We start from the raw sequence: 131,469 nt of genomic DNA, 5'->3' as shown, positions 1-131,469 counted from the left end.
CATGGAGTACTGTGTACAGTTCTGGGCTCCTGTAAACAAGGCAGACATAGCAGAGCTGGAGAAGGTCCAGAGGAGGGCAACTAAAGTAATAACTGGAATGGGGCAACTACAGTACCCTGAAAGATTATCAAAATTAGGGTTATTCACTTTAGAAAAAAGACGACTGAGGGGAGATCTTATTAATATGTATAAATATATCAGGGGTCAGTACAGAGATCTATCCCATCATCTATTTATCCCCAGGACTGTGACTGTGACGAGGGGACATCCTCTGCGTCTGGAGGAAAGAAGGTTTGTACAAAAACATAGAAAAGGATTCTTTACGGCAAGAGCAGTGAGACTATGGAACTCTCTGCCTGAGGAGGTGGTGATGGTTAGTACAATAAAGGAATTCAAGAGGGGCCTGGATGTATTTCTGGAGCGTAATAATATTACAGGCTATAGCTACTAGAGAGTCGGGAAGGAATTTTTTATTCCCCTAAAGTGGGGAAAATTGGCTTCTACCTCACAAGTTTTTTTTTTGTTGCCTTCCTCTGGATCAACTTGCAGGATAACAGGCCGAACTGGATGGACAAATGTCTTTTTTCGGCCTTATGTACTATGTTACTATGTATTACACCTTGCTGCACTGACTGGGGACCCAAATTGCCATTATACAGCTCTGTAATTCCAGCAAACCGTTCTTGTTATTGGGGTGCAAGGGCTGTTTGATACAGCCATTAACAGGGTTTATTACAAAGAAATATTTCTATGTCTTATTTACCCGTGTGCGGTGCAGTTATATCTTCTAAAGCATTTTTTGGCTTGTATTAGTGAGGAAAAAAAGGGCTTATTAGCCGTTGTGTGGTGAAGTGTGAAAATTACAGCCCTTTTTGTCGTGTATTAGTGGCAAAAGAAGATATATTTGCCGTTCAGCGGTGCAGTTATATGTTCTAAAGCCCTTTTTGTCGTGTATTAGTGGCAAAATAAAAATATATTTGCCGTTCAGCAGTGCAGTTATATGTTCTAAAGCCCTTTTTGTCGTGTATTAGTGGCAAAAGTAAAACATATTTGCTGTTCAGCGGTGCAGTTATATGTTCTAAAGCCCTTTTTGTCGTGTATTAGTGGCAAAATAAAAATATATTTGCCGTTCAGCGTTGCACTTATATCTTCTAAAGCCCTTTTTGGTGTGTATTAGTGGGGAAAAAAGGGCTTATTAGCCGTTGTGTGGTGAAGTGAGAAAATTACAGACTTTTTGGGGGTGTTTTAAATTCCTTTTTATTTATTTAAACTAATATTTGCAACGGGCAAGTTGCAACACTGAGAGGCATTGACAATTTGCAAAAGAGTTTGCTTCTCACCGAGCAAGCACTCTTTGGGGTAGATGAGGGGGAGGGTGACAGAGAGGAGGCTGAGGAAAGTGAGGTAGCTAGCTGGGTAAAAGTTAGAAAGCGGGGTAGAGGGAAGAGTGCCAGGGAGGCTAGCCCTGATCTGACACACCCCAACAAGTTTGCACGTTTGGCTGATGAGGGGGATGTCAGTCCGGGGACGGCACTGCTGCAGCCAGACACTTCCTCTGCCAGTCAGGGGAATGTCAGCTCCAGTAAGCAGGGAACCAGGAGAGCAGGGCAGGCCAGACAGGTGCTGGTAGTGGGAGACTCCATTATTAGGGGAACAGATAGGGAAATCTGTCACAAAGACCGTGATCGCCGAACAGTGTGCTGTCTTCCTGGCGCTAGAGTTCGACACATCGCGGATCGGGTTGACAGATTACTGGGAGGGGCTGGAGACGATCCAGCGGTCATGGTCCATATCGGAACCAATGACAAAGTTAGAGGTAGGTGGAGAGTCCTTAAAAATGATTTCAGGGATTTAGGTCAAAAGCTGAGGGCAAGGACCTCAAAGGTAGTATTTTCCGAAATACTGCCTGTACCACGAGCCACACAAGAAAGGCAATGGGAGATTAGGGAGATTAACAAGTGGCTCAAGAACTGGTGTAGGAAGGAGGGGTTTGGGTTCCTGGAGAACTGGGCCGATTTTTCTATCGGCAACAGGCTCTATCGTAGGGACGGGCTGCACCTCAATGGGGAAGGGGCAGCGGTGCTGGGGAGAAAGATGGCTAGAAGGTTGGAGGAGTGTTTAAACTAGGGACTGGGGGGGAGGGTAATTACGTTATAGGAGGGGAAGATAGTGCAGATAGAGACCGGGGGCAAGGTAATAAGAATGGGGGAGGAATGGAAGGAGGGACTAGAACAATTCAGAAGGAAAGGTGTAGTGTAAAAAATATACATAAACCTCTCAAATGTATGTATACTAATGCCAGAAGCCTGACTAATAAAACTGGTGAACTGGAATTAGTGATGTGTGAGGAGGACTATGACATAGTGGGAATAACTGAGACATGGCTGGATGATAGCTATGACTGGGCAGTTAATGTACAAGGTTACAGTCTGTTTAGAAAGGATCGTCAAAACCGGAGAGGGGGAGGGGTCTGCCTTTATATAAAGTCCTGTCTAAAGCCCACAGTCCGAGAAGATATAAGTGAGGGACATGAACATGTGGAGTCACTATGGGTAGAGATACATGGAGCTAAAAACAACAATAAATTACTAATAGGAGTTTACTATAAACCACCTAATATACCAGAGTCCACAGAAAATCTACTACTAAACGAGATAGACGAGGTGGCAAATCATAATGAGGTGGTTATTATGGGGGACTTCAACTACCCAGATATAGACTGGGAAACTGAAACTTGTATATCTCATAAGGGAAACAGGTTCGTGGCTATAACCAAAGACAATTACCTCTCCCAACTGGTTCAGGACCCGACTAGAGGGACGGCCATACTGGACTTAGTATTAACCAATAGACCTGACAGAACAACAGACGTGCAGGTCGGGGGACACCTGGGAAATAGTGACCATAAGGTAATAACCTTCCAATTATCATTCAAAAGAGCGTTTCTACAGGGAGGAACAAAAATACCAAACTTCAAAAAAGCTAAATTTAGCCAACTAAGAGAGGCCATAGGCCAAACTAACTGGGACAAAGTCCTCACAAATACAGACACAAAATGGGATATCTTTAAAAACATCCTAAAAACTCATTGTGAGAGGTACATACCGTATGGTAATAAAAGGTTAAGGAACAAAAAGAAACCAATGTGGATAAACAGAACTGTAAAGAAAGCAATAAATGACAAAAAGAAAGCATATAAAACACTAAAACAGGAGGGTTGCACGGAAGCACTGAAAAACTATAAGGAAAAAAATAGAACATGTAAAAAACAAATAAAAGCGGCCAAACTAGAGACCGAGAGATTAATTGCCAAAGAGAGTAAAACTAACCCTAAAATGTTCTTCAATTATATAAATGTTAAAAAGTATAAAGCTGAAGGTGTTGGCCCTTTAAAGAGTAATGAGGGGGGAGTCGCAGAGAGCGACGAGGAGAAAGCAAAGCTGTTAAATATTTTTTTCTCCAATGTATTCACTGAGGAAAATAAATTGTCAGATGACATGCAGAATGCAAAAATAAATTCCCCATTAAAGGTGTCCTGTCTGACCCAGGAAGAAGTACATCAGCGGCTTAAAAAGATTAAAATAGACAAATCGCCAGGACCGGATGGCATACACCCCCGTATCCTAAAGGAATTAAGTAATGTCATAGCCAGACCCTTATTTCTGATATTTGCAGACTCTATACTGACAGGGAATGTCCCACAGGATTGGCGCGTGGCATATGTGGTGCCAATATTCAAAAAGGGGCCAAAAAGAGAGCCTGGAAACTATAGGCCGGTAAGTTTAACATCTGTTGTGGGTAAACTGTTTGAAGGTTTTCTGAGAGATGCTATATTAGAGCATCTCAACGGAAATAAGCAAATAACGCCATATCAGCATGGCTTCGTGAGGGATCGGTCATGTCAAACTAATTTAATCAGTTTCTATGAGGAGGTAAGTTCTAGACTTGACAGCGGCGAATCAATGGATGTCGTATATCTGGACTTCTCCAAAGCATTTGACATTTGTACCGCATAAAAGGTTAGTATATAAAATGAGAATGCTCGGACTGGGAGAAAACATCTGTATGTGGGTAAGTAACTGGCTGAGTGATAGAAAACAGAGGGTGGTTATTAACGGTACACACTCAGATTGGGTCACTGTCACTAGCGGAGTACCTCAGGGGTCAGTATTGGGCCCTATTCTCTTCAATATATTTATTAATGATCTTGTAGAAGGCTTGCATAGTAAAGTATCAATTTTCGCAGATGACACTAAGGCCTCTTTCACACTTGCGTTGTTGGGATCCGGCATGCACTTCCGTTGCCGGAGGTGCCTGCCGGATCCGTAACAACGCAAGTGTACTGAAAGCATTTGAAGACGGAACCGTCTTCCAAATGCTTTCAGTGTTACTATGGCACCCAGGACGCTATTAAAGTCCTGGTTGCCATAGTAGGAGCGGGGAGCGGGGGAGCAGTATACTTACAGTCCGTGCGGCTCCCGGGGCGCTCCAGAATGACGTCAGAGCGCCCCATGCGCATGGATGACGTGATCCATGTGATCACGTGATCCATGCGCTTGGGGCGCCCTGACGTCACTCTGGAGCGCCCGGGGAGCCGCACGGACGGTAAGTATGCTGCTCCCCTGCTCCCCGCTACACTTACCATGGCTGTCAGGACTTTAGCGTCCCGGCAGCCATGGTAACTATTCAGAAAAAGCTAAACGTCGGATGCGGCAATGCGCCGAAACGACGTTTAGCTTAAGGCCGGATCCGGATCAATGCCTTTCAATGGGCATTGATCCCGGATCCGGCCTTGCGGCAAGTCTTCAGGATTTTTGGCCGGAGCAAAAAGCGCAGCATGCTGCGGTATTTTCTCCGGCCAAAAAACGTTCCGTACCGGAACTGAAGACATCCTGATGCATCCTGAACGGATTACTCTCCATTCAGAATGCATTAGGATAATCCTGATCAGGATTCTTCCGGCATAGAGTCCCGACGACGGAACTCTATGCCGGAAGACAATAACGCAAGTGTGAAAGAGCCCTAAACTGTGTAAAGTAATTTACACTGATGAGGACAGTATACTACTACAGAGGGATCTGGATAGATTGGAGGCTTGGGCAGATAAGTGGCAGATGAGGTTTAACACTGACAAATGTAAGGTTATGCACATGGGAAGGAAAAATGCAAGTCACCCGTACATACTAAATGGTAAAACACTCGGTAACACTGACATGGAAAAGGATCTAGGAATTTTAATAAACAGCAAACTAAGCAGCAAAAACCAGTGTCAGGCAGCTGCTGCCAAGGCCAACAAGATAATGGGTTGCATCAAAAGGGGCATAGATTCCCGTGATATGAACATAGTCCTACCACTTTACAAATCGCTAGTCAGACCACACATGGAGTACTGTGTACAGTTCTGGGCTCCTGTAAACAAGGCAGACATAGCAGAGCTAGAGAGGGTTCAGAGGAGGGCAACTAAAGTAATAACTGGAATGGGGCAACTACAGTACCCTGAAAGATTATCAAAATTAGGGTTATTCACTTTAGAAAAAAGACGACTGAGGGGAGATCTAATTAATATGTATAAATATATCAGGGGTCAGTACAGAGATCTATCCCATCAGCTATTTATCCCCAGGACTGTGACTGTGACGAGGGGACATCCTCTGCGTCTGGAGGAAAGAAGGTTTGTACACAAACATAGAAGAGGATTCTTTACGGTAAGAGCAGTGAGACTATGGAACTCTCTGCCTGAGGAGGTGGTCATGGTGAGTACAATAAAGGAATTCAAGAGGGGCCTGGATGTGTTTCTAGAGCGTAATAATATTACAGGCTATAGCTACTAGAGAGGGGTCGTTGATCCAGGGAGTTATTCTGATTGCATGATTGGAGTCGGGAAGGAATTTTTTATTCCCCTAAAGTGGAGAAAATTGGCTTCTACCTCACAGGGTTTTTTGCCTTCCTCTGGATCAACTTGCAGGATAACAGGCCGAACTGGATGGACAAATGTCTTTTTTCGGCCTTATGTACTATGTTACTATGTTACTATGTTACTAACAGTATGTCAGACAGAGAAGTGCCAGACCCTGCACAAGGGAGTGGCAGAGGCCTAAATGTTTCTGGCGCAGGCAGAGGTCGCAGCAGAGTAAGGGGCCGTGACAGCAGGGGTCACTTCGAGAGGCCTGAGCTCCCAGTATCAGCTAGCGGTCGTGTCTTGACCAGCAACCCAGCGGTTCTTGCAAGTGACATCAGACACCCCCATCCAAGAGTGGGTGGGTTCGTCAGACACAACCCTTAGTGAGCATGGCCTGGGAGCAGGCCCTGTGCCCTCACCTGTCCTCAACCTGCCGCTGTCCTTTTCTGTTACCTCAGCCAGAGAAGTATTGTATGCTGTGGGCTCAGTTCCACAAAACAGTGAGGACAACGTTCTAGAAGACAGTCAGCAGCTACTGGCAAGCCAAGATGTGGAGGAGACATCCGCCGCTTCCTCCACTAGACGGGAAAGTAGTGATGAGGAGAGTGGCGTGGGAGCTGCTGTTGCGAGCGGTCCGGCTCCTGACCCAGAGACAGTTGAGGACATCAGTGACGTGCAGACAGTACTCGATGATGATGATGTAGCTGATCGCACTTGGGAGCCGGGTGACAAAAGGGCTTCATCATCGGGAGAAGAGGGTGGCAGCCGCGGAGCCAGCAAGTCGCTAGCGTGGCCGGGAGTCAGCAGAGTGGCAGCAGTGGGAGGTCGGTAGCCAAACGTGCCCGGGGTAGACCACCCGCTTTGCAGGAGCCTACATGCCCGGGAAGTAGCGGTGCACGAGTTCACGGAGGCAGCGACGGTAGCAGTCAGTCAGTGCATAGTGTTGGGGGTAAAATCACCTACTCGGCGGTGTGGCAGTTTTTTGTTAAGCCGCCTGAGGAGGTGAACATGGCCATATGTAGAATCTGTGGGCAGAAAGTGAAGCGTGCCCAGGGTGCCAATGTTGGCACCACGGCCCTGTGTCAACATATGCAGCGTCACCATAAAGTGGCCTGGGAGAACCGTAGCTCCGATGTGGTGGTCCAGCCTGCCGCAGCAACCGCTGCATCACCCAGTCGCACGCAGCTAATTTCAGGCAGTCAAGGCTCCACCATCTCAGCAGAAGGGAGCTGTCTGTCCTTCCCATCATCTACTGGTCCTGATGCTCCTGCTTCTAATCCTCCTACTCCTCATCAGTCATTCCGTCAGCAATAGATCTCCGAAGCGATTGCCAAGAGACAACAGTATGCATGCACTCATCCAACAGCGCAGAAGCTGAACTTGCTGGTGCTGCAGTCTCTCCCTTTCCAAGTGGTGGACTCTGCACCTTTTAGAGAACTGATGGCTTGTGCCGAGCCGAGGTGGAGAGTCCCAAACCATCATTTCTTTGCATAAAAGGCAGTACCAGCCCTGCACACACACGTAGAACAGAAGGTGGGCCAGTCCTTGAGCCTGTCGGTGTCTTCCAAAATGCACGGCAGCGCCGACATGTGGAGCTGTAACTACGGTCAGGGACAATGCATGTCCTTTACGGCCCACTGGGTGAATGTGGTTCCTGCACAGCCACACCAGCAACTTGGCCAGGTAACGCTGCTTCTGCCTCCATGTTCTCACGCCGTTGGTCCTGCAACAATGTCGCCGTCGCCTCTGCCTCATCATCCTCCACCGTGTCCTCAGCCTCCACTGCAGGGACAATTCACAGTGCCCCTCCAGCATACCACATGTGCAGGGCACGGCTGATCACGCTGTTCTGCACCTCGTTTGCCTGGGCGAACTGAGTCAAACGGGAGGAACTGCTCCGTGTCCTTCATCAAGAAATCGAATCCTGGCTTTCTCCTCGACAACTGAAAATCGGAACCATGGTGACTGACAACGGGAAGAACATGGTGTCGAAGCTGCTTCAAGGAGGGCTGAGCCATGCGCCCTGCATGGCACACGTGTTCAATCTGGCTGTCAAGCGGTTCCTGAAGTCTTCCTCCCATCTGCAAGACATCCTAAAAATAGCCAGGAAACTTTGTATGCACTTCAGCCACTCGTACACCGCAAAGCACACCCTCCTTGAGCTGCAGCGGCAGAATGGCATCCCCCAACATAGGCTGATATGCAACATTTCCACCCGTTGAAATTCCACCCTCCATATGTTGGACAGACTGTACGAACAGAGAAAGGCCATAAACGATTTCTTAATGATCCAAGCGGACAGGAGTTTTTCCCGGTGTAACTTCGATGTCAGCCAGTGGCAGCTCATGTGTGATACCTGCCATTTGCTCAGGCCCTTTGAGGAGGCCACGTTATTTGTCAGTTGCAGGACTACGGGATGAACAATATCATTCTACTGCTTCATGTCCTGGAACAGATGCTGGTAAATCTGGCTGGTCAGGGGACAGGAGAGGTGGAGCCTACATCTCACGGCCACATGAGCCCTGTGTGGGATAAACTGGAGGAGGACATTGGAGCACAAGCAATGTGTAGCGAAATGGGTGGTTTTGCTACACAGGTGACAGGAGAGGAGGAGCAGGAGCAGCCAGAGGAGCTACAAGGCGATGAGGAAGATGAGGCAGAGGACCCATACACACCGTGGCAGTATGCAGTGGAGATGGAGACGGGGAGTCCCTCCGAGTCACTTGAGCAAATGGCCTGCTGCATGCTCACTTGCTTGGGCAGTGACAGCCAAATTGTCATTATTCGGCAGAGGGATGACTTTTGACTCTAGGGGCTCGTTTTTTGCGGGATGAGGTGCCGGTTTTATTGATACCATTTTGTGGGACATACGCCTTTTTGATCGCTTCTTTACTTTATTTCTGATGTTCACTTTTGGGGGTCTGATCCCCTCTGCAATGCATTACAATACATCTGTATTGTAATGCATTGCCTGTTCGTGTACTACAGTGAGTAGCACACTAACAGGTTGCCTAGAACCCGTAGAAGGCAGGTCCCGATCCCGTGCAAGGAATTGGGCAGCCTCTGCACGGCATTGGGCTGCGTTCTGACACATCGAGTCCCCACCACAGCAGCGCGGGGACTCAATACGCTCCCTCACCCTACACAAACCCCTTCTATGTCACGGTCAGCGCAGACCGCGGCATAGAAGGGGTTAATCCGCCAGCATCGGCTCTTACAGCGATGCCGGCGGATACAGCAGAGGCCCGGCTACCAGGGACTTCCGGGCCCCTGCAATGATCGGGCGCGCATCACTCCGGTGCCCACCCGATTACCATGAAGTACTATTACGTCAAATTGCGGGAACGCAGTGGCTTCCATGACGTAATAGTACGTCATGTGTCGGGAAGGGGTTAAGAGCGACGCCTGTCATCTGCATGTCATACTGACTCATAGTATTATTTCACTACTACAGCAGACTCCTTATGCATGTTACTGCAAGGCACAGTGTTCTGCACCTCAATAAAGGCTCTCTGCAGATAGGAAATAGCAGGTTTTTTTACGTGATTCACCACTAATAAATTCGGATCGAACCAAATGTTTTCCAAAAAATCATCTCTAATTACCGTAACTCGCTGCTTCTGTCCGTGCTATGGACTTGAGGTGGAAGGGCGCACCCGCAAACATTACTCTATTCCAAGTCCTTCAAACCAAACTCTTGCCCCTGGAGGGAATGGAGGACTAGAGCCCTCCAAACCTGGCAATTGGTGACGGTCCCAGCAGTTCGACCCCCATCAATCTAATATTTATTACCTATCCAATGGACAGGTGATAAATGCTTCAGGTTGAAATACCTATTTAAGAAAGGTACTTTAGAAGGACAGACATACATGTGCCATATTAGGCAATTTTGAGCTTATAGAGGGGACCCACTGTGAGGAATATGGATTATTATTCCATGTCAGCCATGTTCCCACACCCACCATTTGCTGAAAGGTAGCAGAGGTAGTGAGCTCCACAGGGGGGCCCTGCTTCAAAGCCAGCAGATAGCAGAGGACCTCTAGCAGTCCACCAGTGTTAACAACTTTTCACACTTTCATTCAGCCAGCCAGGAACCCAGCTAAGGGAACAGGAAAGACCTCTCTGCAGGAGGTCTAGTCCATTCCCAAGTTCAATGGAAATGATCAGACTTTCTGGGGCCGTTAGTTCATAAGGAATTATGAATCGCCCGGCCATCACAGGCACAAACCAGATACATATTTGTGTCCCTGTGGCCACGAAGAACAGGCCCATGGTCATGGTTTGGTGGTGGGAGGCCAGGGAAGGGAGATATACATATCTCCCCACAGAAACCCAATAACGGTACCATGCTTGCACACTACTTGTAGCAGGAACCCAGACAGGTCTGTTGATCTTAGAACCATCTCCCTGTGACCTTCTGGTCTGGAGGTATGAACCCTAAGGCCCCTTTCATACGGGCGAGTTTTCCGCGCGGGTGCAATGCGTGAGGTGAACGCATTGCACCCGCACTGAACCCGCACTGAACCCAGACCCATTCATTTCTATGGGGCTGTGCACATGAGCGGTGATTTTCACGCATCACTTGTGCGTTGCGTGAAAATCGCAGCAAGCTCTATTTTGTGCGTTATTCACATAGAAGTGAATGAGGCTGCATGAAAATCGCAAACGTCCGCAAGCGAGGATGCGGTCCGATTATCACGCACGGTTGCTAGGAGACGATCGGGATGGAGATCCGATCATTACTATTTTCCCTTATAACATGGTTATAAGGGAAAATAATAGCATTCCTAATAGAGAATGCATAGTACAATAGGGCTGGAGGGGTTAAAAAAATAAAATAAAATTTAACTCACCTTAATCCACTTGTTCGCGCAGCCGGCATCTCTTCTGTCTTCTTCTTTGAGGAATAGGACCTTTGATGACGTCACTACGCTCATCACATGGTCCGTCACATGATCCACCACCATGGTAAAAGATCATGTGATGGACCATGTGATGAGCGCAGTGACGTCATCAAAGGTCCTATTCCTCAAAGAAGAAGACGGAAGAGATGCCGGCTGCACGAACAAGTGGATTAAGGGGAGTTAAATTATTTTTTTATTTTTTTTAACCCCTCCAGCCCTATTGCACTATGCATGCTGTATTCAGAATGCTATTATTTTCCCTTATAACCAGGTTATAAGGGGAAATAATACAATCTACACAACCTTGAACCCAAACCTGAACTTCAATAAAGAAGTTCGGGTCTGGGTACGACATTCAGATTTTTATCACACGCGTGCAAAACGCATTGCACCCGCGCGATAAAAACTGAACAACGGAACGCAATTTCAGTCAAAACTGACTGCAATTGGGTACCTACTTGCGCGGGTTTGCCACAACGCAATCGGACATTATCTGGACACGCTCGTGTGAAAGAGGCCTAAAGGGTTTTGTAGGTCGTTGAGCTGCCAGGATCAGCAGGGAGGGGGGACCCTTCCCAGAGGCAGGAAGAGGAGGGGCCGGATACAGTTTAAAAGGCTTGTGCCAGCAAGCGGTCATGTCTTTTCTATGAAGGAGGGTCACATCATGCTATGTGTTTAGAGGGACCTGCAACCTGCTGACATCACTGCCCTCCATGTGAATACAGCTAAGAACTCCTCACAAACCAAAAGGACTCATCCATCTGGTAAACTGACTTTTGTTCTGCTTAACCCTGTTTGTACCATACGACCTGTATTTATAACCTCAGACCACTGTATATTCCTTGTGTATAGTGTTATTTCTAGTGAGCCCTTAAGGCGATTAAATATATAAATTTAATCTTGTGCTGTCTTGTATCTCGATCACGGATCCCCCACGTCCATGTTTCGGCCTAGCAATATGCTACCGCGGGTTGGTTTCTTACCCTATATAATCCCGTTAGCGGACTGGGCTTATATCGAACAAGAAACTGGGGGCAGTGAAAAGGCTCTCTCAGCTTGTTGCCTCTCTGTGCCCGTGTGGACAGGAGGAGTCTGTGAAAACTGTACCAAGACTGACCTTACCTGCTCCTCCAGGAGGATGTAACGTCACGCCTTGGTAACCAGTGACCAGACCATATCTCGTGAGCTCGACATAGTAGACGTCCGACGTCAGTCGGGGTACAGCATTCGTCACACCCACACTCTGGTATCCTCTAATAACAAGCACAGGACCCGGTTGATCCATAAATTACAATGATAGCCATTCCTTTGAATGTCTAGCATGCAATACTGCATTTTAGCAGTACTAGCCACTGCAGGGGAAATGAGCAGGTGACAGCAACTTCCCCCACATTTATTAAAGGGAATTTGTCACCAGGACATTCACTGTTAAGAGTAGGTTCTCACCTCCATTTAACTGATTCATTAGAGAACAGCCTGCTGAAGTTCAACGGATCAGACCCAGCCAGACACTGCTGTTCAGACAATGTAGTCCATTGACTATAATGGGATATGGTGGGAATCTAGCTGATTTCTGCTGAAGTGCCGGAAATTCAAAAAAAAAAATTTTTTTCTGGAAAACAGTCAGATCCCATTATAGTCAACAGGGTCCCAGCGGTGAATGGCAGTATCTGCCGAACAGTTAAGCGGAGGTGTGGAACTACCTTAACCTCTTAAAGGCTCATGCACACGGCCATATTTATTTTGCGGTCCGTAAAAAACGGAACAGAACGTCCTTGTCTGTTATGCAGATAATAATAGGACATGTTCTATTTTTATGCGGAACGGAAATACGGACATACAGAAATGTAATGCACACAGAGTAACTTCTGTGTTTTTTTTTGCAGACCCATTGAAATGAATGGTTCTGCATACAGTCCACAAAAAAGGTAGTTTTTTTTTAGGAACCATTTTGGGGTATATATAGTGTATTAAATAACTTATTTTATTTTTAGGGGGACAGATAAAAAATAAAAAATATTATTTTGGCGTTCACTGTGTGGTAAAAATACCATAATTGTATTATCTGGGTCACTACAATGATGATAATGTCTCATATCTCTGGTTTAGTACTCATACTGTATCTCTGGTTGTATTGTTTGAAAGCTGATATTCCAAGCTTTCAGAAAATACCAGAATGACAGCAATATGTTCAGTACATGGGAAGATATCAATGTTAGAAATCGGGATGCAGTGAATAAAGCTGAAAGGGAAAGTAAAAGTAGGTTTTACCTGTGATTATTCCCAACTCGATTTCTAACAGTGATTTCTTCTCTGTTGCTTGGACTAATGCTGTTGACTAATGCAATTTTACATGAAAGCCTGGAATGCCAGATTTCAAACAAGACCAGTTGCATTTTTCTAACTGCTAGTATTTATGAGATATCAGCAGCTAAAGCAGTCCTCCCCCCTCCCCTTTGTGCCCGAACCCAGCTCGGGCAGAACAGTTAAGTACTTTTCCCACTGCCCGGGCTGGACTTGGGCAAAACAGTCAGGTGGTTAAACCAGGCATAATGCCTTGTTAGGAGAGCTCAGCAGAATATGATACTTTTCACTTAGCGATTCATTGCTTCCTTCTGGAGATAAGGTACTTCTAATCCATATGCAAATAAGCAGTTAAGTGCACTGAGGGTGGGCCCAAGCTACTCTTTGCACCCGTGTGCCTTCTGCCTCATGTACCAGCACCTTCCTCTCCTTGATTGACAAGGCAAGGAAAGAAGAGTATAAAGAAACCTAGATCTGCCAATCAAGGAGAAGGAGCAACTGACAGAGGAAGAAGGAGGAGCAAGGGTGCACAGAGTGGCTTTTGCCTACCATCAGTGCACTTAACATTTGCATATGGATTAAAAGCACTTTCTACAGAATGAAGCAACTGATCGTGAGGTTAAATATATCCAGCTGTATGTGCCTGGTTTCACAGTGAATTTCTTAGAAGACTCACTTTGGACTCTTTCAGACAATGTGGGTGCAGGATTTCCCATTTTGGACACTCTCCGTTTCACAGGATCGCACGGCATAAGGATTTATAATTAGTGTTGAGTGAACTTGTGTTTTAAGTTCTGCGTCCAAAGCTTGGGTTATCGAAGAATCCTGTTATAGATTCCGCTACCACGGACCATAACGGGATTCTTCAATAACAAGTTCGCTCAACACTATTTATAATGCTGTGCGTCTCTGCCTGATCTTGCTTCTACAAAATTAGGCCTCATGCACATGACCGTGACGTTTTTTTGCGGTCCACAAAAAACGGAAGCCTCCCGTGTGCCTTCCGCAATTTGCGGAACGGAAGGCCCATTGTAGAAATGTCCATTCTTGTCCGCAAAACGGACAAGAATAGGACAGGTTATATTTTTTTTGCGGGGCCACGGAACGGAGCAACGGATGCGGACAGCACACAGAGTGCTGTCCGCATCTTTTGCGGCCCTATTGAAGTGAATGGGTCCGCATCCGACCAAAAGGCGGCGGCTCGAATGCGGACCCAAACAATGGCCGTGTGCATGAGGCCTTATACTGACATAATGCTGTCAGTGTAATTCAATAGATTCCAAGTGTAACAGAGACACACAGCCTCTGATCCTGTCAGAGGAGCAGAGTTCCTGTGTCTCTGCCCTCAGGGTGTGGCTCACACATGGGTTTCAGTGGCAGTGTTTTTGAACCAAAGATAAAAGTGGGTTGGAAGGGAATGAGAAATATGATAGGAAAAATGATGCTTCTTGCTGGATCCACTTCTGGCTTTGGCTCAACAACGATCACAAAAACTAGGAGCAAAACTTGCGTGTGAATGCACCTATAGGGTTGTGTCACACAGTTTTTTGGTAATTATTATAGCAGTTTATGATGCAGCTTCTTAAGCCAAAGTCAGAAGTGAGTTGAATGGGAAAGAAAAATATAATGCTGGAGCTAATTAGGGCTGTGGGCAAAAAAAAAAAAAAAAAAAGGATCAAAAATAGCCACATAAACCAGTATATGACACCACAATAAAAGAGGATAAGGCAACACCCTTAAAACAATAATAAAAGCCCATATGTTACGTAGGTGGCATGTGTCCTGTGTGTTTTTTAGCGATATTCTTCATTGATCTTCACCTCATTCTGCAGAGCTGCAAGGGCTCCATCTGCAGCTGCTAGGCTGGTTCTAATGTGCTATCACAGGGATGCTCAACCTGCGGCCCTCCAACTGCTGTAAAACTACAACTCCCACCATGCCCTGCTGTAGGCTGATAGTTGTAGGCAGTCCAGGCATGCTGAAAGTTATAGTTTTACAACAGCTGGAGGGACACAGGTTGGGCATTCCTGTACTATCAGTTTCTGCTATTTACCGTTATATACCATGCTGGTTGTCTTATTCTCTGCCTGAGCAATAGGTGCATCTAGTCCCTGCAAAGGTGTTGTGTTCTGTTTGTCTGCTTCTGTACCGACCTCTTATGATTCTGCCCCTCTGCTGCCTGACCTATGCCCGATTAGCATACTGACCCAGGTCCTGTTTCACATATTCAAACAAATTCTGCCTGCCCTGACTATAAGTTTTGCCTGACCCCTTAGTGCTTTGCACTGGTGTCTCTGACCCCCATGGCTCCGCTGTGAACCATACCAGGACTACTCCAAGAGGTAGCGGCCTGGTGGCTCCCCTGCAGTGAAGTTCAAATACCTGTATGGTGGTTAAAGGGTGAATACAAGTAGACTGCCAGGTTAACATCCTTAGGTTTATCCCAAAGTCAATTTGGTTGATTGATACAGCGGTTCCACGCCGACTGAATGTTACACGTATAGTAATAAATAAGCACAATTATCACTGATATGCATCAGACAAGGATAAATTACAAATTATAATTTATTACTTTTCCTTGTGAAGCCTTGTGACATATAGGATCATATAAATATACATACATAGTTTCTGATTAAAAAGGCACACTGTTTAAAGGTACATAAATAAAAGGCATGCTAAAAGCTTATGACAGACCCTACAGTGCCGAGCCGAGGTCCACTGACTGCTACCCCTTGGTGCTATATACTATACACTATGCAGGAGGTGTCAGTATATAGTGATGGTGAACCTTTTAGAGACCGAGTGCCCAAAACTGCAACCCAAAACTCACTTATTTATCGCAAAGTGCCAACATGGCCATTTACTCTGAATACTAATATAACATATCTTCCTACATTCAGTGAGCTGTCTGTGCCATTCATAGCATACCCTGTGCTGATGAATGGCAGAAAAAGTCTAAGGCATAGTGTTACACCTTGGACTTCTTCCAGGGTGTGGGTGCCCACAGAGAGGGCACTGAGTGCCGCCTCTGGCACCCGTGCCATAGGTTCGCCATCACTGGTATATGACATGAAGAATCAAAGTCACTATATCAACAGATACTTTATACTGAATGCACAATTCTGTGGGCTTCAGAGCTGAAACCTCATAGTTGAGTGTCTGGACAAGACTTGATTTAGGGTTAGGGTTTTAGGCTATGCCCACATGACTAGCGTGATTAGCTGTGTATTAACCATTGCGAACCGCGGTAAAAAAACTTTCCCGCTGTATTTTCTGATAGTGGGAAGTGCCGGCTTTACATCAGGAAGTGCCACATTACAGGAGATCTGGTAAGTTGCTAGCTGTGTCAGACCACCCTCCAGGTGTTGCAAAACTACAACTCCCAGCATGCCTGGACAGCCTACAGCTATAAGGGCAGGCTGGGAGTTGTAGTTTTGCAACAGCTGGAGGGCCGCAGGTTGAGCATCCCTGATTTATAGCAACCAGAAGAATTGCAAATGCAGCTCTGGAGTATGATAAAGGCAGTAACTAAGTATCAGCACAAGCTAATGTACTCACAAAGTTACTCAACTGTCTGTACATTCAGATTTTATCTGCACATTTATCATACAAACACAAAATGTCATAACTACAGGCTACTGTTCCTACCATTAGGCATAGGGGTAAATTTGTCTGATACTTATATAGACTTTAGATGGTTGAATGCGCCAACCGACCATCTAATGTGTATGGAGCCTGCCAACTCTCACGTGACAACAGATATCAGGGGAGATAGGGATCAGGCAGCTGGATATCAACATGCCCGATCCCCTTTTGTTTTCGGGGGAATAAGCCACGGTCACAAGTATCTTGCAGCAGCTTTCTCCCCTCTCAGGACACATACATATTGGAACCAGCCAAGCGTACATATGTATGGAGGAGAAGTTGGGAGAGATAACGAGTATTCAGGCCACAGCTAACAAACATCGGCACAAAACTGTATTCAGAGACTATCGCACATACAGATTGAGGTCTGTATACATTGGAGCCAGCTCATACGATGTCACGCCTAATTAAAGTGACTGGAAGAGGTTTGCTAGACACTAACCATATCCCAAGTGCATGACTAGTTCTCTGGCCAGATTGGCATCGCGCTCCCGGGACTCCAACCATAACACCTTTCCCTTTAAATTCCTTTAAGTAAACTTTCAAAATGGACGTGACAGTTATGAAACAGCGGCTTGCTAGCATCAACTTTCATAAGCCTGTATATAAAGAAAGAATTCTTAAAGGGGTTATCCCATGAATGATGAGATCCCTATGTCAGCAATAAGTGGAGAAGAAAAGCAGTTACTGAGCATATCTAGTGCCCCACAAAAGGCAGAAGGTGGACCCGACAACAGGGGGCGCTAGCAGGGAGGAAAATGTAATGCACATTGAATGAATATTTTTATTGCATGTACATTGCAGTAATACCTCATTTGAAATGCCCTATTCATTGCATAGGAATACTTTTTGTGGGATAACCCCTTTAATTACAACCTTGGCACCACAAGCCATTCAGGTTAACCCACTGCTGCTACATTAATAAAATTGTACCTTTGTGTTCATAAGCTTCAATGAAAGATAGGGTCGTATGATGGAAGATATAGGTAAAGCAATGCAAGTTGCTGTAAAATTGTTCCAGGTAAGTCCTCCTTATATACAAGTTCACTTAGGTGTCCTGGATGGAATATGGTACACGGGCACAACGTGGTGCATATGAAGCCACACTGGGCACAGTGGCCTCTAGAAGGTAGAAGTTGTAAACCTATAGGTCCGAGACACATTTGAGCCTTGCTAGTCCTTTTCTGCACAAGATTAGTGTGGTCCTGGATCAGCCATCAGTGGCGAGTATGACTGCTGCCCCAAAAATGCCAACGTTCTGTCCGATCATTCGCATCTGATTCCAGAATTCCACTCGTCGGTTATTGTGCCAGTAGGCCAGGTTTCCGTCTACAAGGAGTAGGGAAAAGGGGAGGAGGACAGCAAGAACTTGGGACGAGAACCGAACATAGTAGCCAGATAGGAAGGACAATGCCAACACGCCATACAGGACAAACAGGATCTGCAAGGCTGGTTCTCCTCCTGGAAGGAAGTCCAAGTATGACTGGCGGTCCTCCTTACTGTGCTGTAGGGTGTATGCCTAGAGAGGGTTACAAAGACCCATTATTACAGACCCTTTAATCACAATATGCAAAACATGTAGTGCCTGGGGGTGCCAACCTGCCTCTCTGCCTTGACCAAGGTATGTAGATGCAGGGCTTTTTAAAGGGGCAAGTCTCTAAACGTAGGAACAGGTTTCTGTCAAAAAGGCAAACGTAGTAGTCATCTGGGAGACTGCATATGAAATCTGCTGGATATAGCATAGGGATTATATGCACTGCATTACCCCAGGGGAAAAGCTGAAGATACAACTATTTCCTACTCCAGCCATAAAATCTCACCTACCTGTCCCCTGCCAATCTGGAGTCTGGAAGGTTTCTGGCAGACCGCTGCTGTAGCATGCCTGAGGTTCTGGGCAGCTGTTGTCACAACCTACCCCGGAATAGCTCACTGCAGTCGCAGGCACAGACTTTACAGTAAGTCATCCCTTAGGTGGCACGGCAGGTCATGGCACCCAGTAATCAGAACTTGTATGTGCAGCCATGTTGCAGGAGTGGCGGACCAGAAGGCACTCATGGACGCCCCAATCTGAGAGATCCTCATAGGTGAGACTTTGTCTAGAGTAGACGTGTCCATCCCAGCATCAATGTGTGTATTTTCAGCTTTTACATGGTGAATCATTTTAAGTAAGACTGAGGGCAGTTGTTTGCGTAGCTAACATATTAAAGGACCCCTGATACTTCAGATAACCACTGATATGTCAATGTGACATGTTAGAAGTTTTGATCTGTGGTGGTCCAGGTGCTGAGACCTCACCAACCGTTAGAAAGAAGGGGTGCCTATATGAGAGCCAGGCCTTGTCATCTTCTGTTGGAACATAGAAAGTATGTAGAAATGCTAGATCTTGTATACTTCTCACCAAGGAGTACCGCTAGGATCCCTTCATTCTAGCGATAGTGGAGGTCTCAGCACACTCTGGTGCCCAAATGACTCAAGCGTTCATAAATGTCAGTGATCCTTTAAACATCATAATAACAGGAATCCAAAATAGTTTATGAAAGAACGGATTTGTCTTGAGCGACATGAAGAGATCCACCGACTCGGCTTTTGGTGCTCAGGATAGAACAAGCTGCCCTTTTACTTACCAGGCAGATGAGGTAGATACCCAGGAAGACCTGACCGGTGGACTGCAGAGAGCGGCCACGAAGCTTCTGCCTGTAGATTTCCCCAGCACCGCTGGCCAGGATTAGAAACCCTCCAATGACGGCGATGGTGCGAGAGTACATGCGGACCTGACACACACAGAGACCAGTCATATCCATAAAATGTTAACGGGATGGAAAATATATTCTTACAATAGACGTCAATAGAGAAATTCCACTCCAGCTCTGTAAATGCCCCATATGCGGACATCTGAACATGATGATTATATAGCCTTACAGCCTATAGGGAAGCGTCATCATACAGCCGGCATTACTTCTGTGACACCTTTCATGCTCATATGTAGCCCGTTTAACCCCTTAAGGACGTGCTCTTCTTTTCTCTGCATTTCAAAAGCCATAACATATTTTAATCCCAATGTGGTTGTATAAGGGATTGTTTTTGCGGGGCAAGTTGTACTCTTTATGGCACCATCAGATGAACTGTATTACTTTGGTGGTAAGGCTACTTTCACACTTGCGGCAGTGTGATCCGGGCGGGCAGTTCCGTCGTCAGAACTGCCCGCCGGATCTGCCGCTGACTGAAAGCATTTGTGAGACGGATCCGTCTCACAAATGCATTGCAAGGACGGATCCGTCTCTCCGCTTGTCATGCGGACAGACGGATCCATCTTGTATCTTTTTTCACATTTTTACCGGTCTGCGCATGCGCAGCCCGGAAGGACGGATCCGGCATTCCGTTATTCTGAACTAATACATTCCTGAGGGAAAATCAGGCATGTCTTCAGTTTTTTTCGCCGGAGATAAAACCGTAGCATGCTACGGTTTTATCTTTTGCCTGATCAGTCAAAACGATTGCACTGAAGACATCCTGAACGGATTTCTCTCCATTCAGAATGCATGGGAATATGCCTGATCAGTTCTTTTCTGGTATTGAGCCCCTAGGATGGAACTCTATGCCGGAAAAGAAAAACGCTAGTGGGAAAGTAGCCTAACTGAGGTGCCAGTGTGAAAAAACAATCCCCCAATGTTTTTAGGGTTTCCTTTATAAAGATAACACGTTAACTTTGCAGTTTAAAATTGTTATTATATTTTTATGTTGTTCTCATTTTTATGTTGTTTTCATTTTTGATTTTTCCTCCCCGCGTTCCAATGGCCATAGCGTTTGTTTTTTTTAGTTCACATACCCATATGAGGGCTTATTTTTTTGCGGGACACAAGGCATTTTTAATGCAAGCATTTAATTGACCATGTCTTGTATGGGAAAAAAAAATATTTGTGGGGTAATATAAAAAAAAAAAAAATCCCACCAAAGTTTTTGATATCACTGCTGTTCACTATGCACTAAAAATGACATTACTTCCTTATTCTGCAGCTCAATGCGATTACAGCGATACCAAACGTGTATAGTCTTTATTTTAATTACTTAAAGAAAAAATGAAACCTTTGAAAAAAAGTAAATTTTGTTTGCATTGCCATTTTCTGAGAGCCATATCATTTTATATTTCCATCCACACAGCGGTGAGGTGTGAGGACTTGTTTTTTTGTGGAATAAACTGTACTTTTTAATGGTACCATTTTTGTGGTATGTAAGCAAAGTCGATCACTAGGGACAAGGTGACTAAAAAATAGCGGATAGCATGTTTTTAATTTTTTTCCATCAGTGTTCATCGCACAGGAATTTCTTTTCAAATACAGTACAGACCAAAAGTTTGGACACACCTTCTCATTCAAAGAGTTTTCTTTATTTTCATGACTATGAAAATTGTAGATTCACACTGAAGGCATCAAAACTATGAATTAACACATGTGGAATTATATACATAACAAACAAGTGTGAAACAACTGAAAATATGTCATATTCTAGGTTCTTCAAAGTAGCCACCTTTTGCTTTGATTACTGCTTTGCACACTCTTGGCATTCTCTTGATGAGCTTCAAGAGGTAGTCCCCTGAAATGGTTTTCACTTCACAGGTGTGCCCTGTCAGGTTTAATAAGTGGGATTTCTTGCCTTATAAATGGGGTTGGGACCATCAGTTGCGTTGAGGAGAAGTCAGGTGGATACACAGCTGATAGTCCTACTGAATAGACTGTTAGAATTTGTATTATGGCAAGAAAAAAGCAGCTAAGTAAAGAAAAACGAGTGGCCATCATTACTTTAAGAAATGAAGGTCAGTCAGTCGAAAAATTGGGAAAACTTTGAAAGTAAGGGCTATTTGACCATGAAGGAGAGTGATGGGGTGCTGCGCCAGATGACCTGGCCTCCACAGTCACCGGACCTGAACCCAATCGAGATGGTTTGGGGTGAGCTGGACCGCAGAGTGAAGGCAAAAGGGCCAACAAGTGCTAAGCATCTCTGGGAACTCCTTCAAGACTGTTGGAAGACCATTTCAGGGGACTACCTCTTGAAGCTCATCAAGAGAATGCCAAGAGTGTGCAAAGCAGTAATCAAAGCAAAAGGTGGCTACTTTGAAGAACCTAGAATATGACATATTTTCAGTTGTTTCACACTTATTTGTTATGTATATAATTCCACATGTGTTAATTCATAGTTTTGATGCCTTCATAGTCATGAAAATAAAGAAAACTCTTTGAATGAGAAGGTGTGTCCAAACTTTTGGTCTGTACTGTATTTCGAATGCGACAATACCCAATATGTTTATTTTTTTTTCCGTCTGACTCAGTACATTAATGATATTGGGAGGTTGACCTATTCCTCGCTGATGGACCAGAGATAAGGACTCATGAGATTAATCTCATGTGTAATGCCAGCTTAAAAGGCTGTGCCAGTTTTCAAATTTACCAGCTATCCACAGGATAGAGGATAAGAGTCTGATCAGTGGGGGTCCCAATAGTCAGACACAAAATGGAGGTGTCCTGTGCCCTCCTTTGAATGGAGCAGTGGTCATGAGAAGCCAAGCACAGCACTTACCAATCTCTGGTAGTCCCATAGAGATGAATGGAGATCAGGACCCCTGTTCTCATAACTGATCAGTCCCCACCATTCACACTCTTATCACTACACAATGGAGAGGGGATAATTTTAAAACTTGGCATAAACCTTTTCAATCTTCTAGCCAGAGAAGCATCTAGGGGGAATATTGGAGGTGCCCTTTAATTATTCTTCAAAGGTGGATGGTGGTAAGAACAAGCAGAAATGAACAGCTGCTACAAGGGGGAAAAAAACTACTAAAAAATACTCACCTTCAGCCAGTCACCATAGTGGACATGTCCCCCAACATGTGCTGCATAGGTGCTGATGGCCAACTGCAGGGCAGAACCCAGTGCAAACCAACGCGGTTTTACCCCAAAAGACATAAAACTGGCGCAAAGCACAGCCACGCCCAGGTCAAAGTAAAGGAATGGAACAGGGATGTCCGGTTTCCTAAAGAAAACATAACAAGGGTTAATAATTACACTTAAAGCGACCCTCCGGTTCAATAAAATACAGAGAAAAATCACAGTAACTGGGGAATGAACATAACACTTATCTGGTGACCTCCGTCTCATCTTGCAGATTATCATTTCCCCGCTCCTCAGACTATCTGGTGCATACTGCGTATCGGCGGTCAGAGACACTTCCTGCTTGTCCTGCCCTGCTCTTGGATTGGCCAGCACTACTCATGTGATCAGTGCTGGCCAATCGGCACAAAATGTTTGGACTAGCGATGCACAGTGTGCTTCAGGTATTCTGAGAAGTGGTGTGACCATATGGGATGGCAGAAGAACAGGCCAGGAATCGATAGATTTGCAGCGGAAAAGATGAAAATGAGCGCACCACATAAGTTTTCTGTTCATTTCTCCGTTAGGGCTCATGCACATGACCATTGTTGGTTGGTGCCCCTATTGCGGCCCACAAACAGCGGGTCCGCAATATACGGGCACTGGCTGTGTGCACGCCGTATCACAGATGCGGAATGGAGGCATGGAACCACTACGGAGTGCTTCCGTGGTTTATGTCTGTGCCTCCGCACCGCAAAAAAAATAATATATATAAATAGAACTTGTTTTATTTTTTGCGGTGCGGACGGATCACGGACCCATTGAAGTTGAATGGGTCTGCGCCAGATACACGGACGAGGCCGTGCATTGGGGACCACAATTTGCGGTCCCCAACGCATGGAACGGGTGCAGGGGTCCTTAATGTGATTTTTCTTTGTTCCTTGAGCAGTAAGACTACTTTAAAGTGTAACTGTCATTTTGAGCCTTAGCAACGCTCCTCTTCGGTTTAGATAACACAGGTAGTGTTAGGAAAGTCTTCACAGTTATGTAAACAGAAGACAGAGGAGCGATGCTAAGGCTCAAAATGGGCCACTTTACAGCTATTTTTCTAAAAGAAATGTACGATTTCAGTCATTAAAAGCATATTACAAAAATAAAAAAAAGAATGACAGTTACACTTTAACATACCAAAAAACCAGCAGCAGAAAAATTAAAGGGGATAAGTGTTTGATCGCTGGGGATCCAACCTCTGGGACTCCCAGCAATCACGAGAACAGGGGTCTGCAAGTGCCACCAAACTGCCCCCATGAGAATGGAGCGGCGGTGTGCCTTTGCATCCTCTGCTCCATTCACTTCCATAGCACTGCCGAGTACAGCGCTCATAGAAGTGAATGGAGGATGCATATGCGACCCGCCGCTCCATTCTCATGGGGCAGTTTGGTGGCAATTGCAGACCCCTGTTCTCGTGATCGCAGGTGGTCCCAGAGGTCAAACATATATATCCTATCCTGTGGATCGGGGATAAGTGTTAATAGGGGCACAACCCCGCTGGTGATTAGCCCGTTCTCTTGGCCAATCAGATGTAGCGATGACATCATCCCACTTTCCTGGCTCATCTGACAGGCCGAGGGGGGTCCAGTAATGTGTACTGAATAATGGCTCATACATGGAAGAAAATCAGAGCTGATCTGGCACCTGTAACCCGGCTGATCAGACGTGGCCACATATTCTCCCTGCAGCGGCCGCTATAGAAGTGCAGTATTCCATGGTGACTACTCAGATGAACGGCTGACCACGTAGGGTCCACCAGAGCAAGAGTTGATTACAGAGTGGAGTTCAAAACAGGGGGACCCTCCTCTATAACATACAAAAACATGACACTGCCCCTTTAAGGGACACGAGCTTATTGCTGTTTACTAAATGCCTAACGCAATAACGCATTGTGTGCACAGCCTCTAAATCTCATGTATAATAACAGTGTACCTCTTGGCCTCTGCTCTCTCCGCATATAACATAAGCTGGCTGAAGCAAAACCAGAACGGGCACCGGGTGAGAAGCAGCACCCCAAACCGGGTCACCAGCTGCAGAAGCTTCTTCCGACCACTCACAGCCATTCTCCCTTGATACCCGGCTACTGACAACTAGCGCCGCACCTCACTTCCGCCCAGTAGCGGGACAACTCACTTCTGCCAGCCAAACCATTCATTCTCCTGCCAACCATCCGGGTCACTGACGTCACAGCCGTCATCCGGACTACACTTCCGGGTCAGCGATGTAGTTCCCTTTTCCGCGTTTCCGACATCTTTGCCAACCGTACAGGAGAAGCGCGTTTGCCAACCAGCGGTAAAGCGAAGTTCCAATAGCTGCAAACTCAGCTGGTGAACTGTAAACGTAAAGTGTGCCTTTTGCTGTAAGAACAGGTGATAGTAATACTGTAAAAAGACATGACTGTAATAATCCATTATCACTAATAAATACTGTAATAGAAGAAGGCACATTTATCATAGGTTCAGTTTGCAGTGGATTTTTCATGTTGCTTCTTCCTTGGGTGCACCCTTAAGTTAATAGATTTTGACACATTTTCCACTCCAGGATTTGTGTGGAAGCCGCCCTGAGCGCCTCCCATTGTTTTCTATGGGAAATCTGTGCTGCAGTTCATATGCGGCAATTTTTCTTTGTGAGCTGATTTGAATTGCGGTCTGCAGGGATACATTTATAATAAAACTATTTACTTACAAAAGAAGCCATTCAGTCGTCTGCTGTGCCGTCCTCTGCTTGCTTCCGCGGATTCTTTCCCCTTCTTTCTGTCTCTCGTCAGTGCGCAGGCGCACTGTTATGGTGGATCTGTGGATGACACTGTTATGGGGGCATCTGTGGATGACACTTATTATGCCTCTCATCAGCCCTCATTATGCCTCTCATCACCCCCATATCAGCCCCCATGGCTCTCATTAGCCCCCATATCAGCCCTTATGCCTCATTAGCCCCCATATCAGCCCTTATGCCTCATTAGCCCACATTATTCCTCTCATTAGCCCTCATTATGCCTCTCATCACTCCCATATCAGCCCCCATGCCTCTCATTAGCCCCCATATCAGCCCTTATGCCTCATTAGCCCCCATTATAAGCCATTATGCCTCATTAGCCCACAGTATGCCTCTTATTAGCCCCATGTGCCTCATTAACCCCATATGCCTCATTAACCCCATATGCATCATTAGCTCCCATATGCCTCATTAGCCCCCATTATGCCTCTAATAGTCTAATTAGCCTCCATTGTGTCTCTAATTAGCCCCCATGATGCCTCTCATTAGCCCCCATTATGCATCTTATTAGCCCCCATATGCCTCATTAGCCCCCATATGCCTCATTAGCTCCCATATGCCTCATTAGCCCCCATATGCCTCTAATAGTCTAATTAGCCCCCATTATGTCTCTCATTAGCCCCTATTATACCCCCAGCAGGATCATTTTTTATAAAATAAAAAAAACACTTACCTCTCCTGCTCCTGGACGCCGCCTGCAATTTTCTTTTTCCTCAGTCGACTGTTCTCTGAAATGGCACGCACAGCGGTCACAGAGTGCCCTCACGCTGTACGCAGGCCTGCACAGCCGACAGCCGAGGACCAGGAAGCGGTAAGTACAGAGCGTTCGCCACTTCCTGGTCCTTCGGTACTAATGAGCGGTTACATAATGGAAGCGCTCATTAGTATTCACCAGCCATTGGGCAGAGCAGCTGCTTTGGGGAATCAGCGGGGGGGGGCACCCGGGGGGGGCAAAGAATAACATAGCGACGCCCTGTAGTGACGCCACTACCGCCCCCCTGACTGGAGTTGCTTTTACTTCTCTTTTACGCCTGTTTCCAGGCATAAATGTGTAGTGTCCCACTAGATAGGCGTGGGCACTACACAAGGGTCAATTGGTGTGCGCGTTACTCCTACTCAAAAGGGACAGAAATGTTATATTTAAGTGTGCATTTAATGTATTTTCTAATGTGTTTTTATATGCAATGTTCCCCTGTATGATGCAATAGCAGGCCTAGTTGGGTGTAGTTAGACATCCCAGACACTAGAGGGAGATAGGGAGCCCCTAGTATAAATGTCCAGGCCCAGACAGGGAGAGTTAGTTCAGAGTCCTGAGTCTGCAGAGACAGAAGTTAGAAGGCACCAGCCAGAGATATGCTGAGGGCCTCCTCCTGACATGCAGCTTGATAGCCCTGGCTGCTAGCTATGACCAGGAGGCTAGTGAAGAGTCCTAGCCTGCCTATAGTCCAAGAGAGCCTCAGCTCTGAAGAGACCCCAGTAGCAGGACAGAACCTCCTGGGAGAAACCCTTCACCAGACAAGTCAGGATATTACAAGCAAAGATAAGTAACACTGATGGGCAGATGCTTTAGGAAGCAAAGCAAGGATTTAATACGAGAGGAAGATATATATATACCAAGGATTTAAGCCACCATTTAGGCATCCGGGCCTTGGGATTGAAACCAGACAGGAGTTCTAGAAAGGAACAGTGTACGCTATTTCTGAGGAAAGGTACAACCTGATTCTGAGTGTGTTGTGGATTTACCCCCTGAGTATCTTGCATGATCAATACCTGCCATCTTGTGGAATAAAGCCTGCTTGTGAAGCTGTGATCTAAAGGACTGTATTACCATCTGTATGTACAAAGTTGGACTGTTAAGTAAAGCAACGTTTGGTTCACTATACCACCTGTGTACCTCAATTATTCCAACTATAAATCGGTGTGCCACCGTTACAGGCACTGGCGTCACGAATCCAAAAGGGACCTTGCCCCAGGCACTCAAAATACCTGTAACATCCCGGGCACCTCATCCACCATCAGGCCTGGTCCCTACATACAGAGTGTGCCCCAGAGGAACTTGTGTCTACCTCTCCTTCACTGCCGCATGCCTGCCCAGGGTTCTCCAATACAGTGAGCAACCCTCGATTGCCCATAACCGTGACCTCGCTTCGCAATACCCTGCAGGTCTGGCGTGCTGCAAATGTTAGTAAATTTGCTGAGGCCAATGTCCCGGCCTCTGCCACTCGGAAGTGGGGAGGACGGTGTAAAAATAAAAAGTCGGAAAACGGGGTCTTGCAACTTTTTTTACACCAAAAACTGGCGTAAGAATTTTAGCAAACGACCCCCTACATGTTCATTATTTGGCCTCTTTCGTGTCTGTGATGACATTAGTGACAAGATAGTCAGTGGTTCGTCCATCAAGTTGTCTGTGAAGAATGCGTGTTTGTTCCATGTGTCCATTATTTGCCCTCAGTGTGTCATCTGTATTCCAGGGACACTGCTAGGCTGAAGCATCTCCTAGGAACGATCGTGAAAATCACAGACCAAATACAGATGGCATCCGTGTTGTGTCAGTGCTTTTCACAGACCCATAGACTAATGTGTGTGAGGGATCCGAAATCATTGACAAAAATAGGGCATGCTTCAGTGGTGTCACAGGGAAAAGTACTGATGTGTGAATATATACATTAAAGTGGTTTTCCGAGATTTTTATACTGATGATGTATCCTCAGGTTAGGTCATTAGTATCTGATTGGTGAGACCCCCGCTGATCAGCTGTTTGAGAAGGCACCGACACTCCCGTGAGCTCGGCAGCCTTCTCGCAGCTCACCAAGCACAGCGCCGTACATAGTACAGTGGCTGTTTGGTATCACAGCTCAGTCCCATTCACTTCAATGGAGCTGAGCAGCGCCTAGGCCACGTGACCAATGATTGCGTCGTCACTGGCCTAGGGAAAGCTTAGAGAAGGCCGCGGCACTCACAGGAGCACTAGTGCCTTCTCATAAAAGCTGATCAGCGGGGGTGTCAGACCCCTACTGATCAGATACTGATGACTTATCCTTTAAAGTCAGTGGCTACATGTGCTGTTCGAGGAGAGGATTCTGTGATTCACTGACGTGTGAAAGAGGCCTTAGGGAACGTTCACACGGTCGAGTATTCCGCGCGGATGCGATGCGTGAGTTGAACGCATTGCACCCGCACTGAATACCGACCCATTCATTTCTATGGGGCTGTTCACATGAGCGGTGATTTTCACGCATCACTTGTGCGTTGCGTGAAAATCGCAGCATGCTCTATATTCTGCGTTTTTCACGCAACGCAGGCCCCATAGAAGTGAATGGGGTTGCGTGAAAATCGCAAGCAAGTGCGGATGCGGTGCGATTTTCACGCATGGTTGCTAGGTGACAGTCTATTCACTGTATTATTTTCCCTTATAACATGGTTATAAGGGAAAATAATAACATTCTGAATACAGAATGCATAGTAGGTGATCAATTGAGGGTTTAAAAAAATTAACTCACCTTCTCCTCTTGTTCGCGTAGTTCCCGGTCTCTTCTTTACTTCTTAAAAGATGAGCTACCGGCTAGGACCTGTGGTGACTTCAGATCACATGCTCCAATCACATGGTCCATCACCACGGTTCCGTTCCGTGCTCACGTTCCACAAAAAAGTGCATGCACTACTTTTTTGCGGTGCGGACTGACGGATGTTGATCGCGGACCCCATTCAAGTGGCATGCGGCTGCCCCGTGGTCGTGCCCGTGCATGAGCCCTTAGGAAGAGTATGGAATTTTGATTTGGATTCTGTGCCTAAATTTTACAAGAATCTGCAGGGAAACCTGCACCTGTCCTATCTTTGGCCGTATCTTGCGGATAGCAGACCCACTCAAGTCAATGGGTCTACGTCCACAGCATGGGGCCGGTGCCTGTATATTGCAGACCCGCCATTTGTGGCCAGCAATATGGGCATGGAGCCCTTACATTCATGGGCATGAGCCCTTAACCTGCGTATTTCACCTGCAGACAAAAGGTGATCTGAGGCTTAAAAACAGAACATACAGTACTCTGTGGCCATTCTCTGTATAATCATCTTGTCCCGTGTGACCGCTGCATAATTACAGGCGTCCGCATTATACAGAGAAGCCAGGGAATCACCAAGAAAGGTAAGTGTTATCTGCAGCTGAGGGTAAGTTCACACATTGCAGATATGTTGTGGTTGAAACCTGCACCAAAAGCCATAACCTGGAACATACTTATCAGATGAGGATTTAAAATCGATTGAAGTTCAATGAAAAAATCCACGAGCAATCCACAAGATAATGCACATGGGGTAGACTGAAAGTCTGATCCGCAGTGACATTTTAATCTTTGGTAGGGATCATAATCACTTTCCGATACATCCATTATGTAACCTTCAGCATCATGAAATCAAAATTATGCCAAATGCATCCCTTTGTCACGTTTCTGAATCTGGGACCCCTGTTCTGCCTGTTACCAAGCAAAGGTTATATCTACCCTAATAATAATGTCATATAGTGCACAAATAATAGCACAGTGCTCACAAAGTGGCTCTATAACAGTGTCTGCCACCAAGCCTTACCATGGTGCCAAGTAAATAGATGTTAGAGGGGTTGTCCCACAAAAAATATTCTAAATTTTTCAAACCGGCACCTTGATCTGAATACTTTTGTAATTGCATGTATCAGTAATTAAAAATGTTGTATAGCCACTGAGTTATTCAATAAAATGTATCTGTATAGCGCCACCTGCTGTTTGTTTTTGTTTTATTTTCTTGACCTGCTCACTGAGAAGGCCGCACGTGCTCAGTTTCATCCTTCAACTGCCTCCTGAGCTGTGATAGGGTGAGCATGGACACGCCCCCTGAGCTGTGATAGGGAGAGCATGGACACGCCTCCTGAGCTGTGATAGGGAGAGCATGGACACGCCCCCCGTAGCTGCAGCAGAAAAGACACTCCCCTGAGCTGTCAGCTTGATATAAATCTTGCAGAGCAATCAATGGGGAGATCTCTGGATCCATGTGAGGTACAGGACCGGTTCTAGCTTCGTTAGAAAGAGGTTGTCATGTACTAAATGATTTTCATTTTTTACATTAGTCATGGGATAACTCCTTTAATGTCTTGAGTGTGTGGAGCACCAGACACATCTGTTCTGGCACTGGGTATTAATACGTATTTACACCTTATCAGCCACATCAGTGCCAGTCACAGGAGGGCACGCGAAACAGTGCCAGCCATGCTGCCTCGTCAGCCACAGTGCTTATAATATTAGTGCATTCACACCACAGTGAAAAATGGCCATGTACTGGACATTTTTGTAACCGCTGTCACTCGGCCGTTTTTTAGAACCAATTAAAGTCTATGGAGCTATTTACATGGCCGTTTTTTTTTTAACGGCCAGTGGGCCAGAAGGACCCCATTGAAATCAATAGACCCATTTATAACAGCTGTTATAGACCGGAATGCATTTATATACTGGGGGCACTGCAGAGGTTAAGATAAAAAAACACAAAAAAAACTATGAAATTGATCAGTTTTTAATAGACTTTAAAAACGGATGCAAAACAGACGTAAAAAAAAAATAAACGGACACAAAATGGATGCACACACTGATGTAAAAAAGCCATGAATAACTGACAGTGTTTCCGTTTTTTTTCACTGTCTGATAGTAGTACCAGTCACAGCGCCCCTTTAAAGTTCCAGCCCCCTTCTCCATTGAGGCGCTGTTAAATGATGAGGTAATCATGTGTGGCCGGGGTGTTATAAAAGCTGGTTTGGCATGATACAAATTTCCATAGACTTTCCCTGGACAAACTATTACGCAGGAGGGTTCAGCTGGGGCATGTTCCCCTGGGCACAGAGGCTGGGGGGGGGGGGGGGGGCAGTTTGTTTACATGGTGAAGCTGGTAGCTGTCCTCTCCCTGCTTCACTGTTCCGCTGAGCTTTGGTGATCCCCACCAGGCCGCACATCACGCTGCTGACTGTGGGAGGAGCGGTGAAAGCCTGGGAACCAGCCTCCCGTACAGCCAGCAGCACAATGTGTGTGTGTGAGCGCATTGTGCTGCTGCTGAGAATGCCAGATGTGCCGATCATCAGGGAAACAGGTTTTTATGGAACTGGAGGGGGTACTAGAGGCCTACAGTGAGGGGGCACAGAGGTGGGCATTACTATTGTGAAGGGGGGCGTAATGTGGGCAAACTGCAAAAAACCACAAGGAGGACATAACTACTGTGAAGGGGGCGTAATGTGGGCAAACTGCAGTGAGGGTGTGCAATGTGGGCATTTCTATTGTAAAGGAGGCACAATGTGGATATTACTACTGTGAGGGAGCACAATGTGGATATTACTACTGTGAGGGAGCACAATGTGGATATTACTACTGTGAGGGGCACAATGTGGGCATTAGTACTGTGTGGTAGCACTAAGGGGAAAGCAATGCCCTGATTACCCTGTTATACATACTCTTTCTTCCAGGGCAGCACAGCGCCCCCTACTGGGTATTTCCCAACACAGTTAACATCCCGTATTTATGTGATTATTCTTTTTGCTCTATCACCACTGGGAGCTTGTTCTGGATCCAGCGGACATCACGCCAGCGACACCCTGGATGTGGTAGGACCAGTTGGTGCTTTCATTTATTACACAGTGTATTGGTACCGCTTTGTACCCTATGATAGATTTATTAGGTAAGTGAGACTGGGTGAGTACATGCCATGCTGAATCCTTGCCCCGGGTGCTGGAAAGCCTAGCTACACCTCTGTATTACCAACCAACTCATATTGGTATTACAATTCCATCACAATATTGATATCACAAGGAATCTTAAAGGGTAACTGTCATTTTTTATTTTATTTGCTAGTTTATTAGAGCTAGGCATGTATACCTGAGTTAGTCTGTCAATGATTGTCAAAAGATCTGTAATTTCCTCATAATGAAAGCTTTCATTAATGTCCCCTGTCCCTTTCCACTGCTCCCTTAAAAGACAGTTGCTAGGGCTTGTCTGTCTCCAGCTAAGACAGATAGACAGAGGGGCGGTCCTTTACACTGCATGCCTGCATTAGTCTTCAGCGTGAGGAGGCGTGTCTCTCAGTAATCCAATCTGATTGGCGGGCAGGGAGCTGCTGGCTACAGCAAGTGTGTATGGGAAGTGAGGGAAAGCAGTTTTGGCCTCAGAGAACTGGCACAGGAGCCATCTTGAGAAGGTCCTCATATTGTAAATGTTTAAACAGCCGTAACTAAGGGAAAAACTCAAGGAAAACAGTGGTATGTGAAGAAACTAAAGATTGCTTTATGCATAATGCTGCTGCAGCAGTAACATATGCTAAAATAGATTTTTTGATGAAAACATGACGGTTACACTTTAAGGTCATATTACACAAGCTGATTATTGTAAGCGGTCATCTGGCAGTGTAATACTGCTGCCGATTACCCAATAAATCGGTATCTTTTAACAGTATAGGGACGAGCGATGCATTAGATAGCTGCGTGTAATAGCAGTGGTCTTCTCCTCTAGCAAGCAGGCGATTGACGGGTGTGAATGCTTCCAACTCGACAATCGCCTACTCTATCTGCCCATGTAATAGGGCCTTTAGTTATACACTTAGGGTCCATTCACACGTCCATGTGTGTTTTGCGGATTCGCAAAACACGGACACCGGCAATGTGCGTTCCGCATTTTGTGGACCGCACATCGCCGGCACTAATAGAATATGCCTATTCTTGTCTGCAATTGCGGACAAGAATAGGGCATGTTCTATTTTTTTTCGGGAACAGAAATGCGGACGTGGAAGTGCGGGTCCGCATTTCCGGATCCGTGCATAGAAATGAATGGGTCCGCAATTGCAAAATGCGGAACGGAATTGCGGACGTGTGAATGGAGCGTTATAACGTCAATACATACAGTATTATATTCTGCTCTGTGATACCCATGGAAGCAAGTCAACCTCATTTCTGTAAATCTCATATCACATCTGCTGAGTAAAATCATCTCCTTTTTACAATGGACAAAGTTCTGACTCCGACTCCTTCATAAATGTCCAATAATTAGTAATACATTTCCTGTAGTAAAACTGTGACATCAGGCTTTTTCTTACTATCACATAGGTAATTAGTCTGCTCAGATTGAACATAAACCATAATACAATTTCAGAAATTCATATGTAATGCACTGTGCATTTAATAACTGGAAAACACTATTGTGTACTGAATAATTGTAAGAATTCTAGGAATAAGTCCTCAGAAAGTTTGAAAAGCTCTATATGTATGTCCTGAAAATGCAGAGAATGCAAGTCGGTAAAAATGGGATGTGAGGATTCGCTCTGATAGGCAGGGTAAGCGGACGCAGAACAGAGGCAAAAGAAACAGTTTGTAAACCAAAACTTCAGTGTTTATTTACACAGGAGGAAAAAACAAAGCAACATTTTTCAGTCTTAGTGTTTGTTCACACAAAGGAAAGTCCAAAGCACAAAACAGTCACCTTGTTAGGGTACTTTCACACTAGCGTTTTTCTTTTCCAGCACTGAGTTCTGTCCTTGGGGCTCAAATCCGGAAAAGAACTGATCAGTTTTATCCTAAGGCTGCGTTCACACGGGCGAGATTTCCGCGCGGGTGCAATGCGGTAGGTGAACGCATTGCACCCGCACTGAATCTGGACCCATTCATTTCTATGGGACTGTTCAGATGAGCGGTGATTTTCACGCATCACTTATGCGAAGTGAATGGGGTTGCGTGAAAATCGCATGCATCCGCAAGCAAGTGCGGATGCGGTGCGATTTTCACGCACGGTTGCTAGGTGACTGTCTATACACTGTATTATTTTCCCTTATAACATGGTTATAAGGGAAAATAATAGCATTCTGAAAACAGAATGCTTAGTAGGTGATCAGTTGAGGGTTAAAAAAAATAAAAAAAATTAACTCACCTTCTCCGTTTGTTCGCGTAAGTCCCGGTCTTTAGTTCTTTAAAAGATGAACTATGGGCTAAAGGACCTTTGGTGACGTCAGATCACATGCTCCAATCACAGGGTCCATCACCGCGGTGATGTACCATGTGATTGGAGCATGTGATCTGACGTCACCAAAGGTCCTTTAGCCCATAGTTCATCTTTTGAGAAGTAAAGAAGAAACCGGGACTTACGCGAACAAACGGAGAAGGTGAGTTAATTTTTTTTATTTTTTTTAACCCTCAACTGATCACTTACTATGCATTCTGTTTTCAGAATGCTATTATTTTCCCTTATAACCATGTTATGAGGGAAAATAATAACATCTACACAACACCGAACCCAAACCTGAACTTCTGTGAAGAAGTTCGGGTCTGGGTACCACAGTCGTTTTTTTATCACGCGCGTGCAAAACACATTGCACCCGCGCGATAAAAACTGAACATCGGAACGCAATCGCAGTCAAAACTGACTGCAATTGCATTCCTACTCGCGCGGGTTTGCCGCAACACACCGGGACGCATCCGGAACTAATCTGGACACGCTCGTGTGAACGCAGCCTAATGCATTCTGAATGGAGAGTAATCCGTTCAGGATGCATCAGGATGTCTTCAGTTCAGTCTTTTTGACTGATCAGGCTTTTCAGAAAAACGTAGCATGTTGTATTTTTACCTCCGGCCAAAAATCCTGAACACTTTGACTGAACGCCGGATCCGGTCTTTTTCCCATTGATTTGCATTAACACCGGATCCGGCGCTGTGTGTTCAGTCAAACCGGATCCGGCTTTTGCATGTTAAACCCGAAAAATGTGAAAAAAAAGTTAAAGTCCATAAATGGCGGATCCGTTTTTTCCAATGCATTTTTTTCATTGTGATCAAAATCCTGATCAGGATTCAAATGTAATCCGTTTTCACGCGTTTTTCCGGATCCGGCGGGCAGTTCCGGTGTCGGAATTGAACGCCGGATTAAAACAACGCTAGTGTGAAAGTAGCCTTAGCATGTTTTTTCAGCGGTCCACAACAGGCTTGCGCATGCGGCTCTCAGCCCTCTAGCATGGCACCATGCCTCAGATCCCAAAACAGAGACCTTGATTCTGAGCCCAGCTGCCTATTTAAAGGACCGCCAGGTGCTGCCAAAACACAGACCGGCACTTAAACTCTGGTCCGGTATTTGATCTCACCTGGCTGGAAATCAGCCCAGCTGCCCATGTTGGGAGGAAAATACCTGTCTTCCCAAACAAAACCACTTGCTAAGTCACATCCCTCCCCCCCCCTTGTTCCATCCTGAGGGGGTGAACACACGCCAGACAGTGTACCCGGGACAGGGCATCCGCGTTTCCTTGTAACCGGCCTGCCCTGTGTTCTACTGTAAGCTTAAAGTTTTGCAAGGACAAGAACCATCTGGTGACCTGAGCATTCCTCTCTTTGGCCTGGCTCATCCACTTGAGAGGGGAGTGGTCGGTCACCAGACGGAACTTTCTCCCCAACAGATAATAGCGGAGAGACTTGAGTGCCCACTTGATGGCCAGGCACTCTCTCTCCACTATACTGTACCGGGTCTCAACTGGAGTGAACTTACGGCTGAGGAAGATAACGGGATTCTCCTCGTTGACTTCCTGAGACAGTATAGCACCGAGGCCTACTTCAGAGGCATCGGTCTGTACTATAAACTCCCTTTTAAAGTTGGGCATCACCAAAACCTAGGGACCCACACAGGGCCGACTTCAAAGCGGAGAAAGCCTCTTCCGCCTGGTCATTCCAGAAGACAATCACGGACTTCCGTCCCTTCAAGAGCCCTGTCAATGGAGCTGCTAAAGTGGCAAAATGGGGAACAAACCTCATATAATAGCCTACCATTCCCAGGAATGACTTTATTTGCCTAGTGGTGACAGGTCGGGGCCAGTTCCGTATCGCCTCTATTTTTGTTTACTTGAGGTTTGATGACTCTGCGCCCAATGACATACCCTAGGTATTTGGTCTCCTCTACCCTATCGCACATTTTTTTGGGTTAGCTGTTAGACCAGCCTTTCGAAGGGAGTCCACTACGGCCTGTACTTTGGGCAGGTGACTTTCCCAGTCGGTACTGTGAATGACAATATCATCCAGGTAAGCCGAGGCGTACCGCCGATGTGGACGAAGCACAATGTCCATTAGACGTTGAAAAGTGGCAGGGGCGCCATGCAGACCGAAGGGTAACACCTTATATTGGTACAGCCCCTCTGGTGTAATGAAGGCAGTTTTCTCTTTGGAAGCCTCTGTCAAGGGTACCTGCCAGTACCTTTTGGTGAGGTCCAAAACAGAAAAATACCGGGCTTGGCCTAACCTTTCAATAGGCTCATCCACCCAAGGCATGGGATATGCATCGAATTTAGATATTTTGTTCAGCTTACGAAAATCATTACAAAACCGTAATGTCCCGTCCGACTTAGGTATTAAGACTATAGGACTGGCCCACTCACTTTTAGACTCCTCGATGGCGTCTAGCCGCAGCATGAGCTGCACTTCCTCCGAGATGGCTTGTCGCCGAGCCTCGGGTACCCGGTATGGCTTTAACCAGACTTTTGCCTGAGGCTCAGTGATAATGTCATGCTGGATTGTGGAAGTGCGTCCAGGGAGGTCCGAGAACACATCCGTGCTCCGACTAACGAACTCCCTGGTCTCCTGAGCCTGTTTACAGGAGAGGCTGTCAGCAATTTTTACTGTGGCAGCCGCTTCCCTTGCATCAGACATAGGAGCTGGAACCTCTTCCCCTAGAAAACCCAGCCGCAGGCTGTCTTCAGTACAGGTCTCATTATCTTTCCAAGGTTTAAGTAAATTAACATGGTAAACCTGCTCCGGCTTCCACCGCCCTGGCTGGTGTACCTTGTAATTTACCTCTCCAACTTTCTCGAGTACCTCGTAGGGCCCCTGCCATCTAGCCAGGAACTTACTGTCCACGGTCGGTACCAGAACCAAAACCCGGTCACCAGGGTTAAAGATCCGGACCCGAGCCTGCCGATTATAGATCCTCCATATGCTCCCTGACAAGAGGTAAAACGGTCTCTATCTGCTGTTGCATCTTGATAACATACTCCAGGACACTTTTATGCAGAGTGGGTTGCTGTTCCCACGCCTCTTTGGCCACGTCCAACAGACCACAAGGATGTCTGCCATAAAGCAATTCGAAGGGCGAGAACCCAGTAGAAGCCTGGGGTACCTCTCGCACAGCGAACATGAGATAGGGCAGAAGAAGGTCCCAATCCTTCCCATCTTTAGACACCACCCTTTTTAACATAGTTTTTAGAGTTTTGTTAAACCTTTCAACCAGAACCGTCCGTTTGCGGATGGTACATGGACATCCGTAACTGTCTGATATGCAGCAACTTACAGAGTTCCCTCATGACCTTGGACATAAAAGGGGTCCCCTGGTCAGTCAGTACCTCTTTAGTTAGCCCCACTCGGGAGAACATCTCCATTAGCTCCTTAGCTATAAGCTTCGCCGATGTATGTCGCAGTGGCACCGCCTCCGGGTAACGAGTGGCATACTCCAGGACGACCAAGATGTGTTGGTGTCCTCTAGCGGACTTCAGTACTGGGCCTACGGGGTCCATAGCGATTCGCTTATACGGCACCTCGATGATCGGGAGAGGTACCAAGGGACTGCGAAAAAGGTGTTGGGGGCTAGTTGCCTGGCAGGTCAGGCAAGATTTACTGAATTCTTCCACCTCCCTAAACACACTGGGGCAGTAAAACCATTGTAGTATCCGGTCCTGTGTCTTCTGCATTCCCAGATGACCCCCGAGAACATGTTGGTGGGCTAACTCTAACACGAGTTTGCGATAAGCCTGGGGCACCACCAACTGTTCAATGGATTCACCTCGCAGCTGGTTTACCCGGTACAACATCTCCTGATGAACCACAAAACGGGGGAAGACCGACTCTGCCCCTGGTTGTTGTGGTTCACCATCTACTATTAATAAATTTTCCCAGGCTCAGGATAGGGTTGGGTCCCGGTGTTGGGCAGTACCAAAATTATCCCCGGAGACATTGAGGTTTGCCAGCTCGGGACCCGGTGGCAAGTCCTCCATGTCTCCCACCATCACACTTAGCGGGGTTGTCTCCCCCTCTTCCACCGAAGTGGCGGTCACCCCTACCGCTGGCCCTTCGGACTCAGGTTCCCAGGGTTCTGGTCTCCTCCCTGAGCCAGGCCACTCTTCTAGGGTTACCCCTGTCTCATGGGTATCAGTCACTCTCGTAGTAGGCCACAGTGCCGGGAAGTCTCTCCCTATTATAAGTTTGTAGTGTATATTGGTGGCAACAGCCACCTTGTGGGTCCACCTGCCGGCAACTGTGGATAGAGACACCATAGCAGTGGGGTAGTCTTTTAAGTCTCCATGAATACACATGACCCTGACTTTCCGGCCAGTATACTCAGTGGACCGTACCAGGGGAGCCATTACCAGGGTCACCAGACTCCCTGAGTCCAACAGAGCCTCCGCTGGAGTGTCTCCCACCTCCACCTGGCACAGGTGATTAAGAGTCTCCAGGGCACCCACTGCATACAGCTTCCTAGCATACAACGACTGACGGAAGCCATAGTTCGTGTCCATGGGTTCCACCTGATGTGGACAGTCATTTCGTACATTGCCAGGCTCCCGACACCACCAACAGACTATCGGAGCTGGGTCCACAGGGGGTACATCCCGGGGAGTTTTGGTAGGCACAAACCGCCGGGTCTGGGGTGGAGAGTTACGGGATTTTAATACCTCCCTCCCAAAAGAAACCCCCTGTAGATTCCGGCTAGCCTCATAGCGCTCCACCAGGTCGACCATCTCGAGAGCATTACCTGGAGAGACCTGGCCGATCCATTGCTGGAGAGGGGGTGGCAAAGCCCTCCAGAACATAGCCAACGGACGGTCCAGCATAGCAGTGGGGCTCAGCACGTCAGGCTGTAGCCACTTTTGCAAGAGGTTAAGTAATTTATAACACTGGGGTCTCACGGGCTCAGCCGCTTAAACCCCCACTGATGCACCCGCTGGGCCCGGACCAACACATTCACCCCCAGTCTTGCCAGAATCTCACCCTTGACTTTCTGGTAGTCGGCCGCTTGATCGTCCGGCAAGTCGAAATACACCCGCTGGGAATCGGATGTCAGGAACGGAGTGAAGAACTCAGCCCACTGGTCTCGGGGTAAATTCTCCCTTGTGGCCACCTTCTCGTACATCGCCAGGTAGGTTTCAACGTCATCTGATGGTGTCATCTTGGGGATCGCCGCATGGACCGCTTTCCAGACATCATGGACACTCTGGGACGCTCCTGCCGTCTGTAAATCCATCACGTGTTGTAACAGCAGCTGGTTTGTTTCTTGCTGGTGTTGGTTAGCCTCCACGAGAGCTTTCATTACAGAATCCATTTTGTCACGTGACACAGGTTTAAATTTAGCTGGTTTAATCCAGGACATACAGCCGTACCCGAAAAAAATATTTCCGCTTTTGCGCCAGCCTCACTGCGTGTGCCTGCACCCTCACCAATTGTGAGGATTCGCTCTGATAGGCAGGGTAAGCGGACGCAGAACAGAGGCAAATGAAACAGTTTGTAAAACAAAACTTCAGTGTTTATTCAGACAGGAGGAAAAAACAAAGCAACATTTTTCAGTCTTAGTGTTTGTTCACACAAAGGAAATTCCAAAGCACAAAACAGTCACCTTGTTAGCATTTTTTTTTTAGCGGTCCACAATAGGCTTTAGGGGGCCTGTTTCCCCGCATGCGGCTCTCAGCCCTCTAGCAGGGCACCATGCCTCAGATCCCAAAACAGAGACCTTGATTCTGAGCCCAGCTGCCTATTTAAAGGACAGCCAGGCGCTGCCAAAACCCAGACCGGCACTTAAACTCCGGTCCGGTATTTGATCTCACCTGGCTGGAAATCTGCCCAGCCGCCCATGTTGGGAGGAAAATACCTGTCTTTCGAAACAAAACCCCTTGCTATGTCACAGGGAATAAAAGAAAAATGTATAAAGTGCAGCTGCTATATTCAGTGCTGCCATTAAAGGTTTGTATTGAGAGGAAATCAGGCAAACGGTAAGTGTAAAAATTAAAGGGATTTCCCATCTCAGACAATGGGTGCATATCGATAGGATATGCACCCATTGTCTGATAGGTGCGGGTCCCACCGCTGGGACCCGCACCTACAATGAGAACAGAGCCTGGAAATGAACGGAGGGCGCACTGCGCATGCGCAGCCGCCCTCCATTAATTTCTATGGGGCCGCCGAAAATAGCCGAGCGCTGGCTCGGCTATTGCCGTCTGCCCCATAGAAATGAATGCGAGCATGGGCCACGCATGCGCGGTCCGCTCCCATTCTATGGGAGCAGCGCATGGTGGTGGACAGACCCTGGGAAATCAGGGGTCCTCCAGCCACAGCGCTCCCCGCTTCGTTCTCGTTGTAGGTGCGGGTCCCAGCGGTGGGATCCGCACCTATTAGACAATGGGGGCATATACTAGCGATATGCCCCCATTGTCTGAGATGGGAATACCCCTTTAAGTCATCTGCAATTTCTGATTTAAAATAACAATAAATGACTTTTTTACCAATTAATAATAGTCCATTATACACTGATTTATATTGTTTAGGCCCATGACTGCACCACATGCTTCTGCTATCAAGCGACTAAGGAAATCCTTTACTGGTAAGTGAAATGTATTTTGTAAGTGTTTTATTCACATACAGTATCTGTTTATAATACAACAGATCTTGGAAATATTCTGACAGCCAATGACTGTATTGCTTTCTGTCTCCTCAATACCTACATCCAAACTGAAAAGTCACTGAGTGACAAAAGCCACTAAACTGTCCTCCTCTCTCATCCTACCTGTCCTCCACTCTCTTCCTCCTCCTTTTAGCTTCTAAAGTCCTACTTTCTAATCCTTTACCTCAGCCTCCATGATCTCCCTCTTCATTCTCCTACTCAGCCTTCATGTCCTCTTCTCTCATTCACAGTCTCCATGTCATTTTCTCTCATCCTCAGCCGTCATGTTTCCCTGCATTATCCTCAGCCTCCATGTAACCCTTTCTGAACCTCAGTCTCCATGTCCTTTCAACTACAACCCTCATTTCACCCTCTCTCATCCTCAGTCTTCATTTCTTCCTCTTTTGTAAGAGAGGAGGACATGTATTCCTGTGTTTTCCTCCCTTATTGATCAAAGACTCCGTGTCCTCTTATCTCAACCACATGCTTCTCAGCCTCCATTGCCTCCTCTCTCATCTTCTTTTTTCACAACCTCCATATCCTCTTCTTTTATTCACATACTCCTTCTCCACCACCATAACCTCCATTCTCAACTACCACCTTCTCAGCCTCCACATCCTCCTCTTTTATTCGTCTTCTCCTCAGCCTTTTATCTCTTTTCCTTCTCAAACTCAGTGTCCAAGCTCTTAAATATATATGATGATGAAATGAACAATACCTACATTGACAAACAGTGACAGTGACCAACATTACTTATAGACAGAAAAGTAAAATTAGTACAGATGTGTATATTATAAAACAAACAAAACACTGGCCTCCTCATACCCCTTCATAGCCAGCCAACCCTCTCTGTTTCTTTATCAGTCATAACAACAATGTTACCAACAATAGGAAATCAGACTAACAGAAGGTGTAAAAATGTATACTTATCCACAATTTATGAATTAAACTCACAAATTCTTTATGGATTAAAAACCGACCATTGTGCACTACATATAGGCCCATGACTGCACCACATGCTGCTGCTAGCAAAGTACTAAGGAAATCTATTACTGGTAAGTGAAATAAATTTTTTGCTTATTTTCTAATCATTTTATACACATGTCTATGTTTATAACACAACCAATCTTGGACGTATTCTGATAGTCAATGACTGAAAAGCTGTTGAGTTACAAAAGCTACCATACGGTGAATACTCCTCTCTCATTCTCAATGTCATCCTCTCCTTTCCTCCTCCCCATTCTACACCTTCTTAGTTTCTAACCCTCCTTTCTAATTCTTCTCATCAGCTCCATAAACGACTGGAGGACCTAGCACATCTATTTATTACGTGGACTGATTATTGATTTTAATGAACACCAACTCCGGCTGCAGAGAAACTAAACATTTAGGGACACGTTTATTAAGACCGGTGTTTTAGATTCTGGTCTTAATAAAGCCCTAAACGTGCGGTGGATCCACCGAAGTTATGAAGAGCACCAGTTCAAAATGTCAGGCTGTTTCTTAGTGGCCTTACATTTAGATCTTTTTCTATGCCTAAAACAGGTGTAGAAAATGGGGAATGAGACGGGCCTGCCGGCACATCTGCTTCCCCGCCCACATTATAAGACCTGGCGTGAGCAGGGCGAATTCGCAGATGGCAGGGCAATTAACCTTTGCACCACTATCTGCGCCTGAAATAGGCCTAATTTAGTCGTATTTCAGCATAGTAAATGATCCCCTTACATACATTTCAGCATAGTAAATGATCCCATTGGGTTCCTACAAAAATAACAGCTGATTGCTGTGGATCTCCGCAATGGTACTTTCAGTGGTCAGCTTATCATCTACATTATGGAACCTATGGCCAAAAATACATTACCCAAAGTGGACATTTGATTTAAATTTACATAAAATAGAATTCACGGGGAAGGTTTACAGATCCAGGAATTTATTTCATGATTTTATATTGTTGATAACATCTTAGGGCGGAATGAACATCATGGAAAGACTGGAAGAGTATGGTATCTCCATATACCACATCAACCATGCTGTACGATATAGAGCATTGTGTTTTGTGAAATAGGAAGCATTTTTCATTCATTGGAGCTGTCCGAGTTACATATAGTCCATATATGTCCACCATATCTATACTCGTAAATATGGCTCACTGTATAAAATACAGGCGTATTATGTGCAATACATATGAGAAGTCATCTCTGTGAGGGAATTGGTTCATCCAGTGTCATCCAAATGTTTCCAGTGCTTCCTCCAGATCTGGACGTTCATGCTCTGATATACAATAAAAATGTATTTATAAAGGAGTTTTTCCAGTGTCTTTTAACCAAAGTCACAAAAAGCATAGAATGAGTCCAGGTCTCCGTACCCATGTTCTGCTGGATAATTTATGTTTCTCCAGTGTCTCCATAATTCCAGTGTTACAGGAAACTCTGTCTCTTTATTCCAGTGTTAGGTCATACCCTCCTCCCCTTATTTCATGGCACCAAAGTCAAATGGAAATGCGCTGCCCATATTCGAGTGCTACAGGATAATTTGGTGTTTTTCTATTCCAGCATAGTAAAATAATAAAATTCCTATATAAAGTCAATCATAAAATAATCTACAGCTGTCCCCCGAACCCTTTTCAAATGTCCCCATTGTCAATAAGAAGCCAATGTAAAAAAAGGAGATAGTCCAGCTCCCGATGAGTCTTGGCAATAGAATGCTCTCAGTAGTATCTGGCCGTTTCTTTCCAGGTGGTGACCCAGTGTCTCTGGCTGTCTGGTAGCCTGCCGCACAGCTTCTGTCTTTCATCTTGACGGACACACACAGCATAGTGAGTTTGGGCCAGGCTGTAATGTCTGACACGATGGAAAAATCCAACCTGCAGAATCATGGGCAGCAAGGAGACATGGCGGGAGGGACAACATGGATGTTGTGGTTAGAATATGTTGAGACACATACGGTTGTGAAATAGAAGTTACCAAGGAGAAGAGGTACAATGATAAAAGAGTTGATATGGGACAGTCCCATAGACAGTGAAGTTGTGTATAAGAATAGGTTAAGATGGAAGGTGATAGAAGAAAACAGATGGAATATAGACAAGAGATGATGTGAGTAGTAGTTAAAAATTAGGAATGGCATTTGGACATGGTTAGGTGTGAAATAGACAAAGGCAGAAAAAGAAGTTTTGTAAAATAATTCCACACAGAATAAATAGAGGATAGACCTATAAAAAAGATACATATAAAAAAGATACATTAGCTTTAAGATTGTACAGTAAGTTATCAGGTACCATGGCGAACCAGAAATAAAGACACAAGTAGTGGGAGGAGGTGGGAAAGGTTTGCAAATGCTTGGCTGAGATTGTCTGGTTACCCGAGGGGCAGGGTTGGGGGTCAGTGGTCAGAGGTCGTACTCAGGAATCCTGTGTTAATCTCTCAGTCTCCGATGGTTGCACCTTCATTTCAGCCTTCTGACCTCTGACCTCATACTTGGCGCGGGTGTTGGCCCTCCGGAAGAATCCACACTACAAGGCAGGAGAGTGATGAGGGGCCGAACAGGAAAGTCATAGGGAATTGTCACAGGTTATTACAAAACAAGTATATGGGACCTTTTACAAGGGCTGATGTACAGGGTAATGATTATGAACGTATTGTTGACTCCCGAGCATTGTCCAACTGTTGAGCAGCAGCTGAGCTGCATTCACATGCAGCAATCATCCCCTCTGTATGGGGATGAACGATCACTACTCCAGTCGTTCATCACCATACAGATTCAATGGTTGTGGACAGTACATCCCTGTTTTTACAGTAAAGATGTGATTGCTCAACGAACAAGCTTTTGCCCGTTTGTTGTGTGATGGGTGGCACCTTACCATGGGGCAATTATCGGGAGTGAACGTTTAACTGTCTCTATCTTTGGCCATGTAAAAGGGCCCTAAGAGACCAGAAAGCCCGGGTTATCAAGTCGAAAGACTGTAAACCTGTTGAAGTGGTCTGTATAGGATGAGGAGCGTCAAAAATTATATCAATATATAAGCAAGCGAGGAACAACAGGTCAAGCAGGGGTTGCACTCTTACCAAGGACAGGGCTGGGATACACTTGACATTTTCAAGCATATGAGAACATTATCATTTATCACCTTAATTTAATCCACATTTGTACTTGCCCGACAGTGTACCAAAGGGCCAAGGCTCTAACACATGAGCCTCTTATACAACATCCTCACAAAGGTCCATCAGAAACTAACTCCCTTTGAAGCCAACTTTGGAGTCAATCATGTTCCACTTCATGCCTATTTCTCAAGGGTTATTTCTCTGCTGGACTTAAAAAACCTTAGTACAGGACTGCTTGTGACTGTATTTGATCTTTTGAATACACGTTTAGCAGGTCCAAAATCATTACAAAAATTCCACCTATGAACAATAAATTTCTGTCTTATGAGATTTCATCTCTTACCTTCCAGAGGAGCAGAATGATAAGTCCTAGTAGTAAAATTCCAGATAGCACTGCAACAATTATCACCCAGAGCGGAAGTTCAGCCGGAGGTGGTTCTACCAGTTCTGAGTCTATTGTGACTGCAAACTGAATTTAAAAGTAAAACATACATGAATCGAAAGAATTTATGGTTAATCCATGTAGGAAAATACATCTTCACAAACTGACGTTAAATGGCAACACGTACCAATACATGGTGGCTTGGCATTTTTATGGAGTCAATATCGGTTTTCAGATAAAGTCCTGCTGATCCCTCCACCCAAACTCTGTCGGCATATCTATAATCCTGAGGAAACACTAGAAAAATTAGAGTTCAGGACAGAAGGAAAATATGATACTTCACCTATGACTATGTTATGTATTCATGGTCGTAAGCCACAGTATGGTGCAAAAAGTGCACTATATCGTTCCATGGCATGACACAACATATTCCCCTAGAAAAATTTCTTCTAGGAGAGAATTTGCTGCCTCACAGAGCAGCGCACAGAGTGCCTACAGGTCTAAAATACAGATGCAAACTCGCTTCACATTATCTGTGCAAATGGAATTGCCCTAAAAGAATGAGGGATTAAATCAACAATGTTTCTCACCTCTAAGAAAGTGCTGTTCCAGACTCTTGCACGCACAGTAATATTGGCAGTCGTTTGCAAGTCATTCAATGGGCATTCAAAACGTACACAGTTGGCTCCTCCACCCGCACACCTCTATAAACACAATGTAGACTATTAGAATACAGGTGAAAGCATGGAAACGCATGCTATACAATGTCATCAAACGTCAGCTTTCTATGCAAATTCAAGGAGAACATGAGTAGGGAGTCTACAGGTTTCCACCAAGAAGAAATGCTCACGTTCATGGCCATCAAGAAAAAATATGGAATATTCCTATAGTTTAATGCCAATGTAGTGCAGTAAGGATGGGACAAGAATGTGAGACAATAACCATCCCATGATAACAACAATCCCATCCTTCTGTGAGGTTTTAAGACACGGACATTCATGTGCTGATTCTTACCAGTAGAGTATTTGGTCTTTTGACGGCTTGCAAAACTTTTACATCTGGCAAATCCAACTTTATAGTATCTCTCTTCTTTCTTCTACCTCCACTGAGCTGAACAAAGGAAAAAACCCAGTCACTGAGATGGAGTATGACTCTGGCCATCAACTAGACATGTAAATAGCTATCACAGTTGGCAACAGTATTTTGGTCATTGTCTGAAAATGCAGCAAAAAGACATCAAGTCAAAAGGGCTTTTCAAGATTTTTTTTTACTGATGACCTATCCTATAAGTAGGTCATCAGTATCTGATCGGTGGGACGGCACCATAGTGCCGCGGCCTTTTCCAGCTTTGGGCTATGTGAGGACATGTTCATCAGTCACATAGCCTAGGCGCAGCTCAGCCCTATTAAAGTGAATGGGGCTGAGCTGTGATACCAAGCACAGCCACTGTCAAATGTACTGTGAGCTGAGAAAAAGCTGCAACGCTACTGCGAGTGCCATTACCTTCTCAAACATTTGATCACCGGGGGTCCCCGGTGTCCCACCGATCAGATACTGATGACCTGTCCAGAGGACAGGTCCCCTTTATTGTGGGAAGTCTAAGGCACACTTGTGCAATATTCATGCTGTCTAATCAGCACCTTGATATGCCACACCTGTGAGGTGGGATGGATTATCTTGGCAAAGGAGAAGTGCTCACTAACACAGATTTAGACAGATTTGTGAACAATATTTGAGAGTAATGGGTATTTTGTCTATGTAGAAAATGTTTCAGATCTTTGAGTTCAGCTCATGCATAATGGGAGCAAAACCGCAAAAAAGTGTTGCGTTTATATTTTTGTTCAGTGTATAAATCACAAGTTTTGCTGATTTTTTACCACAGTCTATATATTAATCTTCTCAACTTCTCCTGGTCTATAACATGCTGCCTGAAGAGTGCACTGCATTTTCACAGTGACAGGTTCTTTTTAAGAGTCTTTTCATACATTCCGTTGCTGCCAACTTTTATTCCTAATCTAATGTTCAGAATGCTGCTGACTTGCCGCATGGTAATCAAATGTTTCACCATGGCTTATCTTGACAACATTAGTTTTTTATATTAGTTACCGTCTGAACTTTGGATCATGGGTCCACCCTGAGAACCATGACCTGGACATGGCCAACAGTTTATAGAGTTCAACTGCTTGTTTAGATTTGGTGAATCCATGCCTACTGTAAACAGTCTATGACCACAGTGCTTTTGGAACAGCAGGCACCTCAGATATAAGGAAAAAGCTTCTAAATCCAAAGGAGCCAAAACATATTGTTGTAACATACAGTAACACATGGGATGTCTGCAGATTAGTAGTCCCAAACATCCTAAATATATTCTCAGAGGATGCAGAATGTAGGCTTACAGTGAGGTTTAAAGGGTTAATGATGTCTTCGGCAGGCTGGCACTGTGTCACGTTTGTTGTCTCCACCAGCACTTCTGTAAGGTATAAAAGCCACTTCCCATTGGTGACTTCATAGGGCCACTCCACAGCTAGGATCAGGGATACCAGATCGTTGAGGGGTTCACCCTCATTTTTAACCTGCAACAAAATTTGTCACGTTAGTTCAAGACCTCTGGTTACTAACCTTCAGTTTGGGATGGTATGTCCACTGCCCAACCATCTCTCACCTTAAATATGAACTCCACGGGGCTTCCCACATCTTGCACTCTCTTCATTGCTGATTCCCCCTTCACTTGACCACTGAAATAGGTCTGTACGCTCTGGGGCATTCTGTGTAGTCCCCATCATAAAGAGTAAGGAAGGAGACTTTAATATTTAAATACTAACGTGTCTCTTAGTCCAATTTAAACGGTAACCCCCACTCCAAATATTTCACCTATTACTTTTTTATATTATCTGCTCTTTATCTGTTTAGCAGTTTACATTTATTATGAGATCCATATAAACTGCAGTTCAGACATCATATAAAGTATAACCACCTTTGACATAAAGGAGAGGTTGTCACACATTCACCCATTTTAGTAACATCACTAAATAGCAATATATAAAGGAGGTGTCCCATCTGCACACCTACAGTATTACAGCATAAGGATGTCACAGAATTTGAGACCCTTGTATCTAAGCCACATCCCATAGATTGAAATAGTATGCTATTGCAGTCTATGGTACCGGCGATCAGAAGATCACATATTCAAGTACCCTAAGGGGACTAAAATTTACTATAAAAAAAGTTATGTTTTTAAACATTGTAAAAGCCACAAAACATTGAAAATGTAAATCATCCTGCTTTCTTAAATTTACATATAAAAACTGTCAAAAAAACACAATTGTATCGCAACGTCTGAAAATGGGAGAACTATTCAAATATAAAAATATTTATCGTGTGCAGTGAACGCCATCATAGGAAAAAATAAATACAGCTGATTTACTGTTTTTAGGTAACCTAGTCTCTCCAAAAAAAAGTGATCAAAAAGTTGTATGTAACCCAAAAAGGAACCAATTAAAAACTACAGTTCACCTCACAAAAAAACAATTCCCCATATAGCTCTGTAGACAGAAATATAAAAAATGTTATGTATCTGAATATGGCCATGCCAAGAAAAAAATCTTTTTCCACAGGTTATTTTGAAAAGTGGTACAACAAAATAAAACCTGTAGAAATTTGGTAGCACCGTAATTAAACCTACCTGCAGAATACAGTTGTCATGTCATTTTTAGCACACCGTAAAAACAAAACTTTAAAAAAGTGTGTGGAATTGTGTGTTTCTCAATTTCACTACAATTTTTTTTACAGTTTTTAAGTATAAGTTATGGTAAAATAAATGGTGCCATTAAAAACACAATTTGTCCCACAAAATACAAGCCCTCATACATCTATTTGAACGGCAAACTAAAAAAAAATTAAGACTCTTTGAAGGCAGGAAGGAAAAAAATAAAAAATAAAAATAGGCAGTGCCCTGAAAGGGCTAATATCGCAATATACCATATATTTTATTGAAACGATAAAAAAAAATCTGTGTGGGGCAAAACAGAAATCCCCCCCTGACAATTCCAACACTTTTTTGGGGGATGGGAGTGAGCTAAAAATTACATGATGACCTTATTTTGTGCATCAGTACGATTCTGGCAATACCTGTTAATATAGTTTTATCATGTTTTACTACTAAAAATAAATAAAAACGTTTGAAAAAAAAATCTTTCCATCATTATATTCTGAAACCTATAACTCATGTTTTTTTAATCTACAGAGCTGTGTGAGGACTTGTTTTTTGCGGGGCAAACTGTAGATTTTATTGGTAAGATATGACTTTTGGGATACATGTCTTTTTGATAACTTTTTATTAATATTTTTTTCGAGTGGCAAGGTGACCAAAAAACACCAATCCTGGCATTTGATTATTTTTTTTTTGTTATGGTGTTCACTGCGCAGAATAAATATTTTGATACTTTAACCACCTCAGCCCCCATAGCTTAAACACCCTGAAAGACCAGGCCACTTTTTACACTTCTGACCTACACTATTTTCACCGTTTATTGCTCGGTCATGCAACTTACCACCCAAATGAATTTTACCTCCTTTTCTTCTCACTAATAGAGCTTTCATTTGGTGGTATTTCATTGCTGCTGACATTTTTACTTTTTTTGTTATTAATCGAAATTTAACGATTTTTTGGCAAAAAAATGACATTTTTCACTTTCAGTTGTAAAATTTTGCAAAAAAAAACGAGATCCATATATAAATTTTTCTCTAAATTTATTGTTCTACATGTCTTTGATAAAAAAAAAATGTTTGGGTAAAAAAAAAAAATGGTTTGGGTAAAAGTTATAGCGTTTACAAACTATGGTACAAAAATGTGAATTTCCGCTTTTTGAAGCAGCTCTGACTTTCTGAGCACCTGTCATGTTTCCTGAGGTTCTACAATGGCCAGACAGTACAAACACCCCACAAATGACCCCATTTCGGAAAGTAGACACCCTAAGGTATTCGCTGATGGGCATAGTGAGTTCATAGAACTTTTTATTTTTTGTCACAAGTTAGCGGAAAATGATGATTTTTTTTTTTTCTTTCAAAGTCTCATATTCCACTAACTTGTGACAAAAAATAAAAACTTCCATGAACTCACTATGCTCATCAGCGAATACCTTGGGGTGTCTTCTTTCCAAAATGGGGTCACTTGTGGGGTAGTTATACTGCCCTGGCATTCTAGGGGCCCAAATGTGTGGTAAGGAGTTTGAAATCAAATTCTGTAAAAAATGGCTGGTGAAATCCGAAAGGTGCTCTTTGGAATGTGGGCCCCTTTGCCCACCTAGGCTGCAAAAAAGTGTCACACATGTGGTATCTCCGTATTCAGGAGAAGTTGGGGAATGTGTTTTGGGGTGTCATTTTACATATACCCATGCTGGGTGAGAGAAATATCTTGGCAAAAGACAACTTTGTATAAAAAAATGGGAAAAGTTGTCTTTTGCCAAGATATTTCTCTCACCCAGCATGGGTATATGTAAAATAACACCCCAAAACACATTGCCCAACTTCTCCTGAATACGGAGATACCAGATGTGTGACACTTTTTTGCAGCCTAGGTGGGCAAAGGGGCCCATATTTCAAAGAGCACCTTTCGGATTTCACTGGTCATTTTTTACAGAATTTGATTTCAAACTCCTTACCACACATTTGGGCCCCTAGAATGCCAGGGCAGTATAACTACCCCACAAGTGACCCCATTTTGGAAAGAAGACACCCCAAGGTATTCGCTGATGGGCATAGTGAGTTCATGGAAGTTTTTATTTTTTGTCACAAGTTAGTGGAATATGAGACTTTGTAAGAAAAAAAAATAAAAAATCATCATTTTCCACTAACTTGTGACAAAAAATAAAAAATTCTAGGAACTCGCCATGCCCCTCACGGAATACCTTGGGGTGTCTTCTTTCCAAAATGGGGTCACTTGTGGGGTAGTTATACTGCCCTGGCATTCTAGGGGCCCAAATGTGTGGTAAGGAGTTTGAAATCAAATTCTGTAAAAAATGGCTGGTGAAATCCGAAAGGTGCTCTTTGGAATGTGGGCCCCTTTGCCCACCTAGGCTGCAAAAAAGTGTCACACATGTGGTATCTCCGTATTCAGGAGAAGTTGGGGAATGTGTTTTGGGGTGTCATTTTACATATACCCATGCTGGGTGAGAGAAATATCTTGGCAAAAGACAACTTTGTATAAAAAAATGGGAAAAGTTGTCTTTTGCCAAGATATTTCTCTCACCCAGCATGGGTATATGTAAAATGACACCCCAAAACACATTGCCCAACTTCTCCTGAATACGGAGATACCAGATGTGTGACACTTTTTTACAGCCTAGGTGGGCAAAGGGGCCCATATTTAAAAGAGCACCTTTCGGATTTCATTGGTCATTTTTTACAGAATTTGATTTCAAACTCCTTACCACACATTTGGGCCCCTAGAATGCCAGGGCAGTATAACTACCCCACAAGTGACCCCATTTTGGAAAGAAGACACCCCAAGGTATTCGCTGATGGGCATAGTGAGTTCATGGAAGTTTTTATTTTTTGTCACAAGTTAGTGGAATATGAGACTTTGTAAGAAAAAAAAATATCATTTTCCACTAACTTGTGACAAAAAATAAAAAATTCTAGGAACTCGCCATGCCCCTCACGGAATACCTTGGGGTGTCTTCTTTCCAAAATGGGGTCACTTGTGGGGTAGTTATACTGCCCTGGCATTTTCCAGGGGCCCTAATGTGTGGTAAGTAGGTAAATGACCTGTGAAATCATAAAGGTGCTCTTTGGAATGTGGGCCCCTTTGCCCACCTAGGCTGCAAAAAAGTGTCACACATGTGGTATCTCCCTATTCAGGAGAAGTTGGGGAATGTGTTTTGGGGTGTCATTTTACATATACCCATGCTGGGTGAGAGAAATATCTTGGCAAAAGACAACTTTTCCCATTTTTTTTATACAAAGTTGGCATTTGACCAAGATATTTATCTCACCCAGCATGGGTATATGTAAAATGACACCCCAAAACACATTCCCCAACTTCTCCTGAGTACAGCGATACCAGATGTGTGACACTTTTTTGCAGCCTAGATGCGCAAAGGTGCCCAAATTCCTTTTAGGAGGGCATTTTTAGACATTTGGATACCAGACTTCTTCTCATGCTTTGGGGCCCCTAAAATGCTAGGGCAGTATAAATACCCCACATGTGACCCCATTTTGGAAAGAAGACACCCCAAGGTATTCAATGAGGGGCATGGCGAGTTCATAGAAATTTTTTTTTTTTGGCACAAGTTAGCGGGAAATTGATATTTTTTTCTCACAAAGTCTCCCTTTCCGCTAACTTGGGACAAAAATTTCAATCTTTCATGCCCCTCACGGAATACCTTGGGGTGTCTTCTTTCCGAAATGGGGTCACATGTGGGGTATTTATACTGCCCTGGCATTCTAGGGGCCCTAAAGCGTGAGAAGAAGTCTGGAATATAAATGTCAAAAAAAATTTACGCATTTGGATTCCGTGAGGGGTATGGTGAGTTCATGTGAGATTTTATTTTTTGACACAAGTTAGTGGAATATGAGACTTTGTAAGAAAAAAAAAAATAATTTCCGCTAACTTGGGCCAAAAAATTGTCTGAATGGAGCCTTACAGGGGGGTGATCAATGACAGGGGGGTGATCAATGACAGGGGGGTGATCAGGGAGTCTATATGGGGTGATCACCCCCCTGTCATTGATCACCCCCCTATAAGGCTCCATTCAGATGTCCGTGTTTTGCGGATCCGATCCATGTATCAGTGGATCCGTAAAAATCATACGGACATCTGAATGCAGCCTGACAGGGGGGTGATCAATGACAGGGGGGTGATCAATGACAGGGGGGTGATCAGGGAGTCTATATGGGGTGATCACCCCCCTGTCATTGATCACCCCCCTATAAGGCTCCATTCAGATGTCCGTATGTGTTTTGCGGATCCGATCCATGTATCAGTGGATCCGTAAAAATCATACGGACATCTGAATGCAGCCTGACAGGGGGGTGATCAATGACAGGGGGGTGATCAGGGAGTCTATATGGGGTGATCACCCCCCTGTCATTGATCACCCCCCTATAAGGCTCCATTCAGATGTCCGTATGTGTTTTGCGGATCCGATCCATGTATCAGTGGATCCGTAAAAATCATACGGACATCTGAATGCAGCCTGACAGGGGGGTGATCAATGACAGGGGGGTGATCAATGACAGGGGGGTGATCAGGGAGTCTATATGGGGGTGATCAGGGAGTCTATATGGGGTGATCACCTCCGTTATTGATCACTCCCCTGTAAGGCTCCATTCAGACGTCCGTATGTGTTTTGCGGATCCGATCCATCTATCAGTGGTCCGTAAAATTCATACGGACCTCTGAATGGAGCCTTACAGGGGGTTATCAATGACAGGGGGGTGATCAGGGAGTCTATATGGGGTGATCACTTCCGTCATTGATCACTCCCCTGTAAGGCTCCATTCAGACGTCCGTATGTGTTTTGCGGATCCGATCCATCAATTAGTGGATCCGTAAAATTCATACGGACCTCTGAATGGAGCCTTACAGGGGGTTATCAATGACAGGGGGGTGATCAATGACATGGGGGTGATCAGGGAGTCTATATGGGGTGATCAGGGGTGAATAAGGGGTTAATAAGTGACGGGGGGGGGGGGGGGTGTAGTGTAGTGTAGTGGTGCTACTTTACTGAGCTACCTGTGTCCTCTGGTGGTCGATCCAAACAAAGGGGACCACCAGAGGACCAGGTAGCAGGTATATTAGACGCTGTTATCATAACAGCGTCTAATATACCTGTTAGGGGTTAAAAAAATCACATCTCCAGCCTGCCAGCGAACGATCGCCGCTGGCAGGCTGGAGATCGACTCTCTTACCTTCCGTTCCTGTGAGCGCGTGCGCCTGTGTGCGCGCGTTCACAGGAAATCTCGCGTCTCGCGAGATGACGCACGGATGCGTCCAGGAGGAATGAATCAACCACCTTCCGGACGCATCCGTGCGTTAGGCGGTCGGGAGGTGGTCAATAGTTCAGACATTTTTGGACGTGACAATACCAATTATGTTTATTTTTTATAGTTTATTTTTATATGTAAAATTGAGAAAGGGTGTGATTTTCACTTTTAATTCTTTACTGATATATATATATATATATATATATATATATATAAAAATATATATATACAGTACAGACCAAAAGTTTGGACACACCTCATTCAAAGAGTTTTCTTTATTTTCATGACTATGAAGGCATCAAAACTATGAATTAACACATGTGGAATTATATACATAACAAACAAGTGTGAAACAACTGAAAATATGTCATATTCTAGGTTCTTCAAAGTAGCCACCTTTTGCTTTGATTACTGCTTTGCACACTGCTGGCATTCTCTTGATGAGCTTCAAGAGGTAGTCCCCTGAAATGGTCTTCCAACAGTCTTGAAGGAGTTCCCAGAGATGCTTAGCACTTGTTGGCCCTTTTGCCTTCACTCTGCGGTCCAACTCACCCCAAACCATCTCGATTGGGTTCAGGTCCGGTGACTGTGGAGGCCAGGTCATCTGGCGCAGCACCCCATCACTCTCCTTCATGGTCAAATAGCCCTTACTTTCAAAGTTTTCCCAATTTTTCGGCTGACTGACTGACCTTCATTTCTTAAAGTAATGATGGCCACTCGTTTTTGTTTACTTAGCTGCTTTTTTCTTGCCATAATACAAATTCTAACAGTCTATTCAGTAGGACTATCAGCTGTGTATCCACCTGACTTCTCCTCAACGCCACTGATGGTCCCAACCCCATTTATAAGGCAAGAAATCCCACTTATTAAACGTGACAGGGCACAACTGTGAAGTGAAAACCATTTCAGGGGACTACCTCTTGAAGCTCATCAAGAGAATGCCAAGAGTGTGCAAAGCAGTAATCAAAGCAAAAGGTGGCTACTTTGAAGAACCTAGAATATGACATATTTTCAGTTGTTTTACACTTGTTTGTTATGTATATAATTCCACATGTGTTAATTCATAGTTTTGATGCCTTCAGTGTGAATCTACAATTTTCATAGTCATGAAAATAAAGATAACTCTTTAATTGAGAAGGTGTGTCCAAACTTTTGGCCTGTACTGTATATATATATATATATATATATATATATATGTATATATTTTATTTTTTACTTTTAATCCACTTGAGGGACTTGAACATGTGATGTCTTTAAATGTTTATACTAGGGATGCTCAACCTGCGGCCCTCCAGCTGTTGTAAAACTACAACTCCCACCACCACCATGCTCTGCTGTAGGCTGATAGCTGTAGGCTGTCCAGACATGCTGGGAGTTGTAGTTTTGCAACAGCTGGAGGGCTGCAGGTTGGGCATCCTTGGCTTATACCATAAACTGCAATAGTCTATGGGAACTCTGCTGGCTTCCTCTAACAGGCAGTTTACTGTGGCAGGCCCGGGAGCCTTCAGAAGGCCCAAGGGTGCCATAGGCTCTGATGGGAACCATGCAATTTCACCATGGGTAAGGCTGATGAGAGGTCAGAGGGAGACTCCTCTCTCTGCGTAACCTCTCAGTCGCTGCAGCCATTATTGAACGAGGCCCCTGAGGCGTTAAATAAGCGAGATCTAAGTTATCTCCTATCCTGGTCATTGCTGGCAGGTATCAGCTGCCACATATCAAGTCGGCTCAGCTTGTCAGATGCTCATTGCATACCCCACATGCAAATGACGCACATGTATGTAATTTTGTGTTGAGAGGTTAGCCCCCCCTCATTTTTTTCCCCCTATGGTATCTATATGACATGCTTTCTGACACATTCCAGTTTCCACAGTCACTAAAGAATACACAAACGGCTGGTATTTCCTGCTTTCTGCGCCTCACTTTTCCACTATGCTGTAAAGTCTGGCTTTTATCATAAGGATTATTATCAAGCACTCAAGGGGATTAAAATGAATGAATGACAGATCATTTTTACTGCAGGGGGACTGGATAAGCAGCATTACATCACTGTTCTGATTAACCCTCTGTAGACTGTATAAGAATATGGGGGCTATTGCAGCAGCCATAAAGCACACATCCAATATGGCAGACCCCAGTAACACATGTAATCCATAAGAAAAATCCCTGCTGCTGGGTTCCTCCTCTCCGTGTACTGTCTCTATAAGTGAGGATCATTTCAGGGACTACTTACACAGATAATGAGGTCTTTAATGTGTAGTCCACCAAGAAATCGGCAGATTCCTCCTCCAGACCGGTCTGTTTACTCAGTCTAAAAGGGAAAAACAAAGGAATCAGGGCTTCCTACATGAATGGATTTTCATCTTTGGTGTTTCTACACTATCCAGAGCTCTAAATCAGCCCAAGTCATCATGGCCTCATAGATTTAAAGGGATTATTGTCCATATTTTATAATCTCTTTAGGTTAGAAGGACCTCTCGAAAAAAGTGGATCACAGATTATCCCACTCTTTGTAACCCCTGTGATAAGCTGAAATCAGCAGGGAAACCTGGGAGCAAATGTCCAATTTCCCTACAGTGTTAAGCCTCATTCACACGTCAGTGTTTCACGGACGTGTGCTGTACGTGTTTTTTTCTACGGACAGCACACGTCCCCATTAATTTTAATGTGTGTATTCAGATATCAACGTTTTAGCACGGTCCGTGGGTCAGTGTTTTTAGCACAGATGTGTGCTCTATTTTGTCCGTGTTCACGGATTCATCACGTCTATTATAGTCTATGGGGGTCCATGAAAACCCCGGATGCAACACGGACAGCAAAAAATGGACACACGGACCCAACACAGATCCTTCACGGACAGCTTCACGGATGCATCACTGACCACCTGCTCATGGATTTGAGCATGGACACGGACATGTGAATGAGGCTTTAGAAAATGGAAAAGGAGCACTACAAATTACCAACTGAAATCAATGGAACTTCAGTGTAATGCAGAGATGTTGTGTTAGAGATTCTCTAGTTCACAGATGAGTGTCCATCCCTTTAATTAAAAATTTCCGAAAAGGAAAGATAAAATTATATTTTCTAAAATAGAAAACCCCATTAAGATGCCAAGAATATGTGTTGAGAACTCCATTATAGCTAGAACTAAGGGGTTGTGGCTCATGACAGATTCTTAGCTAGATTCAACAGAATCTCTGCAAGTCTATGGCCAATCCGATCCTTTCCTAAATACTGCCAACAGGAAACGAAAGAACAGCTATCTGTAGAGCACCACCGCCTCTTTGTTCTAACCATCGCTGAGCGTCATAGCTTACAGACCCCACTTTAATTGACTGCACTCTGGTTCACAATCTTCACATGGACTCCTCTAAAGTTCTGTGGCTATTCCTTACGTGGACAGCTGGAGTGCAGTGGTCACCTCTCTGGTCTTCAAGACAATTCCAGTTGTTTGCAATGTGATGTCAATCTCAGCCTATAGAAGACAGGCGTAGGTAGAGAATATAGCAGCATAGCCTGAATATAAAAATTGCAAACAATTCAATTATAAATTGGTTTCTTACCCTTTGGTTCCTCCGGAAGGGGTTTCCCAGCTGACACAAGACAGTACCATCAAAGACACAGGAACCAACCTATCAAAACAGCAATACAAATGCTATTAGTCTAGAGGTCTGTTATAGCAGTACATCACACGGTCTTCATGCCACTTACTGGTCGCGCTGCGGAGAAGACAAGTTCATCTGGAAATGTGACATTTAACATAGCTTCATGTGCATCGTCTGCTGAGGAGGTTGCAGTAGGGAAATTGGTCACAACTATTCGAAGGTGCAACCTCTTGACATTTAAGTTATAATAGAGAACCTGAGTTCCATTTACCCTATGGAAAATGATACATAGAGTTATAGGCAGAGGTTATATGGAATAATAGGAAGAGATATAGGGAGAGGTTATATGGAGTAATAAGAGGAGATATAGGGAGAGGTTATATGGAATAATAGGAGGAGATAAAGGGAGAGGTTATATGGAGTAATAGGAGAAGATATAGGGAGAGGTTATATGGAGTAATAGGAGGAGATATAGGAGAGGTTATATGGAGTAATAGGAGGAGATATAGGGAGAGGTTATATGGAATAATAGGAGGAGATATAGGGAGAGGTTATATGGCGTAATAGGAGGAGATATAGAGAGAAGTTATATGGAGCAATAAGAGGAGATATAGAGGAAGGTTATATGGAGTAATAGGAGGAGATATAGGGAGAGGTTATATGGAGTAATAGGAGGAGGTATAGGGAGATGTTATATGGAGTAATAGGAGGAGCTATAGGGGAAGGTTATGTGGAGTAATAGGAGGAGATATAGGGAGATGTTATATAGAGTAATAGGAGGAGATATAGGGAGAGGTTATATGGAGTAATAGGAGGAGATATAGGGAGAGGTTATATGGAGTAATAGAAGGAGATATAGGGAGAGGTTATATGGAGTAATAGGAGGAGATATAGGGAGAGGTTATATGGAGCAATAGGAGGAGATATAGGGAGAGGTTATATGAAGCAATAGGAGGAGATATAGGGAGAGGTTATATGGAGTAATAGGATATAGGGAAAGGTTATATGGAGTAATAGGAGGAGATATAGGGAGAGGTTATATGGAGTAATAGGAGGAGATATAGGGAGAGGTTATAATGAGTAATAGGAGGAGATATAGGGAGAGGTTATATGGAGCAATAGGAGATATAGGGAGATGTTATATGGACTAATAGAAGGAGATATAGGGAGAGGTTATATGGAGTAATAGGAGGAGATATAGGGAGAGGTTATGTGATGTAACAGGAGGAGATATAGGGAGATGTTATATGGAGTAATAGGAGGAGGTATAGGAAGAGGTTATATGGAGCAATAGGAGGAGATATAGGGAGAGGTTATATGGAGTAATAGGATATAGGGAAAGGTTATATGGAGTAATAGGAGGAGATATAGGGAGAGGTTATATGGAGTAATAGGAGGAGATATAGGGAGAGGTTATAATGAGTAATAGGAGGAGATATAGGGAGAGGTTATATGGAGCAATAGGAGATATAGGGATATGTTATATGGAGTAATAGAAGGAGATATAGGGAGAGGTTATATGGAGTAATAGGAGGAGATATAGGGAGAGGTTATGTGATGTAACAGGAGGAGATATAGGGAGATGTTATATGGAGTAATAGGAGGAGGTATAGGAAGAGGTTATATGGAGCAATAGTAGGAGATATAGGGAGAGGTTATATGGAGTAATAGGATATAGGGAAAGGTTATATGGAGTAATAGGAGGAGATATAGGGAGAGGTTATATGGAGTAATAGGAGGAGGTATAGGGAGATGTCATATGGAGTAATAGGAGGAGCTATAGGGGAAGGTTATGTGGAGTAATAGGAGGAGATATAGGGAGATGTTATATAGAGTAATAGGAGGAGATATAGAGAGAGGTTATATGGAGTAATAGGAGGAGATATAGGGAGAGGTTATATGGAGTAATAGGATATAGGGAAAGGTTATATGGAGTAATAGGAGGAGATATAGGGAGAGGTTATGTGGAGTAATAGGAGGAGATATAGGGAGAGGTTATATGGAGTAATAGGAGGAGATATAGGGAGAGGTTATATGGAGTAATAGGAGATATAGGGAGATGTTATATGGAGTAATAGAAGAAGATATAGGGAGAGGTTATATGGAGTAATAGGAGGAGATATAGGGAGAGGTTATGTGATGTAACAGGAGGACATATAGGGAGATGTTATATGGAGTAATAGGAGGAGGTATAGGAAGAGGTTATATGGAGCAATAGGAGGAGATATAGGGAGAGGTTATATGGAGCAATAGGATATAGGGAAAGGTTATATGGAGTATTAGGAGGAGATATAGGGAGAGGTTATATGGAGTAATAGGAGGAGATATAGGGAGAGGTTATATGGAGTAATAGGAGGAGATATAGGGAGAGGTTATGTGGACTAATAGGAGGAGATATAGGGAGAGGTTATATGGAGTAATAGGAGGAGATATAGGGAGAGGTTATATGGAGTAACAGGAGGAGATATAGGGAGATGTTATATGAAGTAATAGAAGGAGATATAGGGAGAGGTTATATGGAGTAATAGGAGGAGATATAGGGAGAGGTTATATGGAGTAATAGGAGGAGATATAGGGAGAGGTTATATGGAGTAATAGGAGGAGATATAGGGAGAGGTTATATGGAGTAATAGGGGGAGATATAGGGAGAGGTTATATGGAGCAATAGGAGGAGATATAGAGACAGGTTATATGGAGTAATAGGAGGAGATATAGGGAGAGGTTATATGGAGTAATAGGAGGAGATATAGGGACAGGTTATATGGAGTAATAGGAGGAGGTTATATGGAGTAATAGGAGGAGATATAGGGAGAGGTTATATGCAGTAATAGAGGAGATAAAGGGAAAGATTAGTGCTCTGACCTTGGAAATGGCTCTAAGTTTTCATTCAGGTATTCATACTGCATCTGTAAGTTGCTCCTACACACATTATCTGCTCCACACTCTTTCTTAAAGTGGACCTGAAAAACAATAGTGTACAGTTTGCTAATGTTAAGCACTTTTATTGTCATGTTTCCATTTGGAATTTGCTTTTGTGTTCTATGGATGTCAGATAGAATACACTTAGAATCCATTCACACAACAATTTTTACTACGGAATCCCACCGGTGGGCATGTCCTTTCTACCTCCCATTCTTTGCAATACTGCATCGGTGCATGGGAGCTGATGGTTCCCCACCCTGCTGTTCACCATTCTAGGCATCTGAGTCCTATGAAACAGTAAATTGGCACAGAGGTCTCAAAGCAATGATGTCATTATGACCACCTGCGCTGGGAAACAGCACAATAACGTCAACATGACTGGCCACCTGCAACGGGATACATCTCAGTCCGTAGACCAGAAAATGCCCAAAGCCTGCATCTCAGATGGCTGTAAGGAATGGGACTCAAGTATTATTTTAGTTTTTCTCCTTGGCCACTTTGGGACCATTGGGGACATTACTGGGGCCACTGTGAGAGCTATTCCTTTGGGAGCATTACTGTATGCACCATGAGGACATTACTGGGAGCACTGTGAAATAATTATTATTACTGGAGGCACAACAGGGGGCTTTATTATTACTCGGGTCACTATAGGGGGCACTATTAATACTGTTGCCATTATTATTACTGAGGAAACAATAAGGGACATTATTATTGTTGGAGGCACTATAGTCGGCATTGTTAATACTAGGGACACTATAGGAAAGATTATTACTTATGGCGCATTATAGGGGACATTATTATAGCTGGAAACACCATAGGAGACATTATTACTTATGGGGCACTGCAGGGGGCATTATTTTTAATGGTGGTGCTTTTTTTCTGCAGTTTAGTATTTAGGAGCATTGGAGAACACAGTGGGTACAGTATTGGGGGTGGGAGCAGGATGGCACTGTTGGGGCAGAAAGGTGGGGATGATGGAAAAGTTAGGAATCTAATATGTCTATGTGACAAACTCTGCATAGCTGAAATAAGTCGTCATGACATTCTGGACCTAATGGAGAAAATGGGGAAAGAGAACGTGCTGGATGTAATAGGTATCTAGTGCTGTATTCTCCTGTATGTTTGACAACGCAGGATGCTGAAAGCAGGGCTGGCTCTGTGCTGTGGCCCGCATCTCACCTCCTCATCTATATCTTAAAGGGATCTTTCACCTAAAATCACCATTATAGAACACTAACATCAGGATCTCCATTACATTCCCCATATTAGAATGCTACCTTCCATATTGCTGTCCATCACCTATTTTCTCAGAAAAACACTTTTATTCAATATGTTAATTGGCTTCTGAAGGTGCCCAGGGGCGGCAATCATAAACCCCTTTCAGATATAAGCCATGGCAAAGATCAGTTAATTGCCATGGATATAGCTTCTCACTTTTCTAGCAAATTGCTGATTTTGCCAGGAGAAGGCAAAGCCAGGTAGAGATTTACCAAGCAGCACCCATTACACCCAAGTGTTGACCTAGTTACTTTAAATGTTGACCTAGTTACTTTAAAGGTGACTTACCTCCAGCATTTGCTCTGTGCTCTGATCTTGGTTAAGGACAGGGAAGTTGTCCAGGTTAACAACCCTCCTGACATTTTTCTGCTCACGCTCCAGAATGTTGTACTTCAGTGAAATTTGTATTGGGTGGAGCTTATCTCGGAAATTTTCCTGGGGTGAATAAAAATAAATTAAAGTAAGGTAAAGAACGAGACAATGTTAAACTGGATGACATATAGTAAGGAAAATTAGAAGTTAACCTGGATGAAGAGGTTCTAAACAACATACAGCACATGGTATGTGGGGTGGTGTCAGAATTCGAACTTCTGTGTCCCGGGCATTAGCTCATCTCACTAAGGTAATGAAGATCCTGGACTTACCTCAACTTTGTACACCAGTTTTCTGGCATACAAAAGTTGCAAATTTTTGTAGCAAGTTCCATTTTGGGGTTTTAACGTTTTTCCTCTTTTTCACCTCCATCACAACTTTTACAAAAAGTGGGAGGGTTGTGAGCCGTTGGAGATGGACTGTGAGCCTCCTTGTGGGTGTAGATTTCTTTTTCTGGCGCACAGAACTCCTTAAGCACCAATGTCTTGATTGGTCCCACCCATGAACTTCCTCATTGTGCCTTCAGCCTTTAGTATAGCTTGCAGCTCCTGTGCTTCCTGAATGAACTGCTGTGAATTGCTACTTGACTACTTCCCTGCCTCATGTTACACATGGTTGCCGCTTATCTGTGTACCTAACCTGGGCTGTTATTTCATTATGCATACTTCATTAAACATCATCCTTTCAGATCAGTGACTGGACTCCAAACCTGCTTTCAGGCCTTGATGATTCCACATATCAGGTGAGCAGGAGGTCAGTAGTGTAGCTACGCAGACCATGCAACTACCGATGTTGAGAGAGGGCTTGGCACTGACAGTTTCCCTTCAGACTGTCAATGAGTGAAAACATATTCTGCTTACCTAAGGCCACCACTAGGGGAACTTACTGCATTTAGATATGTATATATATCAACTAGTAAGTTCAATGGGAGCTGTATAAAATCCATATCCTGTGAATTCCACCTGGTGGTGACCGCAGAGATCCAGAATTGTATCATGTAATTGCCCCTAGGAAGGGAGAATCTGCTTATCCCACTCCCATTTCTGCGGCATCTAAGTCTATGAAGATATCTCGCCAACCATTGATATCATGATAACTATGGCTGACCTTACTCACCACCAGTTAATCACCAATAGGTCAAATTCTGCTATAAATAGCTGTAACTGGGATACTCTATTATTATTATATAAATACCACGCAAAAAAGAGTAAATTCACTTCCCATAGATTAAAAATATAATGTTTATTCAAAAAAGCACAAATCACGAAATAACTAATCATAATCATATAAATATCATAATATGGTGGAAATATCCAATTAGAAGCGCCACCTGACCTGAATTAGTACACCTAATGGTAATAATAAGTCTATGGGACAGTACTGGGCAGAGAGTGAGATATAGTAAATACGCTATACACTGAATTAAGTATGATAGAGAGATCCACCCTCTAGAACTATATCAATGTACTCAAAAAAGACCACACTCTCTAACACCATGAACCAAGGCCAAATAATAATGAAAAGTCTGGAAAGATAGCTAAAGTAAATAAAGATTATCATACCAGATGGTGACAGGAAAAGTGGACGCTGCCTCCTCGACGTACGTTTCGCCGTTCTGCTTCCTCAGGAGGAGTGGTTTGAATGGGGCTAAAAGGTCAGTTTTTAAAGAGTGAAGTGTCCTATGGAGGGCCTGTCTTAGGGTCATGTGATGCGTGTAGCGAATAGTGGCTCCCTGCGGCGCATGACGAATCAGAAGCAGCCGCATCATATCCGCTTCCGCCCTTCCCCTGAGTCGGAGGCCTGCGAGGGCAGTCACATGCCTCGGACGGCACGGACTGACGTCACCGGCGCACAATCTCCTTGGAGACCGAGGGAAGCTAGCAGGCCGCCTGACCGCCATGCGCACTCAGCCATATTTGCAGCGCTGGAAGACAGCTATTAGAGGTAAAGGAGCTGCAGTAGGAATACAAAGGGAATAAAAAGAAAGGGAAAGAAAAGCACTCGCCCAAGATGTTGACTGTGCAAAAAGATGCTAGAGTGCTAATACATTATAAAGTGCAATATCACATGTGATCATCTATCGGCAATTAATGATTTAAAAATACACGCTGCTAATACATTATAAAGTGCAATATAACATATGATTATTATCAGCAATTAATAATTTCGATTATATTTAAAAAATACAAACCAATGCAATAAAGTGCTAAGTGCATATAAAATATTAATTCATAAATAATATGACAAAGATTTTTTATATAAAAAATTAATGTCAATGAACAATATATTGTTCATTGACATTCCTTTTTTTATATAAAAAATCTTTGCTCAAGGAGATCGTGCGCCGGTGACGTCAGTCCGTGCCGTCCGAGGCATGTGACTGCCCTCGCAGGCGTCCGACTCAATGGAAGGGCGGAAGCGGATATGATGCGGCTGCTTGTGATTCGTCATGCGCCGCAGGGAGCCACTATTCGCTACACGCATCACATGACCCTAAGACAGGCACTCCATAGGACACTTCACGCTTTAAAAACTGACCTTTTAGCCCCATCTCACTCTCTGCCCAGTACTGTCCCATAGACTTATTATTACCATTAGGTGTACTAATTCAGGTCAGGTGGCGCTTCTAATTGGATATTTCCACCATATGCTTACCATTATTATGATATTTATATGATTATGATTTGTTATTTTGTGATTTGTGCTTTTTTGAATAAACATTATATTTTTAATCCATGGGAAGTGAATTTACTCTTTTTTGCGTGGTATTCATTTACTCACCACCACTAGAATATGCTAAGGCACAAACATATCCAGTAGGGTGAAAGTTTCCTTCTCCCTCCTCTACCTAAAACAATGACTAAAAGTAAATCTACTACTTAGCATAGCCATTAACATAACATAACAAAGCAAGCACAGAGAATATGTGTATATGTATCATATACACCTTGGTGCACATAGAGTATAAGGCTATATCTATTCCTCACCAGTAACAGAAGCTTTAGATTTTGGCATTTTGTATCTGGCATTGAGAAAAATCCTTTGTAAACACCTCCTGCAGTGCCTAAGAATTTCACTCGAGAAGGGCGCCGATCAAAGTCAGCTTCCACCGTGTACTGGAGAGCTAAAATTTAGCAAAAGACATAATTATTATTAAATAAATGTATGATTATTTACATACACTCCCTGTTATAGACATGATATAAATTTAAGTGCTTGCAGCCCCCACTAGAGGGAGCTTAGGAGCTTAAAGAAATTTCCAGGCTTTGGTTGCTTTTTAATCAGGCTCCATAGCGTGTGTTACTTAATGAAAGAATCATACGCACCTGCTCCCCGCCGCTCCGCTCCTGTGCCCTAGCTCAGTTAAGTAATCTTTCAGCTGTTTATTTCCAGTGGGGGTATGGACAGGGTCACATGCGCAGCGGTAGCTAATGGCTGGCCTCAGCGGTGATGTGTTCCCAAGCAGCATGTCACTCTTGGGTCATGTGCCACTTGTGGACAAGTTACCACTGAGGCCAGTTATTGGTTGCAGCAGCGCATGGACTCAGTCTGTACTCCGCCTGGAAGTAAATAGGCAGGGGACTGGAATATCATCAAACTGAACCATAGTGCAGGACTGGAGAGATGGACAGCAGGTTAGTATGAGTCTTTCCTTAGGTACCACACACTATGGGACCTAATTAAAAGCGACCAAAACATGAAAGAACCGAATTAATACAATCTATTTATATGGTCAAATTAAAAAAAGTGGAAGCTGCAGACAGTCAGAATTTTATCATTTAACTCTACATCTTTGTAGTGGATTTGGAGCTGTTAACGATGTAAGCTTACATACCACCACAATTACAATATCCACCATAATATCTGGAAGATTTTAGACTGTTTTTCTCCTTTAAAGGGGTTTTTCGAGACTTTTATACTGATGACGTATCCTCTGGATAGGTCATCAGTATCTGATAGGAGGAGGTCCGACACCCGGTGCCCCCGCCGGTCAGCTGTTTGAGAAGGCTGCAGTGCTCGCAGTAGTGCCGCAGCCTTCTCTAGCCCAGTGATGACACGTTCATCGGTCACGTGGCCTAGACGCAGCTAAGTACTATAGAAGTGAATAGGGCTGAGGTGCAATACCAAGCAGTCACGGTACAATATACGGCACTGTGCTTGGTGAGCAGGGAGAAGACCACAGTGCTCACAGGAGCTCCAGTGCCTTCACAAACAGGTGTCAGATCCCACCGATCAGATACTGATGACCTATACAGATGAAAGGTCATCAGTATTTTAATTTTAAGTGCTTATAATAGCTTTCCGAATCTTTGCACACATGCACAGCATCATACACTGGTCTTTACACACTGAAATACTCACTAATGTTCTGTTTGTTACTGGAGTCACCCGTACTTAGCATGTACGAGAAGCAGAGGCGGACATCCATACTGTAATATAGGGGAGCACATATAGAAGAAAAAGGTCAGTGCCATAGGACTGGAGGCTAAAAATATATCATTCTACATTTCCATCAATCCCATGGCTATCCTTATAGGCAATCAACTAGCAGAGCTCACGTTGTGGGAAGGGTCTATGTTACAGCTGCTCAACTTACAGTCTCACATTACTATATCCAAGCGGCGCCGACCTGCTTCCTACTCTCCCCTTCCCAGTGGACCAAGCTGGGGTTGCTCTGTCCCTCCACGCAGGCTGCGGCCTGCTTGTCAGCAAGGCCTCTGCTCATTTGTCCATATAGCCAGTGCCTGCGCACTCTAATCTGCTACTGCCTATGGCTGGCTGCCTTGAGATACTTAAGACCTATTCCCCTGTTTGAGGGTGCTTGAGCAATAGTTTTCCTAGCTTTCTAGTATCCTGTGAAGGTATGTTGCTTCTGTTGTCTGCCCATGTACCAGCTTCTGTCCTTTTCCTGGATACTGACCCGTGCCTGTCTTCCATATTGACCTTTGGCTGCCTGCCCTGACCTCAGACTGTTTATCGGATTGCTCATACTCTCCCTGTTCTTGACTATGGTTTTGCTCTGCACCAGTGTCTGTGACCTCCATGGGTCAATCATACAGAGACTACTCCGGGAAGCAGCTGACTGGTGGTTACCCTACATGGAAGTTCAGATCCTTTCACAGGCGTTAAAGGGTGAAAATCAGGGTACTGCCAGGATAACACCCTTATAATTAGCCCAAAGTCAAATCTCTTGATTTACACAGCACAGTGGTTCCACAGCCACTGTCGTAACAGGCTACTGTCAATCAGTGTACAAAATACCGAGGGGAAATGGAGTAAACCACAACTGAGAGCATGCAACCCCTAAGATGGCCATTAATATGACAAAATATGAGACAACAATGTATTGTTTCCATTCACTGTCAGCAAACAGACCTAAAACTCTAAAAGTATTATAGAAAGTTGCTGAACTTTTCATTTTACAGTATATTAGAAATGAATGAAACTCTCACCATGTTGAAGAAGTACATTTATTGGGGTCCACAAGTGTTGGTGTTACAGAGAACTCTTTTGAGATATTGATAACAGGTCGAGATCTACAAAATAATAATAAGAAATTAGATCAAAGATATTAGATTACTGTTTGTCCATTACTCTCTGTGCATTATCCAAGCAGACACCCCCTGCAACCCACACCATGGCATATCAAAAGTGAGTGCTAGAGAAAGCCTGCAGGCACTGGTCTCAATGATGTATTGGGTTTCTTGCCCTGGATATCAAAAGAAATTTGTACTAGGGTTCCGATGATTCAAGGATATTGTAATACTGATGAAAAGCAACTCACCCATTTTCAGTTGACTAAGAGGTAACAATTTCCTATAAGCTGTGATGGAATCTATATGACAATACTGTATACAGGGAGTGCAGAATTATTAGGCAAGTTGTATTTTTGAGGATTAATTTTATTATTGAACAACAACCATGTTCTCAATGAACCCAAAAAACTCATTAATATCAAAGCTGAATATTTTTGGAAGTAGTTTTTAGTTTGTTTTTAGTTTTAGCTATTTTAGGGGTATATCTGTGTGTGCAGGTGACTATTACTGTGCATAATTATTAGGCAACTTAACAAAAAACAAATATATACCCATTTCAATTATTTATTTTTACCAGTGAAACCAATATAACATCTCAACATTCACAAATATACATTTCTGACATTCAAAAACAAAACAAAAACAAATCAGTGACCAATATAGCCACCTTTCTTTGCAAGGACACTCAAAAGCCTGCCATCCATGGATTCTGTCAGTGTTTTGATCTGTTCACCATCAACATTGCGTGCAGCAGCAACCACAGCCTCCCAGACACTGTTCAGAGAGGTGTACTGTTTTCCCTCCTTGTAAATCTCACATTTGATGATGGACCACAGGTTCTCAATGGGGTTCAGATCAGGTGAACAAGGAGGCCATGTCATTAGATTTTCTTCTTTTATACCCTTTCTTGCCAGCCACGCTGTGGAGTACTTGGACGCGTGTGATGGAGCATTGTCCTGCATGAAAATCATGTTTTTCTTGAAGGATGCAGACTTCTTCCTGTACCACTGCTTGAAGAAGGTGTCTTCCAGAAACTGGCAGTAGGACTGGGAGTTGAGCTTGACTCCATCCTCAACCCGAAAAGGCCCCACAAGCTCATCTTTGATGATACCAGCCCAAACCAGTACTCCACCTCCACCTTGCTGGCGTCTGAGTCGGACTGGAGCTCTCTGCCCTTTACCAATCCAGCCACGGGCCCATCCATCTGGCCCATCAAGACTCACTCTCATTTCATCAGTCCATAAAACCTTAGAAAAATCAGTCTTGAGATATTTCTTGGCCCAGTCTTGACGTTTCAGCTTGTGTGTCTTGTTCAGTGGTGTCACGGCCATGGCTATGACCGTGACTCCTGAACCGCATGCGGTTGTCAGCGGTTCTCTTTGGTGTTCAATCACAGGTGAGGGCTGTGGTATTTGCCTCACCTGTGGTTGCCGCTGGCAACAGTGTGTATGGGCAGCGTAGCAGTCGGAGCTGTGCCATTGCAGCTTGCTACGTTGTGCATGCGGTTTTGTGTGATGTGTGTATGTGTGCACTTGTTGTTAGTTTTTGTGTGCACGTCTCCTTTAAGTTGATGTCTTCCCTTCCCTGGTGCTGGAAGGGTTAACTCCCTTCCCAGTGTGTGTGATGTCACTGGGTGTGTCCAATCCTTGGGTGTGGCCACTTGGGCCTATAAAGACCCTCTCTCTTGCAGAGCTCAGGAGGTTGCTTCAGCATGCTTGCTGATAGCAGCCTCCTGTGTTTGTCATCCGCCAGTGAGAGCCACCACTGTGGTCATAGTTTAAGTTTGAGTTTACAGTTCATAGTATAGTTTTATGTATGCCTATGTCTTTATGTGTGTGTTGTAGCAAGTTTGTCTGTTGGGATTTTCATATGTGTTTGTGCAGCATAACGGTTCTGGATCCCTGTCTGTTTAGGGATCCAGTCAGCAGGGCTGTGGCAGGTTGGTGAATGTCTGTTCACCTGCCATTTCCGTATTGCTGTTTCTGTTCCCCTTTTCCCGTGTCAAGGAGGAGTAGGTTGCCTTACCCAGCTCCTAGCTCAGGGATCTGCGGAGGGTAAGACAGGGCTCCGAGGTTCCGGCGCATGGGCCCTCCTACCTTAAAGGTCGGCCCATGCAGGTTAGGAGTTAGGGTCAGGGTAGGGACGCTGTAGGAGGTGACCTGCTCCCTGTCCTGTGGCTTCATGGCCGAGTAGCTACTTCAACACCTGGCACCTCACGGCTGAGGGTTTCCCCCATCCTCAGCCGTGACAGTATGACCACAGTGGTGGCTCTCACTGGCGGATGACAAACACAGGAGGCTGCTATCAGCAAGCATGCTGAAGCAACCTCCTGAGCTCTGCAAGAGAGAGGGTCTTTATAGGCCCAAGTGGCCACACCCAAGGATTGGACACACCCAGTGACATCACACACACTGGGAAGGGAGTTAACCCTTCCAGCACCAGGGAAGGGAAGACATCAACTTAAAGGAGACGTGCACACAAAAACTAACAACAAGTGCACACATACACACATCACACAAAACCGCATGCACAACGTAGCAAGCTGCAATGGCACAGCTCCGACTGCTACGCTGCCCATACACACTGTTGCCAGCGGCAACCACAGGTGAGGCAAATACCACAGCCCTCACCTGTGATTGAACACCAAAGAGAACCGCTGACAACCGCATGCGGTTCAGGAGTCACGGTCATAGCCATGGCCGTGACAAGTGGTGGTCGTCTTTCAGCCTTTCTTACCTTGGCCATGTCTCTGAGTATTGCACACCTTGTGCTTTTGGGCACTCCAGTGATGTTGCAGCTCTAAAGAATATGGCCAAACTGGTGGCAAGTGGCATCTTGGCAGCTGCACGCTTGACTTTTCTCAGTTCATGGGCAGTTATTTTGCGCCTTGGTTTTTCCACACGCTTCTTGCGACCCTGTTGACTATTTTGAATGAAACGCTTGATTGTTCGATGATCACGCTTCAGAAGCTTTGCAATTTTAAGAGTGCTGCATCCCTCTGCAAGATATCTCACTATTTTTGACTTTTCTGAGCCTGTCAAGTCCTTCTTTTGACCCATTTTGCCAAAGGAAAGTTGCCTAATAATTATGCACACCTGATATAGGGTGTTGATGTCATTAGACCACACCCCTTCTCATTACAGAGATGCACATCACCTAATATGCTTAATTGGTAGTAGGCTTTCGAGCCTATACAGCTTGGAGTAAGACAACATGCATAAAGAGGATGATGTGGTCAAAATACTCATTTGCCTAATAATTCTGTACAGGGTGTAGTCTATTGTGTCATAGCTCTAGTCTAATACAGCTTTAGTCTACAGTATCATAACAGCTTCATAGCCCTAGTCTATTGTATCATAGCGCTAGTCTATTATACAGTACAGACCAAAAGTTTGGACACACCTTCTCATTCAAAGAGTTTTCTTTATTTTCATGACTATGAAGGCATCACAACTATGAATTAACACATGTGGAATTATATACATAACAAACAAGTGTGAAACAACTGAAAATATGTCATATTCTAGGTTCTTCAAAGTAGCCACCTTTGCTTTGATTACTGCTTTGCACACTCTTGGCATTCTCTTGATGAGCTTCAAGAAGTAGTCCCCTGAAATGGTCTTCCAACAGTCTTGAAGGAGTTCCAAGAGATGCTTAGCACTTGTTGGCCCTTTTGCTTTCACTCTGCGGTCCAGCTCACCCCAAACCATCTCGATTGGGTTCAGGTCCGGTGACTGTGGAGGCCAGGTCATCTGGCGCAGCACCCCATCACTCTCCTTCATGGTCAAATAGCCCTTACTTTCAAAGTTTTCCCAATTTTTGGGCTGACTGACTAACCTTAATTTCTTAAAGTAATGATGGCCACTCGTTTTTCTTTACTTAGCTGCTTTTTTCTTGTCATAATACAAATTCTAACAGTCTATTCAGTAGGACTATCAGCTGTGTATCCACCTGACTTCTCCTCAACGCAACTGATGGTCCCAACCCATTTATAAGGCAAGAAATCCCACTTATTAAACCTGACAGGGCACACCTGTGAAGTGAAAACCATTTCAGGGGACTACCTCTTGAAGCTCATCAAGAGAATGCCAAGAGTGTCCAAAGCAGTAATCAAAGCAAAAGGTGGCTACTTTGAAGAACCTAGAATATGACATATTTTCAGTTGTTTCACACTTGTTTGTTATGTATATAATTCCACATGTGTTAATTCATAGTTTTGATGCCTTCAGTGTGAATCTGCAATTTTCATAGTCATGAAAATAAAGAAAACTCTTTGAATGAGAAGGTGTGTCCAAACTTTTGGTCTGTACTGTACATATCCGCTTTGGAAACATGTCCACTATATGATCATAGTCGCAAGACAAAGGAGTAGTACCTGAGCAGTGCCATTTGATCAGATAAACTGCCCACAAGCAGATCTGGGTAGGAATTTCCATCAACATCCATCCCCCCATTCAGAGAATATCCAAACATTTGTATCCCGCCAACCTGAGATCCATCGATTATCTGCAAAGATACATTTTTGATGTTAAAGGGATTTTTTGACACCTGGAATTGGCTTCAGACTACACAGGGTTTGTTTGTACTCTGTTACCATAGAGACAAATAGACCCGCATAGGATAAAACTATGTGAAAAGTTGCTTCAGGGACTTGGCAATACATTACCTGGCTGGGTTTGGATCGAACACCATTAGAATTGCTGATGTAGATATACAGTTTGCCCGTTTCTTCAAAAGGGGCCCCTACAGCCAAGTCTGGACAGAGAAGAATCTGCATTACGCAACATTCACTGATGCTACAATAGGTTACAATATACATTACAGATGCTACTCACCTACAAAACCATCCTGGTTAATATCACCAATATTTGCCACAGCAAAACCAAAACCAGAGTCTGTAGGACCTTGCAACACTAAAGACGGCTTATCAGTGAAACTTCCAACTTCATTGGTGTAAATGTAAACTGCTCCACCAACTTCCTTCCTCTGGTCAAAATAATAGGGAGCACCAACTGCTATGTCTTGCCAACTAAGATGAATTAAGGTAATGAGATCTTAATGAGGTTGAGACAATACAAATGATACCATAACAATTACATAGAACATACAGCGAAACGACTAAAGAGTGTATTAGAAACCCAGATGCTGCTAGCGATTGTCGGGAAGCGTTCCCTCCCGGCAATCAGCAGATAGCTAGCAGAGCATATTACATGCAGCGATGTCCTCCGCAACATGGGGAGGATCCATCGCTATGCTATCACTCATCCCCATGCAGGATAGCGGAGTGCGGGCAGCAGATTAGACAGCGCGATCCGCCATATCTTTCAGCATGCATTTGCTCGTTCATGTTGCTATGTTAATATACTCTTAAGTCTGTAAGTCTACAGTGGAATTCAACAAGTATGGGCGTCTTGTACGAGGTCATAGTTCCCACTATATTGACTGCCATTCTACTACTTACCCATCATTGTTAAAATCAGCCAGGGCAATGATGTTTCCAAAGTAGGACCCCACCTGGTCCCCACTCAGCACCTGTTTCAGTTTTAAGGCTTTCTCCTCCATTTCCATCAGATACACAGCGCCCTTATGGTTCCAACGAGGAGCTCCGGAGACAACAGTGAGTTTATCTTTCGCTAATATGTTCTTGCCAACCTGTACAGAGTACCCTGTGGAAGAGAAGAATAAAATGATTAAAGTTAAAGTATCTAAATCTGAGAAAACATGGGGTGAAAAGTCAAGAGTGCTTCTCCTATCAAACATATTCCTCAGTTTATGATACCATGATCCCCATCTTATGAAATAAGATGCTTACTGTGTAGGCCATAACCAAGTGTATGACCATCTGTCAATGCAAGTGATGGACATTTCCCAAGAACAGTCTTTAACATAATGAAGTATTCTACCATAATAAACCAACTACGAGGACTTGACCCAGTACAAAATCTTTAGCAGGACCCCTACCATGTGCAATTAATACATAATACTGGGGAGTCCTCTCCTACATAACGGAAACGGGATGGATCCGTTTTGCAGCCCATAGACGTCTATTATGACGGAATGAATAGCAGAATGCCTCTAAAGTAGGGATGCTCAACCTGCGGCCCTCCAGCTGTTGCAAAACTACAACTCCCAGCATGCCCTAATAGCTGTAGGCTGTCCAGGCATGCTGGGAATTGTAGTTTTGCAACAGCTGGAGGGCCGCAGGTTGGGCATCCCTGCTCTAAAGGCATTTCGTCATAGAATTGTGTTATGGTCTGTAGTAACGGAATCCATAACGCAATTCACCTTTTACCAGTAAACGAAGCGTGAACGAATTTCATAACCTGAAATTCGCTCATCTCTAATCCTGAGGATAGGTCATCAATATTAAAATCCCAGAAAACCCGTTTAATTTACTGATATAAAGCTCTCCACAGACATAGAATTAAAGTTGTATTCCCACCTCTGCGAACAGCACCTAAGTGGACAATGCAGGTTCCTGAGCCCCGACCTACCTTGTGCAGTGGCCGCATCCAGTTGGAGAATAAATTAAGTGGCTGTACAGTACTCCCCATTCACCGCATGCTGTTTGCCTAACTCCACATAGGTTTGGGTCCAAGAAGTGGGACCCATATCTGTCAAAGATTTGTGATATATCCTTTGGAAGCAGAGTATGCCCCATTAATTAACCACCTCAGCCCCTATAGCTTAAACACACTTAATGACCAGGCCACTTTTTACACTTCTGACCTACACTACTTTGACCGTTTATTGCTCGGTCATGCAACTTACCACCCAAATGAATTTTACCTCCTTTTCTTCTCACTAATAGAGCTTTCATTTGGTGGTATTTCATTGCTGCTGACATTTTTACTTTTTTTGTTATTAATCGAAATTTAACGATTTTTTTTTGCAAAAAAATGACATTTTTCACTTTCAGTTGTAAAATTTTGCAAAAAAAAACGACATCCATATATAAATTTTTCTCTAAATTTATTGTTCTACATGTCTTTGATAAAAAAAAAATGTTTTTGAAGCAGCTCTGACTTTCTGAGCACCTGTCATGTTTCCTGAGGTTCTACAATGGCCAGACAGTACAAACACCCCACAAATGACCCCATTTCGGAAAGTAGACACCCTAAGGTATTCGCTGATGGGCATAGTGAGTTCATAGAACTTTTTATTTTTTGTCACAAGTTAGCGGAAAATGATGATTTATTTATTTATTTATTTTTTTCTTACAAAGTCTCATATTCCACTAACTTGTAACAAAAAATAAAAACTTCTATGAACTCACTATGCCCATCAGCGAATACCTTGGGGTGTCTTCTTTCCAAAATGGGGTCACTTGTGGGGTAGTTATACTGCCCTGGCATTTTAGGGGCCCAAATGCGTGAGAAGTAGTTTGAAATCAAAATCTGTAAAAAAAATGGCCGGTGAAATCCGAAAGGTGCTCTTTGGAATGTGGCCCCCTTTGCCCACCTAGGCTGCAAAAAAGTGTCACACATGTGGTATCTCCGTATTCAGGAGAAGTTGGGCAATGTGTTTTGGGGTGTCATTTTACATATACCCATGCTGGGTGAGAGAAATATCTTGGCAAAAGACAACTTTTCCCATTTTTTTTATACAAAGTTGGCATTTGACCAAGATATTTATTTTTTACAGATTTTGATTTTAAACTACTTACCACACATTTGGGCCGCTAGAATGCCAGGGCAGTATAACTACCCCACAAGTGACCCCATTTTGGAAAGAAGACACCCCAAGGTATTCCGTGAGGGGCATGGCGAGTTCCTAGAATTTTTTATTTTTTGTCAGTGGATCCGTAAAAATCATACGGACGTCTGAATGGAGCCTTACAAGGGGGTGATCAATGACAGGGGGGTGATCAGGGAGTCTATTTGGGGTGATCACCCCCCTGTAAGGCTCCATTCAGACGCCTGTATGTGTTTTGCGGATCCGATCCATGTATCAGTGGATCCGTAAAAAACATACGGACATCTGAATGCAGCCTTACAGGGGGGTGATCAATGACAGGGGGGGTGATCGATGACAGGGGGGTGATCAGGGAGTCTATATGGGGTGATCACCTCCGTCATTGATCACTCCCCTGTAAGGCTCCATTCAGATGTCCGTATGTGTTTTGCGGATCTGATCCATGTATCAGTGGATCCGTAAAAATCATACCGACATCTGAATGCAGCCTTACAGGGGGGTGATCAATGACAGGGGGGTGATCAATGACAGGGGGGTGATCAGGGAGTCTATATGGGGTGATCACCTCCGTCATTGATCACTCCCCTGTAAGGCTCCATTCAGATGTCCGTACGTGTTTTGCGGATCCAATCCATGTATCAGTGGATCCGTAAAAATCATACGGACATCTGAATGCAGCCTTACAGGGGGGTGATCAATGACAGGGGGGTGATCAATGACAGGGGGGTGATCAGGGAGTCTATATGGGGTGATCACCTCCGTCATTGATCACTCCCCTGTAAGGCTCCATTCAGATGTCCGTACGTGTTTTGCGGATCCAATCCATGTATCAGTGGATCCGTAAAAATCATACGGACATCTGAATGCAGCCTTACAGGGGGGTGATCAATGACATGGGGGTGATCAATGACAGGGGGGTGATCAGGGAGTCTATATGGGGTGATCAGGGGTGATCAAGGGTGATCAAGGGTAAATAAGGGGTTAATAAGTGACGGGGGGGGGGGGGTGTAGTGTAGTGTAGTGGTGCTTGGTGCAACATATTACTGAGCTACCCGTGTCCTCTGGTGGTCGATCCAAACAAAGGGGACCACCAGAGGACCAGGTAGCAGGTATATTAGATGCTGTTATCAAAACAGCGTCTAATATACCTGTTAGGGGTTAAAAAAATCACATCTCCAGCCTGCTAGCGAACGATCGCCGCTGGCAGGCTGGAGATCCACTCTCTTACCTTCCGTTCCTGTGAGCGCGCGTGCCTGTGTGCGCGCGTTCACAGGAAATCTCGGCTCACGCGAGATGACGCGTATATGCGTCGCTGAGCGCAGGGCTGCCACCTCCGGAACGCGAATCTGCGTTAGGCGGTCCGGAGGTGGTTAATCACATGCTGACTACATGCAGCCACCACTAGAGGGAGCTAAGGATCTAACTATATACTGCGTTCATCTCAATAATAAGACAGTAAGCTCATATGTTCCCCTAGAGGCGTCTGCAGGCAGCCAGCAGGTTTTAAGAGAGATGTCCCATTACATAAAATTATCCTCTATAGAGAATCATGTTTACTCACTTATATAGCACTGACATATTCCCTGTCAGTATGTCTTTGGAGTGTGGGAAGAAACCGGAGTACTTAGAGGAAATCCAAGCAAACAGGGAGAACATACAGTACAAACTACATGTAGATGTTGTCTTTGGTCATATTCGAACCTAGGACCCCAGGGCTGCATGGCACCAGTGCTGCCCAAATAAGTGTCTTATTATCGTGGATCTGACCTCTAAGGCCCCTGCTGATCACATGAACAGGGGCACATGTTCTCCATTTGAATGGAGCGGCAGTCACGCATGTGCTCCATTCAACTCTTTGGGAGTGCCATAGATAGTCTAGCAATTATACTAAAAATGTGATGGGGTCTGTCTTGGTGGCAGGTTCACTATAAATAACATCTGTCACCATGAAATCTGCAGGCAGCAGAAGAAAAGGCGACAGGTTCTCTTTAAATACAGAATTTACAAAGTCTTGGGCATATAAGAGGCGGGTAGAGTGATTGTCTTCGTTCTGGTCTTGGCAGTCATGTAGCCATTACTATATAATGTGTTACAATAACAGGATAAATAAATGCATATTTTCTTATCACGTCTGTCTGGGAGTTCATGTCTCCCTTGGTTTTTGCTTGTAAATCTTCCATTAAAATATACAGTATATGGGTTGACCACTAATAGGGCAGTTTATTAACATACCCTTGGTCAGATGTTTTCTCTGTCAGTTATTTCCATTTTAGCCACACTGGGGTTACCACAATGCTACAACATGGAGCCATCTCTGTCAAACAATTTTGAGTTATTACCTTTGAAATTGCCCTTATTCTGTAGTTTGCAGAAACACCCCATATGTGGCCGTAAACTACTGTACGGGCACACGGCAGGGCGTAGAGGGAAAGAGGCGCCGTGTGGTTTTTGGAAGGCAGATTTAGCTGGACTGGTTTATTGACACCATGTCCCATTTGAAGCCCCCCTGATGCACCCCTAGAGTAGAAACTCCAAAAAAAAGTGACCCCATCTAAGAAACTACACCCCTCAAGGTATTCAAAGCTGATTTTACAAACTTTGTTAACCCTTTAGGTGTTCCTCAACAGTTTACGGCAAATGCTCCGCCGCCTTGGGGGCTCATCATCATCGCTTGATGATGAGGAGGACGCGGATGACAAAAGGAAAGTGGGGTTATCCTCGTCCTCACTGGGGCTCTCGGAGTCGGAGGCAAGCTGGGCGTATGCCTCCTCGGCCGATAACATCCGGCGGGCCATAGGGGAGTGTGTGTGTGTGCGTGTGCGGAAATCTTTATTTAGTGTGCGTGTGTGTGGGGGCACGGGTGTTCGCGTACTTATCCCTAAAACTAACAGGAAAAAAAAACACGCTAAATTTAAAAAAAGCCCCAAAAATGGCTCCTCTCTCCTCGCTCCCGGACACAGAAAGGAGGAGGAGAGGAGAGCTGCAGCAAGTTAAACCTCCCGCGTCATGTGTCCTTAAGTACCAGGACATCATGACGTACCGGTACGTCATATGTCCCTAAGAGGTTAACCTACAGCACAGCCCCTTTTAATGGGCAAAAGTATTAACGAAGTAATGATTATGCTGTAGTGCCCTTTAAGAAAACACACCTAAAAAAGAGAGAGTGAAAAAACTAACGGGTGAAATGAGTCACATTGACAAGTAGAGTGAGAAAGCTGTCTATACAACAAGTCCTGACTAAAGCTCAGGCATTCCTTACAGCTTAGAGTGATCCATACTCTAAAATGACATAAACTTTAACCGCAATTCCAAGTAAGATTTAATGCGTGAATAATGGGTGTAGTGCTCATGATGACAGGTCAACTGTCTAATAGATATGTACAGCTAATTAGACAACATCTGTCAATATGCCCTATTTGACCATATAGATATCATGGGGTGGGGGGGGCGGGGCATCTCTATGAGCCAGAACAGAGTGACATGGAGATCAGCTCCCTCCCTGACTTATCCATACTTTACACGGATGGCCAGTCATTGGACACATTTATAAACGCTACAGTACATTTGTCCTGCAATGACAGTATATACTGAGACGCAGCTTCCCTGGGCCATATAAGCAGACTAAAAAGCTGGATGACCACCTCTGGAATAGTGGTCATACTGGTTAACCAATGAAAGAACAGTCCTGGATTAGATTGTTTGGTCACCCCATCCAGCTTAAATAACTAAGGGCACAGTTCACTAGAATAGGGGGGTACAATTAGAGGTGGGAGGTAACTAATAGGGTTGCGTATCCTCTCTGCCATGAGCTTCCTCAGCAATACAAACGGGCTCATACCACACTTCCATGCCCAAAACACTGTTTAGTGTGGGACATCTTGACTAGGAGGTCCATATGTAGAACAGATAATAAGGGGGTTTACAGCTATATTGCAATCAGCATGGTATATGGGTTTAGATATTAAGGTTGGTTTACTTGAAAGCATTCAGGCTTCCCCAGATCCATGGTAGCGCTGATGAGAGAGGCACCTGACACAACTAATTCTTATATAATGTACTGACATTTTGCTATGAAAAGTGAAGGAAACCCTGCCCCTGAGTAAAGCCTTATACTTTTGGAGAGATTGTACAAGTTGATGCACCACAGACTAATGACACTGCATTAATACTGTTTATGACAAAACTAACCGCGCCACTGGGTTTTGGAGGGGCCTGTTTGCCAGCCTCCTGCCCCAGGATTATGGCCCATACTAACTTTGAAGGAGAAGACAGACCGGCCGCACAGCCTAAATCTGTGGAACTGTTTTGGGCAGGAAAGCCATGCTTGCGGTCGGCCAAATGTGACTTCCATGGAATTCGGGAACCCCTGCTTGGATCTGGGTGATTTTTGGATATGTTGTTCGCCCAGAATTATGGGGATATGTTGGGTTTTGAGGTATTTTCTGTGTTTTGGGAAAAATGTGTGTTTTCTGCCTGTGATTAAGTTATCCCATTATGTTCAGTAATTGTATCACAGGCAGAGCCCAATGTGTTTTGTTAATTGTGTTTGGTAATTGTATCACAGGCAATGCCCCTTCTATTTTGTTGATTGTGTCACAGACAGGGGGGGAGGGGATTTTGTGTACAATTGCTGGAAAGGTTTCAATACTGTAAATGCATGTGATTGGCTAATGTATAAACTGTTGCAGTCTTCCACAAGGTCCCCAGGGGAAGTGTCTCTTGCTGGAAGACTTACATAAAAGGCTGGCATGTAGCCCCATTAAAGGTGCCTGTTTTACCCTCAACTTAGAGCCTCGTCTCATGTGTGGGGGGGAAAGGCTGTATCTACACTGGGGAATGCTATACGCTGTATACTCCCCTGGCTATACTCGCTGAGCTCTTTTAAGAGCTTGTTCCTGCATCGCTCTCTGGAGCCTGGAGCCTTGTCGTAGGTCCAGGGTGGGTAGGAGACGGCGAGACCCCATCCAAGCTGCGGCGGTTCGTGGGGTCTGCAGTGCTTACGGTGTCAAGTGGAGTGCCTGGATGCTCATCAACGGAGGTACCCAGTCGGGGTGCCAGGAGATCCGTTACACTGTTCATGTGCCATTTGTGAAGACCAGCCATGAAGAAGTTTGCTATCCACCTAATTCCCCTGTAATCATTACCATGTGGCTTAGCCAAATGAATCTGTAATATCTACAGTAATATCTACGTTGGAACAAGGATTATAGGACCAGGTGGTTTGGAACTCAACCTATGTATACCTAGATGGCACTGGTACGATCTAATGACAAAAACTTCCTGCTCTGGCTAACGTAAAACTCTGTAATTGCACCACTTCTTTTACCAACCACCTTGAATAGCAATTTGATTATTGTCATCAAGTGTTGCACTCAAGTTCAATAAAACAAGAACTCACAAGTCCCCAACACTCAGCTTATTGCACCTCTGGTCAGTCAAAGTTCCACCTATGTTCCCTTGCTATCTGTCTACACAGTTTTTCCCATCAGGTAGCAAAGTAGCACAAACATCAAAAATAGTATCTCCAAAATAGACAATGGTACAATAATTACCCAAGTAGATGTTAGATAGACCCTCCTTCGGGAACGAGGTTTCCATTAAATCCCAGTTATCTCTCTGTAGAACATAGTCTGTACCTGAAATAAATGATGAAACAAAAAAAAAAACATCAATTCTTTTTAAGCCTTTTTCCATGAAAACATGTAATTCACACATTTACTCATAAACACATCTTTCTATGTTATTTATGGAGATGTCCTACCTTGCCAGTTGTAGGCACCTGGAGCTCCAAAGTACAACATGTTTTCAGTGATGCCTCCACTGATGCCCATTTGGCACATGCCAGTATTCTGGTGGTCACTGCTAGCGTCACACATCTCATAATGATAGGTCTGCCAGTCATCGATATCACTGTATCCCAAGTCATTTCCCCGTACGTAGCACTTGCCTATCATCTTCAGTTGTTCTCCAGACTTCAAGACTACAGAGTACCGATGGGCACACATCTGGCAATGAGATATTAAGGAAAGAAATTAATTCTATACATCTTCATATAGTGTGCTCTTAGGCCTAGCTATAATGTTATATTTTAATCTTGAATAATCAAGATCAAACAATCCTCTCTAATGGTCTAGTTAACACATACGGACATAGATTTTTGGGCTTTGAGGACAATGGGATTTTTTCATTTTTTTAATCACTGAATTACAAGAGCGAAAACTTTTCATTTTTTCTGTTGAGGTAGCTGTATGTGGGCAGGGCCTAATAGGCATATACAGGTGGCAGACCTGGGGGCCTTGTTTAGGTCCCTGGCTTCCCCTGAAACCTATTGGCGACCCGTGATGAGACTGACAGGGTGACAGAGGTAGACCCCTCTGTCCAAACATTTAGATGCCACAGTCGCTATTGACTATAGCATCTGGGGGGGTTAAACAACCAGGAACGGAGTAGTCTCTAATCCTGGCCATTGCAGTACAGTGTCAGCTGTAATGTGCACTAACTACACAGCTTTGCGACGAAGGGTTGTTTAGCATTGGGGGGTCTATTATGCCCAAAGCTTCTCTCGCTCTGGAGGGCACTTTGTGATCAGCTTTTAAGGGTTCTTACATGGACCAATTCCAGTTGATCGGTGCACATTTAAAGGGCCTTTCACATGGCTCAAAGCAAAATGAACAGGGCATGAACGATCGTTATTACATTCACTGTCAGCTGCACATTCCCAGTTTACACATGTGCGGCAAATAAACAGCATAGTTAGGTGCACACATACCTTGTAGGTGCATACAGAGATGCAGTCACCTGACTAGACAAAAAGTTTTTGAAAAAACATGGCTGACTTCTTTCGGAAACAATACGGCTTTTGTCTGTGTATGGTATTACAGTACACTGCAGCCTCATTCGCTTGAATAGGGCTGAGATGCAAAGCTACTCACCCTTTAATAACCCCTTTAATAATACATTTATGAAATGTCACACTTTATAAAGAACTCTATAGTAGCGATTTACTGGCAAATGCCAAAAATGTTTCCCTACTGCTTCGTCTGCCAATGTATATTCCATTTTATTAATTAAATCTCGTTCTATAAATAAAATCTAGAGAAAACCCCTGAATTTGCAGTATGTTAATTATCCTGTGAGTATCGCCTACATCCACAATTTTTATTCCAGGTTTGAACATAAAGGGTAATAAGTGTTTTGTCTGGGAAATGATTTTTGCTGATATAAATGAAGAAATTTGTAGGATGCTTTGTTAAAAGGTTTTCCATTACTGCAGGTATGGTTAAGGGCCCTTGCAACGACCGTATGCCCTCCGAGATATAAGATCCGTGTGCGGGCCATATGTCCCGGAGCGGCAGTGATCGTGCGCACAGGAGCGCACAGCATCATAGTTTACAATGATGCTGTGCATGTCGGGCCGCCCGTGGGGCTACTGTCCTGTACTCATATGATCTTATGAGTACAGGACAATAGCACCACTGGCAGCCCGACGTCCACGGCATCATTGTAATCTATGATGCTGTGCGCACGACCACTGCCGCTCCGGGACATATGGCCCACTCACAGACTGTATATCTTGGAGGGCATATGGTCGTGTGGAAGGGCCCTTAATCTGTGGCATGTTCATTCCAAAATCAGCCACTAAAGGCACCATACTGTACAGAGCAATCTATGGTGCCCCAGACCATATTCCTCTAGAAATCATATCCTCAACTTCATCTTTGATTGTTCATTTTATACATTTCCTAATGATCAGGATTCCATCCTAAGATGGTCCTCATGATCGTCTGCCTCTAGGTTAGGGCTAGTGAGCACAAGAGTGTCTGCTAAATCATCCACCTCTCCTCTATTCCTCTCCAACCAATGGATTTAACTGTGGGCATAATGGTGCCCACTAGTTCAGCTTTCATAGGCCATCTTATAGGCATTAAAGGGGTTGTCCCATAAAAAATATTCGACATTTTTCAAACCAGCATCTGGATCTGGAAACTTCTGTAATTACACATAATTAAAAATTAGGTATAGCCCCTGAGTTATTCACTGAAATCTATCTGTGTAGCGCCACCTATTGTTAGCCCTTTTTCTAAATGCTCTGTCCAGCTCACTGAGGTTGAATTACATGCTCATTTCCGTTCTTTAACTGCCACCAGCTGAAGCAGAAATGGCACGTCCCCTGAGAAAGGACACGCCCCCCTGAGAAAGAACACGCCCCCGAGCTGCCAGCTTGAAATAAATCTAGCAGAACAATTGGAGCAATGAATATGGAGATCTCTGGATCCATGTAAGGTACAGGGCTGGTTTTAAGTTTGTTAGAAAGAGATTGTCATGTACAACATGTACTCATAACCCCTTTAACCACTTCAGCCCCCAGTGCTTAAACACCCTGAAAGACCAGGCCACTTTTTACACTTCTGACCTACACTACTTTCACCGTTTATTGCTCGGTCATGCAACTTACCACCCAAATGAATTTTACCTCCTTTTCTTCTCACTAATAGAGCTTTCATTTGGTGGTATTTCATTGCTGCTGACATTTTTACTTTTTTTGTTATTAATCGAAATTTAACGATTTTTTTGCAAAAAAATGACATTTTTCACTTTCAGTTGTAAAATTTTGCAAAAAAAACGAGATCCATATAGAAATTTTGCTCTAAATTTATAGTTCTACATGTCTTTGATAAAAAAAAAATGTTTGGGTAAAAAAAAAATGGTTTGGGTAAAAGTTATAGCGTTTACAAACTATGGTACAAAAATGTGAATTTTTCGCTTTTTGAAGCAGCTCTGACTTTCTGAGCGCCTGTCATGTTTCCTGAGGTTCTACAATGGCCAGACAGTACAAACACCCCACAAATGACCCCATTTCGGAAAGTACACACCCTAAGGTATTCGCTGATGGGCATAGTGAGTTCATAGAACTTTTTATTGTTTGTCACAAGTTAGCGGAAAATGATGATTTTATTTTTTTTTTTTTTCTTACAAAGTCTCATATTCCACTAACTTGTGACAAAAAATAAAAACTTCTATGAACTCACTATGCCCATCACGAAATACCTTGGGGTCTCTTCTTTCCAAAATGGGGTCACTTGTGGGGTAGTTATACTGCCCTGGCATTCTAGGGGCCCAAATGTGTGGTAAGGAGTTTGAAATCAAATTCTGTAAAAAATGACCTGTGAAATCCGAAAGGTGCTCTTTGGAATATGGGCCCCTTTGCCCACCTAGGCTGCAAAATAGTGTCACACATCTGGTATCTCCGTACTCAGGAGAAGGTGGGGAATGTGTTTTGGGGTGTCTTTTTACATATACCCATGCTGGGTGAGATAAATATCTTGGTCAAATGCCAACTTTGTATAAAAAAATGGGAAAAGTTGTCTTTTGCCAAGATATTTCTCTCACCCAGCATGGGTATATGTAAAATGACACCCCAAAACACATTCCCCACCTTCTCCTGAGTACGGAGATACCAGATGTGTGACACTTTTTTGCAGCCTAGGTGGGCAAAGGGGCCCATATTCCAAAGAGCACCTTTCGGATTTCACAGGTCATTTTTTACTGAATTTGATTTCAAACTCCTTACCACACATTTGGGCCCCTAGAATGCCAGGGCAGTATAACTACCCCACAAGTGACCCCATTTTGGAAAGAAGACACCCCAAGGTATTCCGTGAGGGGCATGGCAAGTTCCTAGAATTTTTTATTTTTTGTCACAAGTTAGTGGAAAATGATGATTTTTTTTTTTTTTTTTTTTTTCATACAAAGTCTCATATTCCACTAACTTGTGACAAAAAATAAAAACTTCCATGAACTCACTATGCCCATCAGCGAATACCTTGGGGTCTCTTCTTTCCAAAATGGGGTCACTTGTGGGGTAGTTATACTGCCCTGGCATTCTAGGGGCCCAAATGTGTGGTAAGGAGTTTGAAATCAAATTCTGTAAAAAATGACCTGTGAAATCCGAAAGGTGCTCTTTGGAATATGGGCCCCTTTGCCCACCTAGGCTGCAAAAAAGTGTCACACATCTGGTATTGCCGTACTCAGGAGAAGGTGGGGAATGTGTTTTGGGGTGTCATTTTACATATACCCATGCTGGGTGAGATAAATATCTTGGTCAAATGCCAACTTTGTATAAAAAAATGGGAAAAGTTGTCTTTTGCCAAGATATTTCTCTCACCCAGCATGGGTATATGTAAAATGACACCCCAAAACACATTCCTCAACTTCTCCTGAGTACGGCGATACCAGATGTGTGACACTTTTTTGCAGCCTAGGTGGGCAAAGGGGCCCATATTCCAAAGAGCACCTTTCGGATTTCACAGGTCATTTTTTACAGAATTTGATTTCAAACTCCTTACCACACATTCGGGCCCCTAGAATGCCAGGGCAGTATAACTACCCCACAAGTGACCCCATTTTGGAAAGAAGAGACCCCAAGGTATTCGCTGATGGGCATAGTGAGTTCATGGAAGTTTTTATTTTTTGTCACAAGTTAGTGGAATATGAGACTTTGTATGAAAAAAAAAAAAAAAAAAAATCATCATTTTCCACTAACTTGTGACAAAAAATAAAAAATTCTAGGAACTCGCCATGCCCCTCACGGAATACCTTGGGGTGTCTTCTTTCCAAAATGGGGTCACTTGTGGGGTAGTTATACTGCCCTGGCATTTTCCAGGGGCCCTAATGTGTGGTAAGTAGGTAAATGACCTGTGAAATCCTAAAGGTGCTCTTTGGAATATGGGCCCCTTTGCCCACCTAGGCTGCAAAAAAGTGTCACACATGTGGTATCGCCGTTTTCAGGAGAAGTTGGGGAATGTGTTTTGGGGTGTCATTTTACATATACCCTTGCTGGGTGAGAGAAATATCTTGGCAAAAGACAACTTTTCCCATTTTTTTATACAAAGTTGGCATTTGACCAAGATATTTCTCTCACCCAGCATGGGTATATGTAAAATGACACCCCAAAACACATTCCCCAACTTCTCCTGAGTACGGCGATACCAGATGTGTGACACTTTTTTGCAGCCTAGATGCGCAAAGGTGCCCAAATTCCTTTTAGGAGGGCATTTTTAGACATTTGGATACCAGACTTCTTCTCACGCTTTGGGGCCCCTAGAATGCCAGGGCAGTATAAATACCCCACATGTGACCCCATTTTGGAAATAAGACACCCCAAGGTATTCAATGAGGGGCATGGCGAGTTCATAGAAATTTTTTTTTTTTTGGCACAAGTTAGCGGAAATTGATATTTTTATTTTTTTTCTCACAAAGTCTCCCGTTCCGCTAACTTGGGACAAAAATTTCAATCTTTCATGGACTCAATATGCCCCTCACGGAATACCTGGGGGTGTCTTCTTTCCGAAATGGGGTCACATGTGGGGTATTTATACTGCCCTGGCATTCTAGGGGCCCTAAAGCGTGAGAAGAAGTCTGGAATATAAATGTCTAAAAAATTTTACGCATTTGGATTCCGTGAGGGGTATGGTGAGTTCATGTGAGATTTTATTTTTTGACACAAGTTAGTGGAATATGAGACTTTGTAAGAAAAAAAAATAAAAATTCCGCTAACTTGGGCCAAAAAAATGTCTGAATGGAGCCTTACAGAGGGGTGATCAATGACAGGGGGGGTGATCAATGACAGGGGTGGTGATCAATGACAGGGGGGGTGATCAATGACAGGGGGGGGTGATCAATGACAGGGGGGGTGATCAATGACAGGGGGGTGATCAGGGAGTCTATATGGGGTGATCACCACAGTCATTGATCACGCCCCTGTAAGGCTTCATTCAGACGTCCGGATGCGTTTTGCGGATCGGATCCATCTATCAGTGCATCCGTAAAAATCATGCGGACATCTGAATGGAGCTTTACAGGGGGGTGATCAGGGAGTCTATATGGGGTGATCACCACAGTCATTAATCATGCCCCTGTAAGGCTTCATTCAGACGTCCGGATGCGTTTTGCGGATCGGATCCATCTATCAGTGCATCCGTAAAAATCATGCGGACATCTGAATGGAGCTTTACAGGGGGGTAATCAATGACAGGGGGGTGATCACCACAGTCATTGATCATGCCCCTGTAAGGCTTCATTCAGACGTCCGGATGCGTTTTGCGGATCGGATCCATCTATCAGTGCATCCGTAAAAATCATGCGGACATCTGAATGGAGCTTTACAGGGGGGTGATCAGGGAGTCTATATGGGGTGATCACCACAGTCATTGATCATGCCCCTGTAAGGCTTCATTCAGACGTCCGGATGCGTTTTGCGGATCCGATCCATCTATCAGTGCATCCGTAAAAATCATGCGGACATCTGAATGGAGCTTTACAGGGGAGTAATCAATGACAGGGGGGTGATTACCACAGTCATTGATCATGCCCCTGTAAGGCTTCATTCAGACGTCCGGATGCGTTTTGCGGATCGGATCCATCTATCAGTGCATCCGTAAAAATCATGCGGACATCTGAATGGAGCTTTACAGGGGGGTGATCAGGGAGTCTATATGGGGTGATCACCACAGTCATTGATCATGCCCCTGTAAGGCTTCATTCAGACGTCCGGATGCGTTTTGCGGATCGGATCCATCTATCAGTGCATCCGTAAAAATCATGCGGACATCTGAATGGAGCTTTACAGCGGGGTGATCAGGGAGTCTATATGGGGTGATCACCACAGTCATTGATCATGCCCCTGTAAGGCTTCATTCAGACGTCTGGATGCGTTTTGCGGATCGGATCCATCTATCAGTGCATCCGTAAAAATCATGCGGACATCTGAATGGAGCTTTACAGGGGGGTAATCAATGACAGGGGGGTAATCAATGACAGGGGGGTGATCAGGGAGTCTATATGGGGTGATAACCACAGTCATTGATCATGCCCCTGTAAGGCTTCATTCAGACGTCCGGATGCTTTTTGCGGATGCGATCCATCTATCAGTGGATCCGTAAAAATCATGCGGACGTCTGAATGGAGCTTTACAGGGGGTTGATCAATGACAGGGGGGTAATCAATGACAGGGGGGTGATCAGGGAGTCTATATGGGGTGATCAGGGGTGATCAGGGGCTAATAAGGGGTTAATAAGTGACGGGGGGGTGTAGTGTAGTGTAGTGGTGCTTGGTGCTACTTTACTGAGCTACCTGTGTCCTCTGGTGGTCGATCCAAACAAAGGGGACCACCAGAGGACCAGGTAGCAGGTATATTAGACGCTGTTATCAAAACAGCGTCTAATATACCTGTTAGGGGTTAAAAAAAACACCGTCTGCTTAAACTAATAACACACAAAGAATTAAATGTTACCATGTTTTTAGTGAACACACCATGTAAACATTCACAGTGCAGGTGGAAAAAGTATGTGAACCCTTGGATTTAATAACTGGTTGAACCTCCTTTGGCAGCAATAACTTCAACCAAACGTTTCCTGTAGTTGCAGATCAGACGTGCACAGCGGTCAGGAGTAATTCTTGACCATTCCTCTTTACAGAACTGTTTCAGTTCAGCAATATTCTTGGGATGTCTGGTGTGAATCGCTTTCTTAATGTCATGCCACAGCATCTCAATCGGGTTGAGGTCAGGTCTCTAACTGGGCCACTCCAGAAGGCGTATTTTCTTCTGGTTAAGCCATTCTGTTGTTGATTTACTTCTATGCTTTGGGTCGTTGTCCTGTTGCAACACCCATCTTCTGTTGAGCTTCAGCTGGCGGACAGATGGCCTTAAGTTCTCCTGCAAAATGTCTTGATAAACTTGGGAATTAATTTTTCCTTCGATGATAGCAATTCGTCCAGGCCCTGACGCAGCAAAGCAGCCCCAAACCATGATGCCCCCACCACCATACTTCACAGTTGGGATGAGGTTTTGATGTTGGTGTGCTGTGCCTCTTTTTCTCCACACATAGTGTTGTGTGTTTCTTCCAAACAACTCAACTTTGGTTTTATCTGTCCACAGAATATTTTGCCAGTACTGCTGTGGAACATCCAGGTGCTCTTGTGCAAACTGCAAACGTGCAGCAATGCTTTTTTTTGTACAGCAGTGGCTTCCTCTGTGGTATCCTCCCATGAAATCCATTTTTGTTTAGTATTTTACGTATCGTAGATTCGCTAACAGGGATGTTAGCATATGCCAGAGACTTTTGTCAGTCTTTAGCTGACACTCTAGGATTCTTCTTCACCTCATTGAGCAGTCTGTACTGTGCTCTTGCAGTTATCTTTACAGGACGGCCACTCCTAGGAAGAGTAGCAGCAGTGCTGAACTTTCTCCATTTATAGACAATTTGTCTTACCGTGGACTGATGAACAGCAAGGCTTTTGGAAATACTTTTATAACCCTTTCCAGCTTTATGCAAGTCAACAATTCTTAATCGTAGGTCTTCTGAGAGCTCTTTTGTGCGAGGCATCATTCACATCAGGCAATGCTTCTTGTGAAAAGCAAACCCAGAACTGGTGTGTGTTTTTTATAGGGCAGGGCAGCTGTAACCAAAACCTCCAATCTCATCTCATTGATTGGACTCCCGTTGGCTGGCACCTCACTCCAATTAGCTCTTGGAGATGTCATTAGTCTAGGGGTTCACATACTTTTTCCACCTGCACTGTGAATGTTTACATGGTGTGTTCAATAAAAACATTCTAACATTTAATTCTTTGTGTGTTATTAGTTTAAGCAGACTGTGATTGTCTATTGTTGTGAATTGATCAGATCACATTTTATGACCAATTTGTGGAGAAATCCATATCGTTCACAAACTTTTTCTTGCAACTGTATCTCTATGCTGTATAATGGGACTAACCCTACAAATAATAGTAAACGCACTAAGGAGCACATGCCCACATGCAAATTTGCAAGACTTTATGCAAGCTCCTGAATCTGGAAGAGGAAACTGAGGCCTACACCCCTTCCCTAATACTTTCCATTTTGGCTGGGGACCAATTAAGAGGCGGGTTATTATTAGGTAACATGTTTATTAGGCTCTCCTTTGAAGACAGAGCAGTGGGGGAGAAGTTTTCTGCTGCAGGAAGCTGCCCCCTAGCTGCAGAAAATGGAGCTGATGCCCTAACCTTATTGTTCCACAAGCACTTAGGAGATTCTAGAAGAGAAAAATGCAGTCCGCCTTATATTTAATTCTTAATATATCTTAATTCTTAATCCATTTAGAATAATCAATGCTGCAAACATTAAGACAGCTGCACTGGCTTTCTTAGTCTTATTGATCTGTAGTCGCTGAGGGTAGATTGATTGCGTCTCTACATGAACCTTGCATGGCAGTCAATGTCAGTCCGGGCTGCTGGTGCTTGTGTCCTATTCATACAAGCTGCTTACATAACTGCAATGCTGGCCGTATTGGTCATCACCCTACTTTCCCAGCATCCGATCATGGCTGTGATTATGTTTTGATTTGGATAGGGAAGGGATTCTTTAATATCATTTTTAAATATTTTTTCTAATATAAACCATATAGTCATTTAGGTCTACTGTTCCTTTAAGACCATATGACCTACACAGAAATGTGAAGAGCAAGCACCAGCACCGGTCTCACAATGTCATTGCACCAAGTTAATTGTATTAGACGTCCTCTCGTTCTAAGAGCCAGTGACAATTCTGATGCACTGCAGATGTGAGGCCGTCTCCAATATCCTGGTGTACCGCGGCCATGTTTGGGACAGTGCCATAGTGAGCACAAATGTTTTCTGCGTAGTATAAAGTGAATTATATGGAATTATTTCAGCTAATTTTTCATTACCATCCAGACCACAGGAAGGGCTCCATAGGAACATCGCTGTGACAGGTATCGGAGCCTTCAGAAGATTTGAGGCCACCATAGCAACTGAACGGTTTCCTCTGTCTTGCCATGGGGGAGCCATTCTGGCCCACTCCCGTGGAAAGACCGCTCAGATGCCATGGTCGCAATTGACCACTGCATCTGAGGGGTTAGGCGAAGTTCACACAGTTATGTGGTCAGTTATTTCCATCAGTTTGGCTTCTTGCACACGACCGTATGTATTTTGCGGTCTGCTAAAAATGGATCCACAAAAAATACGGATGGCATTCGTGTGATTTCCGTATTATTCGGAACAGAACAGCTGGCCCCTAATAGAACAGTCCTATCCTTGTCCGTAATGCGGACAATAATAAGACATGTTCTATTTTTTTGCAGAACGGAAATACAGAAATACGGAAACGGAATGCACACGTTTCCACGTTTTCAGGTAGGTTTTTCCAATTTTGAGGGGTTAAACAATATTTCAGCTTTTTCACTGTTTTTGCTATTTTTAGCACAAATATCAAACCATCAGCCATCACTTACCAGGACGCGGCCTCCAGGACCCTGTGATGCCAGTGTAACTCCCAGCCACATGTCCTCAATTGCATTGGTGCCAGGCAGATCTGCATAGAGAGTGTCAAAGTGTTAGTAAAATACAGTATAATGTGATCTCCCACATTCAGTCTGTAGTAGGAGAGATAATATACTGTCATAAAAGAGGTTGTTGAGGATTTGAAAAAAATAACCTCTGCTTTTTTTCAGAAACAGTGCCACTTTTATACACTGGTTGTGTCTGGTATTGCAGCTCTATGCTATTCAAGTGAGTGAGACTGTGCTGCAATACCAGACATAGCCTATGGACGAGTATAGGAGAAGCAGTTCCTTTTTCTAATCCCAGACAACCCTTTTATAGGGTAACCTGATACACATATGTTTCTTTAGTTTATCCTTCCCTCGTTTTACATTTGCAATACCCATCATGCATTGTACCATTTCATTTTATTTTGTCGGCAGATAATCCCTGTTTACACCATGACCACCTTTAGCGGCAAGTTGAGAACATGGAAAGTTTAATGATTATTTTGGTCTCCCTAATACATAAACATAATGCACACAGTGATGTCACAGTAAGGGGATAATGCTCACAGTGATGTGGCAGTAAGGGGATAATGCTCACAGTAACAACAAAGTACAGGGATAATGCACAGAGTGATGTCACAGTAAAGGGGATAATGCTTACAGTGATGTCACAGTAAGGGGATAATGCTCACAGTGACGTTGCAGTAAGGGGATAATGGTCGCAGTAACAACAATGTACAGGTATAATACACACAGTGATGTCACAGTAAGGAGATAATGCTCAAAGTGATGTCACAGTAAGAGGATTATGCTCAGAGTGACATTGCAGTAAAGGGGATAATGCTCACAGTAACAACGTACAGGGATAATGCACACAGTGATGTCAGAGTGAGGGTATAATTCTCAAACTGGTGTGACAGTACAGATGTACAATGTTCAGAGTAATCTCCCAGTAAGGGGATAATGCTCACAGTGGTGTCACAGTACAGGCAATAATGTTTACTGTAATTTCACAGTACAGGGATAAGTGAAAACAAAACCCGAAAAAATGGTCTTCTGGGGTGCGCCGATTCAGGGATCTGGAGCGACGCAGGTCCCGGGGAGCAGGTAAGTATAATGTATGTATAATGTATATGAGGGGCCCGGGCATTGGAGGGGATCTTTTAGAATTCAGATAAACCCTTTTAGGCTAGTTTCACACTAGCGGCAAGGAAATCCGGCAGGCTGTTCCGGCTGGTGAACAGCCTGTCGGATCTGTGCTGTCTCTAGTGCGCGCGTGCCCCCGAACTACCGCTCCAGCCCCATTGACTATAATGGGGGCGGGCCGGAGTTTCGGCGGCAGCACGGCAAACATGCCGAGAGACGACCGGAATAAAACTACGACATGTCATACTTTTATTCCGGCCGCCTCCCGGCATGCTAACCGTGCTGCTGCCGGAACTCCGGCCCGCCCCCATTATAGTTAATGGGGCCGGAGTGGTAGTTCGGGGGCACGCGTGCACTAGAGCAGCACAGATCCGACAGGCTGTTCACCCGCCGGAACAGCCTGCCGGAGTTCCTTGCCGCTACAGGGAGTGCAGAATTATTAGGCAAATGAGTATTTTGACCACATCATCCTCTTTATGCATGTTGTCTTACTCCAAGCTGTATAGGCTCGAAAGCCTACTACCAATTAAGCATATTAGGTGATGTGCATCTCTGTAATGAGAAGGGGTGTGGTCTGGCTCAGAAAAGTCAAAAATAGTGAGATATCTTGCAGAGGGATGCAGCACCCTTAAAATTGCAAAGCTTCTGAAGCGTGATCATCGAACAATCAAGCGTTTCATTCAAAATAGTCAACAGGGTCGCAAGAAGCGTGTGGAAAAACCAAGGCGCAAAATAACTGCCCATGAACTGAGAAAAGTCAAGCGTGCAGCTGCCAAGATGCCACTTGCCACGAGTTTGGCCATATTTCAGAGCTGCAACATCACTGGAGTGCCCAAAAGCACAAGGTGTGCAATACTCAGAGACATGGCCAAGGTAAGAAAGGCTGAAAGACGACCACCACTGAACAAGACACACAAGCTGAAACGTCAAGACTGGGCCAAGAAATATCTCAAGACTGATTTTTCTAAGGTTTTATGGACTGATGAAATGAGAGTGAGTCTTGATGGGCCAGATGGATGGGCCCGTGGCTGGATTGGTAAAGGGCAGAGAGCTCCAGTCCGACTCAGACGCCAGCAAGGTGGAGGTGGAGTACTGGTTTGGGCTGGTATCATCAAAGATGAGCTTGTGGGGCCTTTTCGGGTTGAGGATGGAGTCAAGCTCAACTCCCAGTCCTACTGCCAGTTTCTGGAAGACACCTTCTTCAAGCAGTGGTACAGGAAGAAGTCTGCATCCTTCAAGAAAAACATGATTTTCATGCAGGACAATGCTCCATCACACGCGTCCAAGTACTCCACAGCGTGGCTGGCAAGAAACGGTATAAAAGAAGAAAATCTAATGACATGGCCTCCTTGTTCACCTGATCTGAACCCCATTGAGAACCTGTGGTCCATCATCAAATGTGAGATTTACAAGGAGGGAAAATAGTACACCTCTCTGAACAGTGTCTGGGAGGCTGTGGTTGCTGCTGCACGCAATGTTGATGGTGAACAGATCAAAACACTGACAGAATCCATGGATGGCAGGCTTTTGAGTGTCCTTGCAAAGAAAGGTGGCTATATTGGTCACTGATTTGTTTTTGTTTTGTTTTTGAATGTCAGAAATGTATATTTGTGAATGTTGAGATGTTATATTGGTTTCACTGGTAAAAATAAATAATTGAAATGGGTATATATTAGTTTTTTGTTAAGTTGCCTAATAATTATGCACAGTAATAGTCACCTGCACACACAGATATCCCCCTAAAATAGCTAAAACTAAAAACAAACTAAAAACTACTTCTAAAAATATTCAGCTTTGATATTAATGAGTTTTTTGGGTTCATTGAGAACATGGTTGTTGTTCAATAATAAAATTAATCCTCAAAAATACAACTTGCCTAATAATTCTGCACTCCCTGTAGTGTGAAACTAGCCTAAAAGGGTTTATCTGAATTCAAAAAGATCCCCTCCAATGCCCGGGCCCCTCATATACATTATACATACTTTATACTTACCTGCTCCCCGGGACCTGCGTCGCTCCACATCCCTGTAGCGGCGCGCCCCAGAAGACCATTTAGTAGTCCAGGGGCACGCTTGCACTAGCGGCAGCACAGATCCGACAGGCTGTCACCCGCCGGAACAGCCTTTAGGAGTTCCTTGCATCTAGTGTGAAAGTACACTAAGGCAGTTACCCCACACAATTCTTTATCGTCTATCCATAGAAGAGGTGACAAGTAACGGATTGCAGGGGGTCTAATCCAAATGGAGAAGTAGCGTCAGTAAGTTCACCGCTCCATTCACTTCTATGGGGCTGTCGTAGACAGCAGTCCATCCGTCAGTCCCACAGACATGAATAGGGCTGAGCTGTAATATCACACAGGTGTGGCTCTGCTCTGTTTTTTGGGGAAAAATTCAGCCGTGTTTTTCTAATCCTACGTTATCCTACGTAAAACCCCTTTAAAAAAAAGTTCCTGGGCCTAGTTTTACAATAGCTGGAGAGCCACAGGTTGGTGACCACGGCAGTGTAGGATAAACCTGCTCTTCTCCAGCTGTCAGACCATACCTCCCACCATCCTGTGCCTCCCACGGGCTGGAGACATGCGGGCGTTGTACCAGCAGCTGAGAAACATCAGGTCTGTGGACCCCTGACACATGGAATTCCAGGCCCAGCAATAAAGTCATCTTTGCCCTGCTGAAACTAACAGAAGCGAGCGCTTGGCTATATAATAAGGCCTGCAAAAAATACGGATGACGTCCGTGTGCATTCCGTATTTAGCGCAACGGAACAGCTGGCCCCTAAAAGAACAGTCCTATCCTTGTTCGTAATGCAGACAATAATAGGACATGTTCTATTTTTTTGCGGAACGGAAATACGGACATACGGAAACGGAATGCACACGGAGTCATTGCCTTTTTTTTGGCGGACCCATTGAAATGAAAAGTTCCGTATACGGTCCGCAAAAAAATAAAAAGACCGGCGAGTGTCACATGTGACATACTGCTATAATGTAGCCGCCCGATACCCTAATAAACTTACTTTCCTGATCCACTAAGACTCTGAAACAGTCAGATTTGGAGATTGTGATGGGACACGCGTAGACGGCTCCTGTTCTGTTCACGTTCACGTTGGGGGGCGCTGCGTCTTGGGGAGCTCCTGACAGCAGTCTGTAGGGACATAATAGGGTTATTAGATTAGCACACACGTATATAATTACACAGATCATATAGGCTGTAGATATATCGCAGAGGTGACTTGTATGACAGTTACAGTCCCTCTAAATTGAGCACTGTTGCTTTGCATTATTGGGGCCCTGAAAGGGGTTGGCCACTTTCGGGTTATTTTTGACCAATGTATTTGTAAGGCTAGTTTCACACTTGCAGCAGTCTGTTCTGCTGGAGTTCTCCAGATCCGGAATTGCCAGATACCGCCGTCTTCCTGCAGGACCCCATTGACTACTGATTCCCGGCATTGTCTAACGGACCTGACGGCCTAAATACCCAGCCGCAGGTGTGAAAGAGGACTAACATGTCTATGTGACACTTATTAATATAGCCTTTCTTCATATTCTGCACCATTTTCTATATTTCATAAGATGTGTCCCCCTTGTTTGCTAAGTCTTTTGTGCTGTCCACACGGAGGTCCTGTCCATAAAATGGCTGCTGATGGAGGGTCATGTGACCAGACACATCACTTTCTGTTCATGTACACTGCACCCGCCATCTGCACTTGCACTGCTGGGAGTTTAGTGCAGGTGCAGTGAGTCTGAATGCAGGAGACCGAGTGATTTGCCTGGTCACATGACCCTCCATCAGCGGCCATCTTATGGACAGGACCTCCATGTGGATAGCACAAAAGACTTGGCAAATAAGCAGGCATACCTTATGAGATATACAAAAAGGCACAGAATTTCAACAAAGGATATATTAGTAGGTGCCATATAGTCATCTTAGAAATACATTTGTAGTAGCAAGAAAGTGGCCAGCCCCTTGAACTTAAAATCACAATCAACATCTACATGAACAGCACTTGTGCCACACTTCATGAGCACCTCTCAAGTTGATACTTAAAAGGGTTGTCACTTCAGCAAGTGGCATTTATCATGTAGAGAAAGTTTATACAAGGCGTTTACTAATATATTGTGATTGTCCATATTGCCTCCTTTGCTGGCTGGATTCATTTTTCCATCACATTATACATTGCTTGTTTCCATGGTTACAACCACCGCTGCAGAGCAGATATGAGATGGCCGGGACATGAGCTGCTAGCCATGAGTGCCTATTCCTGCTTCCATAGTCCCGGCCACCAGAGAGGCCAGCCCGCTTTCTCTTATAGTGTGCAAGCACGGCCACCAGAACTGGACTGCAGGGTGGTCGCAACCATGGAAGCGAGCAGTGTATAATGTGATGGAAAAATAAAGCAAGTCAGCAAAGGAGGCAATATGGAGAATCACAATACATTAGTAAGTGCCTTGTATTATTCCATTTGCTGAAGTGAGACTGCCCCTTTAATCCTGTAGCACAGACTCCATAACCATGGGGGTATGAATCCAACTTCTAGGGAGGCCCCACACTATTACAAATCCTCTGGCGAGCTACATGGCATCTCCAGTAGGTCTATGGGGGAGATTTATCAAACTGCTATGAAGTAGCACTGGCTTAGTTGCCCATAGCAACCAATCAGCTTCCACCTTTCATTCTTCAGAGCTCCTCTGTAAAATGAAAGGTGGAATCTGATTGGTTGCTATGGGCAAGTAAGCCAGTTCTACTTTACACCAGTTTTATAAATGACCACCTATGTACCTACATTCTACAAACTATTCCAATTTATGTGTCAGTGCTCCTTCCTCCTGCCCTATAATATCCAAACAGAAGTCATATATCCAGCTAGTAATCCTCCTCCAGGCTATAATTTACACTCCCTTCCATATCTTCACCCACCAGTATTCCGATGCTGTTTAGACTAAGGTTGACTGGTCTGAATCACCAAACTGGGAATGTGCCTGACGTGAACACTTCAAGTGTATTAACCCTCGGGTGTTAAAACGTCTGCCATATCCTGGTACATGTTCACGCCATTCCCCCTCCGCCCACATTATATAAAGGGGTGCTCAGGGCTATTCTTTTGACAAAGCATTGTCTATAGCAGAGGCCTGCAACCTCCGGTTCTCCATTTGTGGTGCTCAGTGCCTGCTGGGAGTTGTAGTTTTACCATATTTGGAGACCCACAAGTTGCAGACCACTTGTCTTGTCTATAGAGAGAATCAGGGCTTTTGTCTTGGTTGCCACAGCAACCAATCACAGCACGGCTTTCAGTTTTTGGAGGCAGAATATGAAATGAAAGCTGTGCCGTGATTGGTTGCTACAGTCAACAAAGACTGCTCACACAGTTTCAGGGAGTCTTCCCCCATGAAACAGGAACAGAACCAGCCCAAGCTGGGGCCCTCTGCACAGGGTCCATAGAAGCTGCAAGAACTGCTTCTATGGGATGTAGGTGCCAGGGGTTGTCACAAAACATAATTTACATTTTTCAAACCAGCACATGGATCTGAATACTTTTGTAATTGCATGAAATTAAAAATTTTGTATAGCCACTGAGTTATTCAATAAAATGCATCTGTATAGCGCCATCTGCTGTTTGTTCTTTTCCTTAGTCTTTTGTCCGTCTCACTGTGCAGGTCGCACATGCTCAGTTTAAATCATTGACTGCTACCAACCATATGTTCTGTTCGAAGCTGTGCCAGTTACAGGGAGAGAGCTGTAGCAGAAAGGACATGCCCCTGATCTGCCAGCAGAACAATTGGAGTAATGAATGGGGAGATCTCCGGTTCCATGTGCGGTACAGGGCTGGTTCTAGCTTTGTTACACAGACATTGCCATGTATTATATGATATCTGATTATAATTTTTTACATTAATATGAATATGATTTGCCCAGGATACTAATAAAATACCTTAGTTAATATCTGATTATCTATAAAACCTGGCAAAGGTATACTGGGATTTGTAGTGCTACAACAGCCGCAGAGTCACAGGGTGATTATATACTGTCTGTGCTCTGCCAGATGATAGGAGTTGTGGCTGTCTGTATAAAGTACTTCAGGGCTGAGGGGGTTAATGTCTGCAGAGCCGTACAGACCTGGGGTTGCTAGATCTTGTTTTGCAGCAGAATAAATTTAAGAACCTGTAAGTGTTGTGTAATTGATCTGCTGCAGGGCGGGGGTGGGGGGAGTTATGACGGAAACCCCTTCTGGGAATAATGATACCACTTTCTGCTCTACAAAGGGTTAATGAGGTGAATGATCCCCCAAGTAACTAACGGTAAAAGATTTGTCGGTGACTAACCGGAGGCTACCTGCATTGCTGGCATGCCTAGGGTGAATCAGAGGAAGTAGCATTTATCATACCACACCCTGAGTGACACACAGCGGGCAGTGCCAGCCTCCATTCACGCACACACACTGCAGCACAATGACGAGCATGGGCAGTTCACATGGGTGCTGTGCCAAGCTTCAATGACATACAATGCTACACTGAAAGAACGAGAGACCAGGCCAGGCTTGTGCCAGCACACACTTTCTGCCAGCTCTACTATGACGGGCGATTACACAGAGAAGTAATGTGGCAATTTCTACAGACCACAGGTGCCAAATCACATATGTAATAATACCACAATGTGGGCACGATGCACAAAAACCGCAAGCTACATATACTGTACCATAGTGCTCAGGCATATAAATTAGGGTGGGCACTATGGATAACATATGGCGCCACTTATGTCGACTGGGTTGATCCTGAAGCTGCACAGCAGGTTGGCATTATATTGAAATCACTGAATGGCAGAGATGCTACCACTGTACTGCAATTTTATTATGCCATGCCAAGTGTATTCTTAATTCCCATGGAGGGCATTGCAGGACCTGTCACTGAATCTGTGTTGTGCCATTCCTTTATTATTCCTGCTAGAAGTTATGATTTACGGTACTAGCAGTTTGCAATGAAGGTCCAGGGCAGCGTTTCCAGGTGTGTCCCTGCACAGTCTGACACTGGTATCATAGACTGAATTGTGGCAGACTGTGCAAGGACACATTCTCAACTGGTAACACCCATGTGGACTCTGCAAACTGCAATTCATTCATAACTTCTAGCAGTAACAATAAAGGAATGGCACATCATAGGTGCCAACCTCTAACTCAAATCAGTTCTGGAAAGTGCATGCAGTGAGAATACCGACTTTCAATGTCCTTACCCATAGCATGGCCTATAGGAATAGCTTTAGGAGGCTTTAAACATTTATGGTACATCTCACATCTGGGACCTCCGCCTATCTGAAGAACGGGAATCCCATGACCTTTATTTTGCAAGCAAATGTTTGCATGCTTGACATACCTTCCATAGACCTATGGTCATGGTCCTTAGGTAGACCATCCATGTTTGATCAGTGGAAGTCCAACATCCGGGACCTAGCACAATGAAGGGACATGGAAACCATCACTTGACCTGGAAACAAGCTGCAGGACCAGACACAGATGCCGGTAGGGACGAGAAGTTGTGCCTCTTTAAACAATGAAGCAGAAACAGCCATGACTCCTTCATTGCACTGATTGACAGGAGAACCTGTGGTTGGACCACCACCAACCAAACATTGATGGTGTGTTCTAAGGATTCCAGACAACTCTTTTAAAGGGATTTTCTAGGAGATTGATACTGATAGCCTTTTCTCAGGATAGGTCATCAACTCCAGGCACCCCGGCCGATCATCTGTTTGCGGCCACGTAACCTGCACCAAACGGATGTTGATGTAGGAAGGCTAAAGAGCTGCAGCGTGGACACCAAGGCACTGGGAACCAGACAAGGGGATCAGGTAAGTATGATTTCCTCCACAGGTACAGCCACCTTGGAAGGGGGTCTGCTCAAAGGGCTCCCAGGGCTAAAAAATCCCTTTAAGGAATCTATTGTGGATGTGTCATGAATGTCCATTGTGCTAAAACCAATTTTTTTGAGGGGGATAGTTTTTGTGGCTCCATAACTTTGTTGCCTTGCTTAGATGCCTGGTCAGCCAAACCTGCCAATCTTAGTGGGACCAGACAACTATGTAATGTGTTGGAGGGGGGGGGGGGGGCAGGAGGGGGGGGGGGGGGGGTATTGAGGTGTAAGGTATACTTGTCCAAACGAGCATATGACTGATAAGTAACTAAAGGATTTTTTGTGACTCATCAGGCAATTATTGGGAACAAGTGGTTCTTGCCCGATGCCTGCTCTTCAGAGGAGGTGAGGGCTGCACTTACATCCGGTAATCATCTCCACTGCATGTAGACCAGCAATCACTGCTGTCATCGCTCATCCCCATAGAGCATCATTGTTTTTGGGAACGGATATAAGCACAAAGATGTATGCACAATGAAAAGTGCAATATGGAGAATATGGAAAGTATCAAAGAAACATTAGGCCAAAAATAAACCAATACAGATTACCTGAATAGTGACTAGGAGTGGTCTTTGTGGAGAAAAGAATCCCGACATGGCGTCCTCACGGGTCCCTGAAGTATGTCATTGTACTTATAATTAGGTGGGCACAAGTTCCATTTGGCTTGGTCCATGTGGAGGTCCTGGACCTTATTAGGGGTTTGCAGATTTTTTTATTGTTTTTAGTTGCCTGCTTTTTAAGTATTTTTCTTATATGGAGGTGCTCCCTCTTTCATTAATTTGTGTTCTTTTCCGTAGTCCATATAAACAGCAAGCAGACATTAAATAACAGGTTGGAGGGACAATAATAGCTACAACACGATATGCCCCGTGAACAAAGTCAGCATGCCACGGCACAATGCACAGAAGATGTCTTCAGCACTTGGTAAGAACTCACACTGACCCCTGAGATAAGGGAGCTGAGGGAAGTCTACAGCGCCTCCTGATACATCTCCTGCCCCCCCCCCTTTCTTAGCATGTCTCAACCTGAGAACTGCAGACATGAACTGTGGCCTACAGAGACAGACCTTAGGCCAGGGAGGGCTGCTGTACAGATTACTATATAGATCTGTAGACCTTGATTGAGTAGGTGTAGAAGTAATACACTCTCAGATCTATACAGAGTGGAGACCATTAGAAGCAAGTAAACCATTCACTCAACTACTGGAGAACTGATTTAAGATAAATATGAGTCTTGTTCTGTCCTTAAAGGGAACCTGTTGTATTGAAAATGCAGTGCAACCTGCCGGCAGCATGTTATAGAGCAGGAGGCGCTAAGCAGATTCATATATAGTTTTATGGGGAAAGATTCAATATAACTTGTATTTCACAAACTTAAATCTCTGCTCTTTCTGTGATTAGGAGTCCAAGGGGGCGGTGTTATCTTTAATTGACAGATTTCCTTATATACATTTACATACTGAGATAGCTGTCAATCACTAGGACCGCCCACTGGACTCCTAAGCATAGCTAGAGCAGAGATTTTACATTCATTTATATTCTAGCTCAGTCTAGTCTTAGGAGTCTAGTGGGAGGTCCTATCCAGTGATTGACAGCTGTCTGTACATACACTCGTGCAGGGGAGGCTATCAGTCACTGCTTATAACGAGCAGAGATTTAGGCCTCATGCACACGACCGTTCCGTTTTTTGCGTTCCGCAAACCACGGATCCGCAAAATACGGAAGCCGCCCGTGTGCCTTCCGCAATTTGCGTAACGGGCGGCCCATTGTAGAAATGCCTATTCTTGTCCGCAAAACGGACAAGAATAGGACATGTTATATTTTTTTTTTTGCGGGGCTAGGGAACGGAGCGACGGATGCGGACAGCACACGGAGTGCTGTCCTAATCTTTTGCGGCCCCATTGAAGTGAATGGGTCCGCACCCGAGCAGCAAAAACAGCGGCTCGGATGCGGACCCGAAAAACGGTCGTGTGCATGAGGCCTTACATGAATAAACTACAAGGTATACTGAACCTTTTCCCACTATACATCAGTTTGCTCAGCTCCTCCTGTTCTATAACATGCTGCCCAAAGGTCAATGTAAATGGTTCCCTTCAAGGGTATGTATACTTTTGCACAATTTTTATTCCAGTGCATTTAAAATGAGAAATGAATCAACTGCAACTAAGTCTGCTGTGTCTACAGCTAGTATGCAAACCTATGTGTCTCCATGGTAACTGGCTACATTATAACTCCACCCTATCTCCACCCCCTCTTCTTGCTGACCTACAGACAGTAGAAGTAGTGATGACTACATGATCAGACCACACAGTAGTCGGTAACCATGAAGACACATAGTTCTGCAGAGGAGCTGCATACACAACATGGTAAGGTGTTTCTAACCACAAGTATTTAAAAAGTTCCTTTATTTTTATTTTAGATTCAGTGGAGCAGAAATAATTTATTTTAAAACCACTTATTACATGTATATTCAGGTCTGGAGGATCTCTCGCAGGCATGATGACGTTTTCGCTGCCTGGTCCTGTCAATCTAAGGGCAGAGGGTGCGACAGATGCAGAGAGAGCTTCTAGGTGTAACGGAAACGCCTCCATTGCTCTTAGAGGCTCATTTGCATATATTAAAACATCATTTTTCAATGCGGGGACATACAGTATGAACATGAGGTCAACATAGATGTCTTCAGCTGCCAAGAGCACATGTAACAGGTCAGCCAGTTTCATCTGTCCCCTATGCCAGTTTCTGAAAACGGGGGCATGGTGAGGATGGGGTGCGATGGGGCCATGGGCCCCGACACATTTATCATTATTTACACCAGAAAATGACATAAATAATGGCTGAAATCTATGGCAGCTCAAAACTACCAAAGATTTTAGGGCTCTTTCACACCTGCGTTCTTGTCTTCCGGCATAGAGTTCCGTCGTCGGGGCTCTATGCCGGAAGAATCCTGATCAGGATTATCCTAATGCATTCTGAATGGAGAGTAATCCGTTCAGGATGCATCAGGATGTCTTCAGTTCCGGTACGGAACGTTTGTTGGCCGGAGAAAATACCGCAGCATGCTGCGCTTTTTGCTCCGGCCAAAAATCCGGAACACTTGCCGCAAGGCCGGATCCGGAATTAATGCCCATTGAAAGGCATTGATCCGGATCCGGCCTTAAGCTAAACGTCGTTTCGGCGCATTGCCGGAGCCGACATTTAGCTTTTTCAGAGTGGTTACCATGGCTGCCGGGACGCTAAAGTCCTGACAGCCATGGTAAGTGTAGCGGGGAGCGGGGGAGCAGTGTACTTACCGTCCGTGCGGCTCCCGGGGCGCTTCAGAGTGACGTCAGGGCGCCCCAAGCGCATGGATCACGTGATCGCATGGATCACGTCATCCATGCGCATGGGGCGCTCTGACGTCATTCTGGAGCGCCCCGGGAGCCGCACGGACTGTAAGTATACCGCTCCCCCGCTCCCCGCTCCTACTATGGCAACCAGGACTTTAATAGCGTCCTGGGTGCCATAGTAACACTGAAAGCATTTGGAAGACGGTTCCGTCTTCAAATGCTTTCAGTACACTTGCGTTTTTCCGGATCCGGCAGGCACCTCCGGCAACGGAAGTGCATGCCGGATCCCAACAACGCAAGTGTGAAAGAGGCCTTAGTCTTGCGCCAGAAGAACGTATTTCATTTATGATGAGGTCTGCGCAAGATCTGTGTGTGTAAACAGCCAACTGACCAATGATTGCTCAGAAAATCTATCAGATAATCTGTTGATGTAATACAGCCCTAAGGGTCCATTCACACAACCGTAGGCCGTCCGTGCCCGTATTGCGGACCATTAACTTGAATGGGTCTGCAAACCTCAAGGAGGCAGGATCGGAAGCCCACATATTGTATATTGAGGATTGTGGACCCATTCAAGTGAGTGAATACTGGATTCACACAGCCGGTGCCCGGGAATTGCGGACCGCGAATCTGAAGTCTGCAGCGGGGGCATGGACGGTTTACGTTCGTGTGAATGTACCCTAAAAAGTAATGCAAATTGCTGCGATTTTGGAACAATTTGGCACAGCTAGGGTTTCTACACTTTTTTCCAGACTTGCTTAAAATGGGAGTGGGGCTTAGTGGGAAAAGGGGTGGCGCACCACAGAAAAGGGTGCGTCCTAAGATGCATCATTTTGAGCTAAAATTGTGCCACAATTGTGTCTCAAAGTAACTCAACCAATAGTTGGTATAGTGTCAGATATATAATCCAGGCTGAGCCCCTGTGAAAAATCTGGTGCAGGTCTAGATAACCTGCCTATGTTTACGCCATCTATAGGGTTAGTAAATCTGGGCCTTTGTGTTTATGGCCATTCGCTTGCTTCTCTATTGCTGCATTCCAAGTGTTGCTCACCATATATGATGCTTTAGCCTATAAAAGGCAGCCATTTTATGGCTGTTGTTCAAAAATAGAGCATACGATGGGCAAAGGTCACAATGATACCCTATACAGAAGAATGTTGAACCAAGCAGTAATATTGAGCGACGGTTAATCATTTTTTTAATAACTGCTCTAACCTTTAAGAGATCGATTGGAATGCAGATGAAAAATCTTGATAGTCCCAAAACAGACTCTACTAAAGAGACACAAATTGCACTTTGAGGTCAACATGTTATCAATCCCCACAAACCCCAACCCACTGTGGCTCCTTGCACAGTCTAGTAATCTTAATTTTCCTTCACTATAAAAACTGTATTGGCCTAAATCACAAATATTTAGTAAATCACTGGATCTCCAACGAAGCACAATAATCCTACTTAGTCAATACATCACTGGGCAGATGAATGACGACAGGGCCACCAAGGAAATGAGAATACAAAGGGTAAATAGAGAAGGACACTAAACCACTAGATCATCGGGGATTGATATTAATCAAGTAAAGTACATTCGGAAAGTCTTCAGACCTTTTCACTTTTTCACATTTTGTAATGGTTGGATGGCAAGTGTCGGTGGACAGCATTTTTCAGGTCTCTCCAGAGATGTTCAGTGCAGTTCAAGCCGGTACTCTGGCTGGGCCACTCAAGGAAATTCACTGAGTTGTCCCTAACACTACTGTGTTGTCTTGGCTTTGTGCTTAGGGTTATTGTGTTGTTGGAGGTTAAAACTTCGACCCAGTTTAAGGTCAAGAGCACCGTGGATCAGGTTTTCATTAAGAATATCTCCATACTTTGCTCCATTCAGCTTTCCCCACAAATCTGACCAGTCTCCCTGTTTCAGCCACTGAAAAATACACCCACAGCAGGATACTGCCACCACCATCCTTCAACTGGCATTGGGCAGACTATGAGCAGTGCCTAGTTTCCTCCAAATATAACGCTTAGAACTGAGGCCAAAAAAGCTTAAAGGGGTTGGCCACTTTCTGGTAATTGTTGATCATATAGTCCTTGTTGAAATTCTGCACCATTTTCTATATTTTATCAGGTATGCTCCCTTGTTTACAAAGACTTTTGTGCTGTCCACACAGATGTCCTGTCCATAAGATGGACGCTGATGGAGGGTCATGTGACCAGAGAAATCACGTCCATTTGATGGCTCCTCCATTGAAACACACTGCACCTGCACTAGACTCCCAACAGAACAAGTACAGATAGCAGGTGCAGTGGTTTTGAATGGAGGAGACATCAAATGGAGGTGATTATCCTGGTCACATGACCCTCCATCTGCAGCCATCTTATGGACAGCTCAGTGTGGACAGCTCAAAAGACTTTGTAAACAAGGGAGCATGCCTTATGAAATATAGAAAATAGACTATATTAGTAAGTGTCATATAGTCATCTCACAAACACATTGGTCAACAGAAGCCAGAAAGTGGACAACCCCTTTAATTTTTGTTTCATCAGACCAGACAATCTTGTTTCTCACAGTCTGAGGCTCTTTTAGGTTTGTTTTTGCAAATATCTTTTTACTGAGGAGAGACTTCTTTCTGGCCACTCTGCCATAAAGCCCAGATTGATGGAATGCTGCAGTTATGGCTGACTTTCTGGATGTTCCTCTCACCTGCACACCGTATTCTTTGGAACTCACATCTTTGGAAGCCACAGTATCACTAACTCACCTGTCCAGGCTCCAGCGGCGAGATAATGTATTTGCCAAGCATCTCTAATTTACATAATACGCATAGCATTAGCATTAGAATACTTTTTTGTACTTTATTTGGTTTGCAGAGTGCTGTTGCATCGTATTTTTTACTTTGTATCTTCAGCCACGGCGACTGACCCCCGTTTTTTTCTTTGCAGTTTGTACTGGAGGTGTGGCTGACACTTCAGTCGTGCACTCCTGGCCAGCTCGTCTGCCCCATAGGCTGATTTTAATTACTGTGAGTATAAAGCTTAGCCTGCTCTCCCTCACTCACTGGAAGCCATTTGGTACCAGGAGAGGTATAGGGTGGACTGTCATTGCATTCGTTGGTGGCCATTTGGCACCAGGAGAGGTGTGGAGTGGGCTCGGCATGCATGTTGGTTCCTGCATTTCTTGGATTTAATGGAGACCAAAGAGGACAAAAATTAAGGTGGGCCCAGCATGCATGTGGAACCTACACTCCTTGAATTGTATGGTAGCCATCATGGTAGAATTTAGTGTTAGGTTCCCGTCTTACAGAGATCGCCTTGACATGTGGCAGACGGGCCCAAATAATTTTGTACAAAATGTATTTGCCAAGCATCTCTAATTTACATAATAAGCGTAGCATTAGCATACTTTTTTTGCACTTTATTTGGTTTGCAGAGTGCTGTTGCATTGTATTTTGTACTCCAACGGCGAAATCTCCAGCTTTGGCGTGACTGCTCCTGGAGTGACGCGTTGCTAAGCTGGGAGAGACTATCAGTGGGCTGAGTGCTCAGCTGCTCTATACCTATTTGCTAGTGTTCTGACTATGGAGCGTCAAGTCTTGACCTATCAGGTTCTGATCCTGGAACTTGGTGCTCTATTTAAAGCCCTTCTTGGACATATACCAGTGCCAGTGATAGTCTCTGACTTACTAGCTGTGTTCTTGTGCATAGTTTATTGCTTGTTCCTCTGACCTTGGCTTGTCTTCTGACCACTCTGTCTCTTGTTTGGTACTGCGCGGTCCGACTGGTTCTGATCTCGGCTTGTCTTCTGACCAATTTTTGTTTCTTGTTTGGTACTGTATATCTTTCCTGGTTCTGACCCATTTACTTACAACCCTGTTTTTGTTGTTGTTTTGTCTCTTGGTGTTTGTCTGCATGTAAGTAGCATAGGGACTTTCAACCAGTTGCGGTCTTGCTACCTAGGGCTTGCATTGCAATTAGGTAGGGAAAGCGGGATGGGTTTAGGTTAAGGTTCACTGTTCATGTCTGTCCCTACCTACAGGCGTTACACAGAGTGACCATTTGCTTCCGTGTCAACTCTCATACCAAGGCCCTTTTTACTTCGTGTGATGGAGTGCCCAGCTATAGGAAGAGTCCTGGTTGTTCCAAACATCTTCTATTTAAGAATTATAGAGGCCATTGTGCTCTTGGGAACTTTCAGTATAGAAGAAATGTTTTGTACTCTTCTTCAGATCTGTGCCTCCACACAATCCTGTCTCTGAGCTCTACATGCAGTTCTTTCCTCCTCATAGCTTGGTTTTTGCTCTGGTATGTATTGTCAGCTGGTAAATTTTATGTAGACAGTGGTGTGTCTTTCCAAATTATGTCCACTCAACTGAGTTTATCTAATCTCAAAGATGATCAAGGGAAATGGGAGGCTCCAGAGCTAAATTTCAAGTGTCATAACAAAAGGTCTGCATACTTCCTTTTTAATACATTTCTATAATTTTGGTAAAAAACGGAGATTGGTCCAGCCTTTTCTTAGCGAATTTCCAATAGCACTTTATTTTTTGCAAATTTTAAAACATCCAGGTACAGACAGTATTGGTCTACGCGTTTCAGGCAACAAAACAGCCCTTACTTGGGTCATGAGTAAGGGCTGTAACTGTTTTGTTGCCTGAAACGCGTAGACCAATACTGTCTGTACCTGGATGTTTTAAAATTTGCAAAAAATAAAGTGCTATTGGAAATTCGCTAAGAAAAGGCTAGACCAATCTCCTGTTTTTTACCTATATCAATTTGGCTTCCAATCCGGGTGAGGAAGCGGTCCGTGCCTCCATGAATGAAGTTTCCAGACAGGTGAGAGCTGCTCTGATCACCCTTTGATAGATTTCTATAATTTTGTTTTTGCTTTATTATTATGGGATATTGAGTGCAGATTGATGGGGAAAACTTGATTTTTTTTTATTTTATTATATCACAAGTCCCCAACTTAAAATGTAAAACAAGTGAAGGGGTCTGAAGACTTTCCAAATACACTGTAGGTCACCACAGAAAAGTGCTAAACAAATGTATTAGAAGCAAAGACAATTAATGCACTGTGTCAGACAAGATAGACACTAAACTAGTGGAGCACCAGCAAAGGACTAAAACACTCAATCACAAGCATTTGCTACCAAACTAATAGATCAATGGAACTTAGCACCATACACTAAATTATAAAAAGGACCTTAAAGTGGTTTGCCGGGATTTTTTAATTGATGACCTATCCTCAGTATTTAATTGGTGGGGGTCTGACACCTGGGATCAGCTATTTGAGAAGGCACCGATGCTCGCATAGCAGCATACATTGTATAGCGACCCTGCCCCATTCACTTCAATGAGGCCTAGCTGCGCCTAGGTCATGTGAACATGATATCACATGGCCTAGGCAAAGCTGAAAGAAGGCCACAATGCTACTGCGAGCGCCAATACCTTCTCAAACAGCTCATCGGGGAGGGGGGTGTCCTGGGTGTCAGGCCCCAACAATCAGATACTATCCAGAGGATAGGTCATTGGTTAAAAAATACCACAAACCCCTTTAATCTACAAGATCACCACAGACAGCTAAAAACACCATCACTAAGCACCATTAATAATCACTAAACCTATGGTTCACACAGGAGGATCACAAAACCTTTGGTTGAATAGGGATTGGGTACTGTGCCATTTGGTTTCTTGAAATTCGACAAAATGCAACTGGGTCAACACAAGGCAACTGTACATGTTATCCTGAAGACCACCCTGAACTAACAGTGTGCGTCTAATGTTCAAGGGGACAGTTTTAATAATGGTATCTTCATTAGATGAACCAGAACAATTTAAAAAGACCACAACACCTGGGACACAATGGATGGTGCAGTACCATGAAATAGTCCATCTGACATAGTTTAGGACTTCAACTTGGTTCTTAAGTGTACTTTTTCTCATTGTGCATTGCAGAGGGAGGGCCCAACAGGAAATTAATATGTTTTACCACTGGCATGGCAGCACCGTTGGCACCTGATCTGGCATGACTATGAGCTACAGAGCATGGATGGATCTCCCTATTACAATCTCAATAAAACTTCTACTGTCTCCAGTACTGTCTCTACTGATGAACATTTTCTCTGTTGCAAGTGACCAAGAACAAACTTTGAATGGGAAGGATGGGGGTGGCTTTGCTATAGATGTGTATGTGTGTAATTTAACACTTTGACCCTACAGAGATCGCGGGTTCTCTACAAACAGTCCTTAAACTAGGTGTTTGAGATTCACAAGGTAGAATTTACACATTCATTTGTACACAGGTTTTTACTCGTTTACTGGAATTCTTGAGTCAACTAAAACCACCGGGCCAAGACTCAATGCAAGAGTTACAGCAGTGGCCTATAGTTCTCCAGAGGGTAAAGCTGATGATGAGACACCCCCAGGTCATAGCACCCATGAAGATTCTCTATTCACTTCATTCGACATTGATGGTTCTCCATAGTCAAGATCTGTGTTAGACGGGGGTGTCCAGATTGAAGTACCCAACTATATCTACTCACCAGTTGTCTAACCCAGGTTTTCTCCTTGAGGAAATCTTAGATTCATATATTTACCTTAGATATGTTATTTAGGGAGAGAGGGAATACATATATCTGTATCTAAGGCAGCGTATGTTCACAAACAAAGAGCTCCATGAGCACTGTAAGAGAATCTGACATGTTCTCTTCTATTTTAGTATCAGCTTTAGGAGCCCTTTAAGCTGATAAATTTCCCTGGACTTTATTAGACACGTGGTGATTATATTTTTTTTAAAAAGGATTATGGGATTTTGGTCCTATTGTTCCCAGGTACAGTACATGTTGCCAGGAGCGTGATCCGCACCCTGGTATAGACTTGAGCAGCATTTCTTTCTTTTTACTAAAGGGTGAATGAATGAATTCTGCCCCCACAGGGCACAGATTTTCTTAGAGATGAGGTATGTACAGAAGGGAGGTGGTGAGAGAACACTCCAAGAATCTATGGAATGCGTGGCAGGAAAGAGAGACTAAGCACACACACCTATATAGTCACTCATACTATATACTGTACTGCACACTCCTACTCATACAGGTAAACAGGGCACAGAGTATGGCACCACAGCTATGTACTGTAACTATCAGTATAAACTGTGGACATCCTCACCTATAATAAAAAATGTAATAAAAAATAGTACAAAAAATATACTCATCGTGAAGGTGGACTATCAATTTGTCGTTTTCTGCCTGCTCATCTTCTAAAAGCCATACATTTTTTACTTTTCACATTGCTTTATGAAGGCTTGTTTTTTGGGGACAAGTTTTATTTTATTTTTTGATCGATTTTGACCAATTAATTTATCGTATCATACATTAAAAAATGGGGGGAAAATTATTTGTGAGGCCATAGTGCAGGGATGGCCAACCTGCGGCTCTCCAGCTGTTGTAAAACTACAACTCCCACCATGCCCTGCTGTAGGCTGCTAGCTGTAGGCAGTCTGGGCATGCTGGGAGTTGTAGTTTTGCAACAGCTGGAGAGCCTCAGGTTGGCCATCCCTGCCATAGTGTTTTAAGTAAGGCTACTTTCACACTGGCGTTTTGGCTTTCCGTTTGTGAGATCCGTTCAGGGCTCTCACAAGCAGTCCAAAACTGATCAGTTTTGCCCTAATGCATTCTGAATGGAAAAGGATCCGCTCAGAATGCATCAGTTTGCCTCCGTTCCATTTCCATCCCGCTTTGGAGGCGGACACCAAAACGCTGCTTGCAGTGTTTTGGTGTCCGTCTGACAAAACTGAGCCAAACGGATCCGTTCTGACACACAATGTAAGTCAATTGGGACGGATCCGTTTTCTATCACAATAGAAAACGGATCCGTCCCTATTGACTTTCAATGGTGTTCTAGACGGATCCGTCTTGGCTATGGTAATGATAATACAAACGGATCCGCACCAAACGTGAGTGTGAATGTAGCCTTGATTATTAATTGTACCATTTTGGGATACAGTTCACTTTTTGATCACTTTTCATTTACGGTAAAAAAAAATCAGAAGGTGAGATGACCAAAAAAGTGTTGAAGGTGAAGGATAAATACTTTCATACTTGAATTGTTTAGACATTTTAGCACACAGGAATACTAATTTGGTTTATTTTTTAATTATTTATTTTTATATGTACAATTGGAAAAGGGGAAAAGGGGATTTGACATTGTAGTAATTTAGCTGTTTTAATTTTCTCTTTTATTTTTAGCCCAGCTGGGGACTGGAATATGCTTCACTTATCCCACAGACTACAATGGTAGGCTTGGGAGCCTTCACAAGGCTTCAAACTGCAAAGACAAACCAATTGGCACCACGTGATACCCCCCCCCCCCCCCCCCCCCCTCTGAAGAATCACTCACATGCCATTGTCACCATTGACGTACATGTCGCCAAAAAGGTAAAAAATATTCACAGCAGATGACCAGGAGCTGCTCGGTGCATGGAAAAACTCTGAAAGGGCTGCAGCGTTATGGCCTCTTCATTCTCAAGATCAGTAAGGGTTCTAGGCGTCAGACCCCCCACTGATCATAAAGTAATCATTCTGTGATGGAAAGCCCCTTTAACTACAGTAACACCTGCATTTAAAAGAGCACTCCGCCTTAGGGGGCGGATCATGAGACAAAGATTCTTTCGTTAGTCATTGTCATTTGGTCAGTTAAGTGCACTGATTAAAGGGCATGTACATTTTTGTGCACACTTTTCTATCTTCCGGCATATCACCGACATGAGATGGAGGTCCAGGAGCTTAAACAGTGGACAGTTACAGGGAATTTCACATTTTCCTACAATATTTTTATATTTAAAAATGACAATTTCAAAAATGTACAAATGTAAAAATTACAAATTTGGTAAACTACAGACTACCCGCCTTGGTTAAAAAGAAGGAGCTCAAAAAATAAACCAGTGATCTTCAACCTGTGGCTGTCAGGGCATGTTGGGATGTTTTTGCATGAGGTCCACTCCTTCACGAAGCTTTTCCCTCAGATCTCAATATTCAATTCATCGACACATCCGGTGGCATCCTGGTAAGATGGGCACACTGGAAGACTGACAAACACTTCCTCAGGAAACATGGGAGAGCATTACCCATTATCATGTGTAAGACAGAAGGTCTGTGGTCAGGAACCAGGAATTTGCTAATAAGACACAGCAGTCAAAACAACATCCACTGAAAATCTAATAACGTAACACAATAATTCACTCGGTAAGGTCACAAGTAAGAAAAAACCATGTACCTCTTGTAGTGAAATCTGCCCAGCATGTCAATTTTGCATAGGCATTTCCATTTTATAGGAACACTTCCAGTAAAACTGATACACTTGTTATGTCTAGTAGCAGGCCTGAGGGGTGCAGCACATACAGAGATTGTATCAAGCTGCACCTCCCCAGGTAGACATGCTTGTCAGAGGAGGTGAGAGCTGCATTTTCATGCAGGAATCATCTCCTCTCTCCGGGGACAAGCTGCATCGCCATAGAGAATAATTGCCTCTGGGCAGTAGATCTGTATTTACACAGAAATTATTTAGGTGACCGCATCAATGATGCTTTCATCCAATGAACGAGCGCCTACTCGTTCATTGAGTGATCGGTGACACCTTTACACAGGGCAATAATCGGGAAGAAACCTTCCCAGGAACGCTTCTTCCCAATAACTGCCCTGGTGGCCCGCGTACCAGGACCTCAAGGCTTTTTAGAGATTTTTAGTCTATCCATGTAGTGGCGCCACTAGAGACTGTAGATTGTAATATTATGGACCATAAGGTGCCCATATACACTGAACTAAAATTGATAAAAATTGACAATTTCAACCATAACAAACGTTTGAAGGAGAAATTTAACAACGAATGATCGTTTTAGCCAATGACATCACCATCAATGAAAAGAAGACGGCCATGTTAGAAACTTTCAGCTGATAGGAGAAAGATCCTTCATTTCTGATCTTTCTTTCAAAGAACGTTCTCAGAAACATTATTTGTCCTTAATCTGCTGTCACTGAACATGTATTTCCAGTCTAAAAAACCGTAACAACCAATTTGGACTAAAATATGTATAGCAAACGTAGCTGTAACAATCGTTTGCTCCACGGTTGCTCAACCATCAACCTATTGGGTACATATTAGCACATACACTCACCTAAAGAATTATTAGGAACACCTGTTCTATTTCTCATTAATGCAATTATCTAGTCAACCAATCACATGGCAGTTGCTTCAATGCATTTAGGGGTGTGGTCCTGGTCAAGACAATCTCCTGAACTCCAAACTGAATGTCAGAATGGGAAAGAAAGGTGATTTAAGCAATTTTGAGCGTGGCATGGTTGTTGGTGCCAGACGGGCCGGTCTGAGTATTTCACAATTTGATCAGTTACTGGGATTTTCGCGCACAACCATTTCTAGGGTTTACAAAGAATGGTGTGAAAAGGGAAAAACATCCAGTATGCGGCAGTCCAGTGGGCGAAAATGCCTTGTGGATGCTAGAGGTCAGAGGAGAATGGGCCGACTGATTCAAGCTGATAGAAGAGCAACGTTGACTGAAATAACCACTCGTTACAACCGAGGTATGCAGCAAAGCATTTGTGAAGCCACAACACGCACAACCTTGAGGCGGATGGGCTACAACAGCAGAAGACCCCACCGGGTACCACTCATCTCCACTACAAATAGGAAAAAGAGGCTACAATTTGCACGAGCTCACCAAAATTGGACTGTTGAAGACTGGAAAAATGTTGCCTGGTCTGATGAGTCTCGATTTCTGTTGAGACATTCAAATGGTAGTGTCCAAATTTGGCGTAAACAGAATGAGAACATGTATCCATCCTCTGATGGCTACTTCCAGCAGGATAATGCACCATGTCACAAAGCTCGAATCATTTCAAATTGGTTTCTTGAACATGACAATGAGTTCACTGTACTAAAATGGCCCCCACAGTCACCAGATCTCAACCCAATAGAGCATCTTTGGGATGTGGTGGAACGGGAGCTTCGTGCCCTGGATGTGCATCCCTCAAATCTCCATCAACTGCAAGATGCTATCCTATCAATATGGGCCAACATTTCTAAAGAATGCTATCAGCACCTTGTTGAATCAATGCCACGTAGAATTAAGGCAGTTCTGAAGTCAAAAGGGGGTCCAACACCGTATTAGTATGGTGTTCCTAATAATTCTTTAGGTGAGTGTATTAGCTCCTGGGGAAGGATAGGGTGCCCCATGGTGGCTCCAAACAGCGGCACGTGGACTTTTATTAACTCTGAAAGGCTTTATGAGGGAATTTCCTTTAATTACTCCTCACCGTGGCTTACATACCACCATACATGACCCATACATGCAGCAAAGCCATTTGCATAGGCCCTAAGTCTGAAGATGACCATACACATTAGGGACAATCAACCCAGCCTGTCTGAAGATGACCATACACATTAGAGACAATCAACCCAGCCTGTCTGAAGATGACCATACACATTAGAGACAATCAACCCAGCCTGTCTGAAGATGACCATACAAATTAGAGACAATCAACCCAGCCTGCTGATTTTGGTGGGACTGGCCTAACATCCAATATGTATGGAGGTGTCCCACAACTCTCACATGCATAATCAGCCAAGAGTGATAGCTGTCGCCTGAACGAGCCGACAGCTGTCTAACATGTGTGGCCAGCTTTATGCCAGGTCTACACTAGTGTTGATTGGTTTTACCATGCTATGGCGGAGTTGTACGTAACCTTGTGGAATACAGCTGATAGAGGCTCTACGTGTCCCCGTAGCCTAAATCTCAGGCCCTGCGGTTCTGCTGAACTTACATATGATCCAGTTGAGTTCAGTAGAACCATAGGGGGTCTTGTAGACTTTTTATTGCTTTGTACTGTCTTTTACCGCCACATACTACCCCGACACTGCTGTGTCAGTGTGTACCATTGGTCTGTACATAGCTGTTTGCACACCCCGCCCGCTGTAAAACTTTCTTATCTGCAGGTGAGATGAACAAAGGAGGAAGAAAGTAAAGGCTTTCAGCTACATGTTCAGCAGAACATCCCCAGGAGCCCCTCCCATGCCAAGACCTTGCACATTAACCTCTTCTGTGCCAGTCTGCAGCACATTGCGCATTAACCCCTTTGCTGCCGGTCCGCAACAACTCCAGAATATCAGTCACCGACCCTTAACTCTGTCATTGCCCCCCACCCTAGGAGTAAGATGCAGAACCTAATCCCCATAGCCACCAATACCGATACAGTCTTGCTGAGTTAATCCTTCCATGTCCTCCACGTGTAATTCTTAGAAGACTCTTCACACCCGGAAAAGCACACCTTGCTGAACAAAGAGCGACATGGCTTCCATGTGTACAGTGACTTACGCCTTGTACCGCAGTGTTTAACAACCTGTGACTCTCCAGATGTTGCAAAACCGCAACTCCCATGTGGCTTCCTGGGCATGCTGGGAGTTGTGGTTTTGTAAAGGGTGGAGGCCCACAGGTCGGAGGACCCTGCTCAAGCAGATACTGTCTCATTGCACATCTGCTGATAGACACCCCTATATATCCTCTGGTACAGGTCATGGTAGACCCTCTCATACACCACCCACACAGACATAATCTATCTTCATGCATGTATATGCCCTCTTCCATCACCAGCCATGGTACAGTATCCAGACGGGAGTCCCATCAATGAATAAATGAGCAAGCAGTCCACCACATCACATGATAGCACAACGGACCAGAGTGCCACAGGTATCATCCTCTTTACTAACCATGTCCAATCCAGCCGCTACCCAACATGTATGAAGGAAGGTATTCTACTGCCATACATCTATAGCTATCTAATATATATCTTATCTATCATATATCTATCTGTCTATCTATTATCAATTTCATTATCTATCATCTATCTGTATAGATATATATATATATATATATATATATATATATATATAGCTCTGTTTGTGTATATAAGTAAGAACATATAGATGGAGCTATTAGGTAGACAGATAGATAGATAGATAGATAGATAGATAGATAGATATGAGATAGATAGTATATACAGATATAGATAGATAGATAGATAATAGATAGATAGAAGATATAGATAGATAGATAGAATATACAGATATAGATAGATAGATAATAGATAGATATGAGATAGATAGAATATACAGATATAGATAGATAGATAGATAGATAGATAGATAGATAGAATATACAGATATAGATAGATAGATAGATAGATAGATAGAGAGATAGATAGAATATACAGATATAGATAGATAGATAGATATAATATATAGAGATAGATAGATAGATAGATAGATAGATAGATAGATAGAATATACAGATATAGATAGATAGATAGATAGATAGATAGATAGATAGATAATAGATAGAATATACAGATAAATAATAGGTCATAGACTCCAGAGAGTATCCTGTTGAGCGCCTCACCTGTAGACATACTTTCAGGTTCCCCTGATGTACCCATAGCCATGCCCTATACACCTTGTGCCCTGGTCCTTTAGTAGACATCCCACTGCCCGGAGATGCCCACATTCACCCCTTTACCCCAGGAGGCCATTCTTCTCCTCCCTTCCCCCACCTGTTGTACAGACACATTCCACCTGAGAGATGCCCCTGCCCTGTGCCCCGGAGATGCCCGTCTCTTATACTCACAGGTAGCGCTGCTGCCCCTCACTCTGCCTGTGAAATGCCACCGAGAAGCCGAAGAACCCTCCGGGGACACCCGCCTGCTTTATCACCGGGAACTGGGTGTCCACATTGAAGCCCGAGCATGCCAGGCACAGTGCCAGGAGCAGGCAGAGCCCAGCTGGACCCAGCCTCATCCCTGCAGCCATCCCAGTCGTGTTCTGCTGGTTCTGTCCCTGGTGCTGATCAGAATCCTGGGTCAGTGAGCTCTCTCTTTCTCTCTGAGGGTCCTGCCTTTGCCCCCAGCTGCAGCATAGGTCCCAGGGCAGGCTGCAGTTCGGCTCCTCAGAAGATTAAACTTGATCCCAAAGGAATCTTGACTATCCCATGAGTGGGGATCGCTTCCTAGTGCAGATCCTGTGTCACCTCCTGCAGAGTGAGACCTGAGTGCTTGCCTCCCTCCCTCTGTCAGACCCTCCTCCAGCCCTTGCACCCTGTGCCAGGCCCTCCCATTGCACTGGCTGCCGCTGCTGCTGCCCCTTTCCTTCTCTCCTTCATTTCCACCTTCCCAGTCTCTCTTTGGGCTTTCCCTTCCCTCTTTTCTTCCGGTGAACTTCTCCCTTACACCCGGTACAGATCCCATGCAGGTTCCCTTAAAGGGGCCGCCCACCCCCCTGCACCTGCCTATGCTGGGAATGACTGGAGGGGAAGGGGGATGCTGCTGGGAGGGGGGAGCAGCAGTGAAAAGTTGCAGCAGACTTCACACAACTCTGTCACTGCACTCACAAACAATCTGTGCACACAAGCCACCCACCCTGAGTACACACAAGCAAGGACTAATCCTCACATGGGTACTATCACTCATTCTCATCACTGGCAGGTCACTTTAAGGGGATCTTCAGAAATATAGAAGAGCAATGAAGGCTGCAGCGTTGTCAGCCTTCTCTGTTACATCTATGTCTTGCATCATTCATGGTCCTGGGCTGGAAGCATGTAAAATGGTATTCCCATGTCAGACATTGTTGGCATATGGCTTGGATAGATGTCACACTGGTGTAGTTCCCACCTCTGGAACCCATTCCTGTCTCCAAAATGAAGGAGAGCACGCCACACAAGCGCGACCATCCTCCATTCACTGCTGTGGAAGTTCTGAAAATAGTCAACGCTGGCTCGGTGAGCAGGTCCCTAGCGATATGCCACAAATGTCTGAGATGGGTATATTCCTTTAAGAAAGTTAGGAGTTTGAATACCACCACCAGCTCTCCTTGTGCTTGCCTGCTTTCCTCTAGAGATGGCCTTGCGGTTCGCACGGCAGTCGTTTTGCGGCGAAATTTGCTAGTTCGCGATTTGCAGAACATGCGAACATATGGCTATATTCTCACGCGGCATATTTTTTTGCATAGCGCCGAACTTTGACCCATGACGCATCCATCAGGTGGGAGAGGACAGCCAATTGAGACATTTCAGCACATGGACACACCCCCTATCCTATAAATAAACCCGATCTGGCAGCCATTTTACCTTATGTGTTTTGCCAATGTAGGTAGAGGTTGCATTTTGGAGCAGGGACAGTTAGAGACACCAAACGCTAGCTAATAGGGCAACAAAAGTCATTTTAAGGACTGGTATAGGTGTGCTATCGATAGGTGTGACATACTGAGGGGTGTAATATATTTATAATATACCTTCTAACATAGAAAGTATATTATAGTGCATTTGTATTGTGCAGCAGTTGTGTGCGGTTCTGCTGCGATACCACAGCTATATATAGAGACTAACGCTATTGGAACAACTAATTGCAACGGGTGTGATATACCTGTTGCCCCAAAAAAAAACTGCTTGAGGGCTGCGATATACCTTCTTCCACAAAATCCTGATTGAGGGGTGCTATATACCTGTTTCCGCCAAACACTGATTCAGGAGTGCTATATACCTTCTTCCACAAAATACTAATTGAGGGCTGCAATACACCTGCTTCCACAAAATACTGATTGAGGGGTGCCATGTACCTGTTTCCGCCAAATACTGATGGAGGGGTTCCATGTACCTGTTTCCGCCAAATACTGATGGAGGGGTTCTATATACTGTACCTGTTTCTGCCAAATAATGATTATGGGGTGCTATATACCTGTTTCCACTAAATATTGATTGAGGGGTGCCATATACCTTCTCCCACAAAATACTGATTGAGAGCTGCGATACACCTGCTTCCACAAAATACTGATTGAGGGGTGCCATATACCTGTTTCCGCTAAATACTTATTGAGGGGTGCTATATACCTGCTTCCGCCAAATACTGATTGAGAGGTACTATATGGGCAAAATGGTTCTTATCTGCCGGCACATTCTATGTTTCTATATACCTGTTTCTGCCAAATACTGATTGAGGGGTGCAATATACCTTCTTCCACTAAATACTGATTGAGGGCTGCGATACACCTGCTTCCACAAAATACTGATTGAGCGGTGCCATATACCTGTTTCCGTCAAATACTGATTGAGGTGTGCTATATACCTGTTACCGCCAAATACTGATTGAGGGGTGCCATATACCTTCTTCCACAAAATACTGATTGAGGGGTGCTATTGTTATATACCTTTTTCCACCAAATACTGATTGAGGGCTGCAATATACCTTCTTCCACAAATACTGCTCTTCTCTACGGACTTAGGCAGAGGGTCATTTAGAAAATGACAGGCAGAGGAAGAGACAGACTGTTCCCCAGTGATGGTTGGGGTCGGGCAGGTGCCAGAGCCTAAGTGGGAAGTTGGAGAAGGCACATGCGATAACTTCAAAGGGCGCACCAGAGTTGGTTGAGTGGCTCACTCAGCCTTCCACTTCTGCACCCTCCTCATCCTCTGTATCTGCACCCTCCTCACTCTCTGCTGTGTGCATCCCCAAAGACACCACCATACCCCCTCCACTTGAGTCTTGAAGAAGAGGAGGTAGCAACGGCTGCCACCCAGCGGTCTGACGACAGTGCCCAGATCAGCCCAAGGAGGGTGGTCCCCGCTGTTGCTGCCTACTCCGAGATCTCTAATGTCAGTGGTGGTGAAGGTGACGATGATGACGTGTCGATGGACGTCACGTGGGTGACCACAAGAGAGGAAAAGGAGGGGAGTTCAGAGGGAGAGACGGAGCAGCAGATAAGGAGGAGAAGCAGGCAGAACTTGCAGGGCACAGGAGGCAAAAAGCAGTCTGCAAATGTATCTGGAGCGAGCCATCCACCATGCAATGTATCTTGCGCTCCCAGGACGCCGGCACATGGCTCCGCAGTGTGGGATTTTTTAACATGTCAGCTGCTGATAATAGTGTTGCCATCTGCAGCCTGTGCTGTCAACGCATAAGTTGCGGTAAGCCCAACACTCACCTAGGGACGACCGCCTTAAGAGGGCACCTGGCCTCCCATCACCGAGCCCAGTGGGAGCAACGCTGTCAGAACCCACAAACAACAACAACAAAACATTTGTAAAGCCACACTCCCTGCACTCCACTTTCTGCCTCTTCTCCACTCTCCTCCCATTTGTCCTCCACTCCACCTTCCACCGTGCCGTCGTCGCGTTCATCTGGCACAAGGTAGGCTTCCGTAGCCCAAATGTTTGAGCGTAATAAAATGATGACAACGGATAATCCTCTTGCCCAACGGCTGACCGCTGGCTTGTCGAAACTGCTAGCCCGCCAACTACTTCCATATAAATTGGTGAACTCGGAGGCCTTTAGAAAATTTGTGGCCATTGGCACACCGCAATGGAAGGTCCCTGGAAGGAAATATTTCTCCCAGAAGGGCATCCCTGAACTATATGGCCACGTTCAGCGGCAAGTTAATATATCTCTGGCACACAGTGTCGGTGCCAAGATACATCTGACCACAGACACGTGGTCTAGCAAGCACAGGCAGGGAAGGTACATAACTTTTACTGGCCACTGGGTGAACCTTCTGACGGCCGTCAAGCATGTAACCTCTGGCACCCGTGTAGATTTGGTGTTACCGCCACTGAATGCATGCAGGCCTGCCTCTTCTTTTCCTCCTCCTACTCCATCCTCCGTCTCCTCCTCTGCTGACTCCTTTTCCACTGCGCCCCGCAAGCTCCCCAGAACCTATTCGACGTGCCAGCTGAGACGTTGCCATGCTGTGCTGCGGCTGCTGTGCCTGGAAGCCAAGAGCCACACCGGTCCTGCACTCCTTTCAGCTTTGCGGTCACAGGCCGATCAGTGGCTAACCCCGCTCAATTTGACAGTTGGTAAAGTGGTGTGTGACAACTGTGTCAATCTGCTGAGCATGCTGAAACAAGGCAAAATGACACACGTGCTGTGTATGGCACACGTCCTGAACTTAGTCGTGCAGCGATTCGTTGCCAAATACCTGGTCATTTTAGATCTTACACGGCTATGGCTCGCCTTGCTGACGTTCAGCGGCGACACCACTTGCCCGTCAGACATCTGATTTGTGACTGCCCGACGCGCTGGAACTCCACCTTGTATATGCTTGATAGGCTGCTCCAGCAGAAACGTGCCGTTAACAATTACCTGTATGAACTCTGTGGCAGGACAGGTTCTGGGGAGCTTTGTTTTTTTTTCACAGCGCCAGTGGCTGCTCATGCGCGATGCATGCAGATTTCTGCAGCCATTTGATGAGATCACCAAACTGGTCAGTCGCAGCCAGGGCACCATCAGTGACATCGTACCTTACGTCTTCTTTCTGTAGAGTGCATTGCATTGTGTCATTGATCAAGCCGTCAAGGAGCAGGGGCTGGAAGATGAGGAAGTCGCAATGCTGAATGAATTCCCAGGGGCAGCTACTCCATCTGAGACAAGTCAGCAGGAGTCTGAAGAGGAGTCAGAGGAGGATGGTGGCTGGGGGAGAAAGAGGAGGAGGAGGAGCAAGAAGAGCAGGCTTTAAACTTTTCAGGGATTCCTGGTGTTGTCCGTGGCTGGGGGAGGAGGCCTAGGTGATATTCTCTTGGGCGATGAGCAGGATGCAAAGGTGCAAATGGGGGCCTTCATGCTCCAGTGTTTAAAGAGGGACCCCCGTATAAAAAGCATAAAGGTCAAGGACCTGTACTGGGTGGCAACGTACTTAGACCCCCGGTACAAACATAAAATGGCTGACATGTTACCAGCATCACAGATGGCTACATTTCCAGAATGCAGCATTTCCAGGCCTTGCTGCAACAGATGCTTCATTCTGCTGTTGCCGGCACTGGCAGATGAATTTCCACCCACAGCAAAACAGGTGCGGTACCAATCCTACCACGCCTGCAAAAAGAGGGCAGTTTGAAGATGTGTTGGTCACTTCGGATATGAGATCATTCTTGCAGCCAACCTATCAACAGCCGCCCTACGGATCCAGCCTCAGGGAACGCCTAGACCGTCAGGTGTCCGACTACATCGGGTTAATGGCCGATGTGGACGCTCTGAGAAGCGATGAACCCCTGGACTACTGGGTGTGCTGGCTTGACCTGTGGCCAAAACTGGAACAATTTGCCATGGAACTCTTGGATTGCCCCTCGTCGAGTGTCCTGTCCGAAAGTACGTTCAGAGCAGCAGGGGGGATCGTGACCGATAAGCGCACTCGCATAGCTCACGACAGTGTGGACTACCTCACATTTTTTTAAATTAATGAGGCATGGATCTCGGAGGAACTCAACACCTGTGATGACCACATGTAATTGAATTTCTTAATGCCAGCCCACACATATCCTCCACCACACAGAACAAAGAATGGTCCTTGCCTTATGTATATACAGCAGCATAAAAGGCCTTTTATGTCAGGTGAATGCCTAATTTTTGGGGCCTATACTGGCCGACAGTTATATATTTATTCTGTGACCGCCTAATCTACCTCCAGCCACAGAATCCAAAGTTCTTTTCTGTCAGGTGAATGCCTATTGGCTAATTTATGGGGCCTAGCAGCAGCTAGTGCTTATTGACACTGTTTGTTGTTAGTATGGCTGTAAAGCCGATCTGGGCCGGCTCTTACTGGGAGTAGCCAAAGTGCTGGGTGGGTGGCTTCTCCCCACGCTCCAGGCCGGGTCTTCATTGGCTTATATAAAACCCAGCCAGCAGTCTCAGCTGGGTGTGGATGATCCTCCATTTGACAAGGAAGCTGTGGAGACTCTGTTTTGGGATCTGTGAATTGGTGCAGTGCTAAAGGCTTGAAAGCTGCATGCTGGAAAACAGGCACCTAAAGCCTTCTGTGGACGGCTGGGGGAGAAACTGCTAACCAGGTGAAGATTTTGTTCTATGGACATTGTATGGTGTGAACAAACACCAAGACTGTGAACGGTCATTTTGTGTTTCCTTATGTGTGAATAAACACCGTACTGTTTAGGTTAAAGACTTTGTGATTGCCTCTATACTGCATCCGCTAGCCTGTGTACCAGAGCAAAACTCCAAAGCAGATAGAGTACTCCAAAATAGTCGCAATTGCGCAAATCGGCAATTAATGATGCGCATATTTTGGTGAAATACGTGCAACTTCACATATTATCAGGTCTGACTACATATTACTGATTGGTGCACTAAGTATTGTTGTAAACTTATGACATCACAGCACTATGTCTGTAGCATGTATGTATGTACACTAATCCCTATCACACTACCTAACACCCTGCACTGGAACCTATCAGCTACACTATATCAGGATATAACCTATACTGACTATCTCCCACTAAGGGTCCATTCACACGTCCGTAGTGCATTGCGGATCCACAATACACCCTGCCGGCACCCCCATAGAAATGCCTATTCTTGTCCGCAATTGCGCACAAGAATAGGACATGTTCTATTTTTTTCCGGAGCCGCGGAAATGCGGATGCGGACAGCACACTGTGTGCTGTCCGCATCCATTCCTGACCCATAGAGAATGAATGGGTCTGCACCAATTATTACGGATGTGTGAATGGAGCCTAACTATCTGTATTATATATATGAGCTAACTTACTATCTAATGTAATGACACAGTAAAGCACAGAGCGCAGCAATGACACTGCTATCTCTCTCAGAACTGCAGAAAATGGCTGCTGGAGAGGTTCTTATATAGTAAGCGGAAGGCAAGTTTCCTATTGGTCGCTAGGGATGTTGCTAAGCTGTGACAAAGACATTGCAGCCTTCTCATTGGCCCACAAGCAAGAAGGGAGGTTACTGATGAAAAATAATCTAGAATATTCACGAATACGAATATATAGCACTATATTCTAAATCTTCGCGAATTCTCGAAGTGGCGTTATTCGCGATTCGAATATTTGCGCCCAACACTAGTCTCCATGGCTGAGAAGTTCTCTATTACTTTCATAGACCACAGACGTGACTGCATGCAAATCATACAGTGAGAACCAATGGATGGTAATTCCTGCTAAAAAGGTTTCGAAGTCAAATTGAGGAAGTTGTGTATTTTATAGATGTTGCCTCCACACGCTAACATGGTCACATTGGGGGAGATTAGTGCAAGGGAAAAGTGGGGCATTTCCCCATAGCTAAAAATCTAATGGATATTAAGTATAACAGACATTGCTGCTGCATAGTGGGCATTGTGGCTGGCATAGGGGACATTGAGGGCACTGTGGTTGTCATTGGGCATGTGACTGTCATGGGGACATTGTAGCTGACAACAGGGGCATTGAGGCTGGCATAGGGGGCATTGTGGCTGGAAGCTGCCAGGTGCATCATTTTTGAGAATGGGGTTTTAGGTTTGCTGTGAATTGAATTAACAGTAGAATATGCTGTAGTTCTTCTAAGTGGGGGGAGGGGTGTGCATTCTATCTAAAATGATACTATTATTACTATTACCATTATTAAACCTGCAGTTGTTGCGGTTGTTACTACTGTCTTTCAGAATGTTATTATCATTATTTCTACTGTTTTGCAAAATAAGCAGAATATTGACTTTTTATGGATACTCTACGTCCCAAACATGACTTAATGTGCCTATGAATAACTATGGAGGCTGGAGAGGGACGAGTGGCTGCCAGGTACTTTTGACACTGCTTATCTCAGGAAACACTATAGAGCCAGACAGGAAACATATAATGCCTAAGCTTGTCTGGCAGACCCCATACATACTGACATGAACTGTTGTCTAGAGAAAAGAGGGCAGGGGACGAAATGCTGACAGCACTGAGAAACTATCGGCAAAATATACAAGAAAATCATAGACTTTTTCTGGGGGATAGGCATAATTCAAGGGGGGCAACATGTTCAACTTACTAGTCCCCTGGAGAAAATCATTAATTAACATCAACGCTCATATATAGCAAGTCCCAGATTTCAGTCCTGTTCTGTTGCTGCTTTGGACGTGGTGTTCCTCAGAGTATTAAAGGTCATTTGTCATCAGGAAATTCACGATACACCATGCACAATGCTGTATAGGTGTAGCTCAGCTGAATGTATACTTTTCACTTAGGCTAGTTTCACACTAGCATTAGTGAGATCCTGGCGGGTCTCTCTGGATCCAGCATTGCCCGAAACCACATGATTGCCGTGCAGCTCCATTAACTACTGTATAATGGGGACAGGTGGAGATCCAGCTGCAACCCGGCAAATATGCTGAGAATCGGCTGGACTAAAACCACTGTGCAGAATGGGGCTGGACAGCAATCATGTCGTTTTCAGCAATGCTGGAACTGCCTTCCGGATCTCACTAATGCTACTGTGAAACTAGCCTTAGCAAACGGTTACTTCATTCTGGAGAAAAAGTACTTTTAGTTGATATGCAAATGAGCAGTTAAGTGCACCAGAGGAGTGTTTAAAGCTTACTCTGCCAGCCCCTCTCCCCTACCTCCCTTGACAGGGATAGGTTCCTGCATAGTCATCTCTCCTGGCCCTGTCAATCAGGTAAGTATAAATCAAAAAGAGGAATAGGTATTATGAGGAGACTTTATTGGTTTTAGATACGAACAACGCATTTCAGGGATGAAACGTCCCCTTCATCAAGTTCACTAAGAACCTGATGAAGGGGACGTTCATCCCTGAAATGCGTTGTTTGTATCTACAACCAATAAAGCCTCCTCCTAATCAGGGGTCCACCACCAATGAGGCCAAGTAAGGGGATCACCTCAGGCAGCACCAGGTAGGGACAAGAGGGGGGTAACGGAAGGCCATGGACAATGAGCACTTGCATTGTGGCAAAGGGGTTAGGTTAAGAAATTGGCATGGGGGCACCGTTTTCGTCTCAGGCAGCAGAAAGGCTAGTAGGTGCACCTCTGCTCCTAATACCTATTCCTGTTGGATAATCTGCCGTGCCATGTGCTCTTTTTGATCTATACTTACCATGTTGAATTTGGGCCATTACCCGGACATGAGTAGATGGAGTGCAGCAGTGGACCCATACAGCTGGGAGCCTGGAGAGGTGTTGCGCCCACAGCTACTGTTCATCGTGATCTTACTTTTCATACTGTCCAACACATGATGCACTTCTTCTTTCTATTCTAGGCCGTGTCATGGTAACACAGGTCACATAACCCAACCAATAGCCAATTAAAATAGAAACCACACACTTCTTTGTGGGTAAAATTAGGCCGTGTTATTTTATTCGGGGTTACCTAAGATAAATAAATAAATATTTAATAAATAATCCATAAATAACCATCAATCAATAAATAATTTAGCCAATCACCAAATAAAACTATAGACCAATCAGACCACCCCGACAAATATCCCCCTAATAAGAGCAACACGACATATAAAAGGGAGGGTGGGCGGGGTGCTGGTCCAGGTCTTCTTAACCGCCTCCGGACCGCCTAACGCAGGATCGCGTTCCGGAGGCGGCAGTCCTGCGCAGAGTCACGCATTTATATGCGTCATCTCGCAAGACGCGAGATTTCCTGTGAACGCGCGCACACAGGCGCTCGCGTTCACAGGATCGGAGGGTAAGCGAGTGGATCTCCAGCCTGCCAGCGGCGATCGTTCGCTGGCAGGCTGGAGATGCGATTTTTTTAACCCCTAACAGGTATATTAGACGCTGTTTTGATAACAGCGTCTAATATACCTGCTACCTGGTCCTCTGGTGGTCCCTTTTGTTTGGATCGACCACCAGAGGACACAGGTAGCTCAGTAATAAGTAGCACCAAGCACCACACTACACTATACCCCCCCTGTCACTTATTAACCCCTTATTAACCCCTGATCACCCCATATAGACTCCCTGATCACCCCCCTGTCATTGATCACCCCCCTGTAAGGCTCCATTCAGACGTCCGTATGTTTTTTTACGGATCCACGGATACATGGATCGGATCCGCAAAACACATACGGACATCTGAATGGAGCCTTATATGGGGGTGATCAATGACAGGGGGTGATCACCCCATATAGACTCCCTGATCACCCCCCTGTCATTGATCACCCCCCTGTCATTAATCACCCCCCTGTAAGGCTGCATTCAGATGTCCGTATGTTTTTTACGGATCCACGGATACATGGATCGGATCTGCAAAACACATACAGACGTCTGAATGGAGCCTTACAGGGGGGTGATCACCCCATATAGACTCGCTGATCACCCCCCTGTCATTGATCACCCCCCTGTCATTGATCACTCCCCTGTAAGGCTGCATTCAGATGTCCGTATGTTTTTTTACAGATCCACGGATACATGGATCGGATCCGCAAAACACATACGGACATCTGAATAGAGCCTTATAGGAGGGTGATCAATGACAGGGGGGTGATCACCCCATATAGACTCCCTGATCACCCCCCTGTCATTGATCACCCCCTTATAAGGCTCCATTCAGACGTCCGTATGATTTTTACGGATCCACTGATACATGGATCGGATCCGCAAAACACATACGGACGTCTGAATGGAGCCTTACAGGGGGGTGATCAATGACAGGGGGGTGATCACCCCATATAGACTCCCTGATTACCCCCCTGTCATTGATCACCCCCCTGTCATTGATCACCCCCCTGTAAGGCTGCATTCAGATGTCCGTATGGTTTTTACGGATACATGGATCGGATCCGCAAAACACATACGGACATCTGAATGGAGCCTTATAGGGGGGTGATCAATGACAGGGGGGTGATCACCCCATATAGACTCCCTGATCACCCCCCTGTCATTGATCACCCCCCTGTCATTGATCACCCCCCTGTCATTGATCACCCCCCTGTAAGGCTCCATTCAGACATTGTTTGGGCCCAAGAAATTTTTTTTTTCTTACAAAGTCTCATATTCCACTAACTTGTGTCAAAAAATAACATCTCACATGAACTCCCCATACCCCTCACGGAATCCAAATGCGTAAAATTTTTTAGACATTTATATTCCAGACTTCTTCTCGCGCTTTAGGGCCCCTAGAATGCCAGGGCAGTATAAATACCCCACATGTGACCCCATTTTGGAAAGAAGACACCCCAAGGTATTCTCTGAGGGGCATATTGAGTCCATGAAAGATTGAAATTTTTGTCCCAAGTTAGCGGAAAGGGAGACTTTGTGAGAAAAAAAAATAAAAAATCCATTTCCGCTAACTTGTGCCAAAAAAAAAAAAATTTCTATGAACTCGCCATGCCCCTCATTGAATACCTTGGGGTGTCTTCTTTCCAAAATGGGGTCACATGTGGGGTATTTATACTGCCCTGGCATTTTAGGGGCCCTAAAGCGTGAGAATAAGTCTCGGATCCAAATGTCTAAAAATGCCCTCATAAAAGGAATGTAGGCCCCTTTGCGCATCTAGGCTGCAAAAAAGTGTCACACATCTGGTATCGCCGTACTCAGGAGAAGTTGGGCAATGTGTTTTGGGGTGTCATTTTACATATACCCATGCTGGGTGAGATAAATATCTTGGTCAAATGCCAACTTTGTATAAAAAATGGGAAAAGTTGTCTTTTGCCGAGATATTTATCTCCCCCAGCATGGGTATATGTAAAATGACACCCCAAAACACATTGCCTAACTTCTCCTGAGTACGGAGATACCACATGTGTGACACTTTTTTGCAGCCTAGGTGGGCAAAGGGGCCCACATTCCAAAGAGCACCTTTCGGATTTCACCGGCCATTTTTTACAGATTTTAATTTCAAACTACTTACCACACATTAGGGCCCCTAGAATGCCAGGGCAGTATAACTACCCCACAAGTGACCCCATTTTGGAAAGAAGACACCCCAAAGTATTCGCTGATGGGCATAGTGAGTTCATGGAAGTTTTTATTTTCTGTCACAAGTTAGTGGAATATGAGACTTTGTAAGAAAAAAATAAATAAAAAAAAATCATCATTTTCCGCTAACTTGTGACAAAAAATAAAAAGTTCTATGAACTCACTATGCCCATCAGCGAATACCTTAGGGTGTCTACTTTCCGAAATGGGGTCATCTGTGGGGTGTTTGTACTGTCTGGCAATTGTAGAACCTCAGGAAACATGACAGGTGCTCAGAAAGTCAGAGCTGCTTCAAAAAGCGGAAATTCACATTTTTGTACCATAGTTTGTAAACGCTATAACTTTTACCCAAACCATTTTTTTTTACCCAAACATTTTTTTTAATCAAAGACATGTAGAACAATAAATTTAGAGAAAAATTTATATATGGATGTCGTTTTTTTTGCAAAATTTTACAACTGAAAGTGAAAAATGTCATTTTTTTTCAAACAAATTGTTAAATTTCGATTAATAACAAAAAAAGTTAAAATTTCAGCAGCAATGAAATACCACCAAATGAAAGCTCTATTAGTGAGAAGAAAAGGAGGTAAAATTCATTTGGGTGGTAAGTTGCATGACCGAGCAATAAACGGTGAAAGTAGGGTAGGTCAGAAGTGTAAAAAGTGGCCTGGTCATTAAGGGTGTTTAAGGTAGGGGGGCTGAGGTGGTTAAACTGACATAACCTAATAGCGATGTCCTCTCTTTTAATCCTGCAGGTTTCCCGTTGCAAGAGCCTTCTACCAATCAGCTGATCCACTTTTTCCCGCTGCTGGACGACTGGACCAATGGACAGCTGACCCAGGAGAAGCTGTCACCAGGCAGAAGAACACCTGAACCACCTGAAACCGGATTTTCTTCAGGTAAGGCCCTGTAACAAAACAAGAGGGGGGGGGGGGGAACGACACCACAGCACCACATAGGCCAAAACAATAAAACCACTACTTGAACGAACACCAAAACAAGTGACCGTGTCACTATGCGTCCCCCAAGCTATACGCTCTGGAGGGCCCA

At 44.5% G+C, this 131,469-nt stretch overlaps 2 protein-coding genes across 2 annotated transcripts; both read right to left on the bottom strand.

The window, feature by feature from the left end:
• Positions 1 to 16,582: 16,582 nt before the first annotated feature.
• TMEM101 (transmembrane protein 101) lies at positions 16,583 to 25,154 on the bottom strand. Its single transcript, XM_040436892.1, has 4 exons — positions 24,597 to 25,154; positions 22,596 to 22,776; positions 19,377 to 19,523; positions 16,583 to 18,271 (listed from the first exon to the last, which is right to left on the bottom strand). The coding sequence occupies exons 1-4, from the start codon at positions 24,725 to 24,727 to the stop codon at positions 17,963 to 17,965; spliced, it is 768 nt and encodes a 255-aa protein (XP_040292826.1). The 5' UTR covers positions 24,728 to 25,154; the 3' UTR covers positions 16,583 to 17,962.
• An 18,032-nt stretch (positions 25,155 to 43,186) lies between these two features.
• Positions 43,187 to 118,846, bottom strand: ITGA3 (integrin subunit alpha 3). Its single transcript, XM_040435049.1, has 26 exons — positions 118,346 to 118,846; positions 96,458 to 96,585; positions 92,261 to 92,340; positions 81,733 to 81,976; positions 81,524 to 81,607; positions 73,738 to 73,942; positions 73,112 to 73,305; positions 72,943 to 73,031; positions 72,652 to 72,782; positions 68,193 to 68,276; positions 67,102 to 67,169; positions 65,727 to 65,863; positions 62,656 to 62,802; positions 61,027 to 61,124; positions 58,271 to 58,436; positions 58,123 to 58,191; positions 57,955 to 58,034; positions 56,793 to 56,870; positions 48,240 to 48,342; positions 47,974 to 48,150; positions 46,592 to 46,687; positions 46,168 to 46,281; positions 45,765 to 45,863; positions 45,539 to 45,664; positions 44,456 to 44,606; positions 43,187 to 43,961 (listed from the first exon to the last, which is right to left on the bottom strand). Exons 1-25 carry the CDS (start codon positions 118,525 to 118,527, stop codon positions 44,496 to 44,498), a joined length of 3,090 nt encoding a protein of 1,029 aa, XP_040290983.1. The 5' UTR covers positions 118,528 to 118,846; the 3' UTR covers positions 43,187 to 43,961; positions 44,456 to 44,495.
• Between the last annotated feature and the right edge of the window lie 12,623 nt (positions 118,847 to 131,469).

This window comes from Bufo bufo, chromosome 6 (genome assembly GCF_905171765.1).
Source record: "Bufo bufo chromosome 6, aBufBuf1.1, whole genome shotgun sequence".
NCBI lineage: Eukaryota > Metazoa > Chordata > Amphibia > Anura > Bufonidae > Bufo > Bufo bufo.
This window is presented reverse-complemented; position numbering and strand designations above follow the sequence as displayed.

Coding starts and splice junctions, on each gene's coding strand:
- TMEM101 (XM_040436892.1), bottom strand. CDS start 24,727: ATGGCTGTGAGTGGTCGGAAGAAGCTTCTGCAGCTGGTGACCCGGTTT. Junction 19,524..22,595: donor ACTATGGTGACTGGCTGAAG/GTGAGTATTTTT, acceptor TGTGTGTGTCAG/GTCCGCATGTACTCTCGCAC. Junction 18,272..19,376: donor GTATCTACCTCATCTGCCTG/GTAAGTAAAAGG, acceptor AACCCTCTCTAG/GCATACACCCTACAGCACAG.
- ITGA3 (XM_040435049.1), bottom strand. CDS start 118,527: ATGGCTGCAGGGATGAGGCTGGGTCCAGCTGGGCTCTGCCTGCTCCTG. Junction 81,977..92,260: donor GTCCTGGAGGCCGCGTCCTG/GTAAGTGATGGC, acceptor TCTCATTGCCAG/ATGTGTGCCCATCGGTACTC. Junction 58,035..58,122: donor CCTTCCGGAGGAACCAAAGG/GTAAGAAACCAA, acceptor TGTCTTCTATAG/GCTGAGATTGACATCACATT.